This window comes from Perissodus microlepis, chromosome 17, assembly GCF_051167445.1.
Source record: "Perissodus microlepis isolate ML-2025 ecotype Zambia chromosome 17, ASM5116744v1, whole genome shotgun sequence".
Classification (NCBI taxonomy): Eukaryota; Metazoa; Chordata; class Actinopteri; order Cichliformes; family Cichlidae; genus Perissodus; species Perissodus microlepis.
The window spans coordinates 26,120,580-26,242,475 of record NC_140477.1 but is presented as its reverse complement, the minus strand read 5'-3'; the positions used below and the strand labels follow the sequence as shown (position 1 = coordinate 26,242,475).

The following is a 121,896-nucleotide window of genomic DNA, read 5'->3' as shown; positions in this document are numbered from 1 at the left end:
TTTTGTGTCTCTCTCATCTATTTCATTTCCTCTCTTGTGCATATGGATGCATACGTACAATCTGCTGGCTTGAAAAAGACATTAAAGCAACAACATTTAAGTGTCAATGAGATCTTTAGATGCTTTTTTATTACAATTTAAGTAGGTTCCTATTATGTAAAGATGGAAGAATAAAATCACTTAGGATTGCAGGGAGATTATGCGGATGATGGTGCTCACAAGGTCCTTCAGCGGTTGTATAAATGCCAGCGTTTATGTATGAGAGCAGGCTTCTGTGTTCATCTATTTCTGTCTAGCACATGAGAAGCACAGAGTTAATTGTATTTGTATGAATGGCAGCAAGCAGGTTTTTATTCATGAATGCAAACAACGCTGAAGCAGCAGCAGCACCCACCTCAGCCCTGGTGAAGAGCTCCTATTCATGAATTTACTTAAGAGACGCTTTATCTGTCCCTGTGTCTCCCTGCCAACTGGCTCCAATCGCACACACACAGACAGACATTGGGGCCCCACGACCAGGAAATCACCTGGCTGTGATTACCAGAGCAGCAGGCAGCAATCTCTGCCTCACCTGGTTTGAGGCGACGCTGGGTTTGCTCTGACATTTTCAAAGTTAATAGCAAATTTATGGATTTACCTTTAGAAGCATAGTTTCCCCTGCATGCCTACATCTTCCAACACCACCTGTGTGCGTTTGTGTTTCCTTTTTCTTTTTTTTGCGGTGGTCGGCCTCAAGTTTTGAGTAGTTCGGTCACTACTGAAGCTTCATTCTCACCGCACGTACTTCATGTCACATCCTCAATTTCGAGAAATGTCAACAAGCACAATGAGCCAGCAGGGTAGGGCACTGTGGCACCCCTGTGCAGATGGATACGGACACAAACACATCGGCTGCACTCATCAGCTCAAACTACCTGAAAGAACATCAGACAGGAAAAGAGAGGGGGGGAGAGGGAGACAGCAACACACGGGAGGCAAAAGGATTGGGAGAGGGAGCCAGGGTGTCAGATTGGGAAACACCTCAGCAGCATATCAGTCACAACTGCTAGCCTCACTGCCTCTGTTGCCATGACAACAGAGGACTGTCAGGCATCCTGGAGGGAGGGATGGTCCAAAAAATCTGCAGCTGTCACTTACTTCAGGAGAGAGGAGAAATGGAGCCAGTGTATGTGCTGCCTGACTGCGGTATCACTTCATTTCAATGGAGGAGATGCTAAACAGGAAAGATGAGACACTTTCAATGAGCCAGTTGAGATGTGACGATAGAAAATAATTCTGCATTTTCTGCTCCAAAACAACTTAAAACAGATCCAAAGCTTGGACTGGTTAAATAATATAACACAACATAGAAAGGGGGTGTATCTCAGAGTGTTTTATTGCAGAGTAGGCTACATAAAGAATGAATGTGGCCACAGTGACATCACTTATTGCTTTTAGGGTCTGTCTTTAGAAGCATTGGCTTTAGCATTGTAGTCGCTGCTATGTTGATTTCTTGGAGACAGAAGTCACCATAATGGCAGATGGTGGAGTGCTAAGCTAACAGCTAATGCTACCAAGCTTGGTTAGCTAGCTACAACCGCAGGATGTACCAGCTAAGGGGGGGCACAAAATCACTTTTTGCACTTATCTGGAGTCATGTTGAACATTTTAACATGAGCGTCTATAGGGACTGACTTGCTTTTTGTTCTGCTTCTGTTTCTGTTCTGCATAGGCCTGAACCCCCTCAGCCAGACCATTAACAACACTGACTATGATAACCAACTACAGAATGTAGCAAACATCAGAACTAAGGGGACTGCACTACAACAAGGTTGCAGACATTAAGGATCCCTACATGTAACCTGGAATCCCACAGGCAAATGGGAACATGAAGAGGCTGGTAGGAGAGCCGCAACCACCAAATAGCTGCAGAGTGACAGGAATGTCCTGAGGAGTCAGCAGAACAAGATCCGGGCACGGCAGGGTCGTCAGATACCTGCTGGGATAATCAGCTGTCCAAAGGAGGAGACAGAAGCCACTGACATCAAGACAAGAGAAACAGGAAAGCTCCCGATAAACGGTTTCACCTCAAGTCCAAAACCCTGAGAACAGAAGGAAGGAGTGCGGTATGAAAAGAAAAAAAAAAGAATGCTTGGACACTGCTAGCATAGTGGACAAGTTTTTGACGGGGCTCCCAGACAAATGCAAAGCAGGAGATGAAGCATCGCCAAATATGTTTCCAAACCAACTTCCTTCCAAGAAGTTGGCTAGAAAATTTGGTGACGCATATCTTCCCTTTGGCTTCACCTGCACAAATGCCAACGTAGGTCTCCCCTGCAGAATTGGTTTTCCCTGCGTCGGGAGTACGTGCCTGGCTCTCCAAATCACAGGGAACATTTTTCTTGTAAAACAAAGGGGGGCCTAGCAAAAAAAAGTTTGGGAACCACTGGTATACAGGAACATCTTTGCCGAGTATGGAAGCCCTGAGATCAAAATAGGATATGCCCCACGGGGTGGTTAAGAATGAGCAAGCTAAGATCCTGTGGGATTTCCAGATAAACACAGACAAAATGGTGATGCTTAATCAACCTGACATAGTAGTGGTGAACAAGCAGAGGAAGACAGCTGTAGTGATAGACGTAGCTATACCCAGTGATAGCAAAATCAGGAAAAAGGAACATGATAAACTAGAGAAACACCAAGGGCTTAGAGAAGAGCTACAGAAGATATGGATTGAGAAGGCAATAAGAAGGTAGATGGGGCACTTAGGGTAGTGACAGAACCCAGGAATGACATCCGAGATCTCTGTCCAGAAGAGTGCAGTCCTGGGAACAGCAAAAACCTTCAAGCTCTCAGGTCTCTGATAGAGGACTTGAGCTTGAAAGATAAAGACTGCCAGCAGGACACGTTGGGAATTCTATTTTATGCAATGATGGCATAGGGAGGACAACATTGTTTTTATCAATAAATGGGAACTGTTTGCCCACCCCCAGTGATTTTCCCTTAGTTTTTATGATTAGGAATTCTGACTCTTACTGTCAATCACTTTGTGAATAAATAAACATGAATAAATAAACAAACAATACACTCAATAGAAAAGAATAAAGTGCGTTTCAGACACTTGAGCTGTGAGTAAAATAGCTTCACTATCTGTAGGTTATCTGCGATATTTAGTGTCCCTGGTCAAGATTCACCTTTATACTGTTTTTCTAAAAGCACCTCTCATGACTGATTTCCCATATGTTGCAACTCATTCCCTCATCCTGAGGCTGTTGAGAGCAGAAAAGGAAGTCAGCTATATTGCATCCTAGCAGGGATTGAAGAATCAAGAGCAGTGTGTTTTCACTCTGTTGGCTGGCCCACTAGACATAATCTTCCTATTCTCGCCTTAGAATGCAGTCAGATTGTCACTATTGATCTCAACACCGCAGTGTATTGATTACAGGCGTGCTGGACGATAGTGGATGTTGACCATGTAGTAATTGACTGTGCGCATGTAGAGACTTTTTGTTAAGGGAGCCCAAAGTGCTTCACATTGACTTCTTCATTGATGAGCCAGTTGGCTGACTTCTCCAGAGATCTTAGCAATCTAAAGCACACGTTATACAGTAAACAAGGTCATCAGTGAGGGCAACAAAACACCTGCATTTGTCCTCTGAAGATATGTATGTGCACTCGGCAGCAGCTTTTTTTAGATTTTAAAAGCTTGTTATTTTTGGCTTTGTCTGATCTCACAGTTGCTGAGAAGATGCTTCACACTGCTGAGGAGAGTTTATGTATTATTCCAGGGCAGCCACATACAGAGTTATGTTTCTTTTGCTTAGGCTATTTCTGAAGGACGAATGTAACCCTGATATGATATAGCCTCTAGCCCAGCTTTTACCAGTGTTTCATTTGGAAATGTATGCACATAAGATTAGTTAGAAGATTGTATGATAACAGCCTCAAGGCCTGATTCACTACTATACTAAAAGGAAGGTGCGAACCAAGAAAAAATTAAATGTGAGAATTGAAACTGTGCACAGTAAAAAAAAAAAAAAAAAAAAAAAAAATATATATATATATATATATATATATATATATATATATATATATATATATGTATATATATATATATGTATGTATACATATATATGTATATATATATGTATACATACATATACATACATACATATACATATATATATATATATATATATATATATATATGTATATATATATATATATATATATGTATATGTATATGTATATGTGTGTGTGTGTGTGTGTGTGTGTATATGTGTGTATATATATATATATATATATATATATATATATATATATATATATTTTTTTTTTTTTTTATTATTATTTTTTGGGAGGGTTTTATATATTTTTGGGGGTTTTTGGTTTTTTTTTTTATTCTTGCATGTGGTAAACCCCCATCTTTACTCACAATCGTAACATTAAAAGAAGGAATGGCATGGAATGAGATCACTGGTGCTGTCCTGTGGTGTCTGGCACTGGAACTTTGGTGGTGGATCATTTAGATCCTGTGGATTGTCAGGTGGAACCTTTATTGATCAAGCTTGTTCTGGCACATACATGAATGCTCAGTGGGAACGTGCTCCAAAAGGAACCAATAACTTTAACATTCTTGTGAAGATCAGGTCAGTGACTCAAATTAGTGGATGTGCAGCCTAGCAGAAGACTACAAGCCACATTGTCTCTGTTGTGCATGTGTATTAACGTGATACATATAATATACACATCACTAACACGCGCGCACATGTTTATGTTTCATAGCAAACCTTCGCCAAAGACTCCTGCTGAGCCATCTACATATTTCACACCAAATTCAAATATTTCTCCCCTTTGATATGTAATTTCCAGCCCCTGCATGGCTTCATTTTTCCTGCTGTTAATCTTTGAGTTTTATATATTTACATATTCTTTTTTAGCTGTATTACTTTCACTAATTCAGGCCATTATTTTTTTCAAAATGGATCTGACAGCATGGAAACTAACAACAAGAACAGCTCAAAGCATATAAAATCTTTATATTTGATCTCTGCTTGGATATATGGACATTTTTAGGTGTCATAGAGATCTGGGTTCCTATATTTTTATACATTTATATGTATTTTTTATATTTTTAAGCAAAATATGTCCTGTCAGTGTGTTTCCGATTCAGCAGATGCTGCCTCTTTTCAGGCCTTTTAGCCTTTTACTCCATTCTATCATAAATTAATACACAGTTATTCCACAGTAAATGGCCTTTTACTTCAGAGCTGTGCCTTCTGACTTGGAGGGAAAGCCCCCCTTATAAGCTGTCCTGTCTGTACAAGTCTTGAAAAAACATTTACTTAAGCACTAATTGCACATTCCACCCCATTACAACTTGGCAGGATACTTTATGACATAGTCCACCGCCTATTAGTGTGTAATGGCAACGTAAGAGGTAGCGATTTTGATACTCTATAATACAGCCCACATTCTTATTAGTAATGTACAATTATATTGTCAGAAGAAGAGGTCAGGGAACTTTAAGAATACTGCGTAATTACATAGTAATTATACACGAAAGCCATCATTGCTTAACAAAATACTTACACTATGGCCTGTATTTCTTTTCTTTTCAAATCCACGCTACTTCTTACTTCAAACAAACAAACAAACAAACAAACATAAAATACAGACGTTAGAATTTGTTTTTCCTTTCCTTTAGAACTGCCCATTACTCTCCTAGTTCTACTTTAACTGCATTCTAAGCATTAACATGAACCAGAAAGGTACATTTAGAATAATTCCGCGTTAAATGTTGGCGAGCTGTACAATAACTGTATTGAGTGATGAGTGTTATGAAGCGCTACCTGTTGTTTTTGCATTGTGTTTGTTTAGCGATAATGATACGCTTGTTGTACCACGATCCCACCTATTAATGTGGACAAGAGCTTCGAAACTTGAAGTGCAAACTCAGACTCAAATTAAATTACCTACAGCGCAATGCACTAAGATGCGAATAAATATTTACGTTTCTGCAAAAATGCGCCACATTTTGATTTTAATTCGGGCTATTCTATCACTCTGCGGGATTACCACCTTGTCTGCCTAAGCATAATTTTCTGTTAATTATCTGTGTAAAACTGGCGCTTGACTGCAATAAAACACACGAGGTGTGGAGCTGCGGGAAAGACCAAATTGTTGCTATATTGGAACATCCACGGGTGCAGCTGATCTATTTATAGCTGGGAACTACATCAGCTATGACTGCAGACACTGCGAGGGGAAATCACCAGCGCTGTTTCTGCCGCTGTCTTCTCACCCAGCCGCTGACATTTCACCGAAGTGAATGAAAAGCAGGAGAAGATCGCGGTGTAGAATGTAATGTTTACTCCGTGTCCCACATGGGGAAAGTGCACGCGGGGGAAAAGGATGATTAAATTGTTTTGTTTTGTTTTGTGCGCGCGTGTGTGTGTGTGTGTGTGTGTATTGAATGATGTCCACTGAACCTCGTGGTAATGTGTTTTGATTATCACCACGAGCGTGACCCAACCGCTGAGCCCCGCTGAAGCGCAGGATTGCTGGTTACCCTGTGTGAAACGAGGCAGGTGGTCCGAGAGAGAGAGAGAGAGCGACAGAGAGGGAGAGAGAGAGAGAGGGGGGGGGGGCGCGTGCGGCACACACTCGTCGGGCTACTCGGCAGATCAACAATCGTCAACCTGTGGATAGAGCGCGCAGCGCCCTGCTGTGTCCTCCACTGCCACCCTCTTCCCTGTGGCGCCGACCCCGAACCTCGGACATCCGGGACGCACGAACCGGGAGATGGTGCCGGTTCGATTCCCTAAAAGTTAAGCGGCTCGTGCGCCATCCCCGCTTCATGAATGGCCGGAACATGGAGGAGATGCCATTCGAAAGAGTCAAGACGCGGCGGAGGAAGGGTCACTGTCCGGCCGGTGCACCCTTGGTTGCCATCGCCTGCGAGGACGAGTTCAACAGCCAGGAGCTGGAAGCTCTCTTCCAGAACTACAACCTGAAACTGGAGCAGACCGCCACCCTCAAAGCGCTGGCTGTGCTCATCGTGGCCGCGTCGTCGCTGTCCCTCGTAGAGCTGCTGTCCAGCCCGCGTCTCACCTTGTCCAAGGGCTCCAGCCCGGTGCACTGCGTGGTGTTCCTGTCGCTGTTCATTGTCACCAATGTCAAGTACCTGCAGGTGACGCAGCTGCAGCAGATAGCGAAGCTGGCCCTGCTGTTCAGCTTCACCTTCGCGCTGCTCTGTTGCCCGTTCCCGCTGGCTTTGGGCACGTCGGAGCTGGTGAATGCCGCTGCCCCTGAGCAAGGCGTGTGGCAGCTCATGCTAGTCACTCTCGTGGCTTACGTGCTGCTGCCGGTGCGGACCCTGCTGGCCGTGCTGTTCGGGGTGATGCTGGCGGCATCCCACTTCATCGTCATTGCCACGTCGGTGACGGGGAGGAAGCAGAGGCTATGGAGACCAGTAAGTGCTGCACCTGCACCCCGATCAGTCACCCATCCAACTCGGTTGCTTAACAGTGTCTTCACTTAAGCAATGGCCGTATGCAGGTGGCGAGTTTGAGTTCCAACAACTTCTGTCCAAGTGTGCTTAAGCAGCTCGCTCCTGTGTTGCGTGGGAAGCTCCTAGTTGGACTGTGAAGTAACCGCATGAATGTAGACTGGTGCCGGGAGGCGGCATGCTTACTCAACCGACATTCCCAGGAGGAGAAAAGGTTAAAAACATTGTCAGTGATCGATTTTAGCTGTGAGGCACTGTAGTTGTAAAGCTGGAAACGAGCACTTTCACTTTTGCGCACCAGAAGTAATGAAGTAGAGGAGGAGCTGTTCAACCGCCGGTGCTGAAACACTGATCCTACAGGGTCCAACATACAGCTCAGCACAAGGACAGGGAATTAGATTGTAGATAAAAGTAAGAACAAACAAACAAACAAACAAACAAACAAAAAACACATACTTAAGCCTTAAATATATATATAAGGGTATTTATTAATATGGTTCCATGAAAAATGATCTTTTGTGAAGCTGTGTTTGCTGCTTGTCCAGTTCACAGCACAACAACACTGCTAAATCTTTGTGTGGAGATCTACAAGGACGCAGTGTTCACCAAACAATAAGCGTGGAGTAGAACAAAGGTCCTGACCTCTCAGAAGTAACACACTCAGGAAAAGAATGTTACTGCACCTTTAGAGGTATAAACAGCTCATCACTGAGGAGGTACCCACTAAGATGACATACTTGTAGTCTTTGCGGGGTATTCTTGTGGTTTATACCACACCGGACACCGGGGACCAGTCTCTAACCACAACTTTTGAGTACTTTTTCCAGTATATTAATGCATCAGCATAACAACGAGATGAAGGTGCAGAATTAAGTACAGGATTCCCCCTTTATTTAAATAGGAAACCTGTTTGGAAAAATACATGTACCTTTATAGACGTTTAAGTTTTTCCTAACCTTTCCAGCTCATGGCCTCTGCAATGTCTAATGAACACACATGACTTGTTCAACCAAAGAGCAATCTTTTTCTCTCTTTTCATATTAGAGATCCGAGGGTGTAAAATCACCCGCTAATCTGGGAAAATTGAATTTCCTGTTAATCATTCCTCACACATCAAATTTATCTTCTGTCTCAACCCCTTAATTGGAAGCCATTGTGCTAAAGCTGTTTGGTTATAACCCAGACTAAAGCAGTTTTTGTTTAAGAGGTTGTAATTTGCTGGTCACAGAACAGAGAATGTATCACTCATGCAGCTGTGCTGGGTTACACTGCATGTCTGAGCTTTCACCTCTGACCCTATCGAGAATCAAAGACATGGACTGACTACAGGGTTCAATCTCCAAATTAGGTGTCAGATGGGATCGATAACCTCTATCAATAATACACTTTGTCTGCCAGCCATTCCTCTGTAGAGCTTTTGATGCTTACCTGACAATAATTTTTTAATCCTGTGTTGACCTTCATGTCTGCCATTGAATCTGTCCCATGATCTAATCTAGCAGTATGCACAGCAGACACACATGTAGTCTTCAAAACAGCATCTGGATGCTGCCAGCTTTGTTTGGCATGTCTGTTCTTGTCTGTGCAGCTGGTGGCCAATGCCGTGCTCTTTACCAGTGTCAACTTGTCAGGGGTGTTTGTGAGGATTTTCACTGAACGCACCCAGAGGAAAGTTTTCCTGCAGGCCCGCAATTGCATCGAGGAGCGGCTGAGGCTTGAGGACGAAAACGAGAAGCAGGTGAGGCGGCACACACGGACGCACCGGTGGACAGAAAACAGCGGCCACACGTTTTAGCTCATCTTGCAGTGCGTATGTTCATAAAAACCTTTGCAGTCTTTGAAGAGTTTTTTGTTGTTGTTGTTTTTCTTTCTTTTTTTTCATGAAGGTTTCAGGTGCCAATGCATTCTCACAGCCTGCCCACGGGCACGCAGTAACTATGACAGCAGCTATTTAAGGAAAGAACAATTACTGTGGCACATGCACCAGCGCCACCATCCACCCCCTCTGCATACACCTACATGGATTTAACTGTGGAACCATCAGGCAACTTTAACACACCAGAAACGCTCTCTTTTGCACAGCACCCTCCCCACCCACCATGGGCACGAAACCCACTGATTTATAGAGTATTGATTGTCTCGTGTACAGTACAAAATATGCCCGAATATGAATCTCACCTTTGCTATAGCAAACATTTGCAAGTGCACGTGCACACTTAGCACCTGTGCTTTGTAGATTAGGTGATGATATGCTGTGTTTTCCTCAGCAGTAACAGCCTCCCTTCTGACAGGTAATTACACAAGCAGATTGCTTTCATGGCCTTCCTACTCCAATAAAGGTCACATTTTATCTGACTGAGAGAAAGATGTGCAGAACCCTGATTTGGATCTATCAACAGACAGCAACCAGGCTTCTGCTGATGTGCTCATGAGCAAAACATCTCAGGCTTGAATATCTCCCATCACGTGGGTCAAATGAGCGTTTGCTTTCAGGTGGTTCTACGAGTTGCACTGACTCTTGAACATGTGTGGACTACACACTGCACTTCTTGTGCGGTGAATTGATTTCCCCGTTCAATAGTGAAGCTTCCTCTTCCTTCCCACAAGCCGGGAGAGGCAGAATATTTAATTTGCCAGTGACTGCAACAAAGCAGTCCTGACACAAGGTCCACTCGTGAGAATTGTCTGAAGCTTTCTGCTCTATCCCGCAGCCTTCATCAGTCTTCATGAGTGGGCTCAGTTGTCAAGGAGATGGATCTGTTGTAGGAACCCAATATCTGTTATGGCTTCATCCATTGAGCACTGAAAAGCATTGGAGTTCATTTTTGACTTTGGAAATTGTCAGGTAATGACAGATTAGACCATCATCATTATTATTATATTTACTGTACACTCCATGATATCAGTGAAAGTGTGAGACATTGATGGGCCATGAAAAAACAAAACAAAAACAAAACAAGCAAACAAAAAAATAAAAAACTTAAAAAAAAAGCAATTTGAGTTGGGATGAGCACCAACCTCGAGTGTGAGAAAGTGAGAAACTGCAGTTCCTGGCATGACCACTTCGGGCTGATTCTAAAAGGAGGTCAATCACAATAGATTCCCATTTTAAAACTGCTGGAAACTTTACAGAATTTAAAAGCATTCATAATAACTGTACAGAGGCTTTCTTTGTCAGTAATCCATCTGGATTCTGGTAAGAATTATTGGTGTGGCTGCTTTAATTGACAGGTAAACTGCAAACCATAGCTGTCTGTCAGGCTTCATCACTGCTAATCCACTCCGTGAAGTGGACCTCTGTGCTGTGTTTGTGATGCTCCTGCTTTTAGGAGCATTTTAAATTGAAGTGTCTGATATATAATATTGACTTTCATGTCATACAGAAAATAGAAAAAGTGTTTGCTTCAGTTTTGAATGACATTTAAGGATTTTATGTTATTTAGCACTAATTAAAAGATATAGAATGTGTGTCTGAGCATTGCACGTCTACAGTCTATGAATGCAGCTTTCTAACAAGGCTTGCTTGCATGAGCTGATGGCTTACTGTAGCAAGTCATGTCAACATCAAGTCTTGAAACTGCAGAGTGACGAATGCCTATTAATGAACACCATCTCAATAGCTTTTTCTAATCTGAAGACTTTGAAATATTTGGTTCAGTGTTTTTGGTGTCAAAAATATTTAGTTTTTTTAAACCCAGAAGTGATCCTAATACACAAGTGTCGAACTTCAGGCCTCGAGGGCCAGTGTCTTGCAGGATTTAGATGTGTCCTTGATCCAACACAGCTGATTTAAATGGCTAAATTACCTCCTCAACATGTCTTGCAGTTCAACAGAGGCCTGGTAATGAACTAATCATTTGATTCAGGTGTGTTGACCGAGGGTGATATCAAAAACCTGCAGGACACCAGCCTCGAGGCCTGGAGTTCGACACCCCTGTCCTAATGTGATAAGGTAGATTTCTTGAATTATCAGGTAATGCTGAAAAAGCTTGGTTAGATAGGTGGTGACATACTACACCTGTTAATTATTGTTAAGAAACACAAAAATATCACACTGTAAATTCACTCAAAACTCAGGTCAGAACACAGCAAGCAGACCTTGATGTAGCTGAGATGGCACCCTGGCAGTCAGCAGCCAGCTTTCGGTCAAAGCCATCGCACTACAAACAATATGAGGTTTTTAGCCTTAATTAAACTTGAATGGTTTTGAAAAATGTTTTAAAAAAGAAAAAAAGAAAACACACAGTTGTCATGAAAGGAAAAATCAGATATAGACTACAAAAGTTTCTTGTACATTCTTTATTGATATTTTCACTTTCACCTTTTCTTTTTAAGCTCTCGAAGTTTATGCATGCTAGATTCTGGTTTGAGAAAAAAAAAAAAAAGCCCAGAAAAGTTAACTTTGTTTTTGAACAATGTAAAAGTAAAATTTGCATTGAAATATTTCTAATAAGCCAATAACTGTTGTACTTCTTTCTGGCATTTCAAGGGAAATTATAAGTCAAATCCATCATTACATCCACATTGGAATCTAACAGGTGTCTTCCAGATAAGTGGAAGATATTAATAAATTATTATTTATTTAATCCATCAAATCAATTATTGTCTCACACATAAGTCAAATACATTAACAAAGCACGGAACAAAAAACGATTCAGACTGTTGTCATCATGATTTTCGCACCTTGCGCACATGTAGAACAGGAAAGATGCGTGCACACACAAACACAGTGACAGACTCACACTCAGTCTCCATAATGGAGAATGATGGCTGTTTTTAAAAGCTGCTCTCCAGTATCTCTTTGTGTTATTCTCGGGTGAGGAGCAGTGATGTGAATGGAAGTATTATGTGAAAAAGAGTTGGAGGGAGACACGGGAGAGCCCTGGCTGCTTTTATAACCCTGCCACTCAACAGCTATTCACCATAGCTGCCTGATGATTCATTGTGCATTTACAACCGCTTGACATCCTGCTAGAGTTTCAAGCATACTTCATGCCGCTGCAACTGAGACTATTCACACAAACAAAAACAAATATGCTTCTAGGTGTAAATGCCACTTTATGCCTGTGCTGAAAGGATGTTGTTGATGAAGTCATTAAATTAGCTTTCAAATGTTCTCTGGGCTGCATTCTAGACATACATGGGCATGCATATCTAGAAAGTATTGTACAATGGGAGAACTAGACAGTTGGATGAAACTACCATACCATACTTTTCAGATCTTTTTCAACCATGAATGAATTCATAGAAGAATACTGGAAAAATAGTCATCCATAATAACCAAAAAATATTTCATTTACGAAAGTCAGAAAATGAAACACGTAATAAGCAATGTTTGGGATTCTAACGGTATTGGAGCAAGTGCTGTTGCAAAGACACTACTTCACCAAACCAGGAAGGAAGGTTTTGTTACTTCCAATCTCAAAGTGTTCTCTGCTGTGTAAATGCTTTTTCTATATTAAGTCTTGCTTAGTCCCATTTTCTGTCAATCTCAGAAACTGCTACTATCTGCCACGACAAATAACTACTTTAGCTTAGGTGGATAAGCTAGCCACTAGGCTAACATCTATGATTTTTAAACCCCTTAGCCTTAGCTGTGGGCTAATTAAGTGGCTAAGTGACTAGCTTAGCCAATAAGCTAGTGGCTAACCTAGGCACTCAGCCACGTAGTGCATTCCAGGTTTGGCTGCACTGTAAAAGTAGCCTGTCAGCAAGGCTACTTTTTGGACATACATTAAATCTGATATGTGCATGGGAAAATTTGAGTCTGGTGAATTAGTGGTGGCAGTACTCAAAGAAAGATTTATTAAGGTTTTTCAGTCACATGATCACTAAACACGTGATGATAACTTGTCTGCCATTTTGCACATGTGACAATGTGGAGTCAAGTGAATTAGGCACACAGAAAAGTCTGTAACCACCTGGTAACTACTGGTAATGAGGGAAAAACCTTTAGCAAAAAAAAGTTTTTGCTAAAGGTTGATGGAAGCTGGTGTGTAACTGATTGCTAAACTGCCATTCATGCAAGCCTAGAGATTGGTCGCTGATCCTTTGGCAGCTGCTGCATTCTTGGGAAAATGTGTATTCCCTGATTGGTTGCCAAAAACCCTCCTTGTGATTGTTTTTTTTCGCTCGCAGATATCTGCAACTGCAATACAAAATGACTTATTATGCTTGAATACAAAAATACACTTTATATCCTTCTCTCCTCTTTTAACCCTTTCTTCTTCAGGAGCGTCTACTAATGAGCCTACTGCCCAGGAATGTTGCCATGGAGATGAAGGAGGACTTCCTGAAGCCACCTGAGAGGATCTTTCATAAGATCTACATCCAACGTCATGACAATGTCAGGTATGGGGATGTCATGACAACTGTGGACCAGAGACGTGTGCGGAGCGACTGGAGTGTTTTGATCCAGGTGTCACTGGTTGTGACGTCAAGGTCAAGAATAGAAGCAGAGCAATTAAGATTAGCCATTAACGCAGATGCAATCAGGCAGCATAAAGGTTACAGGGGGCAATGGGCCAGAGTGCTGTTGCCACCATAAACAGATTAAAAATAATTGTCTTTCCTGCCTCACATACATTTTGCAGATACAAAAAATGGTTTTAAAAACTGATATTTTCGATACTTTAAACATTAGGTGTAACGGATTAAAACCTTAGCTTTTTTTTATTAGAAGCCCTGATGAGATCATTTGATGAAGGGCACATACTGGAACATCTTTATGACTCTAAATCAAAAGTTCCATTAACAGTTAGACACAAGTTTATTTACAGTCATGTAAAAAAGGAAGTTTTCACAGGATTTTTATACAGTCCTGTGAAAAACTAAGAACACCTCATGATTCAGTAGCTTGTAGAACCATCTTTAGCAGCAATAACTTGAATAACTTGATATTTTACTGTATGACTTCATCAATCTCTCACATTGTTTTGTAGGACTTTTGGCCCACTGTTCCTCACAACATTATTTCAGCTCACAGAGGTTTAGAGGCATTTGTTTATGCGCACCTCTTCTAATGTCCAGCTACAGAATTTCAGTCAGGTTGATGTCTGGACTTTGAGCCATTGCAAAACCTTGATTATTTTCTTTTTCAGTCTTTTGTTGCATTAGTCAATTTTAGCCAGGCTTTAGCTGTCAGACAGATGGCTTGTCTTGGTCCTGTAGTTAGTCCAAATCATCACCCCTCCTCACCACCATGTTTTAAAATTGGTACTTTGGTCTCATTTTGGCCTCTTGTTCTCCTACAACATTAAATATGCTAAATGAGCATGTAGAGTCGGACATATAGTCCTTGCATATTTTGCATTTTCTCTAAACTATGCACAGTCTGATGTCGGGTTGAATTTGCTGGGATTTCCACTTTTGTTTGTGGCATTGTATTTACACCCACCTGAATGCTCCAGCAAATGAACAAACCCCCTGGTTTTATAGAAGTGGCACACAACACTTGACTGCTATTTACCCTCTTAATTCCTGGCAGTAAAAATGCACTCAGTTTTTCACAGGTCTGGTTAGAATCCTGTGGAAATGTCCTTTTCACATGACAGTGGCTTGTTAAATTGCAATTTCAACACAGAAAAGTTTGAGAAAGCAGACTTGGTCAAACTTAACATTAAGTGATCAAACAGAGTATCTCCAGCTCCCATCGCATTTTTGTTGCTTATTTGTAGCTCATTTTTGAGCTGTTTAGTTTCACACTCACTGGTTTCATGGGATCATTTTCAGCATCAGCAAGCAGCTGTTTCATTTGTAAAGGAGCCCTAAAATCTACTGTTTCAATGGGAAAATACTGTTAGCAGCTATCTGTCGAACACAGCGGTCCCATCGAGCAACTAAAAGAGCTAGATGCTAGAGTGAGGTAATGATTAAGTTTGCACCCTTATCGCACCAAAGGAGACAAAATGACAGATGAAATACTTCAGTTTCAAAATTCACTAACAAAAGGTGTTGCAATTAAGAGGCAGTAGATCTCCAGTGCAAGAATGTTTCTTATACAAACAGTGTTAAAACTCAAGCAAGATAATAACGGGCATGACTGTAAAATGGATAAAGAACAAAACAGACAAAGTTAAACATAATGGTGAGTGTGCATCAGTATAGAAGTTTTCTATTTTGTTATTTGTCGCTATGCAGTCATGTTGTAAATCCATTAATATGAAAAGTACAACCAATAGCTGGACTCAAGTATAGTGAAATATGATCAACGATTTCTCTTGCCTATCTCCAAACCTTTTCATCTCTATAAAAGTGGAGTTGAAGCATACGATTGCAGGTCCCCTCGAATGCCATCAGTGAACTTGTCGTCCATTTCTAATTGTAAGTGGCATCTATTGGAGACTCCCATTTGACAGTCTTTTGCAAAGGACTGCAAGATAACTGAAGTTCAAATATTTTTAACTTGTGTCAATGTGAATTTAACATGTCCACAACATCATGACAAATCCCCAGCATCCTAGGCCTATTACAGCATGACTTAGGGTGTTTTCATACCTGCGGTGTTTAGTCCGTTGAAATCGAACTTTGATTCGTTTTCCTACTTAGTGTGGTTCACTTGTCCAGGTGTGAACACAGTAATCACACTTGGATTTGGACCAAAACAACCGCGTCGAGACCCTTTGGAAAAGGTGGTCCAGACAAACTCGAGAGCGGTTTATTTGTCTGACTAACAGGTGTACCTTGCAAGCTTGAGCTAAAAAAACGTCCAGTAACCACGTATGCTTTGTGTTCTTAATGCAGGCAAGTACCATAGATATGGGCTAGCAACTAGCTGTGCCAGTTGTAATTGTCCATGTTCTACAAGTCCAGAACATAACACTTTCTTCCTGTATTTACTTTTGTTGCTTCTGCCCCGGACATATCTGTCCAATGAGCAGACTTAACACTCTCACGTGGTTTGTAGGGAATCATTTTGATTTGCCTGGAGTTCAGTTGGATTTTTCTCTGTGTGAAAACAAATAAACTGATCAATTGATCTGGATCAAAGTAATTGAAGTATAGGTGTGAAAATGCCCTGAGGAATGGTTCAGCTTCACCTGATCCAGTCCAAACTATAAGCATTCAAACATCTGGAATTTTTTTTTTTTTAACTTTATCTGAGACATATAGTAAGTTAATTAAACATCTTTTGGGCTTATTGACTGTTGGCTGTGCAGAAAAAACAATAATCTGAGCAGAGTTTGATTTGAACATTTTATGATTTTTTTACATTTTGTAATTTACATCATTAATAAGTAATCTACTCATCAAGCAGCTAATATTTACAGGTGAATTTTTAAAGCTATTGGATGGGCCAGCTCTAATGCGCTTGTAATGAAAAATGTGTGTGAGAACTTGGCTTGACTTTGAGCTGATTACATTCCAACGAGGCAGTAAAAAGAATAGGAGAGCTGTATTAGTGCTGCTGAGGGTAGGAGTCGAGGACTAGGTAGCATATCAACAGCACTCCTGTCAAGAGACAATCCTCCCCACTCTCTTCTTGCTCATACTGTCTGCCTGTCTGTCTGCTCGGCTCCCACACTCACTCACATCTCAGGAACATCGCCGCCTGTTCACCAGCCTCTACTGGCACTCAGCCAAACATCATGGGGCTGTGCTCAGCGAGCATGCTCCCGCTCGTCTCTGGGGAGCTGCTGGAAACACATACACACATAAACACATGGCAGTAAAAAAAAGAAAGAAAATACAAACACCTCCATGTTCCAGAGCAGAGACATACAGCCCCCCAGATTTGGTCCGCCTTTTGATGTGACCCTGAGAACGTTTGATCATACACCTATTTAGCTCTGGCACCACTGCCACCTTCTCCTCTCTACCCCACTGCCCCCAACACACATCAGCACGATCTGCAGCACAGCACCATTCAAAGATAAATGGCACAACGGAGCGCTTCTGTCGAGCGGCAGTCGTGATCCGAGCTTTGCATACATCAGACTCCTCAAGAACTATAGTGTACTGCCAAAAAAAGAGTGCAGCTACTCAGTCACGATGCAGAAAATAGGCCTTCCTCATGCTATCAAGCTTTCACTCATTTTAGTGACTGAGGGGAATGTGTGTGCGCCTGTGTAACAAAAAACATTTTGTCATCGTGTAATTGGTCTGGTGTGTAGTCTTATTTGTTCTGTGACTATTTTTGTAGCCGTTTGACAACATTTGAGAAAACACAGAAACTAGAGCACTGGTCATTTGTTTATATAAAATGGATCATCTGTGGTCCATTTTATCCCTAGTGGTCAGGTTTGGTGTTCCTCTTCACTGAACCTCCCCTCCCTCATCCAGAACATTGCTTAGCAACTACAGTCAGTCAAGGTTTACCCACAGGTTGAACAGGAATGCCCAAGATTACTAACATGAATGGCCTGGTTCTTCCAGAGATCTCTTCCTGTTTAAACCGAGTTCTTTTTCCCCACTATTGCCAAGCGCCTGCTCATTAGGGTTTTCTCTCTAATATTGCATTCTTCACCTTCCAATATAAAGCACTGTGAGATGACATGGTTTACACTAAGATTATTGACTCTGCTTTATTTATTTCATCTGGGAAGGTTTGATTTCCAGCAAATCTAGCAAAAAGTAACGAGACAGATAGTGCAATGATGTAGTGCTGAAAACAAATTAGTTCTGACAAGGAAAAACTGTGAAAATTGTCAACTTGAATTTGCTGTACCAGGGATTAGTGCTGTCACTGACATACAGAGCCAGGAGTGAAAACAGGGGACCTCATTATTTGAAGTTTGACATGTTTCATATGACGATGCAGGAACAGTAAATGTATGATAGAAATTAAGACTAATCTTACAGGTCTCCTTAGAAATTAGTCAACAGAAGCATTTGAAAAAGAAAAAAACCTATTTTAATCAACTCTTGCAGCTAAAATTAGCTCAGTTTGCTAAATGATATGCAAGCAGCTGTTGTTTGACTGTAAACTCGAAGCCTGATTATGCCTACCTCTGTCTTAAATCAAACTACAATCTGCCACTGTAAAAGCTATCACAAAAGAATAGAAGGCCTAACAGATGTAGCATAATACCCTTATTACTACTTAAAAACCTCACAGGCTGGAGGTTATGGGGAAAACATGTGTCATTATTTCTCAAGAGGTATCTATAAAAGTAAACCTAGGCCATTATGATCACCTCCACACAGCACACGCCGGCTCTGATCCCTATACTCCACCGAGAGCAGTGATTTTTCCACTGAGTCAATAAGATCCATAACACCTTGTTTTGCTGCCATCTGGCCTGCCTCTGAGCAAATGAATGAGGGGCTAAGTAGCTTTCAACACCTTCCTCCACCCCACTTCAGCAGCTAGCCAGAAGCAGGCAATTTAGCTCCGTAATTGATTTAGTGTTTGGCCTAAAAGATGCTTTCACTTATCAGAGATTGGATTATAGTATTTGCTGTTTGCTCACTATTAGTCAATTTGTCGCTCCTGTGTGATCTGTTGGTATTGTTTTGTTAAAGAAAAACATTGCTCTGTACAGTTAACATATCCCATCCTTGCTTGTTGAGTGTATTTTTTTTTTACTGAATTGAGAACCACAACATGTTTGGTTGATGGTGAACAGGAGGGAGAGCAGGAGGAATCAAAATCAGCTGTCATCGTGAACTGAGCGCTTCACTTTAGATTAAAATCTGTTTTTCATTCTGTCTCGACAGCATCCTGTTTGCAGACATTGTGGGTTTCACCAGCTTGGCTTCTCAGTGTACAGCTCAGGAACTGGTCAAGCTGCTCAATGAACTCTTTGGGAAGTTTGATGAACTGGCTACAGTAAGTCCTCTCCCTTTCCTCTCTGGCTACTATCTATACTTAATTAATAGCAAAGACCATTAAAATCACATTAAGCCTGTGTAAAGGATGGAATTGTGATTTAACAAAGGTGTTATTCTAGAAGGGAAACCCTCCTCAAAAACGGACGGAGCAGTGGAGCAGCCAAGGGAATGCACTGAATTAAAAACTGTATCACTAAGATATAATTTATTATACAAAACAGTTAAAAATGCAAAAGCAATTAAAACAACCCTGGCCAGGGAAAACTCACAATAAAAATCAATAAAACAAAAACACTAAAAGTCCAGTGGCGTCCGCCACGGCGTAAAAGTCACTAAAAGTTAAAAATATGTACAATATTAAAATAATTAAAAAAGTAAAACACAGCAAAACATGCACAATAAAAAACCCTAAGTAACTTGTCTCTTTCCACCCCGTGACATCCCCCCACACTGAAAGATTTGCAGTCCCTGCTAAGGCCCAGCTTGCGGTCATGCAACCTTCTTGGAGTCCGGTTCCTTTTTTTCGGCCCCCAAGGAAAAATACAAAGTGCGCCATTCTGTCCAGTGCCACAACAAGCGAGCCATTTCGCATCCCATAGCATAGCTACCCGGAAGCCATTAGGTCCTAAACTGCACCTAGCTGCTACTGTGGGGATACTTCCAGGCCTAACCTGGGCTTCGTGCTTAATCCCAAGCACTGCTGCCTAGCAGCAAACCATTACCCCACATCCCGCAACCCTGCAGCTGACCTCCCATGACAACCTAGGTCGGAAGTTCCTCATTTACTCTTCTTGTGGCCAACACTCATACCTGCGCACACTATCCATACCCATCTGCTCAGGGGTCCTTGGCTTTGGCTCCAACAGTCTATCCTCCATCTTCTTATTTTGCCTAACCCTTTAAACTTCAGAAATACTGGGGCACCAGAATACACATACATCATCAAATTTACTATTCCCCCAGCTACCACCAACTGCTCCTCCGTATCCTGTCGACAACGCCAATTATGTAAAGGATGGAATTGTGATTTAACAAAGGTGTTATTCTAGAAGGGAAACCCTCCTCAAAAACGGACGGAGCAGTGGAGCAGCCAAGGGAATGCACTGAATTAAAAACTGTATCACTAAGATATAATTTATTATACAAAACAGTTAAAAATGCAAAAGCAATTAAAACAACCCTGGCCAGGGAAAACTCACAATAAAAATCAATAAAACAAAAACATTAAAAGTCCAGTGGCGTCCGCCACGGCGTAAAAGTCACTAAAAGTTAATAATCCAGCCAATCGGAGCAGAAGGGAAAACCCGGCGGCGTCCTCGCCGTCCTGTCAGTGTTTCCGCTCCGGGGTGCTGGAAGAGAGGGGCAGCGACAGTCACTATTCTTATTAGTGGCTACGGTTATTATAGTTGGATAAGTCCCGAGACTTACCACGGATGGGCAGAGCTCTTAACTCTGCCCGCCGCTTTCCTGTATCCAATGAATACCATAAAAACATGCAATAAAACCCATAAAAATAAAACACTGTACAATATTAAAATATTAAAAAAGTAAAACACAGCAAACACACACCTGTTCTCGGGATACAAGAGCAGTTGATTGAGATTAAATACCAATTGCTGGCTGTAAATTCTTCCATATTCTCAGAATTCCACTTTGTCAGATTCAAATGTCCGAGTTTCACTAATATGGTAGCCACTTGTTGATATTGGTGTGTCACTGAAGATAGATCATCAAATAGCCATCTATTTACACAGCTAGCAAAAGAGGTGCTAGAAATGCATTTGATCTTATTAACTGAAAACTGTAACTCAGTTACCCTGAGCACTTACACATTACACAGTAAAAAGTCATTACAATACCTAGCAGTGAAAGCAACAGCAGTTTAACAAGCAGCAAGGAGCACAATTGGAAGGGATTTATGGATAACTATTTATCCTTTCATGTGCACTCAGCATTATAGAAAACCCAACCCCTAAAAGCACCAAGATGAAAAATCCCCCACAAAAAATAAATGCTTTACTCAAAAAGCTAAAGGAACACTCACTGGGGGAAAAACACATGCTGGATATCTAACCCATGTGGACTGGGTAATGTGTTAGGTTTAAAAGGATGGAAATAATAATTGAATAATTCATCATTTTGATTATCAATCTGCAGAGGGCTGAATTCAAAGACACCAGTGATGGACTAAAACATAATGTCCCAGAGATGTTCAATTGGTTTCATTGCCATGCACCATGAGGAACCCAGGACCCACTGCAGCAGTGTGGGGTATGAAACCAGGTCCGAGGTATCATCCTGATACCTAATGGCAGTCAGGGTGCTGTTACCTAGCCTGTTTGAGGTCTGTTGTTAGTCTTCTCAGCCCATCACTGACCCACCACCATAGCGGTCATACTGAATGATGATACAGACAGCTTAATGTTTTCCATGGCTTCTCCAGACTCCTTCACATCTGTCCATATGTGCTCAGGGTGAACCGATCTTGCTGTCTTTAGCCCCAAACATTTGCAGTAGATGAGCCTGTTTCTGCTGGAGGTTCCCTTCTGTTAAAAGCACGTTTTTCCTTCCCACAGTTGCCAAGTGGGTCGTCTGATTGTTGAGGTTTTCTCTCTGTTGTTGTAGGGTCTTTACCTTACAATATTAAGCACCTGTAGGCGACTGTTGTTTTTATTTGGTGCTATGCAAATGTAAATTTGAATTGAATCGAACTGAATTGAACCCTTGAAAAGCTTCACTGACCTGATCGATATCCCAGAGGTTTAACTGAATTGATGCTATACTCTGATTAAAGAGTGTCCGTTTGATATTTTCCGAGCAGTATATTAATGTATTTTTGAAGTTAGTGAAATTTACTCATTTTTGTGGCCTTTTTCTTTTTCAACATGGTTACAAGAATTGCTGTAGGTAGAAACCAACTAAGGATTTTGTTGGGTGAGAACAGTCTGAAAGGTACTATAAACTGCTCCACAGTGGGACCAAATCTCAGGCCAGACTGTCTCCACAGCACAGAGAGTAAACTTATATCAAGCTTCTGTTTAGCTTCCAGTGATAGGGAGCTAGCCAAGCCCATGTAACATGTATTACTGGAACTAGTAACAATAATTTATTAATGGATGTAAGCTTGGGAGATAGTTGAGGAAGGAAACTAGTTGGATACACATACTACATGCTCCAGTCTCCTCATGTCACTTAGAAAATACATCCTTCCACTTTTGGTGGCCTATTTAAGCTGTAGGATTTCCCATCTCTCCTTCTGACATGCAAATACTGCTGCACTCTTAACTGCTGTTCGTCAACATCATCCACCTGCAGGCTCCGGGAGAGATATTTTACTCATTACTCCCTAATTTAATATATAGCATATTTGGAGGAGTGATGATCTCAGAGCCTGGAAGCAAAGCGCTGACTGTATTCTGCTGCTTTAATACTTTATTCATTTCGATCACGAGTTGTTTGCATTAACACACAGTTGGTGACAGTGATGAGACTTACAAATAAACTAAAAATAGACCACTTTTTAGTGGTCTTCCCACAGTTGTTGTACATATTTTAATGCCGGATCCACTTGAACTGCTGTTGTATACAGGGTGGGCCATTTATATGGATACACCGTAATAACATGGGAATGGTTGGTGATATTAAAGTCCTGTTTGTGGCACATTAGTATATGTGAGGGGGCAAACTCCTCAAGATTGGTGGTGACCATGGCGGACATTTAGAAGTCGGCCATCTTGGATACAACTTTTGTTTTTTCAGTAGGAAGAGGGCCATGTGACACATCAAACTTGGTAATGTCACAAGAAAAACAATGGTGTGCTTGGTTTCAATGTAACTTTATTCTTTCATGAGTTATTTACAAGTTTCTCTTTGTTCACAGCCATTGACATGTCGAAGAGGTTAACACGTGATGACCGTATCGAAATTGTGTTGATATCTGGTGTATACCACTGCGGATTCCTCCCACAGTCCAAAGACATATAATTAGTGGGATTAAGTTATCTGATGAGTCCAAATTGGCCATAGGTGTGAATGTAAGTGCGAATGGTTGTCTGTCTCTCTGTGTTAGCCTTGCCACAGACTGGGTGACCCTGGACAGGTCAGGCTCCAGCCTCCCTGTGACCCTGATAAGGATGAGCGGAAGAGGACGGATAGATGGATTTCCACTATAATCAGCTTATTTTAGTTTTTTTGGAAATAGTAGGAAAATGGGAAAGCGGTTTACAACTTTTGAGTAATGGAGACGTGAACATTACGTAGACTTTACTCCATGGAAAAGGACAAGAATGTTCAGCCCAAACCAGCAACAGCTATCCACCGCTGGTAACATGACATCAGCTCTTTCCAAGCACCTGCAAAGAAAACATGTTAACAAAAAGGCTGTTAGTATATACAGTCAGGCTTGTAGCCTTCATTTCTATCTGTGTATTTTTCTGCAGTAGGATTGCTGTGTTTTTTGTGTCAAGCGCTCTTTCACCAGCTTTGGTGTCAGCTTATCGTTAACACTTAAGCACTGACAGCAGTCTTGGTCAAGTGCTTTGAAAATAGTAATTAGTTAGTAATTACTGATTACTTCTCAAAGAAAGTAATCCTGTAACTTTACTGATTACTTATTTTCAAAAGTAATTAATTACTTTATTACTTAGCTACTTTTTAAAAACATGATACACAACCTGAATACGTAAAGCAATAGACCTTTGCCAATTCTATTTTTTCTGCATAGCCATCATATAAAATTGAATCAAATGAAAAAGTCTCTTTTAAAAACTTGTTTTATTAGTTTTAATCTTTTAACTTCATGCACATTGCATCAAGCAAAAGTAAATTATATGCAACAGTCTTTGACTGGAAGAAATTTGTTTAACATTTAAACCTATTTTCTGTATATTCCAGCATAAAAAATCAAATATTGTTTTGTGTTTACACTCACTCTTTCAAATAGATGCAAGTAAAACACAGAAAAAAATAAATAAAATCAACGACTCAGCAGCACTGAGTCCTGTCGCTCTTAAATCTATTTTCACCTGTTTAGCAGGAGTGGGGCAGGTGGAGGTTTGCCTGGTGCCACAGTGATCATGTCAGTGGGGGCATCCGGGGGTTTCTCTGTGAATTTCACATTCCTGTAGCAGCGTGCTGGTGCTTGCTCAGATTTGAAGGTTAATTTTTCGCTGTAGAAAGAAGTTTTCTTCCCATGCAGAATGTACAGCGGATGATAATGTTTTTGTCACTTTTTATGGACTAAAACTTTAAGTAATTTAAGTACATCCAAGCTTTAAACGCTGCATGGTCGTACTCTCTCCTGCACTCCATATTATTCATTATTGATCTATACATGTCTGTTGCTGCCATGGACGTCGCACGTGCTTACATCATTGTCATGAGACACTGACAAACAAAATCACATTTTAGTAATGCAATAATGCAGCGTGCTTACAGGAAAGTAATAGTAATCTAATTACTTTTTTGCAATAGTAATCCCTTACTTTACTCACTACTTAAAAAAAATTTAATGAATTACAGTAACACGTTACTTTTAACGTGTTACTGCCCATCTCTGACTGACAGAAAACTCTTGTGTACAATCATTAGGACAAGGACGTGTGTAGCCTAAACTTCATATTGTTAAGTAGTGTTAATTATGTTAGGCCATGTTCAATTCAATTCAATTTTATTTATACAGTCGCTTCAAGGCGCTTTATATTGTAAGATCGACCCTACAATAATAGGGCCATGTAATAATGTACTTTCTACTTGAAGTAATTCAGTGATATAATGCTATAAATTTTTGTATTTTAAATAGTAAATAACAATGTGTAATAGGCAGTTTTTTAAACAATGACCTCAATGCTACAATTAATCAGTGTAAAAGCTTATGGCCACACCACCCTGATCACGCAGCTCTCATCTGATCTCGGAGCTGTGCGATTACAAATCAGGGCCGCATAAATGATACTAGGTGTTGTGACCAGCTCTACAAGTAACGCGTTACTGTAATCTGATTACTTTTTTCAGGTAACAAGTAAAGTAAGGGATTACTATTGCAAAAACGGTAATTAGATTACCGTTACTTTCCCGTAGGAACGCTGCGTTACTGCGTTACTAAAACCGTGATTTTTTTGCGAGAATGTCTCATGACAGTGACGTAAGCGAGTGCGACGTTCGTGACAACAGCTGTGTGCAGATCAACAGCGGATCATATATTGAGTGCGGGAGAGAGTATGAGCGTGCAGCGTTTAAAGCGTGGAAGTACTGACCTTATTTTGAGTTTGAGTCCATAAAAAGTGACAAAAACATTAGTGTTCGTTGTGCGTGGGAAGAAAACTTCTTTTTAAAGCGAAAAAGACCCCCTAAACTTCCAAGCAAGCACCAGGAATGCGCTACGACGTAATGGGAAACTCACAGACAAACTCGCGGATTCTTTCACTGACCGCTGCGGCACACCTGCACCAGGGCAAACCTCCGCCTACGCCACTCCTGTTTTACAGGTGAAAATAGAGCAACAGGACCGCTAGTCTTTGATGTTATTTATTTTCTGCTGTGTTTTACTTGCATCTATTTGAAAGAGTGAGTGTAAACACAAAAAAATAAATAAATGTATGTGCTGGAATGTGCAGAAAATAAGTTTAAATGTTAAACAAATTTCTTCCAGTCAGAGAATGTTGCATATAATTAAATTTTTGCTTGATGCATAAAGTTAAAAGGTTAAAACTAATAAAACAAGTTTTAAAAAGAGACTTTTCCATTTGATTACATTTTGTATGATGGATTATGCAGGAAAAAGTAGAATTGGGCTGAAAGATCTATCGCTTTATCACCTATTCAGGTTGTAAATCGTGTTTTTAAAAAGTAACTAAGTAACTAAGTAATTAATTACTTTTGAAAATAAGTAATCAGTAAAGTAACGGGATTACTCTTTTGGGGAAGTAATCGGTAATTAGTTACTGATTACTTTTTTTCAAGTAACTTGACCAACACTGGTTGTGACCGTAGTAGTCCATTTACCATATCTGTTGTCAGTGATGCCGTCTCACTGTACCATTAATTTTCTATATTACTAAAACTGAAATTGTAAAATATGTAAAACAATTTAATGGGAAACCTACAATTTCCTTATTAACTACATCAGCTGTAATAAACTGAGGCCTCTCATATAAACAGTCCTTTTTTAGAATATTAATGCAGCATTACGTTTTACTTTATTGTCATAGAAAAACAGAAAATTCACTGCTTACAGCATGTGCAAAAGTTCATTCTGCAGAGGTGGATTTGTCTCTTTAAAAATCAATAAAATGAGGAATCTGCATACAAATGTTGTGTTTGTAAGTCTATGCGGTTTTAGTTGCAGTGAGGCAAGTATATGGGATGGTGAAACTTGCAAAACAAAGTTGCTTTAAAAAAAAAGAAGAAATAATGTCACCGAGCCATCACACTCACAGCCTACAGTGAGGGAGGAAGGCTGGCTGCAGCGAGTCCAAACAGTTGGTGAGCTCCTTTTTTCAGCATGTTGTTCCGAAGAAGCCTCCAAGAAAACAAAATGTATTATTTAGTCCTGGAGCTCATTTATTATGCCAAGTCATGTATTGATCCAAAAAGTGAAAGTAAAGCTGGAGAGGTTAACTGACATGTAGGAGGAGGAGGAGGGAGTCAAGAAAGAGAAGGAATTGGGAGGCTGAGAGAGGAAGAGATGACAGGATCGATTTCTAGACAGAGGGGAGATGAGCAGGGCTGAGGAGGTGGAGTGTTAATGTGTGTGTGAGAAGAAGATTCCTTCCCAACAATGTGAGAAACTTATAAAGTCATGAAGTAAATGATTACTTCAAGTTACTGCCTCAAAACATGGTTCTACAAGCTACTCAATCAGAGGGTGTACTTAGCTTTTTCAGAGGACTGCACAGAATCCTGTAAGAACTTTCTTTGTCACATGATCGTATATAGTCATTATAAACATGCAGAGTTAACATTGTGAATGGATGTATTTGATCTATGATCTTTTCATTATACTAAACAAGGTGCTTTGGTCACTGCTCCTGTAACATTTGTTGTTAATATTCAGCACTTCTCTGGCCTCTGGTAGGTACAAAGAAGCTGTGGCCTTGAGAAAACAGACTGTACCATTAGAAGTCAGTCCTGTCCAAGATATTGCACTCACACTCAACTCTTTACCACATGCTTGACCTCTTCCATGAGGCCAAGAGACAGTTTACTCCTGCTTTCTACATGCAGACACGCACACAAGTCACATGATGGGCAGGATTATCCGTCATGAGCTCATTCTGTATCTCAGCAATCAGTCGTGGCTTAACATAGAGAGAGCGATAGACCGAGGGTGAAAAGAGCAAGATACGAGTTATGTGTCTTGCTAGCAGCGCTTTGAAACTCAGCAAGCCATTATATAGAAACCTTGTGATGAGGATATATTGGGTGCATGTGTGTGAGCATTTGTGGGTAGCTGCAGCTGCAACCTAATTGAGATTTATACCCCGTCGTGTTAGCCAGGGAGAAATTCTCTTTCAAACCAGCTCTGTCACAGCTGCTGAGCCTGTCTGGCTGCTGTATGCTACACAACACATTAGTTCCCTGCGGGCTCAACTTAAACTTAACCACAACAGACACATGCCTAACACTAACCTTCACCTAACCATAGTGAAGACAGCATCAAGCAAAACAGAGGCACAAAGTCTGCACTTGAATCAGGTAGCTTTATTCCTAAATGTGTCTCCCAAAGCAAACAGAGATACCTTTCTCTTGTGACATGGTTTGCTGTCAGCAGATAATTTCTGTTCATGGACACGGACGCACACACAGGCACATGCACACTTCTCTCTCTTCCAAGTGCCGGGATAATCATGCACGTTCTGAATTCTCATATCCTCCCACGCCAGAATCTTTCTGCTCCCGTGAGCAGAAAACCAGAGCACCCCATCTTCTCTCTTCTCATCTCTGCCTCTTACCCTGCAATTGTCATGAATCTTCTGTATATATGAATGTGTGTGTTTGTGTGTGTGCACATGTGTGCTTGTCAGTCAGAGGTTGCCTGCAGGCTAAGCTTTGTAGGGTCTTCCATTGCAATTTTCTGATGACTCTGTGTGATACAGTGCCAAAAGGAAACCCTGCATGTGCCACTAAATCTTGTGCAGTACAGTATGTGTGCATGTTACCATGCAGCTGTTTTTTTGCATTTTTTTTGCAGGTATGTGTCTGATTGGGGATTTGTGTGTCTGTAAAGGTGTCTGTGTGCATTGGTGAGTGTGTGTGTGGCACCATTGCTGAGTTTGTGCACAATGTGCACTGTGACAAATAGCGGATCTGTCTGGAAATGTGGGGGCGGGATTCTACTTCAAGAGCATGTCGGAGCAATTAGAGTTGGCCTCAACTACAAATACACAAACAGTAGCACAAGCACACACATCTGATTAAAATGAATCAAAATGCAGCTGCAGCTTCCATACAGTTTCTGCAGAAGAAAGGGTTTAAAATAGCAATGGTCCTGTCATAATTAGCTATTTATGGGGCATTAAACTTTACAAAATCTGCGATCCAGATGGAAATAAAAGTTAGTCACACCAGCTCACGTCACAGAAAAATTTGACCATGCTATCTAAGAACAATTAGGAGTCATGCTCCGTGTAGAGTAATAATGATAGAGCCATCAAATAAGATGGCTACAGGTAAATGTATATCAGGGCAAGTACCAGTAGTTTACAAAATCAGGGACGTGCTAGGATTAAGCTGACACCCCCCACAAGGGTTATCTACTGGTGATTTTCAATTGAGTTAAATTAAGAATTTCATTAGCTTATAGCTAATGTTAACTGCTTTGACATTTAAAAAGAGAAAAAATGAAAACACAAATAAGTAAAACAGGATTAGAGAATAAGTTAAATAAAAAGAAAAGCTACTTTTAGCAACTCCTTTAGTGATCCCTGTATTATGAGTGAATAAAGGGATCACTCATTGTGGTGATCCCTTTATTCATAAGGGATCACCACAATGAGTAGCTCTGCATGTTTGATTGGGCAGCAGGATCTTTTGATAGTTAGGCAAATGTGTAAGCCACTACACTATGGAGGAACTGTTAGACAATAAGTTAAATATTTTGACTTACTGGTGCTTTACCAGTTTAGACTACCTTGCTAACCTAGCAAGGTAGTCTAAACAGTTCAGTCCTATGTGTAAAACAATTGTTTTCCGTGCTCTTATGCTGGTATTTTACTTTCTCCTCATGCAAGAAAAGGGTAAATAAACTCTCTGATATCTGTCTCTATCTCCCTCATATCTTTTCCAGTGTACAGAGCTGTAAAAACGCAGCTACGTTAATCATTATGTGCCACCACCAGTGTTGGTCAAGTTACTTGAAAAAAGTAATCAGTAACTAATTACCGATTACTTCCCCAAAAGAGTAATCCCGTTACTTTACTGATTACTTATTTTCAAAAGTAACTAATTACTTAGTTACTTTTTAAAAACACGATTTACAACCTGAATAGGTGATAAAGCGATAGATCTTTCAGCCCAATTCTACTTTTTCTGCATAATCCATCATACAAAATGTAATCAAATGGAAAAGTCTCTTTTTAAAACTTGTTTTATTAGTTTTAACCTTTTAACTTTATGCATCAAGCAAAAATTTAATTATATGCAACATTCTCTGACTGGAAGAAATTTGTTTAACATTTAAACTTATTTTCTGCACATTCCAGCACATAGAATATATATATATTTTTTGTGTTTACACTCACTCTTTCAAATAGATGCAAGTAAAACACAGCAGAAAATAAATAACATCAAAGACTAGCGGTCCTGTTGCTCTATTTTCACCTGTAAAACAGGAGTGGCGTAGGCGGAGGTTTGCCCTGGTGCAGGTGTGCCGCAGCGGTCAGTGGAAGAATCCGCGAGTTTCTCTGCGAGTTTCCCATTACGTGGTAGCTACTGGGTGCTTGCTTGGAAGTTTAGAGGGGGTTTTTTTCGCTTTAAAAATAAGTTTTCTTCCCACGCGCAACGGACACTAATGTTTTTGTCACTTTTTATGGAATCAAACTCAAAGTAAGGTCAGTACTTCCAAGCTTTAAATGCTGCACGCTCATACTCTCTCCGCACTCGATATATGATCCATTGTTGATCTGCACACAGCTGTTGTCACGAACGTCGCACTCGCTTACGTCACTGTCATGAGACATTCTCGCAAAAAAATCACGGTTTTAGTAACGCAGTAACGCAGCGTTACTGCCCATCTCTGGCCACCACACAATTAAAGATTCGTGTTAAAACCAATGGGAATGGATGCATAGTATTACATTAATCCTGTCCAACACTTAATGACATTAAACCTGACAAAGATACATTTAAAGATATGTGTAGTATACACTCAAAATAACAAAATTTTTCTAATCTCACTGACATTGCTCATCTTTCTTTTTCTCTTTGTGTCTGTAGGAGAATCACTGCAGGCGCATAAAGATACTGGGGGACTGTTACTACTGCGTGTCAGGACTGACCCAACCCAAGGCGGACCATGCCCACTGCTGTGTAGAAATGGGCCTGGATATGATTGATACCATTGCGTATGTCACACACTGACATGCAGGCAAAAATTTCTTTGTTATGATTGTTTTGGGGAAGGACCAGAAGTCAACAGTTACTCTACAATGTGTGATCATTCGAATTGTTTCCTAAGAAGAAAACAATTTTATCCTTTTAAGTTGCTTTCGGTGCATTGCTTCTATGACAACAGTTTCTAGGAAATCCGAGAAAACCGGGGCACTTCTTACCTGCTTCAACAGTAATATACATCGATCAGGGATAACATTAGGACCACTTGTCTAGTAGTGCGTCGGCCCCCCTTTTGCTGCCAAAACACCTGTCACAAAGGTAACCTAGAAAACTGACCTTTGTAACATGTGATTGATATTGAGTGTGTATATATTCCAATCCAAACAATTTCTAACCACATAGATTTGGTTGACTTCCAAATCTATTCCCTTTACTTCTTTTTCATTCATTTGGCACCTAAAAGACACTTGCTTGCACGTAGTCCTGGTTTCCGCCCCTCTCCCTAAAAGCATGTAGACACCACGTACACAGAGAACCTTTGCCTCACTTTCCTGTGTGATCCTGCGCCTGTCATGTTCTTTGCCCCACCGCTCTGTCTGGGAGGATGGATGCCGCAGTGGGAGCCCTTTATCTCAAAGGACAGGTGCTGCCATGCACACGCATTCCTCAGTATGCGTGTGAGTGTAAGATGTCCCTTCTTCAACCTTATGGGCAAACCACATTTTCTTTTCTGCCATCCTGTAAACAGACACACCCACCCCCCCACACACGCAAATACACACTTTGTGAACCCTTTGCCATTCTCAATTTCCTTCCTCGTCTGTGACTGTCTCACATCTGAAGTGGGTGACCTCCCACAGGTTACTAGGTGATTTACCAGGGAGGAGAGGCTCTGGAAAAGTCCTGCTTTTTCGTCACTGCCCCACAGTACGACTCAGTGAAGGTGATCCACACATGCGCATTCATATTGTAAACACATACATGTGAACATAAACTTTTTTGAAGGCGCATTGAGTAGTTTGTGCTTTTTTTGGAACAAAGTTGAAATGTGTTGGAAGCGTATGATTACAGATGCGCCTCTCTACATCAAAGATTTTGTACTCGTGTAGCAACCCTGAATCAGTTTTGCTACACGATTCAGAACTTTAAGATTCAAGATTAATTCCATTATCATAATCTAACACGAGGCTGTAAAACAATATCCACAAAAATAGCAATTAAAAAAAAGGGCTCTTGTGCTCAAATGTGGTTGCGCTACAGCAGATGTTTCTGGTTGGCTTGCCACATGGCAGGAAGGTAAACAGGTTGTGGCAGGGGGTGGAATTGTCTTTTAATATCTTTTGGGTTCTGCACCAACATTTAACCTCATTGTACAGATATCACTGATGCTTGGTAGATGGTTGCCTGATTTCTTCCAACACATCCCATACCAGTTAGTGGTGTTTCCTGCTGGGAAACAGCTATACTTCTTTGGAGATGTTAATAAGACCTTATTGTGAGAATTTATCCTCTTTAAGTTTGAGCTAAAGGTCACTGTAGTCTAACCTAGTGTTGTTAACGCTCAGTAATCTGGAGAAATTTGCTGGGCATCTTTTACTACCCAGCATTATCATTGCTTCAGCCACACTGCTTCCTATATGGCAACAAAAAGAAAAGAAAACAACAACAATAAAACAAAAATGCTTTAAATGTTAAATTGTCCTGGTTTTTGTTCAAGTAGTTATAAATCATTCTTTCCCCCCCTGCAGGTCGGTGGTGGAGGCCACAGAGGTGGATCTGAACATGCGCGTAGGCCTGCACACAGGACGGGTGCTGTGTGGCGTGCTGGGCCTGAGGAAATGGCAGTATGATGTCTGGTCAAACGATGTCACACTGGCGAATGTGATGGAGGCTGGAGGGCTGCCTGGGTCAGTACTGACTGTTACACCCACTGAAAATCAGACGAACACAGCACACACACTCATGCAAAGACACAGAATACAGTATGTCAGCTACAGTAATATGACACAGTGTTATGACAGACTTTCTGTATCTGTATGTACACTACTATGTTCATAGACTTCTCAAATGGTTATCATAATTCACAGGGTCATTTACATAGAAATGTAAAATTACCGTATTTTTCGGACCATAAGGCGCACTGAATTATATGGTGCATTAAGTGAAACAAAACAGTCAGATAAGTCAGACTTAACTCATTCTTCTTGCTTCCTCCACTTCCATACCATTAATTCATTAATGTTGAATTCTCTCGCAGCTGCTCTATTCCCATGTTGTTTCAGTATATTAATGACTAACCTGTTCTCCTGACTGAAGTTTGGTCCTTTTACAGTATCCTGCCATGCAATTGCATTTGTCCATAACCATCAGGAACCCTCACGTTGCCATTTAGAGTGAAAAAAAGTTAGCGTTCATCCTGCAGTTTCACTGTGTTTATGTTATGCTAACATAGCTGTGTTGCTAGTGATCAGGTAGCACAGCGGTCCCCAACCCCCGGGCCTCGGACCGGTACCGGTCCGTGAGTCGTTTGGTACCGGGCCGCGAGAGTTGAGGCTCAGGTGTGAAATGTATGGTTTTCACGATTTTTATCGGTTTTAGCGTTATTTTGTTATCGTTTTTTTATTGTTAACTCAGTTTTCCTGGGTCTTTTCACGTGTGTTATGAATAAATCTTCTTTTTTACGGTACCGGTACTAGTTTTATTTTGTTGTATTTATCCGCGACACCTTAAAGGACCGCTGAGGTAGCACATCATTATATACCAGCTAGCCCAACTTCAGTAACCCTACAAATGTCACTGCTGTTTAGCTTTTTGTATTCATTTATGTTGGAAGTGGTATCAGAGCTGTACATTTTAAGTTTTTCAGAAATATCTCAGTCAGAATATGCTATATCATGTTTAGGTGGTAACTAGCAAGCTAACTTTCTGCTAACTTCTAACTCCGTTAAATTTAATAAATTCTGTTTTCATGGATGCCTGGATGTTAAACTTAATTGTTACACCAGGTAAAGCTGCAAAACAATCATTTTATTAAAGATGAAACAATTTAGACCATGTTTAACTCTCAATAATGCCGCAGTGTTCATTTGACTTTGGAACCTGAAGATGACGGATTTTTGGACCCAGATTACTCCGTGAGGCTCCTGACTGCGGTAGCCATAATGCTCCGACAATCCATCAAGCGGTGCAGTTTTGTAGCTTACGAAGTCGTACTAAAGCATTTTTTGACAGATTTTTGAGCCCGTGTACCACATAAAATCGGTTTGAGGTCAGTAAGCACAACCAGAATTCATACATAAGGCGCACTGACGATTTTTGGCACACTGACGATTTTTGAGAAAATTGAAGGATTTTAAGTGCGCCTTATAGTGTGGAAAATATGGTACCTTAAAAAAAAAAAAACAGACAAACAATGAATTTAGCAAGCTATTGCTTACCTAAGTATTTTTCAAAATGTATAAAAATTGTGAAAATTCACTTGATCAGTCACCCATTTTCCATCCATTAACTGAAGATCAGTGAAAAAGTGTATAAAATAGTGTTTGAGCATGAGCTGACATTGTTACCAGATATGAAAGAAAGCTTTTGCAAGACTCTAAGCAGTCCCATGGAAAACTGTATCATTAGCTTGTTGGACAAACTTTAAAAAGCTAGAAGCTGAAGTACTGATTTTCTGTAGGTCTCTATCAGTTTTTCACATTATTATGGAAGTTTGGCCCCTGTGTTTGAGGCCATTGTCCTGTTGCATGACTCAATTTTGGTCCAGCTTTACCATTTAGACAGATGCCCTCACATTTGACTCTAGAAAATGTACAGGTCCTGTGCCTGAATCATCACCTCTCCAACACTGTGCTTGACAGCTGGTAGGATGTGTTTGTGCTGATATGCTGTCTTTGTTTTCTTCCAAACATGTTGCATCATGGCCAAACATCTTTACATTTATTTCACCTGTCCAGAGGACATCGTTCCATTCTCATGGATTCTTTAGCTACAGCTTTGCAAACCTAAGCCATGCTGCCATGTTCATTTTAGAGAGAAGAGGCTTTCTCCTGGCAACCCTTCCAATCAAGCCATAGTTCTTCAGTCTTTTTCTAATAGTACTGTTCTGAGCTTACCATTTTACTTGCTAACCGAGGCCTGTAGAGTGCATGGTTTGCATGGTTTGACTTGGTGGGATGTCCACCCCTGAGAAGACTGTTGTGGTGTGTTAACACATACCTGGATACTCCAGACTAGCAAACTGCCAAAAAATCTGCCTTTATCGACCTGCTCACACTTACTGATGATGATTTGAATAACAGCATCCAACTGCTACTTACCAATTCCTCTGGAAGCAGTGAGGGTGGACTAAATTTTTCACACGAATAGATCGAGGCCTGTGAAAACTTTTTTTTTCCCACATGACTGCGCACTGTGTAGCACTTTCTCTAATAATCTATCACCATCTGATAAATATAAATTCTAGATTCAAAAGCGTGCTCAGAATAAGAGCACATCAAATCATTAGTTAAAAGAAAAATCCTACGACTTTAGCAAAAAAATGTAAATTGTGTATTTGCAGAATTCACACGCAAGTATTATAAAATATAAATAAGATATAAATTCACTAGCTGTGTCCATGTCCTCATTTTAGGCTTGACAGCATTTTAGTAGATAATGCGCCCTGCCACAAAGCAAAAATGGTACAAGAAGGGTTTGAGGAGCACAACACAGAGTTTGAGGTGTTGACTTTGCCTCTAAATTTGCCAGATCTCAATCCAGTCGAGCATCTTCGATTCATGGAGGCCCCACTTTGCAACTGGCAGGACTTAAAAGATCTATTGCTAAAAGCTTGATGCCAAATACCGCAGCACACGTTCATATTAAGCAGCGGGTCATAATGTTATGCCTGATTGGTGTATACGTATATGCAGCCATCAGATTGTGTTTTGGACAGCACCACATTTTTTGACATCAGAAGGGATCATATTGGAAAAAAAATACTAGAATTTCACTCACCTCACTCAAGCACAAATTTATTGGACTTTACTACATAATTAGTGTAATGAGCTCATACTATAACTTATACTAAGCTATGGTTTACAGTTTTTGTACTTTTTCCAATAAATAGAAAAGATATTACAGGTCCGATTGAATAAGGTGCTGCTTACAACTGTTGTAAGATACATCCTTAAACTTGTCATGTCGATCTGACCTAGAAAAAGCCAAACAAAATATCAAAGCGATGTAAACATAAAACAGCATCCCTGAGTAGGCACACCAACATCTGCTCAACAAGTAACTGAGAGATCACAACCTGTGTTAGTTTACAGAGTTGTACCAAAATAAACCACACGGGTCATCCTGATATTTAGCTAAGTGTTTTTAACTGTTTCCATACAACATCTGGATTGACTTGGATTACTGTAATCATTTGTGGAATCATTTTGTTGGTGTTCATGCTAATTGTTGATGAAGTAGTAAATAAAATGATCTTTTAAGAGGTCAACTTTTCCCACATTCTGCCCTGAAAAACCGTTGCAAGAAAATAATTCAGATTTAATGTAGTTGCACAAATGTGCTAACTAGGACATAAACAGCAGCTAAAAATAAAACTGACCGCCACGATTAAATTAATGTCACTTCATTAAACTGGCTGCAGCAATGATCAGACCAACACAGTGTATATGGACGTGGCTGGGTTTCTTTATTTTGTTCACTAGTTCTTTTCAGGTTACGGCACAACTCGAGCCAGGAGTCAGCTCCTCTCGAGGCTTCCTCCACTGCACACTCTCTCCGTCAGTCTCCTCCGTCACTATATACAAGGAGAGAGTGATTAGTCTCTGCACAAACACCTGTCCCCTCTGCCACCCGTCCCACGGCAGCAGGCCAGAGACCACACCCCTGCCACACTGGCATACAGTAACAAGCAGGTTTGCATTTTAAACAGCACTGAAATGAGATCGCCTGTTTGGCTAAATTTGGTTCTGTTTCAAGTGAGGTAATAAGATTTTAGGACTCGTTACCAGATTAGATGATTTACCAGGATGAAAATTTCTATGATGTGACGAGTTTTGAGCAAGCCGAGGGGCTATTAAGCTGATAAAAATAATGAGGGGATAATGATTTGACACCTTAGCGTTGGACTTTTTATCACCAACTGCTTTTTGTCCTCTGCTTTGCTTGTGCTCCCAGCAAGGTGCACATCACAAGGACCACCCTGGAGTGTTTGAACGGAGACTACGAGGTGGAACCGGGCTTTGGCCACGAGAGACATGCCTTCCTACAGAAGCATCACATAGAAACGTTTTTCATCGTGCCATCACACAGACGGAAAGTACGACAGAATGATTTCTTTTCTGCAGATTCTCTTACAACCGTATAACTTGAGAGGTGACACAGCTGTCAGTGTTGTAACAGTTAATCCTCTGATGGAGGGAGAGGGAGGCAAGCCATGTGCTAAGCTGGCATACACATGACTAGTATCAATATCTCACACCAACTGCACATGTGCATCGGAGCTGGCTGTTCGTGTCAGAAAAATGTTTTAAATCCCTCGTAAAGTGCACATGTACAACGCTGGCACCGGCATGCACACGCAGATAAACACTTGATCCAGGTTTTGTAATATCCCACATTCACAGTTTACTGTAAAAATCCCACTCAAGCCTACTTGATTTCCATGAATGAGACAATTCTCCACATTTAATTTCATGCCATGTCCTTTTAACCCCTTCATTAATGGAGAATATAAATTTTGAATTTAAACCTTTTTGAATTAAAGTAGTTTTCTGGATAATTAAATGGAGGGAAGATGCAATCAGAAACACTGATGTTAAATTGAAATTTCAGAAGTGCATCCCAGGCTAAATTACCTGGGAGGCTTCAGGAAGCAAAGTTTAAGTTGTGGAGGGTTCCAAAATAATAATAATAATGATGATGAATTGGCAAGAAATAATATTACTTGGTTGTACAAGTAATCAATGGTGCATTCGTCCCTAAAACAGAATATATGTTGCTTTTCCTTTCCACACATGACACTGAAGTAAATCTCTTTCGATTTTTGAATCAAATGAAATCAAGACCTGATGTCTTCTCTGTCCCATCTAGCCTAAAATGAAGCATAGCAATAGTGAATTTAGGATTTTTACATTTGTTTGCTTTTTTAAAATTTAAATGCATTTTTTGTTATTGTCATTTTACATTTACTCATATTTAGTCATATGACTAAATGTAAAAAGAGTGTGCCTGCTTATATTGTGCTTGTTCAGATCTACTGCGCATTATCACAATACATTTTCTTTATTTGTAATACATGTAGACTGATACGTCTGTCCTAAGGGCCAATGGCAATACATAGCTCTGATTAATGAGGACTTAAAGGCAGCCACTGGCGCAGTGTGGCATGACACACATTTTGTGTTGCTACTGTGTTGTTGATAACAGCTGGCTAGTGGCGACTTTTTATTGACCCTGTAGGATACCAAGAAATGAGCAGCACATTATTTTTGGTAATATATGAAACTGATTTAAAAAAAAAACCCAAAACAAAACAAAAATATTTATTGTTTTTTCAGCCAGCCAATAGCTTTAACAAATTTACAAACATAGGACATTTAATAAGACTTATAATTGCCTTGATCTTAATCAAAGCTTTATAATGACCCACAACGGTCAGGGTGACTTGAACTGACTAGTCTTTAAGCACCCTTAAAACAATAAGAACAAAATAATCACATTCACATGTCCAACTATTTAGTTAAAAGATTAAGTACCTTTAAAATACATGGCCCAAATCAATAATTGTATTAATTATAAAAGCAATAGTAATGTAAATGTTCCAGCCTATTTAACCTTTTTCATCTCAACCATATTTAACGTAGTACAACATACAGTAGCAACAGTAAAACAAAAATCCTAACAATGTATGCCACACAGCTAAATTTATAAGTCTGATACAGCACACGATAAATGGTAAAATTCTAATGTTACGGCAAATATCCATATTCAAATACGAGGCTGCATAATGCTAATGATAATTACTTTGACTTTGGCATGTTTCACATTTTCACTTCGCAAGCAAGAAAAAATAACATAAAAAATGAAAGACGGACTGAATTTATGGATGTATTAGTTACGAGTTTTTGTGTTTACTGTTTGTGCTGTCAATTATTCTATCAAAGCTGTGCTTAATTGTGCTATATACACTAGGCTAAATGTTAGCTTTTTCTTCCTGAAAAATATTAACAAGATAACTGTAAGAGACTTAATGCTTCATTTGATTTATGTGATGTTTTCTTTTTCTTCTTTTTTTTTTTCAAAAAAGCCTATTATAGTATATCATATCAAGCCTTAAATGTGTTTAGTATGTTGAGTTCTTTATCAAATGTTCTATTCATTGTTTTATTTTTATCTTTATTTCCAGATCTTTCCTGGTATTATCCTATCAGACATCAAACCAGCCAAGAGGATGAAGTTCAAGACAGTGTGCTACTTGCTTGTGCAGCTCATGCACTGTAGGAAGATGTTCAAGGCCGAGATCCCCTTCTCCAATGTCATGACCTGTGAGGATGATGACAAGGTATGTGTAAAAAGCACTGAGGGAAGCATCTCTTTGGTTTCAAATTACAAAAGTAATTTGCTATGCTTGCATATGAGTGCACAGAATATGAATTACTGGTTCACATAGTCAAATGGAAATCCTTTTATTAGACTTGCCTATAGGTGTTTTTTGGGTGGATTGAAATCCTGCTTGGATCCATAATCTGCATGTCAAACAATCACACAAGCAAACATTAATATGTATTTAATGTTTGCTTGTATTGTATCAATGTATTAATATGTACATTTCACATCTTCAGAAGTACCACAGTACTCCTGCTTTATGACAGACTCTTAAAAAGTAAGCCACTGGGACTGATACAACCACTGACATTGACTTTATATATGCCAGATTACAATTTCATGTCCATATGACGATCACCTTGTTCTTGTAGATGTGTTTCTTAGCTCTGTGTGTGACGCGGCAGTGAGTCAGTCATGGAGTCGTCGAGTGTTTGGGCGATTGGAGTTGTGTCACAGTGTCTGGCTGTCAGAAATAGCCTGCTAGCTCTAATCCGCCCAACTCTGTGAGCCGGTCCAGGCATTAGCACTTCATGATTTTGATGAGGTTGCATTACAACTGCTGGTAATCACCCACTGCCTGGTATCATCTCTCGTAATAGCATTAGACACATTGTTATATGATTATCCAAGTAGCTAAAATCCTTCCTTTGTGACACATAGCAAATCTATAATAGAATTATGACTGGGAATTGTTTGGTGCTATTTACAAGATCTAATCTTGCTATACATGACAAATTAAAAATGGTGACTCTTGCTTCACTGTCACCTGTCAAGGGGCGGAATACATTAGGCAGCAAGTGAATATTCAGTTCTTGATACAGATGTGTTGGAAGTAGGAAAAATGGCCAAGCATCAGAATCAGAGAGACTTTGCTAAGCCAAACTTTGATGGCTAGGACACTGACTGTTCCAGGAGGGGTTTTCTAGTTAGTACATACTAAAAGTGGTCCAAAGAACCGTTTTGAATGACAACACAGTTATCACCAGGTTCATCTGGGAAAGTTTGTGTTTTGAGGCGTTACTTTGATGGGTTCACAAACAAAAAGTTCAAGCTTTAGACATGATTTCAAATATCTCAGTGTGACTGAGCATCTGTGGAATATTCTAAAAAAACAAGTCAAACTGGGGGAGCCTTCACCTGGCAACTTTGCTGCTTACATCTTTTTGCTACAGGACATCGTCAGAAATCTTGTGGAGTCTCGATTCCCCAACAAGCAAAAGCTGATTTTATGACTAAAGGGGGTCTTTAAAGCATGTATGCAGGATGTGGCATGTACTGTGCTTTGAAACACATTATCTTGATTAGCTTGCACCCACTTTGGGGGCACTGTGGTCAACGTTAGGAATAACTTTGATTGCTGCATGCTGTGAAAGGAGAAGGGGGGTATCCAGCTGGCAGCACAGAAGGCTGTGTGTGTCAACAGTTGTGGAGCTCGGTTTTGGTCAGTAACACATGTAAAGAGCTTGGATTTGTTATACGTTCTTCCAAATAGGTCCATAAATCTGTTATACCTTCAGACATAATAAGGAACAGGAGTTGAAAAAGCAGATCTTAAAGAAAAATGTCTTCATCTAATATTATACTGTAGCCAATGAGCAGTAACTTCTGCAGGTAACATACCATTCTATAGTTTGTTATCATAATTTTCAAATTGGGCATTATTTTATTCATTATTGTATTTGACAACTGAGTTCCATCTCCCTGGATTCCACCCACAGGACCAATAAAAAACCGTCACACAGAAAAAGCAATTAAAACACACCAATGTGTACTTTGTCTACCTACTTATTTTCTGATTAACTGCTACCTGAAACTTCAGTGTGATGTGACATTAGTGCCTCTGTTGTATTACCAGTGGCAAATAAGTATTTATAACCTTATCATCAGATTGTATATTAGACCTTTTCTCTTTGCCACCATCAGATCAAAAGCACAATGTCAATACAATGCCCATTTTAATGAGGTTCAGCTATAGTTCATATCTATATATACTTTAATTTACATTATAAAATGTGATCACATCTTAATCTGCTACATGGAACTTGTAGGAAGTTGACATGTGATCAAGAAACAAAAGAACCACCCCCCCAAAAAAGGCTATTAATGGGTGGTGGAGCAAAGAAAAACTGTTTCTTGTCTTTTTTTTTTTTACCAAGGTCTTTTAATGATAAGAGCCTTGTGCCTAAATTTGTGTCTGAGCTCTAACTTCACAGTGGTTAAACAATATTCAAGGCCCTGTGGTTTTGATTGGTTAGATTTAAAGCCTTTTGCATGTTAATTTCTTAATCTGTTTAAAAAAAAATTCAGTCACCTAACTTCTAATTTCAGCCTTCTCTGCATTTATGAATTTGTGCACGCATAACATGCGTGTGTGCATCTCTGTGAGCTGCTATTGCTGAGGTAGTTTGACGGTAAGTAATGAGTATTATATCCTCAGATATTCAGACAAGCATGTCTGCAAACTTTTTTATCGTCTTTATAGAGTTATATCAAATTCTCCTGTGCTCAGGAGCTGTGTAAGTGCTGAGCTCACAAAACTCTTCATTTGTATGCCTCACCGCATCAGCTGACAAGCAGTCAGCCTTAACGCACGAGGCAGGTCTCTGCAGAGACTGATTGTGTTGTCTTTTTCGCTGTATGACAGCGGCGAGCCTTGCGGACTGCATCGGAGAAGCTGAGGAATCGGACGTCTTTCTCAGCCACTGCGGTGCAGCACTCGCCAGGAACGCGAGTCAACCGCTACATTGGGCGGCTCATCGAAGCGCGTCAGACCGAGTCTGAGACATCAGACCTCAACTACATCACCCTGTTCTACAGGAGCAGAGACAGGGAGCGCAGGGTGAGGACACACGAGACCTGAACATCTGATCGAGAAACTCGTAACTTTTCAACAGATATACAAATGTATTAATATATACTTTGCTCAAGATACAACATGCTTCGTGACTGCCCCCCCTTCTGTCTTACTCTCGCACATACACACCCTACACGAGCTCTAATTCTCTTTCTCCCTCTCTCCCACGCCTGTTGTCTATGTGTGTGTGCGTGCAAGAGGAATCCACCCACCCTCTCAGGAGGGGGTGCAGATAATGATTTGGGAACGTCTGAGCAGCACACGTGATATCTTTCTCCAATGTGTGCGTGGGTAGCCATAAAGGAGAAACAGAACAGAGATGGGTTCATGCGTCGACGTGTGCGCGCGTGTCAGCGTCTGCATTTAAAGTTGTTTCAGAAGAAATAAAACCTGTGCAAAGTAAAAACATAATTAATTGCCTCTCATGTTTAACTTGTTTTAGCCTTGCTATCTTTTAGGAGAAGCGCAATAAATAAAGAAGAGACAAATGAGCATAATGGGTTTTTAAAAATATATTCCTGCACTACAAGATTTATTTCAAAACACATGTTTTACAAATTTAGACATCCCCTTTCCTTTCTTTTGCAAGAGAGAAGTGAAGTTTTTTATTAGTACAAACATGAGCCAAAAAGCCTTTTTTCCAGTTAAATAAACACAATTGTGGCATTCTGTATTCTAGGTAAAAACTATTTTTCTTGTTAGAGTAAAAACAGCTGTGATAAGTAAATATGGCTGTCACTTTTTGTGGTCATAAACAAGTGAGGATCCAATTGGAAACACCGTAGGAGACGGAAAAATCAAATCCTGTATTTTCAAAGGGTAAACAGAAGGCTCTGCAGATATGAGGCAGGAAGTCTAAATGTGTCCTAAAAGTCTAGGTAGGGTAGAAGGAAAACAAACTAGATTCAGGATCAGATTCAGGAATAACAGAGAGTTGTGATAATGACAAATACTGAGGTAGGACATGGAGAATAAATGAGCACAACAGGGAAAGGGATAATAAACCGCATGTGAACTAAATCAGGACAGCAACCAGGGCAGACAAATGAACGAAAGGGGGACAGGAACTATTCTTTGAAATAAAGCAGAGAATATTAAAAGAAGTAAAAAGAATGAACGGTAAGATAAAGACAGGTGGAACAATGTAAAAAAGATGGGTGTACCTTCCATGTCTGTGGCAGTGTCTTAAACCTGCATTCTTTCTAATGACCAGCAGGGAGAGAATCTACTTTTTTCAAAAACACAATCTGAATGTATAGAAGTCTGCCCTCTGCCTCTCTGATCCACTATCTCAGTAAAGACTTTTCTGGTGAAATTAAGTGCTCACTCACTAGTTTCAAGTCACACTGAAACTATCGAGACGTAAAAACCAACAATAGCACCTTTAAACTTCATTAGTATCATACCATGTTAATATTTGTAGCTGGTCAGTTTCTAATAAAACTGAAATGACCATGTAGTTGTCTTCAAACAATCGTATGTACTTATCTCTAGGATGATGTAAAAGCAATGCCAGGATTCCCCATGATAAAGGATGTCCAACACAGTGCTCTGAATGGACCTACACTGTTTTTGCAATGGATGGATGGATTCTTTGTGCTTCTTCTTCTATTTACATTTTAACTCTTGTTTCCTCTTTTCTTAGTATCATCAGGTATATGATGACCAGTTCATCAGTGCTGTGGTTCTTTCTCTGATCCTTGCTGCCCTGTTCGGCCTTATCTACCTACTAATGATCCCACAGTATGTAGACACACACATTCACGCACAAAATGTCCAATCATATTACGCAAAAAAGTTTGTGGGCCAGTTAGAAAAGGAGCTTTTTTTCACGGCATTTAGTGAAAACTGGGAAAGCCCTGCTCACTCTCTTGTCTCTTTGTCTCTCAGGGGGATGCTGGTGCTGCTGCTGTTGGTGCTGTGTGTGTGTTTCCACGTGGCCTGTGTCATGTACCTTCATCTCACCAGTGTTCAGGTAAGACTTCCAGACCTCTCCCAGCAGCCTCACACGTGTAAAGATCACACTCTTAATACACTCTTTGTCAGTGGTTTTAGTCACTTTGTTGTTGCTTTGGGCCTCTTAATGACTATTTTGTGTCTTTTTGTTGTCTAATTCTTTAGGAAGTTACTTCATATGGCTTTAAAATAATTTTGAGTCTCTGTAATTGCTTTGCTTATGTTGGGGGGTATTTTGTATTTCTTTAAGGTAATTTTATATATATATGTTCATTGTGTGGTTTTTTTTTTTTATTTTAGAGTTGTTTTTTCATGAAATTCTAATCTGACATAATCTGACATTTCTCTTAGATAAATCAGTGTTTCACTATCACTACTATAACTTCATAGTTTTATTTATTTATTTTTATTTAGCCTCCTTTAGCATACACTTAGTGGACTTAGCTTTTTAGCATTTTAGCAATCTTTGATTAATTATATTTTTGTGTGTGAAAAAAAGCCTTCATATCGGAGCACCATGATCATTTTTGCACAGTGAGCGCATAATCTCTATATGACACTGTGGCATCATGCTACATTGAACTATCATCATACCCTTTAAGTGTCTCCTCTAATAGACCTGAACATAATGAGCCACACCACAAAATGCACTCATTTTATTTCCAGTCCTGGTTAATGATTTGTCCAAAATGCATTTAAAGTAGATAAACTGGTGCTTCATTTACTCCTTCTATTTTCCGCCTCCCTGCCAACCTCCCTTTCCTCTGGCTTTAGTGCCAACCGGGCTGCCTCACCATCCAGATCCGAACAGTGCTGTGTGTCTTCCTTGTTTTGCTCACCTACTCTGTTACCCAGGCCTGTGTGGTAAGTGTATGTGATTTATATAAATGATATCATGGTCTGTGTTCAAAATCAGTTACTATTCAGTATATGTAGTTTGGCATATTACCTATTCATGGTTGATATACCACAGTCATGTTGAGTGACTTCTTTAAATTTTGTCACCTCTCATTCGAGAAGCTTCTTCAGTTCAAGTAGGGATTGTCCCTACTTGTCCGATTGTCCGACCCTCAATAGGGTCGTTGGTTACGGGTCAAACCACTGTGAGATCTTGCCTCACCCTACCTTGTGACCTCTATAGGTCACCTGACATAAGATGTGAGTAGGGATTGAGGCCCCTGGGAGGGGGAGGTGGCCTCTTTCACTCCTCTTTCAAACCATCTGTCTTCTCTGTCCTAAATGTGAACATTGTCATCCTTGCAAGATTGACCTTTATCCTTTAGACGCAGACGTACAGCTCAGTCTTGTCCTGTCGAGGTGGCTCTTCTGTGTTGTGTAATGCGTTTATGGAGTGGCTGTTTGGTTTATTCAATGAAGAAGTCAGAGCACTCCGTGCTGTGCTGCTCTTCTTGTATTTGGGAGTTTTTGTCTGAGGGTGTGGCTGGGTATGAGGTGCACTGGGGTGTCATGATTAGAGATAATTCTCCTGATTTTCTCTGACAAAACTTCATTGTTGGTCACGATTACAAATACCAAATCTGATTTGACTGCAACTGTATCACAGAAGCGCTTGTGTCAGCACACCACTATTTTATTTGGATATTTTTTTCTTCTTTTCTTATTTTTCAAAGGAAATGCCCATATGATTTTTGTTTTAATAGTTAAAAAGTTGGCAACACTATAATCAGGATATAGGTAGCTTAGCATAGCAGAAGAAGAAAAAGTTACTTTAAGCTGATGTCACCCCAAAGGAATTTGCACCTTCTCCTGGGGATCTTTTTCCTGATAGTCAAATATATGAACTGCTACATTATGAATGTACTAGTTTAGCATAGCAAAGAAACACAAATACTGGCAAAAACGGGCAGATCCAAATCTAACCCCTTTAACAACCTAATATGCAGACCAGTGTCTTAAGAAGACTGACGTCACATAGCCAGGCTTGCATTATTTCAGCTTGTCGTAGACCATTGAATTTGAACATTCAGCTTGATCAGTAAACAGTTTATGGCCTCTCCAGTCATCATATTGCACATGGGTGTACTCTGAAGATAAATGCGTGCATGCAGAATCTGTCTCCTTCTGCAAGGCAAATACGACCTGAGTGCACGAGCAGGTTGGTCTTACTGTTTATATTACACGGGAAGATAAGGTTCGGAAACAGAATCTAAAGGCATGGTTTATCACACTGTACTTACGCTTTATTCAAATGTTCGTGGTGCTCTGTACCCAGACGTGATGTAGCAAAATAATTAGTCGAGGATCTCTTGGAAAGGAACAAATCAGGCACATAGATTGTTAAATTGTCTATTCAGGTTTCTAACCTTAATGCCATTAGATCAATGAGAAATTTATTGTTTAATATTAAATGTTTTAGGTTTTTTTAAGATAAATTATCAAAGTAATTGTCTTTCAGGTGGGTTGTGTTCCCTGGGGTAAAGTTGGGACAAACTCCAACCGCTCTGTGGAGAACATCCCCGCAGACACTCTCATGGTTAGATCTGCTAACACCACAGCAACGGACCGGGCTTGTCCCAACATGGCCTACGCCTTACTCTCCTGTGTGGCGGGGACCCTCACCGTGATCCCTTACATTCGTGTCTCCTCGCTCCCCAAGATCCTCCTCCTCTTTCTACTCTCCATCACATATGCAGTTGTCATGGAGACCAGTGGTTACCGTCAAGCTGTGGGGTAAGCTGTGTTGTTAAGACTTGTATATGTAATATATGTAAGGTTTATGGTTATAGTCAGGTTTGGCTAAGTGTGCTAAAAAAGTTGCTGTTATCCACAAGAACACAAGAAAGTACAAGACCAAAGCTCAAAATCCTATCAAATTATTATCAAAATATTAAAACAGTAGGAGAGGAATTGCAGCAAAATCTGACATATTTCCCTCATCAAAATACTCAGTGCAAAGTTCTGCTTTACATTGTATTTGCATTTGAAGCATGTATTTCTATGCATATTTTCCCACTTTATTCTTCCACTCCAACACATTTCAGGACATTTTTTTGTATTGTCATGAGTTCTTCCCTACATAACAAAAATAATAAACATTATAAAAATGTTTTTATGTCTCCATCTTCCAGTGGTGGCTTTCTGCACACACGGGGCTATGACCCTGTTTTGGCAGTGTTGCTTTTTTCTGGAGCCCTGGCTCTACATTCAAGACAACTGGACCTTAAATTGCGACTTGACTATCTCTGGGCAACTCAGGTGTGTGGCTGCTGGTACATTCAACATCCTGTTCTTGCTTCTAGGGTTCAGTTTTAGTCAGGATTTGATCATTGTAATACAGATTTGTGTTTTCTTTAGTGCCTATGCTCAGTCTTGGGTTGTCTCAGTGGATCATCAAAGCCTGGATGTTTCTATTTTGGGAAGATGCTGCATGTTTGTCTTGTCTGCAAATCATTATCTCCCTCTAGTGATAAGCACGGGCAATTACATCTCCTCTTTGCTGTGAGCTAGAGTACGCCATCATAGTGCCTAAAACTTAAAATGTCAAGATCAGTGCCACTTTTTAAAGGATCTGCTATGTGTGTGTGTGTGTGTGTGCGTGTGTGTGTGTGTTGCGTGATTGCTGATGTCATGCAGGCGGAGGAGGAGAGAGACGACATGGAAAAAGTGAAGCTGGACAACAAGAGGATCCTATTCAACCTGCTGCCAGCTCATGTGGCTCAACACTTCCTGATGTCAAATCCCAGGAACATGGTGAGCATCTGCGGGCATGTCCAGGCTCATCCAACAGGGATCGTCAGTCTAAAGTGCGTAAGCACCTTTGAAATCAGAAAGCACACCCTGACACAGTAGGTGCTTTAGGAAGCTCTGAGGTTTAGGTTTGGTGACTTACAGGTCAGAAGGTGTCTAGATTTTTAGGTGACAAGTCAAGATTCACACCTGTTTTTTTTCAACTATTTTGCCTTTTAATGTAAATGTCTCAGTACAGTGCATGTATGTGGGTTTTGAGAAGTTTAGTTACTGGTTTTGCATTTTCAGGAGCTTATATCTGAGGAATTTGAAGGTCGAAGGTGGAAGGAAAAATCTAAAAAGCATACATTTCTAAATTTTGTTATATCTTATCAATATTTTTGTTCTGTTACAGTAGTAACAGTAATTCCAGAATTGCTGTTACTCAATTTGTTCTTTGAATTAGGAAGTAATTTCAAATTCAGTTTTTCACATTTTGGTTATCATCTTATGTCTTAAGTATTATGTCTACAAGAGATATGGTTAAATAAGTAATGAATAATAAAAAGACATACCAGTAAATCATATCATCTGTATGGCCCTTACAGGTCATACAGATTTGCAGACCCTTTGCAGGGACCATAGACTCCCATTGTTGGGAAATTATCTCAGCTGTTTAGGACAATGACACTGCTATCCTAACCATTTGTTTTGAAGCACTTAATTTTAGCATTTCAGCGACAACATGATGTCGTGCTAAAATAATTTTCTGATCATTATATAATCCAGTAACTCAGAATAAGAAGGAGAAATGAATTTAAACTGCAACTTGACGTGTTTGCAGAGACACACAACTGTGGGGATATGTGTTATCCTCGTTTCCACTGTAATAAAGTAGCATTGCTAGATTAAAATGTCCTCATTTATTTCATACTGGGCCTTGGTGCAACCCCTTAGTTCTTTCTCAATCTTTAGCCTCATTCCCCTCAAGCCAGCTTAATATCATTGGCTGTGTACCTCAGATGACTAAAATAAAGGTACCTGTTCTCGGTGACATCATGCAGAACCAAGTGTAGAGAAATATGCATGAAAGTGCAAGCAGAGAAGCCTGAGCTTTAGGCTTTTACATATGGCCTCATCATTTCAAACTTTATGCATATGACAGTAAATGTGAAAGCATGTGATAGGTTCCCTTTCATCTTCAATACCATTTTGAACAATAGAGGAGTTTTATGGCTACTGTGAGAGTACTGGAGGCTGGAATTTGTTAATAATAATAAAAAGATAAAATAGTTCCTTCAACAATCGGTGGGGCTATACATGAGACGATGTAGGATGGTCTGAGGCTGAGACTCATAAACACAGGGGGGAGGAAGTCAGGAAGTATGTTTCCAGCACATTGGTGACCCCACAGAGTTACGGTGTATAGAAAGGCTTCCTCTCTTTCCTCTGGGCTAAAGTTCACTCATATACTGTATTCATAACACAGCACAGTGGGACTCCACTGCCTGGAAGTTGTGCAGCTCCAGCATAATAATTTAACCAAAGTTTTCCATGCACATGAAACTGCAGCTTTGACCTGCAGGCATGCTGATCTCATCTCATAAACGATTGTTGCATCATTTATGTAGCTCTAATATATAGACGGTATTGTGATTCACTGCAGGTGATCTGCTTCACATTCGTCTTTATTTTCTAGCTCTATTACTTGTTTTAGTTTTGTCCCCTTTGCAATATGTCTTTCCTGAGGATCGTTGTATTGTTATTTCTTAACGGGGCAGTTAAACCAAATGAACAAAACAATATGTTTTAAAATAGACTATAAAAATATTTTAGTCATGTCACTGCAAGAATTCCCAGCACTTAGATACTCTCAGATTTAGTGAAAATCATTGCACAGATATCTGCTAAACAAGTCAAGATAAACTGATATTATTATTATTACTTCTTATTTTAACTTTAATGTATTAATGTAGCAAATATCCCCTCCACATTGTTTTAACATATGTAACAGTAATAGTACAAATCAGTGGTTGTCACCTTAACATTCGATCTGGGTCACTGGGATGAGCAAGTGACCGGCATGCTGAAAAGCTACTGCAGGGGTCCATGTTTAAGTCAACCCTGCACCATTTCCTGCTTGTTGTTCCCTCCTCTCTCTCCTGCCTACTTCGCTGTTGTTTCAACAATAAAGTCTAAAGGGACTAAAATCCCTGACTGCTCGTTTTGGTTACAGCAGGCACTTGGGCGAGCTTAGACAGCAAACTGTGTCAAAGGTCTTCCAAACTTGGGGCTTCTTAAGGACATTGGGGCTGTTTTTGCTTTCTTTTCATTTGAATTAAAAGGTCTGGATCTGTTCTTAAACTCTTCCACAGACTTTGCTGTATATTTTAAATGAACATATATTTATTAGGAAAGGGTGTTTTTTTAAAAAGCTTTTGATGTGTATTAAAAATGCTTTGGTTTAATGTGTTTACACCTGCTGCATCTGATTGATTATGCATCAGTATTTTACAGATATAATGACATTAAGGTCATCTTAAATCTTGTTTTCCTTGCAGTAAGAGAATATGCAAATATCAAAATCAGGATGTTCAACTGAAGAGCTCCCCTAAGCTTGACTTCAGCTGGTAGTTTCCAGTGAGTGCGTATAGTACAGTTCTGTCAGGAGGATTGTATTTAAATCAGAATCCCATCAACTGTAGTATGTATTTGGTGATTTGGCTTTAGTCTGGGACGTTCCTGCCCTTCAGTGAGCATTCACAGAAAGCCAAAAGACAGTGAAACCATCCACAAGACCCAACACAGTTTAGAGCAGGCATCACTTACAGAGAACTAATAGTAATACTATTACATGGAGAATCCAAGGTGAAAGTACGTTACAAAGTGTTTGTCAGAGGGGGGCAGAAAATGAAGCAGCCAAAATAACTAACATGTCATTTACCAATCAGGCATCAGCTGGTGTCTGCTGTCAGTGATATCAGTTGATCCGCCAGGGTTGCTAGCTAAACTTATATGTAGTCATCTAAGTATGCTTAGCCCATAATAGAGGGAAAACAGGGACTTTATTGTGAGTGAAGGAAAATGAAACGTAACTTCAGTGGTTAGTGGTACACAATGAGAAAGTATAGCGACAATTTCAGGAGAAATGCACCAGAGATAGTAGTATATTGCTAAGAGTATGTGTTACACCCCTGAAAACAGGGGGAAAAGAATCACGAGAGTGATTATGACTTGCGTCTCTCATGCAGTCGTTTATTGCAGTGCAAATGAACAGAAACGTTTCACATTCTGTACTGCTTAATGTCACATGGTGGAAGAAAAACACTAAATAATAAACCAAACTACTAAAGTGCTTACTATATATGCCAGAACAGGTTTCCTGACAAAATGGCTGACAATAGCGGCGTTTTTAGCTCCTGCCGTTATCTTACTGGTCATTACACAGTACAAAACTGAGGCTCAAAACCACCACGTATATGTGCACAAAACTGTAATATAATGCTTCTAACGCTTACAAAACAATGAAGGATTACCTCTTAAATATCTTAACACTGTACACATTGGAAATATATCAACTTTGAAACACTTTTACCTGAAAACAGGGGGAAAAGAATCACGAGAGTGATTATGACTTGCTTCTCTCATGCAGTCGTTTATTGCAGTGAGGAGAACGCGCGAAAGCCCCCTAGTGGAGAATAGAGACACTACTAATCGATCCCAGAAAAGGCTTACTAGCCGATCAGAGATGTATAGGTTGCAGTTCTTTTAAGTAACATGAAAGCCATTAATATAACATGAAAAATAATAAACTCTTAACCATTTTCTTACCATATTTACATTATTTTCGTCCTTATATCAACTGATATGAATTAGTATTAACTGAACAGTTTTATATGCAGTAGTCCTTCAACCTGTCACACTCTCCCCCACTCAAAAAATGTCATCCCGACATTATACCAACAAATTGCTTTTTAGTCTATATTCTCTTGTAGTCAGGACATCAACAGTAGAGTGAACCAATGTCCTCAATTCTGTGGGTTTAACACCTGTTTCACCACAGTCCATCACTGGTGACTGCAGACAAAGTCTATAACCAGTCCATGTGTGAGTCTTCACAAAGTCTATTGTCTATGGTTATAATCCACAGATGGGGAAAAGTTAATGTCTTTTTCTTGATGACAGAAGTACAGTTCTCAAGTCATCAGTGAAAAAGTGTCAACTTACATTTGCTGGAGTCCATACAAACCAATGGGCTGGGTGCAGTATGACTGCACAGCTGGAAACCATGGAACAAGGCCCGGGTACACAGGAAGCAGTTGCGGTGCTGACTGAACACTGTAGCAAGATGGGGTGCCCAGTTGGTCATACGTCATCCGTCTTGGCGGGTGTCTCTCTCGCTGTGGCCGCTGAGGTGTCTCCTCCTTAAGTCTCTCGAGTACAACAGGTGGAGGAGGGGCAGGTATGTCACCTGCAGTGGGCTCTGCCTCCTCACAAGTTGTCTCCACAACAGCTGGGTCAGGTGCTTCCAGATGGTCTCCAGCAAGAGGCTCTGGTGTTGGTGCAAGAGCAGGGACTGAAGCTGCGGGCTGAGACGTTGCTGTGAGAAGTTCTTGTTCTGATGGCTGGGACACAGGTTGAGGTGGTGCGTAATGACAGCGGTATTCATCAACACTGCCCTCATCATCAGAGTCTGGCACAACAGAGATGGGTTTATCAGTCTTTTTCTGTTCATGTCTTGTATGATTATCTTTTTCAGGCACTTTTTCAAAAGGAAAGTGGTCACATGACATAAGCAAGTTTCTGTGAAGCACTCTAGAGCGCCCTCTGCCTCTCTCCGGTCTTACCTCGTAGATAGAGAGGTCAGGCCCCATTTGTCTGACTACTGTGTGAACAGTGTCCTCCCAATAGTCTCTCAGTTTCCCTGGGCCTCCTCTAGGTGTCAGGTTTTTGACCAGAACTCTCTCGCCAGGTTGTAACACAGAACTCCTTACTTTTGTGTCATAGTGTCTTTTGCTCTTTTCAACAGCTTTCTTTGCATTCTCATTTGCTATAGAGTATGCTCCATGCCCTTTCTCCATTTTTCAACATAGTCTCTGTGGTCACTAAAATCTGTTTCTGAGTACAGTCCAAAGAGCACATCTACTGGTAGCCTGGGTGACCGTCCAAACAGTAGGTAAAATGGGGAGTAGCCAGTGACTTCACAATGTGTGCAATTATATGCATACATTAACTTGTTGATAGATTCCTGATTTGTGTTTCAGTTAGCGTTCTAAGCATTTGCAACAATGTCCTGTTCATACGTTCAACTTGACCGTTCCCCATTGGGTGATAGGGTGTTGTCCTAGAACCGGCCATGCCACACAGTTTCTTGAGCTGACTGAATAGCTGATTTTCAAATTCACCTCCTTGGTCATGGTGAATGCGACAGGGGAAGCCAAACTTTAGGGCATAGTCATTGAATATCAGGTTTGCAGCAGTTTTGCCTGACTTTGAGGTGGTGGCATAGGCTTGCGCAAAACGTGTGAAGTGGTCAGTTATCACCAGTCTTGGGTAAGTTACTTTAAATTAGTAACTTAGTTACATTACTAGTTACTTCTATCAAAAGTAACTCAGTTACTTCAAGTTACTTGTTACTTTCAAAGTAACTAGTTACTAGGGAAAGTAACTTTGTTTTTACTCAGAATTCTCTTGTTAATGTGTTGCTTCCATAACTTTGCCAGTCTTCTAGCTTGCTTACTTGCCACAAGTGCACTGTGCCACCTACCAATAGAAAGAAAAAAATAATGTGCATATTTCCACGAGAGAAATCCCACGCCTGGACCGTCATTGACCGCTGCCATGATTCTAGCCTACATCACAGCGTCACGTGCGCTTTTTACATCCAATACAAAAACTGCATTCGTGGTGCTTTCGATTGTACTCAGAACTCAGAAATTCTGCTTTCCGAATAGGAAGATGTAGGTAACACCAGACTGCAGATGAGCTGCATACAGGGCTGGTTTGGGACAAAAAATCGTCCCGGGCATTTTGACTAGAGACCGGCCCACCATTATAGGAAAAATCATAAAGCCTTTGAATGAAAACAAACGCTGTTGTGAGAGTGATGTACACTGTTTTGATGGTATATATGTATCAATCTATCAATCATTTGTTGTAAGATTCAGATAATTATTTTTTAAAAGCTGGACATTTTAAATGAGAATAAGAAAGAAAAGTATTTCTTTGTGCCCCCCTCTCCCTGTTAATGCCCTACCTGGCACCCCTGGCAAAACTTTGCTAGATCCGCCCCTGCACAGTTACCAGCTGTCAGCTACATAAAAAAGGATCCTGGTGTTATTTGTCTCTCAGAAACAGTTCCTAACTTCCCTTCAACTCATTCATGTGACCTAAAAGGTAAACCTGTTTCTCCATCACCTGTTCAGCTCTGATGATTCAGTAAGGACATCTCTTGGTTTCATCTTCATGTTTCCCTCTCACCAGATAACCAAACCGATATCATGACCAGCAGCTTTTACAGCTGTGGCTCCAGCAAACATCAGCTGATACTAGAAATTAATATTAAATAAAATCTAACAACAGCTTATCAAGCTTAAACGTGCTGCTGTTGTTTAACGCGACATATGCTGGTTTCCTCTTTCTCACGCAAAGTGGGCGATAAACAAACAAGAGAGAAAAGCCGATCAGCTGATCATTGATCAGTTTTCATGATTGAAGTAGAAACAGGAGAGGGAGGGTGAGAGGATGAGAGAAGAAGAGGCAGCTGTGCAGCTCCAGCTTTGTGTCTTTTTCATTGTAGCTGAAGTACCGGACAAACTGCGTTCCTTTTCACCTCAATACGAAACGCCTGATATTTTTTCTGAATACGAGACGACTCAGTTTTTTACGGGACGGTTGGAAACCTAAACCACCTAAACTTGGTTTATATCTGACCCAGATAGACTGCAGGTCATAACTTCTTACCTGAAGTTCAGTTCACACTCGGACCGGCGGCTGCCTCGGGTCTCTCTTCCTCCTGCCTCCCCTTTCTCTCATCCACCTGCTGGCCTCCACCACTTGCTAATGTTACTGAATCTGTGGAAGCCACCACACGAAGTAACGAGTAACGACCCTATCTAAATCCCAGTAACGACTAACGCGTTCCTGATTTTGGCATAATAACTAGTTACCGTGCTCGTTACCACAATAATAACGTAGTTACTGTAACGCGTTACTTAATAACGCGTTAGTCCCAACACTGGTTATCACTAGAATATATTCATAACCGCCTTTGCATTTTTCAAGATGGAGAAAGTCTATACACACCAGGGGATCCCTCTGGGACTCCCCACCATTTGACCTTAGAACTGAAGAAGCTTCTCTCGGATGAGAGGTGAAATGTCTTCAAGCAACTTAAAGAAGTCCAGACGCTTTTCTTTGCAAGCTCCTTTGACTACAATGACCTGGATGACTGAGAACCTTCACAGACATATCTATACACACCAGCTTAAAGGGCTGCGTAGTTACAATGTTTGTTAAAGGAGCTCTTGTTTCATGGCTGGGCTTTTTCTGCTTTACACAGGAACAAACGTTGGTCACTCACATAATGCTCAATCTCTGCCTGCATGTGTGGCCAAAAGAAGCGTTCACATATCAAAGACACTGTGCGATCAACACCTTGATGGCCCATATTATTGTGCAGCTCTTCAAGTACAGTCTTTTTGAACTGATCTGACAGGACTAGCTGTTTCCGGGCAGAAGTGAGTCTGTACAAGATGCCATTGTTATCTAGCGTTAACTTGCCCCACTCTCTGAACAAGTATTTTGTCTTAGGGTCAAATGTTCTTAGCTCTTTGGGCAGTGGTTTTGAATCTGTCTGTTTACACTGTAACACAGGGCTTATAACAGGATCAGACTTTTGCGCTTCATTAAGCTGTTCTTTTGGTATGGGTGTGAATGTTGCTTCTGCTGGCTCACCTTCTGCTGTGACTGACATTGCTGCAGCTGAGAGTGTCCATGTGGCAGGTGTGTCTTTCTGTACCTCAATGGCCTGGATAGCAGCTGCGATAGTGTCCGCTGGCACTTCCTCAGAGCAGTCTCTCATTAAGGTTTCTACATCAAGTGGCATTTTTGATAAAGCATCTGCGTCACCGTTTTCCTTCCCTGGTTTGTACTTAATGGTGAAGTGAAAATCAGCGAGCTCAGCGACCCATCTTGATGTGGTGGCATTCAGTTTGGCTGTTGACAAAATGTACGTTAGCGGGTTATTATCGCTATAGACAGTAAATGTTGGGGCATAGTACAAATAGTCTCTGAATTTGTCAGTGATAGCCCACTTCAATGCTAAAAATTCTAGTTTTCCTGCATGGAAGTGGTAGTTTTTTTCAGCCGCTGTTAGAGTACGGGAGCCATAAGCAATAACTCGCAGCTTACCATCTTGTCTCTGGTACAAAACGGCGCCTAGCCCTTTGTGTGAGGCGTCTGTGTGTACGATGAACGGCTGTGTGAAATCTGGGAATCCCAGCACTGGTGGGTGGAGCAAACAGTCTATTAGTTCCTCAAGCGTACCTTGATGCTGGTCAGTCCACACGATTTGTTTTGAGGAGGGCACAACTTGACTGGCTCTCTTTGGTCTTGCCCTTGGCCCTTTTGTGGTGTCTGAGTTCTCTGGGGTTTTGACAGCTTTTAACAGTTCATACAAACAACCTGCTTTTCTGGAGAAGTCTTTTATGTATTGTCTGTAGTAGGTGAGAAGGCCTAACATTTTTCTGAGCTGACCAACATTTTGTGGTTTTATACCTTTGAGTGCTTTGACTGCTTCAAAGTCTGCAGGATCCACTTTACTGCCCTCTGCAGACACTATTCTGCCCAAATAGCACACCTCAGACTTAAACATGTCACACTTACTTGGCTTAAGCTTTATACCAAAGCCTCTCAATCTCTGGAGCACTTTTCTCACATCCTCCAAGTGATCTTTGAACGTTTTGCTGTAAACTAATGTGTCATCCTGATAGGGGATGCAGATGTTGTCGCGCATCCCATCCAGGCACTCTTCCATACAGCGCTGAAATGCTGCAGGGGCTTTCATAAGTCCAAAGGGGATGCAAATCCACTCATATAATCCCCAGGGGGTCACAAAAGCAGTGAGTGGACGACTTTCTTCTGACATGAACCCCTGGTGGTACGCTTTCCCCTGATCTAAAAGCGAAAAACCAGGAGTTTCCACCCAAACTGTCCATAATGTCCTGGATGTGTGGGATGGGCTGGCGATCAGGATGGGTTTTCCGATTCAGGTCTCTGTAGTCTATGCACAGTCTTAAAGTACCATCTTTTTTTCTAACACAAATGACTGGTGAGGAATATGACGAGTCTGACTTTCAGACCCAGCCTTGTGCTATTAAATCATGCGGGTAACTTTTCATCTCTTGGTAGAGCGGCCGTGGCACAGACAGGTATGTGCGTTTGACTGGTTCGTTGTCTTTGAGTGAGATGGTCATTTTCAGTTTTTCAATACAGCCTGTATCATTGTCTGTTTTAGAGAAAGAATGGCATTCCTCTCTGAGCATCTGTTTCGCTAATACTCTCTGCTCTTCACCCAGGTGTCTAAGATCTACAGGTGGGTCCCACTCTTCACTAGAGCTACACTGGGCTTGTGTATTTGTCTGGTTAACAGTAGCTACAGATGCGGCTTTTTCAAACAGCAGGTAAACAGGTAAAACAGCTGTAATAGTCTGAACCGAGCCAACTAATGTACGGCCTGGAATGACAATTTCATGGTCAGTGGGGTTAGAGACACCTAGTGTTATGACAGGTAAAGTACCCTTCTTAACTTTAACCAAAGTGTCAAAAAACTCAAGATTGTCTGGCCACTGAGGGTTTAAGTCTGGCTCAAATATCATGACCATGTCTTGTTTAAATGGACCTGCTGCTATACGACCCTCAACATGCATGTGGCTTTGTTTAGGTACAGTAATACAGTCTTTCTTTGTCATCACTTTGTACTCGTCAACTGTATCTGCACTAACAGCCTGTATAAAAGCTTTCACCTTGTGTCTTTTGAGCCTGGGAAATGCTTTTCTCACTGTGCTGTACAGTTTAGCTTGGTCAGTCTTATTCACAATGTATTCAATGACATTGTAACCTATAATAGGGCATGTGAGCTGAAAACCTTTCATTACCAACATGGGGATGGTCAATTTCTCAGTTTGTTCAGTTCCGGAAACAAGTTGGAAGGTTGTCTCAACCCACCCAAGATATGGCATGTCGGTCCCATTTGCTGCGGTCGGGGTGAGTTCAGATGTGTCCATAATATCGGCTACATCTCTCAGTTCTGTGTGTGGCAAATAGTCCTTTTTCCATTTCTCATCGATGATCGACACCTGTGAGCCTGAATCCCATAGAGCTTGAAGCCTGTGGCCGTCCAGGAGACACTCAACCAGACATTGCCTGCCCACCAGAGATGTGACTTTGTGAGGGGTGTTTACATGAGCTGGCGGCAGTGGTACCTGAACAGTCTCATTGTCTTTGTTAGTCTTTAAGCCAGTGCATTGTCTCTTATGTTGTCTCCAGTGTTGTTTCTGGCATGTTCTTGAACAATAAAGTGCGTTTTTACATGCTGAACACTGTCTCATGCCTGACTTTTCTTGTTTACAGTTGGAGCAATGTTGGGACTTGTGGACGATGGGTTTGGTTAACACTCGTCCCTCAGTGGTAACCATTGCTGGTTTAAATGTTTCTCTTTATATGGTCTCATACCTCTGCTTCTACATCCAGCCTGAAAGTGTTCTCTACTCCCACAGAGGTAGCAGTGTGTGCAGCATTCGTTGACTCCATTCTGCTGGCAAATGTGGCACCTCCTCTCAGGGCGGGCTGGACTACCTGTGTAGTGCTGTACAGGATACTGAGGGGGTGGTGCTCTTTGACGGGGGCCCTGGAAGCTATAATACTGCTGTTGCTGCTGGTCCCTATCATACTGCATAACTGGTGGTGGGGCATATGACTGAGGACCAGGCACCGGCTGCTGTAGAGTCTCTTTAATCTGAGCTATCTCTGCACTGAGACCTTTCAGGGAGGCTACACCTGTCTTAAGCTCCGCTAACTCAGTTAAAAGCTCGGGTGGTATCTTAGCTTTAACTTCTTTCACAGAGTTCTTAGCAGGTAACTCATCATCTGACTGCACTGCACTCACACTTGTAGCAGTCTGGGATGCTAAACATCTTTTCTTGTTTTTCCTTTCTGCCTCATTGGCACAAGCCATATTTAACCTCTCTAACAGGAGTTCATCAGGTGTCTTAGAGTCTAACAGGAGTGGCTGCATATCTATCCTGACACTGTCACTCTGGAAGCCCGTGAGTATGGTGTGCAAACACATACGCTGGACTAAAGCTGGGTCGTATTTGAGTTCTGACTCTGACTCTTGGGAAGCAAATAAGACTTTCTGCTTTAGATCTAAAACTCTCATCAGGAAGCTTTGAGCAGTCTCTTTTGGGGTCTGTACCTCAGAGGCAAGTTGTTTATAGAGTTCGGTGGCGCTCTTCTCTTGGAAATGGGAGCGCAGGATGTGGCGTAGAGTCGGAAGGGTGAGTTGAGCTTTTCCCTCCAAATAGCTGCGTAGTTGTAGACCTGGCAAGATAGCTCTGATGATAGCATCTACAATGTCAAGCTCTGAGTAGCCTCTGCTCAGTCCATTTTCGATCTGGTGAGCAAGACTGGAAAATGTCAGTTTATCTTTTTGATCTGGTTCACCAATCTGGCCTGATATTTTGAAATCTTTCTGCCTGTAAGGGCTAGGGACAGAGCGATTAGCTTGGGAGTGAGAACTAACCGCTGTGTTAACTGCATTAGCTGTCTCTGTTACCAGTGAGGTTTCAGTGTTTAGTTGCTCTCTGTGCCCTGAATAACCCCCTCCATTTGCATTTGGTTCAGTCTCAACAATTGTCTCTTTCATTACTTCAGCAATCTTATCATTAAGCAACAACAGTTCTGACCTTCCTTCATCCTCAAGTACTGTTATACCTTCTCTCTCAATGTGTATTTGGATGTGTGTTAGCAGTGACAGTTTTTCTGCTAACATCTATTTTCTCTGCAATGCCAAGGAACTCGCAGATTGACACTAGTTGATCTTTGGATAGAGTGTGCATTTCACGCACAACCTCTTCTCGCAGCTCTTCCACCGAAGACATTGTGGCAGTAGGCAGGAAGAATGTCATTTTTGCAGCCCCTGATGATCTCTGGCTAGCCTCAGGAAACATGCGCTAAAACACAGCTACCAGTGCGCCTCGATAGCAAACTTTCCTCACTGCAGTCTGCCTGGGTTGTAGGGCTGGGCTATATCATACCGTTCACGGTAATACCGGTGTAATTTTGGGCAACGATAGGAAAATGAAATATCGTGATAGAATATGGGTAAAACGCGCATGTGCAGTGCCTATGTTTACATATGCACATGGCGGCGACGCAGAATGAGAAGAGCGAAAGTGGATCGTTAAATGAAACAGATGAACCAGAATTGGTTTGTAAAAATGCTGCAACTTCAGTGGTGTGGAACTGGTTTAGCTTTCGTCCATCAGATACACAACAAAGCACTATTTTTGGTAGCGCATGCTAGCGGGCCGTCGTTATTACCGTGTTGTTTGGAAAATACGGCACACTTAAAATCAATCCTTTGATTTGTCTGAAAATCGACAGTGCCCCTTATGATCCCGTGTGCCTTATGTATGAATTCTGGTTGTGTTTACTGACCTCGAAACGATTTTATGTGGTACACGGCGCTCGAAAATCTGTCAAATGTTTTAGTACGACTTTGCTAAGCTACGAAGCCGCACCGCTTGATGGATTGTCGGAGTATTAGGGCTATATTAGGCAGGCGCCTCGTGGAGTGATACGTACTGTGCTTCAACATAATATTACCGTATTGTGTGTGTATAACCTCTTTTTAAGTTTTGTGGATATTATACATGGTTATGCTGAGGATATGTTGGCCAATTTCCGCTGGAAATGCCTTTTGGTTAAACTGTCAGCAAGGAATTTGCACTGTTACGTTTTTATATAACTTTAATGCACATAAAAAAACAGCTGCTTGTTTAAGTGAAAATACATTGATGGGATTTTTTGCACTAATAAAATTGTGGAGTTGTAAAGTATTTTTTCTAGTGTCAATTATATCGTCAGTTATATCGTTATCGCAAATTTTCAAATGTATATCGTGATAAATATTTTTGGTCATATCGCCCTGCTCTACTGGGTTGTATGGGGGGATTTGGCTGGCTTGGACTACGATGTGCAGATGTGGACACCGGACATCTAAGCAGCTATCCCAGCGGTGCCTCCAAATGTTACACCCCTGAAAACAGGGGGAAAAGAATCACGAGAGTGATTATGACTTGAGTCTCTCATGCAGTCATTTATTGCAGTGAGGAGAACGCGCGAAAGCCCCCTAGTGGAGAATAGAGACACTACTAATCGATCCCAGAAAAGGCTTACTAGCCGATCAGAGATGTATAGATTGCAGTTCTCTTAAGTAACATGAAAGCCATTAATATAACATGAAAAATAATAAACTCTTAACCATTTTCTTACCATATTTACATTATTTTCGTCCTTATATCAACTGATATGAATTAGTATTAACTGAACAATTTTATATGCAGTAGTCCTTCAACAGTAGTCCTTCAACCTGTCACATATGAAAATAAACCAAGCAGTTTCATTGGGATTATTTCTTAAAAATGAAAAATTTCCTTTAGAAACTGTACACAGCCCATCTTAAGAGCACTGTTACACTCTGGGAAGAGTGCAGCGTGATCAAAAACCAACTTGCTTTATACAGGCAGACATTACAGCTAAAGACAGCTGAAAACAAAAATGGCTGCAAAAACACTATGGACATCAGGATGAAGCATGTTTATTTGTTGGGGTTGTGATGGCACCGGGTCACTGCTATTTAATACTGACAACAGTCTTGCTCAAAGATTCAGTAAGCTAGCGCAATCTTCCATATGCAAATATTTCTTCTTCTTTGGTAGTATGGGTTGTTGAATTGTTTTTATTGAATTGTTCTACCCTGCAGGATCTGTACTACCAGTCGTACGCTCAGGTCGGAGTGTTGTTCGCCTCTATCGCCAACTTTAATGACTTCTACATCGAGCTGGATGGAAACAACATGGGAGTTGAGTGTCTGAGGCTGCTCAATGAGATCATCGCTGACTTTGATGAGGTGACTGAAATAGTTTGTTCCATCAGATCATCCATAAATCTGCAGCATTTTTATGTTTTTCATGTAGTGAATCTTCTGGCCAGCAGTGCAATTTTCAGAGATGATGTGGCTATGACCAAGGGAAAATACTGTTTATTTATGGAATATAAAAAGCAATGGTGGCAGCTGGGAAAATAAGGAATTACTTACAGATGATTTTTGGCTAACTTGAATCTATAATCAGCTGCACAAAGCATTCCTTTACTCAAACATGACAAACAAGTCCATTTTAAATTGTATTCAGATTTGTTTGTCACTTGTAATATACACTCACGCTCACCACTTTATTAGGTATACCTGTTTAGCTGCTTGTTAATGACTGATATCTAATCAATTAATCATATGGCAACAACGCAGTGCATTTAGGTGTGTAGAGATTGTCAAGACAACCTGTTGAACTTCTAACTGAGCATCAGAATGGGGAAGAAAGGTCTTTTAAGTCACTTAGAATATGTTGGTGCCAGACCAGTCTAAGTATTTTGAGAAACTGGGGTTTTCCCTCACAACCATCTGTAAGATTCACAGAGAATGGTTTGGAAAAAGAGAGAGTTTCCTTGAGGTTACAAGGCAGTTAGAACTGCCTTGTAGATGTCAGAGGAGAACCAGACTGCTTTAAAGAGAAAAGAAGGCAACAATAATTCAAATAACCATTCACTGCAAGTAATACAGAAGAGCATCTCTGAAGAGAGATAATGTGAAACCTCGATGCAGAAGACCGCACCAGGTGCCACGCCTGTCAGCTAATGAGGGCAACCTAAGGCTACTTTCACAGGGGCTCACTAAAATTGGACCACAGAAGACATCGCCTTCTCTGATGAGTCTCAATTTCTGCTGTGACGTTCATATGGTAGGGTCAGAAAATAACACTAAATCATGGATCCATCCTGCCTTGTAATGTATCTGGTTGGTTGTGGGGATGTAATGTAACGATGTGGGTGATATATTCCTGACATACTTTGGGCCCCCTTACTACAGACTAAGCATAATTTAAACACCACAGCCTACCTGAGTGGAGGCTCAGGCAGTGTAGCATAGTGTTCAGATCATCTCAAATGGGTTTCTTGAACTTGACAATGAGTCACTGCAATCAAATGGCTTTAAGAATGTGCAACCAACAAATCAGCAGAAAATTTGATTTGAATTTTCTTGTTGTGGTAATCTGTTTCTCCTGTTTTTGTACAATTTTTCCTTCTTTTTCCCCACTTCCAGCTGATGGATAAAGAGTGCTACAGGGACATTGAGAAAATTAAGACCATTGGCAGTACATACATGGCTGCAGTTGGGCTGGTTCCTACAACTGCTTCAAAGGTAGACCTCCACTAATTATATTTTTCTCCTGAATAAGGTTTTTGCACTTGTTTACAGTGTATTTGCACATTTGAGAACTGTTCCGGGTTTCCAGGGTACTGTTGAGAGGCCTAGCCTTTCCAAGTTTGTGTTCTCTGAGTGCTGATCTTTTAAACACTGCCACATTTCACACCACAAAATCCTCTGTGGGGGATTACTGGTATCTGTGGTGTCAGCATATTCTGCTTTCATAAAGTGCATTTAAAGCCCACAAAGCTGCCAAACAAAAGAGCCCTTTATGCAACTTACTCAAAAATTTTACCCAAACATCACGGTTTTACTTTTGGGCAACCCTGAAGCATGTCTTTGTGGTTTCTGTAGATACATATGTATGTTACCACATCAGGGAAACAGAAATGGAGGCTAATATTGCTTCTTACTTCAGGTTTATTTCTGCATTAATATGTCACATATGTGTCTTCCTCTGATTCTCAGGCGAAAAAGTCCATCACCTCACATTTATGCACCGTGTCAGATTTTGCCATTGAGATGTTTGATGTCCTGGATGCTATCAACTACCAGTCTTACAATGACTTTGTCCTCAGAGTAGGTGAGTGAAGAGATACACATACACACTCTATGGCCTATAAATATGGATGTCAGAACTTCTGACCTATTGCACTGGACACCGTGAACACTCGGTGCCGCTAAGCTTGGGCGGAAATGCATCACAGAAAGAGCGTTCCCCACAGGAAGCTCGTCACAGCGAGACCTGAAGTTCTGGGTTCCATTGTGTTGGGTATCCTGTGGGGAGCCTGCAGCTAGAGCCCTTGTTTAATCCCAGTGAAACCTGGTGTACACAGTGCCATCCTGTCTGTAGCCTAGGTGGCTCCACATGTAGAAACTGCTTCTGTTTGTGTGCTTGGATGGACTTACTCTGCAGAAATGCAACTTTTGGTAATTTTTACAATTCTGGATTTCCAAAAAGGAAAGAAACCAAAGTTAGTACTTCAATATGCGCCATGTTTCTGTCTATCACTGAAGTCCTTGGGAAATATTTACATAGATGATGCAATATACTGATGCAAAAATGTCTTGCAAACATGTATTATCATAGTTTTAGAAATGATATTGATATATACATATAAATGGTATGAAATTCTTGCAGTCATTTTTTACTATCATAAGTATACTAAACACTTCATTAAAGTTGCATTTGCATAACATTAATATTATATGGAAATGACAGATAGAACAAGCCCATTGGTCCCTGTTGGATTAAACTATTGCTTTGCGTGTGAGTTTAAACATGTGAAATTACAAGAGGCCATGTCTGATAGATTTGGGCAGTACTTTATGGGGTATAAAATATGATGCTCTTTTAGAACAGTGCTAAAAATGTTTAGTGTATCAGAATGACAGTGTGTCTGTTATTGTGCATGTATTATTGTGTAATTTCCTAACAGCCTTGCACTACATGTTTTCTGTGACACTAAGAGTGTACACAAAGTTTTTCTGAGAACTGTCATCTATACTCAGTACTCTTTAGATGCTAATATTAAGTGCAGTGAGATTTAATTGCATGTATTGTGTTTTAATAATCACACAAATCAGTAAACTACAGTTACAATATGGCGTTATTACTATTGCTTACTGTGTGCAATAGAATATTATGGTAACACACCAGAACTGGGAATCAGTGAACCTGTTATCACTCATTCCCATTCTTCATACCCTCCTTTGCAGTGTTACTGGGAAAAAAAACACTGTGTATGCCACATGCATCCTCTGGAAATGTTATCTTTGGCTTGCAACAATGCTTTTCTTCTTACTGCAGCAGCAGCAGCATGGTATACTGCTGGTAAAATGTGTCTCTTAGCACTAACATAAATAAACAGATCATTTGCCCTCGTTTCCTAAAATATTTCCAATTGCTAATAATTAACCTGAAATGCTCTTTCTGAAGAGCACGAGTAAGACACTGATTTTTGTAGGAGTTCAAATATTGTTTTGAAAACTTTAAAGTGATTCAGGACATGAGTACAATCAGAGAAAAACTATAACATGCCACTTTTATTCTGACGTAAAGAAAATGGTCTCTTGGAAATTCAATTCAAATCAGTTTTACTTACAGAACACCAAATCGTCGTCATAGTCACATCAAGATGCTTTATGTTATAATGTGAAGATCCTACAATAATACAGAGAAACCCCAACAATCAGATGCTCCCCTACGAACAACCACTTGGCAATAATGGGAAGGAAAGACTGCCGGGAGGTTCCTCTACTATGGAACCTCCCGGGAGCTGGTTCCATAGTAGAGGAGCCTGAGAGCTGAAGGCTCTACCTCCCATGGTACTCCTAGGAACCATAAGTATCAGGCCACTGCTTATTTAACATAAGATGTGGCCATATTATTCAACCCCTTGTATGTAAGAAGACATTAAGTTTCATTCTGGATTTAACAGGCAGCCAATGAAGAGAAGCCAGTATAGGATATATGCTCTTTCTTTCGCATTTTGGATCAACTGAAGGCTTTTTAGGGAGTTTTTACAACAGCCTAATAATAATGAATTACAATATACTCCAGTTTAAAATTAATGACTGGTCCAGACAGGAATCAAATGAGGAATATGATCAAAACTTTTTCTTCACATCTAATCTGCTGTTCATAAAGAAAAAGTTAAAAGATATGCCACCAGCTGCTGAAAAACGGTGGGTAAGTCTAGCTGTTTGGTGTATGTTAGTGGAAAGAGAAATGAATCCTATCACTAACCAACACTCAGCAATTACTTTCTTCTCATTTCTTAGTGCAGCACTGTTTAAATTTGTAATTCCAGTAGAAGCTCGACATGTTTGTTATAATTATATGAAAGCACATGAAAACTATATTTGAAAATAAGTAGCACACATATGTAATATGCATGTGTGACCCAGACATTATATGTTTTGTTCATGTTAACACCAGGCATCAATGTGGGCCCAGTGGTGGCAGGAGTGATTGGAGCCCGGAGGCCACAGTATGACATCTGGGGAAACACAGTGAATGTAGCCAGCAGGATGGACAGCACTGGAGTACAAGGAAAGATACAGGTACAGCTCTTCAGTCCACATGTATCTCTTCTCTGTTACCTATCCTTCTTCTTTCTATTCCCAAATGTAACAATGTACAGATCTCACTAAGATTACAAGCTGCTGCTGTGTTATGAAAATACATGCAACACAGATCAATATTGCAGTCATAGATAAAAAAATAAAAAATAAAAACAGCATAAAGGTGTCCAGCTAAGATATTTAGAGTGCTATTTGAACTAAAAAGTTAGCGGTTTTGGGGTAACTTTTCCCTGAGTTGGGTGGTTTTTGCTGGACATATCTGAATATTAAGGATGTTCCTTGAAAGCACTTGCATAGACTCATAAAATAATCTCTCTTAGTCATCACCTAAGACCCTCCCGAAGCATGTAGTGGTGTATTTAGCTGTGGAGACTGTGCCCTCTGAGTGTTAATTTTATACATTTAGGGCTTTCCTGGGGTACTTTCTTTGGGCAGTGAGTGTGCTGCCTGTAGCTAGTAACAGCAGCTGGTGGCACTTTAAATGCAGTGACCAGTGACCAAGCACTGCTGTCTCTTTTGCGCTCTGTAAGTAAAGCACATGTTTCACTGATGGAGACTCAGTGAAGCACAGTAATACTACACCACACCACACATGTGGAGGTGTGGGCGTGTTTATGCTGTGCCGTAAAACATAACCACCGTGAAAAAATCAGAAAACAACTGTTTAATTCTCTGCTGTGCTCTCACTCACACCGCATAGGTAGATCAGTCATTCTCTGGCTCGCTGCTAGGTCGCTGCTTTCTTTCTCTCTCTCGCTCATTTGCAGCAGTTGCTGCATGCTATAGCTTTTTATTATTGACATGACTAGTTCTCATTTGACAAAGGTAAACAGATTAGAGGGTGTTATTTGGAAATTTCAGTTCAGATAAAGTTCATGTGTTTCATTATTTTCATATATTCAATTCAATTTTCTTTATATAGCATCAAATCACAACATCAGTCGCTACAGCTAAAACCTAACAATCAGAAACTCCCAAGCAGCACTTGGTCAAAATCGGAAGGAAAAACTCCCTTTTAACAGGAAGAAACCTCTGCCTGAACCTGGCTCAGGGAGGGGCATTTGTTGCGACCCACTGGCTGGGCGGGTGGAAGACAGGATCACAGACACAGTGTGGAAGATGATGACTAAATACAGTGGTGTATAGACAGAGTAAAAGGAGGTGATTGAAGAAATAACACAGTGCATCATGGGAAGCCCCCAGTGGCCTAGGCCTATTGCATCATAACTAAGGACTAGTTCAGGGTCACCAGATCCAGCCCCAACTATAAGCTTGATCAAAAAGCAGCTCAAAATGAAAAACATGTAAACTAAGATACATAAACTTTACAGTCTTCTCTGCTAAAACTTAGATGTCCAAACGGTGCTGTTCTAACCATGAATTAGAAAAAAGAAAAATAATGTTTTTAGTGATTAGAGCAGAAATCCTACAGGACTCGGTTCTCGCCCGCTTCTTTTATATGTAAATGACTTTGCTTTATACTTGAAAGGAAATTTTCTTATGGTAAATTTTGATTTCGATAGGGTAAGTCTGCTTTCACAGCATGATTTGAAAACACGAGTTGCCTCATATTGTGTGGATGTTTTCCCATAACAGTGAAGGAAGGTGGAGGAGTACAACCAATAGTGGGATTTAGGTTAACATATTTTCAGAAGGTATCAGGAAGTCAAACTAGCAACATACATACATTTAGACTTATTCAGCACTGGCATTATGAACGGGCCTTGGGGGTCCAGGCTGGTCCAGGCTGGTCCAAAAAGTCACATTAATTACTCAAGCTCAAGTTAATTATTCGCACTGCAAAAACAGCCCCACATGAAATGAGCCAAATATTCTAAAATCTTGTCTTCTTTTGAGAAAAAAAAATCTGCCATTGGGGTAAGCAAAAGTTGCTTGACTAGAATCCTTAAAACTACCAAATGAATCTAACTGCTGTATGCCTTTAAACTAGACAAAACTGTCTAAAATTTATGCTTAATTGAAAAAAATTTGACTTATTACATGCAGCAAAGGGCCGGCCGCTCTCTGCCATGTGGCATGAGGGCACCCGCTCAATACAGTGAGCTAAACTGGTGCCCATTAAATTCATTTCTTAAATGAAAAAGTTGTTTAAGTGGACTTGCTCTTGAAATAAGAAAAATAATATTATTCTTATTCATGAATTTCAACCAAACCATTGTCCTACCCTGTAACTGGTAAATAAAGCTCAAGAAAACGCTAGACATGTTTTCCTAGAATAAGCTTAACTTTCTTGTGCAAAACTTGGTTGTTAAGAATGTGTTTTCTTTTTAGGCAAAAAATAAGAAAAAAGTTGTTTTTTTTCCTTTTTATTTTAGTGCATCTGCAGCAGCTACATAATCAGCATTACTGTGGAGGACTAACCTTGGAGCAGATATTCTTATGCAAATCGGACTTTGGGAAGTTCCCTTCCTGTTTATTTAGCACTAAAAGAGGTCATTCATCAGCTTGTGCAGCTACAATGTACTAAGGACAAAAGTAGTATCTGTTTAGCTTTGAAATCAGGTGTTTTCAGTCACAGCTATATAAAATAAGGCACCTAGCCATGCAGTCTGGCTGTACAAACACTGGTGAAAGAATGGGTCATTCTACACAGATGAATATAGGCATGGTACTGTAATAAGATGGTACTTTTGCAACAAGTCACTTTGTGAAATTCCCTCCCTTATAGATATTTCACGGTCAACTGTAAGTGGTATTATTGTGAAATGGAAGCATTTAAGAACCACAACAACCCAGCCATGAAGTGGCAGACCACATAAAGTTACAGAGCAGGGTCACTGAGTGCTGTGGTGCATGGTGCCTAAAAGCCAACACTGTGCTGACTCATTAAACCTCCTCGGGCATTAACATTTGCACAAAATTGGGAGCTTCGTGTCATGGGTTTCCATGATCAAGCAGTTCCTCTAGGTGTAATGTGTAGGTGTCCCAGTACTTGTGTCCATAGAGTGGAGGTTTAAAGCATGACCTCACTTGTAAATTGCAAAACAAATGGAGATGTGGTGATGATATGTTGTGCTCATAGTTCGCTCCCCTAGTATATGATGATTTGACTGATGCGCTCCTGCGCCGAGAGAAAATGTCTCTCCTGTTTGTCTCCAGCTTTGTATCTGCAATCAAAGATATTGATGATATGCTCAGAGTGAACCTGCTCTGATCTGTGAAAAGCACAGAGTACCAGTGGTGGCAGTTCTGGTAGTCTGCTGCCACTAGGGCTTCAGAGTGCCAGGCAGTGGGCACAGAGCTCACTGGAGGGCATTGGGCCCTTAGGTCACCCTCATGAAGTCTGTTTCTGAGTGTTTGGTCAGAGACATTCACACCAGTGGCCGGCTGGAGGGCATTGTGCAGCTCTAACAGTCCTCGTGCTGTTCTTCCTTGCACAAGGGATGGGTTAAGGACCTTCTGTGTGATTCCTCACTACCATACAAAATAAATATTTTTATTACATTTTCTAATATTAAAAAAAATATACTAAAATAAGAAGATTACCAATAGTTCCTCCTTCTGTAAGATCCACTTTTATCTTTTCTTTTTGTGTTCAGGTGCAGATGTAATTCTTTGCCCACATAATATTTTTATTTGTCTTTTTTAAAAAGCATATTATTGTTGCTTCATTGTTTGCAAACTCCTTATATATTTACTTGTGCAATCTCTTGTTCATTTTTGTCATGTCGTAGGTGTGTCACGGTAAAATATTTGGTCATAAAGCTCATCAAACGTCTGTGTGCCTCCACCAGGTAACAGAGGATGTCTATCGCCTCATCACCAATTACTACAATTTTGTGTGCCGTGGCCAGGTCAGTGTGAAGGGCAAAGGTCAGATGCTTACATACTTCCTGGAGGGACGCAGACAAGGCAGCAGGCCATCTCAAACCCAGCAACAGCCTGGCAACGGTGAACGCCGGGCCAGTGCGTTCGCCCACGGCAGTGTGTGCACCAGGCTTAGCCCCGCCCCGACGGTGACCACCTACGCCGCTATGAGGACCCCAAGCCCAAGTGTGGCTAAACCAACCACATCCACCAGCACCACCAGGTACCTGCCCTCTGTTCCCACTGCAGTGGTGTGAAGGGCACTGTCTCCATCGTGACTACGAAAAAATAAGAATGTAAGAGTGGAGGTGGGTGAGTAACACAGATGGCTGTAGCAGAGAAAGGCTATTTAAAGAGGAAAGGTTGTTCTCCACTCTTCTTCTTCTGTCTGTGGAAGGCAGGGAGGCTGAGACACTGATCATCCAATGGGAAGCCCGGATTTGGGCCTAAAGCCTGGAACCTCAGGCGTTCTCGATCAGACTGTCCCTCCACATTCGAACCCTGTTTGTTGTTTCACACAGCGGGATGTCATGAACAGGATACAGGATGCCACGTTGCTCTGTCAAGGCCAAGGATGTCTCCAGGATTTCATAGCCGACTGCCAAAAAACTGGATCCACCACTACGATAAACTAAATAAGCATAAAAATAAAAACACATCGCAATGCACAATTGAAAGTGTAGCACACAAACCTGTCACAACAACTGTGTCCCGAAATCTAAGAACGTTAGCTGACTCTTTTCTCCCCGTCTAAAACCAAAACAGTGCTGTTGCCTTAGCGACCACTCTTCACAATGAGATTTTTGCCATTTTTTTGTTGCCTTTTAGATTGATTTATCAGATTAATTCATTTTAGGGGCATCATTGTCCTAGAGACAACAGTGTTTAAAGTGGTTGAAGCCAATTGTGGAATTTTAGATGGCAGTTAATGACACGAACTTGCCAAAATACATCAAGGCGTTGCCTTTGACCATTTGTGGGTGGTTGATGCTGTATGCTTCATTTCTGCCCCTTCGCTGAACCCCTCGTACACGAGGCAAGCTCTTGATTCAGTGAGCCGAGCTGCTCAGCGTCTTTAAGTGCATGATGCCACTGCTGCATTTCAGTCATGTGTGCTGTCTGTTTCCCTGTGATGCTTGACTTCCAGATTCTTCCTTGTCAAAGTGTAGCAATAAAGCAGTTTGTCTCCTATCTCAGCCTATTCACTCCTTGCATGCTGTAGCCAGCTGGATCCTACTTTGACCTGATAGTGTTTGTAGCCAATAGAGTGTGCATAGCTAGCCACACCAGTCTGTATCTGTGGAGTTGAAGCATGAATTAGAAAACCTATTTTTAGTATTGTGCGAGTGTGATTCCTTCTTCCTCAATGAATTATATTTAAAAAAAAGAGAACTTTTTTTCTGTGTGCTTGTTTACAAAGAAATATTTTCTAGTGTTGAAAAATATTCTGTTCTACTATTTTTATGAACTCGAAGCTGCTTTGGAAAGGGGGGAAAAAAAAGAAACCTTCTGTTTATGAGGAGATTCCCACAAACCTCTGTGTCTGGATTCCTCATGCAAACCCAGATGATTTATTTTACGGTATAGCATGCTACTCACAGTATGGCTTACCACAGCCATTAACTTTCCTCTAATCTGTACGAGCATGCACTGCCTGGAAGCCTGCAGATCAAACATGCATGCTTTGATGAAGCACTAATGCAGGCGGAGCAGCGGACACACGTTGACTGTGTTTTATTATAGTCCTCATGCATGCGCTAAAGGTAGCGGTCCTCTTGAATGTAAGGTGCTTAATTGACCCGTGTCTTCTTCATGAGCTTGGTGTGCAAACCTTTTTGAGGACATATTCAGGATAGATAGACTTCAGGCCTGGGGGGGAGAGGTTCCTCCTCCTCCTCCCTGCTCCTGCTGTAATCAACAGGTAGCTGGTTTTCTAATGTGCCAACCTATTTTCATAAACATATCAGACTTTTTCGTGTTGAGCTGTAGCACAACTGAATGCGTTGCTACGGTTATTGTGGATTTTCTTTTGTTGGATGCCTGTATTTTTACTGTTCGAGCTGATTGAGTTTTGTTACTCAAAACAATGGCAAGTGTCGATTTTGATCAGATTTATTTGGAACCTGACAGAAATTACGTTGGACTTATCATATTTAAAATAGATTTTAAATCTATATGGTAGCTTGAGTGCTTAATTTAAGTTTATAAAAGGTTTAAAATGAGGATTTTTTATACACTTGCTTTAAACAATTAATTGAAAGTTGATGAACAGGAATTGTGTACAATATTTTTCCTGTAAATTGGATATTTTCATACTGTATGATACGGGTTTCAATTGTTATATGTAGGTATTACTAGCTATTATTGTACATTGTAGAGAGATATTATGGATGATACAATATTTGTCAAGTTCTTTTGTTGAAGATGTATTTATTGAGATGTTTTATGTGAATGTAAATTTTGGTAAAGAAAATATTTTATACTAAAATATAAGTGTTTGCACTGCAATTATATTGACGTACGATGATTATGAAGAATAAAGCCAGTGGAGACGTGTCTCCTGGACTAAGAACTCTCATTCTGTGCTTATTTTGAACAAACACAGACAGAAATGCACATACAGAGTGCATATGGAGAGGACACGAAACTCAGTTAAACAGTTACGTAACGCTAGAAAAACAGAGTAGCTCATGTAAGAAGTTGGAGCAACATCGGGGTCAGTGGCAGTTTGACTCCTCTGGTGCTGCTCAGCATTGGCGGCCTCGCGCTGACGACATAAACACGTCTGCTCTAGTAAAAACATGTCAAAGGAGTTAAGTGTGTGGGTGTGCGTACAATATGCCTTAAGTTTATTGCTCATAACGGTTTAAATGCAACAGATACACATAATAAGGGTCTATTTTTTGGTTTGTTTTGCAGAAACTACAGTGCAGGTTTTTTTTTATGTTGTGTCAAATCATAAGACATCTTAGGCAAACATCTAGAAGCGAGTGTCACAACTCAACAATCTTCAAGCATTCACTAGACCAGGTATTTGCATATAAGGAAACACCAGTCAAATGTGATAAGGATCCACAAATCTACCAAACACAGTCCACAATCCACAATGTATATTTTGTCTTGTCTCCATCCCCTCACCCCTAACCGGTCGCAGCAGATGGCCGCCCCTCCCTGAGCCTGGTTCTGCCAGAGGTTTCTTCCTGTTAAAAGGGAGTTTTTCCTTCCCACTGTGGCCAAATGCTGGCTCTTAGGCCTTGAGATGACTGTTGTTGTAATTTGGTGCTGTATAAATAAAATTCTATTTGAATTAAACACTGAAAGAGATCTAAAGTTAAAGAACAATGAAATACTTTTAGTGTTTTATACTTTGATGTACTTTTCTCCTATCTCCCATGCTGAAGCAGAAGCTTTTTAATGGTTTGTAGAACATAAAAAGCTGTGATGTTAAAACTAAAATGAACAATCAGCACACATACATGGTTGAGAGGACAATTTCAGTGGGTCAGATTAGGCTGAAACTACTTCTGTTTTTTTGTTTTTCTTTTTGGGCCAGGTTGTAAATATGCTATAAAGTTGGATATTAGGATTACACATGGGAGTCTAGTGGGATTAAGAGCAATCTTCTTAAATATTTTGCACTGCTTTCATTTTTTCATTCCCCAGAGGTTACCAATTCATGGAAACTCAAATTCCCCACCCACCCTTAGGCAGGACTTGGCAAATGTGGGGAGGAAGAAAGCTTTAACAGGAAACATTCACAGTGCTTAGGGCACTCCTCCTGCTTAGGGCAGTTAAAATATTTTGCTTATGAGAAAAATGTAAGTTTCTCATGATTTTTACATATAAAAGGCATCAGGACGTCAGTGGGTATTCGTATGTGTCTTTTCCCACCCTCACCCACCTCACCCCACCCCACCGAAGGCGTTGGTGAGAGAAAAGGAATGTTTCGTCCTGTCACAGGAAGACCCGACCTCTAAACATTCATCAGTGCTGTGAAAATGTGTGTGTGTGTGTGTGTGTGTGTGTGTTTACCACTGGTGTGGAAATGCCATGGCATGCGGAGCATCCTGCGTGACAGGTTGTCATGGCAACACGACAAGAATACACGCTGACATGTAACCAAGGTTGTGTTTTTCAGCGGGTAAATGATAAACCAGTAACCTCCACCCTCGTTCTTCTTCTATTAGCTTTGTGCTGATTGTGTGCAATCACCACAGAGGATGTCAATATTCCACTTGTTGATAACCGAAAAATTTACATCTCTGCGTGTGTGTGTGTGTTTACCACCTGATGGACTCTCCAATATGATGAAAGATGCCCGGTCAGGAGTGCCAAGGTAAACACTCACACTCATTTACAGCTGTGGTGTAGTGGAACGGCCGTCTATCTGCAGCCTGAATCAGACACTGCAGAGCTGAGATGATGACGGCAATGAGGCTGACCGAGACACTTTGAAGGGTTATGGATAGTTTTACTACACTGCTTACTCAATGACTCTGTGTGTCATAGAATCACTTACTGTAAACGTTGCTGTCATTTCAACACTGGAGCGTAGGAAGAAAAACACAACCTGACTGCGAAAACAGCATTTGTGTGTATTAACTGCATAGATGTTTGCAACATTTTAACCCCTCTACTTTAAAAGGATGATGGGATCATCACCCTGCTGGGGGTGGACTCCCAAGTTTGTGAGTGTGATAACTCAAGGATGAGGCGCTTTAGGATTTTCAAAATGATACCAGGTGCATCTACTAGAAGGCTGAGTGGCCGTCAGCATTGTTATACTAACTTGCAGACATATTTGTATTTGTCTACAAATGTCTGTAACTACAGTTTGTAAGGGAGTCAGACCAAACAAAGTGATGAACTAGCAGCTCAGCATCAAACATGGATTGCATTGGCCAAATCCACCCGAGAACCTAACTAGCCTAAGGCTATTAAAGAGCAATTTAAGGTATAGTAGTGCTGTTAGATCAAAAATATAATACACTAAGACATATGAAATCATCATTAGAAGAAAAACAACACTGTAAACACACAACATTGTTGGAGAGGAGTTGCTCTATACAATGGTCCCTCGCTATAATGCGGTTCACCTTTGGCAGCCTTGCTGTTTCGCTGATTTTTTTGTGCAATTATGCTTTTTTTTTGTTTGTTTGTTTTTTACAGCACATTGTGTTCTGCGTCCTGATTGGCTGTAGACCATTGTCAATCAATCTCGTGCCGTGTCTCCTGTACAGTACAGGATGCATTCACCGTGTCAAATTTACATAAATCTTCGATCGCTAGCAGTGTGTGACTCTGAAGTGCTGTACGTTTATGTACATGTATGTTTGTAAGTTTTCTCCCCGACAAACACAACTAAATGTTGATGAAACGTTTTGCACTGTCAAAAGCAACTGCGGGTGCCTTTGGTTTCATTCTATAATACTGGACTTAATTTTCTACAAAGGTTTGAACTTTGAGAGTGTTTAAACGAGAGAAAAGTGTGAAAATGCTCATGCCTGTCTGAGAAAAGTGTATAAAGTGTGTAGTGAGTGGCTTTACAGGGGCGATCGTGGCTCAAGAGTTGGCAGTTCGTCTTGTGATCGGAAGGTTGCCGGCTCGAGCTCCGGTTCGGACAGTCTCGGTCGTTGTGTCCTTGGGCAAGACACTTCACCTACTGCCTACTGGTGTTGGCCAGAGGGGCCGATGGCGCGATATGGCAGCCTCGCTTCTGTCAGTCTGCCCCAGATGAATAGTGGTATTGTAAAGCGCTTTGAGGGTCTCGAAAAGCGCTGTATAAATGCAATCCATTATTATTATTAAACATCTATAATAATTGTAAAAAATAAAGTTGGCTACTTTGCGGATTTCACCTATCGCGGGTTATTTTTGGAACGCAACTCCAGCGATTAACGAGGGACCACTGTATCTCAATCTTGATGTCTTATTCATGAGTTGGGTAAGAGCAACACTTACACTCTTGCTACTATTCTTCTATCACACAACACCCTGACACTCATCTCTATCCATTCCACCCGGCCTCCACTCTGTTCTCCACCTTATATTTTATACACTCTCTTTTGTTTTCAATGGTTGACCCCAGGTATTTAAACTCATCTACCTTAACTATCTTAACTAGCTGCATTCTCACCTTTCCAACTGCCTTACTAACATTCACACACGTGTATTCTGTTTTGTTTCTGCTGACTTGCATTCCTCTTCTCTCCAGTGCATACCTCCAACTCTCCAGATTCTTTTCCATCTGCTCCCTATTCTCATTACAGATTGCACAATGTTCTCTGTGAACATCATAGTAGATGAAGACTCTGGCCTGACCTCATCCGTCAACCTGTCCATCACCATTGTACAAGATGGCTTGGATTCAAACCTTCCCACTCTCACCTTGGACCGATCTGTCACTCCTACCAAGCACCTCGCCCCAATCTCTCTATCCTCATACGTGTCCTGCATCACTGTCACATACTTCTTTGACTTCCTTATGCAGTACCACAATGCTTGTGAACTTATATGCTTTCTCTAGATCCACAAGGACACAATGCTACTCTTTCTGATCATCTAACACTAAATCTATAGTGCTCTTTTTTTTTTTTTTTTAGCATGATGCCACACCGCTGATCTTAGCTTGAACAAGTCATTCCCGTATCTTCATGCTATGGTTTATCAACATTATCCCATAAACTCCAAGACTGTGTTAAATAATGTGCTTAAAAAGTCCACTGCCTCCCATTTACTCTCTAGTCCCTTAACCTCAGCACACCTCTTCACAGTTACCCTCACTTTCTACTAATCCTCTGTGCTTCCAGTACTGCTGTGTTATTACATCCATCCTCTCTCATTTTCATGATTAATGAGTTGATCAGTGTACTTATTCCATCTTCTCAACACATTGTCTTAAATTGTTAGCACATTTCCGTCTCTGCCCCTAAGCTGCCACACAACCTTTCCAGCTCAATGATTCTATCTAGCCACTTGATATAAGTTCTTTTCATCTTCCTTAGTGTACAGTTTCCTATAAGCTTTTTCCTTTTCCTTTGGCACCTCTCTCTTTGCTTTACTCCTATCCTCCCAGCTACAGTGGTCCCTTTGCTATAACTCAGTTCACCAGCAGTTCGCACCGCAATTCGCTGTCTCCCTGTTTCGAGGAATTTTTTGTGTAATTTTGCATGGTTTTTTTTGTGTTCTGCATCCTGATTGGCTGTAGACCATTGTCAATCAATCTCGTGCCGTGTCTCCTGTACAGTACAGAATGTGTTCAGCTTGTCAAATTTACATAAATCTTCGATCGCTAGCAGTGTGACTGAAGTGCTGTACTGTATGTTTGTAAGTTTTATGTTTTACAGACTTAAAACATCTGTAATAATTGCAAAAAATATAGTTGGCTACCTCGAGGATTTCACCTATCGTGTTTTTTTTTAGCACGTAACTCCCGTGATAAACGAAGGACCACTGGCTACATGACTAGGAGTACATCCTCCACCTTGCCTAGCCTCATTTCCCACCATTTAATCCATACCTCTGCTCTCTGCCTTCACTTCACTGCTTCTTGATTACCAAAGTCATCATGCAGGCTACCATCCGATGCTGCCTAGCCACATTCTCCCCTGACAGCACTGTGCAGTCTCCTATCACTTTGTTATTTTATGTTTTTGGAGTACACTGGTTAGTGTACAAACAAATGAAATCCGTAATTTTTCAAAATGATCTCATTCTTTTGTGATATTTTCTCTACTGTGAAATCCTGAAGAGTTTTAAGACTCCAAGAAATCTGAACTCAAGGGTTCATCTAAAACTCTAGGTATCAGTGAGTGTCAAAAGATCATACAGTAATGTTTTTAAGCTTTAAAGGGCTTCACATTATACAGTCAGGCACAAGACAAATTGTAGAGCTGAAGCACATGAGTCATCCTTAAGGTTTGTTGTTGTTTTTTCAGGTTTTATCAAACCCATATGAAGCCCTAAATCTTCAAATACTTTCAGTGGACAAAACATTAAAATGAGTTTCCAAGAAAAGCGTTTCACAACCAAGCTTCTGCAAGGTTGTGAAACCAAATGCTTCCTAAGGAGCCCAAAACACAAACTACTCTTTTCTGATTAGCTGAGGGAAAAAAAACATCCTCCCACTAGATTGTTTCTCATCACAGATTTCCCCAATGCCTGAGTGTTATCTTCTGTCTTCTACAATATGTTTTTCCTACAAGCACATCAGCCCAGATACAGGCAGGGTCAGTGAACTCCATGTTGTGTAAGAACTGCAGTGACCCCTGCTAACCTACTCGTACCACTCCTTCGTGTTTGGTCTCTTCTGAACAACCATGAAGATGGAATGTGACGAGGTGCCAGAAAACAGCTTCAAACATGCAAGAAATGTTGTAATAACCTCTACAAACAGAGCAGATCAATGTGACCTGCTGTAGATTGATGAATCCTTTGAAAAACAGAGCAGCATAACAATAGTTTGACCTAGAGACTTACATCTGTAAGCACACACAGAGAACCTCCCATCACAACACATATTTTCCCCCTTACCCTAGTCAAGCAGGTAGTGTGGAGTTTATTTGTCAATACTTTGAAATATCTGAAGTTTCTGCCTCCACCCCAAAACAATAGAGGTGATATTTTGAGGGGATGCTCAGAGGCAGATCTTTCAAAGAACCACATGTTGGTTTCTTAGGATAATCCACAGGCACACTTGTCCTGTGGATTATCCTGCATATAGTTTCTGTAATGCAAGATGCAAGCTACTGGATTATAGGCATTTTCAATACTTTACAGTCACAAATTAGTACTCAGCTCTGCTGTTACTTTATAGTAAAAAACAAATCCTGGAATTTAAAGCAGAAATCATCTACACTATGTCTTGTGGTGAGAAAATAAGGCTTGTGTTTTTTGTTATTGGGGTGAAACAATCTGTCTCTATCTGTTATGGTTACTGATGAGACTGTTGACAGCCTGTTGAACTTCCCTTTCACAAAGGTTGTTTTTATTCCTCTGGTTAAAGAGATCTAACAAGCCACTTCCAAGAAACATGAAAGTGGTGCGCTGAAATAACTTTAAACCTCCATGAGTTTGGATCTATGTAGGAACAATGCCATAAAGATTCCAAACTATAATATATATATTTAATATATAATATATGTTGTAAGCAAAGTTAATTTGCTTTGTTTCATTTGATATCTACCTCTCAAAGAGCAGTAGTTATCTCTTTGAGCATAAAATGTGAAGTTATTTCCAAATGCTGACATTTTTTGACACAGGCTGTGGCTGTAACTTGTGAGGCATGTCATATGTTTACATTTCCCTGTCACAATGTAACTACAGTTAATGTGAGGGGTGGACTGTCACACACTGAGATTAAAGGATCTTGCTTGAGAATAGAGATTATGGCTAATATTGGACTGTATATGAACGATGTTGAAAACTTAAGCAGAACCTGCATTCTTTATAAAGGTCAGCAGGGGGCGACTCCTTTTGTGTTTTTCTTTTTTTTTTCCCCTTTTCCTGACGGGTTTCTGGTCTCAGTCATTAGTTTCATCATTTAATGAACAAAAATTATATCCATTTTATAAACAGCATAGTCAAATAGGAAGATAAAGCATGAAAAGCTATTGGGCAGGCTGTTGCATGTCAAGTGATCTGAGTCATCAGAGTAGAAAAACTAGTCTGTTTACCATGTACCTGCTGTAAAGTCCTAGCTTTCATATACTGTTTCATATTGTTTACTAATGAGTGGGTGGTGACACATTTAACGTTTGCAGTTGGATTTTTTTTTCTTTTATGATGTAATCACCATTGCAACCTGTGTAGCAACAAATGTTTGGCTTATTAACATATTGCCAATAGTCAAGCAAAGCTCGAAACACTGGAAAATACAAAATCCACACATATTGGTTTGTTTGCAAAGTTTTATTTTGACCTAATTCTTCATGTATTATGTAATAGCTTCAGTGTATTTAGTATAAGGGAAAAAAAACCTTGAAACATTTTGACTCATACCCAATATGTACATTAATGTAACTGAAATACTTTTTATAAAAAAATACAAAACTCTTTCCTCGTGCCCAGGTTAAACACCACTGCTTTAAAGGATCAATTGCATAGAGTATCTAGACACATCAAAATCAACAGAAGGCTACTTAATTCAGAAGCAATATAACTGTAGTTGGTAGTGCAGCTGTATAGTTAATAAAACTGTACAATCTGTTGCTTTGACTTTGTGATGACTTCATGAGCAGAAGTTGGTTTCGGTTTGCATTACACTGTCTTGATACTGATGCAGAAATACAACACCTCAAATCAGAGAACGTATTAATCACTTTTGGTTTGAATTAATTGCCTCTCTGTCTTGGTGTTGGAATAAAACAACCTTTTAATGTAAATCAAATGTATCTTTCTTAAACCTCTGTATGATTGGACGAGTGTGTTATGTGAGTGTATTATTGACCCCATTTGGAGATAATAAATTTAAAAGACAAAAGAAGTGAAGCTGAACCTTTGTCAGTATCACAAAGGGTGGTGAATGTGTTTATTCGCTGTTGCTCTTCCTAACTGTACATGAGCCTTCAGTCTCTATTTACTCAAGTGGGGATTCTTTGATGTGGATGTTTTGGACAGATCGTTCTATTGTGAATAAAGAAAGGATCTGCGGACATAGGTTGGATGGAATGTAGGGGAGGAGTGTATCTTAAGTAACCATGAGTCTGGATGGAAAACTCCATTCTGTTGCACAGGGAGATAATAACAGCTAATCCTACCAACACAACTCCCCTGACCCATTCATGAGACTGTTTCCAGTTAACTTTGCCAAGTGCAATCCTCTGGCTTGGGCTTCCTCCTACTTCTCATTAGAGCCGCAGCGAAGAGGGAAGCATTGCAGCTAAACACACAGAGTCACTCAGAAAGAGAGAGAGAGGAGGAAACTAAACACAATGGATGCTGGCGCATGGGAGACTGGATTTCCTGGGTTTCCCACACAAAAGTGTACAATCACAAGCTCACAAACATATACACTCATTTGGAAACACACTGTCCGACACACACACGTGAGCCGTCATGCAGCATGCCAAGATGCTCGGGTCTAACGGATAAATCCGTTCCCCTATTCACAATCTTAAAGTGGTGAGTGCAGCCCCCGATGCCAAACCCCAATCTATGATCTGCACTGGCTGTTTAATAAGACATAAGTGATCCGATGAAGGAAATCTTTTTAGAAGGGGAGGAGAAGAAAAAGAACAACTTTGCTGGGGATTAGCGCCATTGTGCCCACTCACATCATATTCCTGACTGCTGATTCTGACCCCTGTTACTACTGTTCTGTGAACAACTAGAGAAAGGGAACGCAGAGCACAGAGTTACAGAACAAAACTGACTAGAAATAAGGGAGAGAGGAGACAAAAATGTAATAACATGCTGCCGTGGTATATAAATACATGGGGAGTGAAAACAGGTGTGGAGAAGAAGTATTCAATGCCCTGCATAAAGTCCTGCAGCCTATTGCAACATAACTAAGGGACGCTTCAGGATCACCTGATCCAGCTTTAACTATAAGCTTCATCAAAAAATTAATTATAAGTTTTAAGCCTCCTACTTTTAGAAACTCTAGGAACTACAAGTAAGCCAGCTGTCTGACAGCAAAATGCTCTATTAGGATAATATGGTACTATAAGCTATGATGGGACCTGATTATTCAAAGTGTGTGTGTGAGAAGAAGGATTGCAGGGATTGGGAGCCAATGCAATGAAGACGGAATAGGAGAAATATAATCTAGGTTTCTAATTTTTGAAATATTGTGCAGATGTATTTAAGTATTGTTTTTGTATTTATGTATTTAAGACCAAGTAACAACTAATTAACTGTTTTAATTGTTAATTACTTGTTTTGATCATTTGGCTTCATAGACAGATATAACTGGGTATCATCAGACATATTAATCCTTCTGTAACCAGGTTTCTGTAAGGCAAATAAACCAGTCTATTAATCAAATATTAAATCATTTACTAATGTGAAGTCGGAAGACAGTCCTCTAATGTTGAATAGTCCACATTTATTGTGATTGATTTTGGCTGGTGGATAAACAAACTGGAAGTCTAATTGCGTGAAAGTGCGTGAAATGTTCCATTCTGTCCATCAGAAAGTTAACATTACAACCTGAGTGCATGAAACAAAGACTTAGTCACTTAATCACTTTGTGCTGGAGCTCAGACTTTGATTATACACCTCTAGTTAATGTTAGCATATGTAACTCCTGCGAAATTAAATGTCAGAAAGATTAAAACATTTTGAGCAAGAGGTCAAATTGACACATGGGGAGATTATTTCAAAACAAATCCTGGTAGACCCAAAGCTACTTTTACTTGTTTTGTATCCAAAAGGACACAATTATAATAAAAATGAACAGACACTAACGGACGTCAGACTTTGAAATGCCAAAAACACAATGGTATTGTATTAGAGGGAAGAAAATCCAAACTTTACACACATCAAATGATGCAAAACCTTCCTCTAGAAAAAGCAAAAACTATTTTCTGTGGGACAAAGTGGATTTAAAAAGGTTCGGTTTCCCTTTGTTAACATTGTAAAGAATTTGCATCTGGCAGAGGGTAAATCAGAACAGCTGTTTGTTTTGGACCTCACCAAAACTTGTTGTAAGTTGGATGTCAGTTTGGTGTTGGTGTTTTTAGAATCTCTGCTGTTTTCTTTTTGTTTCTTTTTTATTTAGATAAAAATAATACTATAAAAAAGTAAATGAAACAAATGTGGCCATTAGATATAGATATATTAGATATAGGCTACATTAAAAAAAAAAGTAAGATAAAAACATGAACAGTTGTGCAAAATGCGTAAACATTATAGACAATATGTGTTTATAAGTGTGTTCCCCTTGCCTCATACATGGTGAAAAGTATGAATGATTTCCTAAACAGATTTTTCTGTGGCATGGATTGCTTTGGATGGACTCCCCATATTGTGGAGACGTTTCTTGAGGGATCATCTGCATCTCAATCAAACATTTACAGGTTTTCACTACTTTGATTGATCCTGCTGACATCTCTGCAGTTTCAGACCTAAGAAAGATGGACTGCATATGGCACTTTTCTATTTGAACACTCAAGGTACTTTCTTCTGAAAACTTCATTCGCGCACACATTTAACCTAACGTTAACACCCTCACATGGATGCATTGGAAGCAACTCAGAGTTCAGCATCTTGTCCAAGAACTAGAGGAGACGAGGATCGAACCTCCAACATTCTGATTGGGAGACAACCTGCCCGGCCTCCTGAGCAGCAACCGAAGACTGAGCTGAAATTTCTGAGCATAAACTTGAGTCTGTTTATTACCTTACTGTACACTCCTGCACGTATGTCTTACCAGAGATCATAGATGCACTGTTAACCATCTCTCCCACAGTCTGTGATTCTCTCTCTCTGTCCAGTCTCCTTGTTCCTTTCTGCACGTATCTCAGGCTGCAGAGCTGCGTGTTCCTGCTCTGTGGTTAGTGGCCTCACCATCCAGCCACGCTTCGATTGTTTGTTGCATTGAATGTTATTTGTTACCTCTACACTCTTTTGTTCTCTCGTTGCTTTCTCCTCACCCTGTACCTGGTATTTCCAGAGGATTCTTCCTGATAAAAGGGAGTTTTAGTGCTGGCACAAAGAGGATTACTGGATAGTTGGAGGTTCCATTTGTAATTCTATAGAGCCTTTAAAATATAAAGTTCACTGCGATTACTATTATTGTGCATGAAGACAATAATAAGTACATAGAGGCAATTCAAGCAGTTTTTCAGTTTTTCAGGAGAAGTAGATAGAGAGTAGCATTATTCAATTCGATTCAATTTTATTTATATAGCGCCAAATCACAACAACAGTCGCCTCAAGGTGCTTTATGTTGTACAGTAGATCATACAATATTAGATTCAGAGAAAACCCAACAATCATTATCCACCATCCACAGCCATGTAAGAATCTGGTGATTGTTTTGCACCATAAGCTGTAAGTAATAATGTATAGTATGACTGTACAGACACAAATTTGCCCCTATTGCTGCATCTTTACGCCTGTCATGAAAGGTTGTTTGTTTTTTTATTATTGTTATCAAAACACTTCCTTTTTGTTCTTATGTAAAATGAAAAGATAAGACATAATTGAGGCTGATCAAACGATATGACACTGAATGCATATTTTTTATGATATGTGATAACCGTGAAGTAAATAGTCTTCCAGTCACAGATACGGTAACTAAAGGTATGGGTGTTAGATTGACCAGCTTTAACCAAACAAAATTCCTACTTGCAGAAGTGCCTGGTGGATTTTAGGAGACTAACAGATGATGTCATCAAGACTGAATGGCTAATTATTAGTTGAGACTCACTGAAGGGAATTTCCATCTCATTCTCTAGTGTGGTTTTTGTCCCGTCTCCCTCCTCTCACACCGCACTGAGCCAGATGGGTAAACTTCCCTGAGCCTGGTTCTGCTGAAGGTTTCTTCCCGTTAAAAGGGAGTTTTTCTTTCCACTGTCACCGACTGTTTGCTCATAGCCAACCAGCTAATTGTTGGGGTTTTTGCTGTATTATTGTACAGTGTTATAAAGCGCCTTGAGGGGACTGTTGATGTGATTTGGCGCTATGTAAATAAAAGTGAATAATTAAATTGAAATGAAATTCTCATCCCCAAGACATCAATCAAGATGTCAGTGTTATGACGGTAACAAGTGTGGATAATTATGTCACAAGATCTCTTTGTCTTTGTCATTTGTGCCACTGTGTCTGACTGAAACCCTTCAGATAAGCCATTCCTCTGCAGACAAACTGTTAGCTGTTTGACAACTACTCATTCAAGAATTTTTCATATGAACAGAAGATGTTCTAGCTTCACGGAGGGCTTTCTTATAAAGCAACAAACTATTTCTCCAGGCTAAATGATGATCTTCTAAATTTGTGACACGCGATTTCCTCTCCGGCTTACGACTTGTCTGTTTTAGGCTACGTGTTTGAGAATTATACCAGGAAGTCAAGTACTTCTGATTTGAGGCTCTATTTTTCACAGGAGCTACAGTATCCAGTGTCATACGTAGTGAGGCGGTAAAATTATTAACAAGATAATTGACTTCTGTTGGAGTAGTGTTCAGGTAGCTGCTCTGCTCTGTGTTGGTCCAGAGCATTGAAGACGATAACAGTGTTTGGATTATATTCTTAAACTTAGTTACAGCACTTTCAGAAAGACATCAAATTTAAATGTTGTCATGAAATGATCAGAACAGAGCAGAGTTTTCTGGAAACACTGTTCATATGTTAAAACAAGATCTAGAGTGTGATTAAAGTGGTGGGTGGGTTCTTTTACACCCTTTCTTTACTCTAATAGGGACCACAAATTACAAAATGAACACCATCTAGGATGTAAGAGTTTGCTTAGGTCACAGATCAAAGCAGTCAAGGGCCATTTTCATATAGACTTCTATACAATCTGACTTATTTTGAATTCAGACAATCTGCCTCCTGCTGGCCATTGGAAAGAATACAGCTACTTCCACGTTCTTTTCATTTTTCATAGCTGAAAGTTACGTTCCTCTGTTATATGCAGTCTGTGTTTTCAGAATTCGTTTATATAACTTTATTTGTATAGAAGCTTTTGTCTCAACAAAAGCTTAGATCTGAGATTAGGGTGATTCCAGGTCCTGCACAGCTGACTGACAAGTAATACAATGTTGAAAAGAGCTGAACAGAGTAAATAAAAGACAAGTATAAATCTCATAATTTTGTAAAGAAGAGAAAAAACAACATGTTATTCAATCAATATTTACTGTGAACAGCCTTTGACTATAAGGCAGCATGCATTTTCCTCTTGCACGGTGTTTCTTGTCGGGTCCTTTGGGATGATTTTGTTGAATTTCTTATCGTATTCTCATGTAATCCTGGACTGACTCATGGAGAGAGTACTGTGGGGGCCAGACCATCTGTTGCAGTACTCCTGTGTCATCATGCCACAGATGTTGCCTGATTAATGACGAACACGTGCTGATGGTGTTAATGTGTGACAGATGAGAATCTAAACACATTAAGTGGATGTAAAACTTTTGCACAGTGCTGTATGTAAACCTCAGAGAACTTTCAGCGTCAGCGCTCGTGCAGGTGTGCGTTCCTTGAGTGGGTGTGATTGCAAACAGCCCTGTTTTTCTCATCCCTTCTGTCGTGGAAACCTCCCCCCTCCACCCGCCTCTCCCGACGCCCTCAAGAGGGCAAGGTTTAAATCACCTTAAGTGAATCTGGGGGACCAGCATGCGTGTTTGTGTATGTGTCAGTGTGTGCTTGCGTATATATGTGGGCGTGAGTAGCTCCTGACAGAACCAGACTGTTTTTCCCGTTGCTCTTTGTCAAAGATAAACATTCCAGTCTTGGGACGTTCAATGCCATGTGCCGTTTGATCTCCTCATCATGTGACACCTGAAAGAGGTGGAAAGCCCTTCTTATCGTGGATCTCCCAAACACAAACCCTGCAGAAAGCACACAGGGAGGGGGGCTTTGTGTTCAGGGTCTCCGGCTTGTTAGGGATCTGGCTGCGTTCATGTGTTTTTGAAAAAGTAGGGCCGACTCTGACCTGAGATAACTCTGCTCTGTTTGACCAGTCCGCCTCTCTGATCTGACAGCAGAAGAAAACCCCACACAGCCTGGCAGCTACCACATGTAGCTTTTCTATGAGAATACTTCACATGTTTTAATGCCTCGTGTCTCTCCCACTTTATATCAACCTTTAATTACACAGATGTGTGCTTTACAGCTATGTAAGGCAATATCACACAGTATCACAAGGACCAGCTTTAAACGGGGGCATTTGAGGGCTTGTAAAAAAATATTTTGAACTGTTTAGGGTTAAGGAACATTCTCTATTATTTTTTTTAAAAAAGCAAAGAACATTTGGGTCACATGAAAATAAAAAGTGCAGCCAGCTCCCAGCGACCCTGGAGACCAGATTCCCTCACAAGGACATAGACTGCAAGCATCATCCTGAAAACACAGTTCAGCTGAGGACAGATGCTGCACATACCCCAGGAAACATGACTTTGATGACTTTGATGACTTTGATGACAGCGTATTGTTTGAACAGGTAAACTGGCAGCAGGGGAGATAAGTGGCAGTTAACACTAAAGTTAAAAAAATGTTCAGCACAACTTTATGTCTGCTCATTTGATGACTTTGTTAAAAAAAACAAACAGAACAGGAAGCACTTCACTCCCTGGGAAGTATTTACTTTTAAGGGAATAGTATTGTATTTTGTATCTATTCATGCTGTTTTCTTTGTTCTTTTTTAAACATACTTTAAGAAATTTGTAGTGGAGTAAAAATCAGATAAGGGAAGCATGACAGATGTTTACTGTTATTACACAGTGACGCACTGGTGATGCAGGAGTAGGTCATGGATAACAGGTACTGATTTGTAAATAAGTGTACATGAATAACTTGAGCTGCAGAATGTTTTGCAGATAAAAGACAATTTATGAAAATTTGGGCTAATTTGACCTTGAAGCAGAAGTCAGAGGTCCAAACTAACATTATGTTTATCCCTATATTATTCCTAGATATCATTCCTTATACATCTATATGGTGTCAATATAAACAATGGCAGGAAGAAACATGGTTTTAAATAGCTCTATATAGCATTATTATAACTTTGACCTTCAGGTTAATTTATTGACCTTGAAGGAGAGGTCAGGGGTCAGATGTGACATGACATTTTAAATCATTATACGATGCTTCGTATATATTTTTACAACACACACCACCTTATATTTTCAAAGTTATAAGTTTGTCCAGCTTTCACCTATAAATCATTACAGCAAGCTGACTTCAGAGACCTTGGTGGAAGTAAGTCACATGTTCATGGATCGCTAACATGACCGAACTCTACACCCATACAAAGTTTTATCAGAATTCGTTCAAAACTTTTTGATCTATGTTTGCAGACAGAATGGCACGCATGCACACAAAAACTACCAAAAGCATAACCTCCTTGGTTGCAGTAATAACATTAATAAGTGGAAATGTACTGCTAATAGCACTGGCACTGCATCTGTAAAATAATGTCCAATATTATGAGTACTACTCTGCAGCATTATGAATAAAATGATATCGAACTGTTTGAAAACTTGGTTAAAATCCTTTGATATGAAATTATACACTCTTATAAACGATATACTCCTGTAAAGTTTACAAAGCTTTATAGGAGTTTTTGTTTTTTAAACTTTACAGCAGGACTGTTTTGTTATGCTGACATTGCATTAGATTAATGGGATACTTTATTATGTGCACAGTGACTATGGATTATGGTTCAAAGCCCCAGAGACAGCTGAACTTTTGTCAGGAACATTAAAGGACCTTAGATGTAAGCTGCTTTCCTGTGTAGTAGCTGGTTAGGATTGAACTAATTGTCTGACAGTTTTAACCCTTTATGCACTAGTCTATTTTTTTAAGATTAAAAAGGTGTTCCTCATATTCATTTAGTAATAGCTTCACAACTATGAGACCAAAATAAACAAACATAGACTGTAAGATACTTGGGGCTGAATTGTGATGTTTCTGTTTCCCAGTCAGCTTATCAAACCAACATTTATCTCCTGCCTACTCAAAACTGTGAATTAAATGCAATCAAGTGCAACTCTCAAAGTGATATATGAGATAAATAAAATACAAGTAAACATAAAATAAAATGCTGTACAGCCCTTGCAAAAGAAAAAAAAATGTTTTGCCAACTCTAAGTCGAGAAAGGATGCTGTCAAAGGACTTCCTGTCCTGTGAGAGTGAGAAAAAATAAACACCATTAGGACATCCTGTAGGACATAGTGTATAAGCTGCACATGTGCACGTGTTTTATTGGTGAATGGCCTGAATGCTGCCTCTGTCCTTTTAACCCTCGTAAAAGGAGCTGCTGTGGCTCAGGGGGTCACCCAGACTTCAGAAGCCATCAGAAGGCCAGTGGTTTGATCCCTCGGCTCCTCAAGTCTTTATGTTTATGTCGAACAAGGAAAAACTTATGTGGTCATAGTGCTAACAACAAGTGACTAAAGTGCATACAATAAAGTGCTGCGTGGGAGTAGAGTAAAGGCATTTGAGTACTTAATAAAGTTTTTAAATATCGTACATAAATACCACTATATTTAAACCTCACTGGTCTGTTACCAGATGGACTATTGACGTCACCTTTTGGTTTGTCCTGTTTTCAAGCCCTCGAGTTTATAATTTTGGTCATTGTCATCTCATGTTGAAACTGAGGACATCGGACACTCACATCCATACCAACTTGAACATCACACATGGAAACACACACTAAAGTTCTGCTTCACCCTAAACCAGGGGTGTCAAACATAAGGTCCAAGGACCAGGACTGGCCCGACAAAGACTCTAATGAGGCCCACTGGATGGTTTTTGGAAACGCTTTGGAGGGCATAAATTTTGGATTTCTAACTTTATTTAACATGGCTTTCAGCTTTTACTACTGATAAAGACTTGCCCCATGGCCATTCATATAACAACAAAGTAACTGAGTAACAGACAAACAATTACAAACAATTACACGACAAAAAGATTGCTGTTTTTTAGTATCTCCTATAGAAATATCCTTTTTATTTTCCAAGGTAAAAAAAAGTGTGGTTAAACTTCTTTACAAGGACAGAAATGGGTGTTTTACTCACTTGAGCTCAAAGTGGGCTGTACGTGGCCCAAAATTAGTTGGTTTTCATAATGGAACCATAATTCACATATTGAATATGTTTTGTTCAAGACGACCTGAAAGTATCTTCTGAGACCATGAATTCAAGATCAAAAATTTTCCCTTTCAGTTTTTTTTGGGTCAGAATCAGTAATGTAGTCGAGATGTGTTTTCAAAATATGCCAAAACATATAATAAATCTGGGGCTTTATGTGTTCACTTATAAAAAGAGGTTAAAAACATTTAAACAAGTGGCCTCCCCAAACGAGAAGTAAAGAAACTCTACTCATGTGGACTCAGCAGGGATGATATCAAATCAGAGAAGTTGAGAATGAGTATTTATTGGAAAATGATATAAAATATCACGGAGCACATTGTTTACTGTAGCATATGAATGCAGTATTGAACTGTCACCTTGCTACTGATTTTTATGTTTTCTTTACAAAAATGTGCGCAAAAAAAATTTATTGAATGTTCAAAATTTCCAGAGGAGGACAACCAGCTCAAATAAACCCCAGGATCCACATATTACATTCAAACAGGACTTCAGCTTGTTAGCTACAAGTCCCCCAAATCTTTATTTCACCCCAGGGCGTGGAGGAACAGAAATCTGGGCAATGAGTTTGCGTGGCTGTTAAACCAATTGGCAGATGATGCAATCTCACAAAGCAGTTACATAGAGATAATGACACCATGCAGGGCATTGCATCAGAAAGTCAGATATTAGGTGATAATTTATCATAGCGTCTAAAGAGGGTTTTTAAATAGGGGGCAGTGTGCACTGGGAAAGGAAAATCTTTTTTTCCTTTAGTGTGTGTGTGTGTGTGTGTGTGTGTGTGCTGGGGGAGGAGGGGGGGGGGTCTTTTGGAGGGAACATTCTCACATGCAGGTCAGCAGTGACAGGACTGAAAATACCTTGCAGCAAGCCGTGAAAATGTGCATGTCGTCCACTGTGGGACCATCAAAATCCCCAGAGAGCGGCTGGGAGGCCTGGGACGTGTCTGCGGCCACGTCAGGCTAGCCCCCATTCAAAAGCATTGGTCTATTATTATCCCCGGAAACAGATAATTACGACGGGACATTTCCTGGATGAAGCTCAAAGCCGTCTCCAGTGCGCGCACGAGGGGTAGACGGGGATCGCATACAGAGAGTCCCGAGCCCTCCAAACGGCGACCCCGTTTCACGGAGCAATTTCTGAAACTGGAGTTTTATTATCTCCTCGCAACGCTCCGATGCTTTCTCATGTCAAAATTAGAGCCACCGGTTCGTTCTCGGAAGGCCCACGCTCCAGGCGCTCAGCGTGGGCGTGCGTAATTTGCGCCCATTGTTGTTATTTTTTTCTTCTTCTCCAAAGTTGTGTAAGAAGTTTGTTGAGGACAATTAATAAAAGCCTATTATGAATTGACCAATTCATGAATAGTCAGTGTTGTTCCAGAGGAGGTCATCTGCAGCAAAGCCCCCCCACTCCAAAAAACAAGGAACTATTTCTCCCCTCAGTCAGTTCATGCGTGTCCTCTTTACAACTTATAGAAAAACAAAAAGAAACAAGAGAAACTCTGATAACTCATTGCCCGCGCGTTGTTACTTTAATGTGGTACTCTGGAGTTCAGTGTGACACCCGGGTGAGGAAAGGGGGTCCTTGATTGCAACAGCAAACACTGGTGTCGTCACTCATCGGCGGTACACGCAAAAAGCACTGCCTGTTCCAAACTAAATATTGACGCGAATGTTGTATTCAAATGAGCTGCCTGACCGGACGTGGACGGGCCAATCAGAGCCCATCGTATCATTACACCTTCTTTTCAGAAATCATTCATAACGCCGACGCGTCAAAGACTCGCAGAGGAGCCGGCTATAAATACGGCTGCGCGCAACGCACAGTTAGACATTTTCCCAAAATCAAACGAAAGACACAACTGAGGAGCAGGAGGCGACCCGGCTCGTACCTCTGATCATCATCTCTGCCTTGCGCTACATTTCATATTTAGTATCCAGATAACAATGCTGGCCGTGGCTGGATTATACGTAGGACACGTCGTGACGGCGGCTCTGTGCTCCGTGCTGCTCACAGGGACGCTGGGGTCCCCGGTGGTGGGGCCAGAGCCGATTCGCTGCGCCCCGTGTACTCCGGAGAAGCTGAGCCAGTGTCCAGCCGTGGCGCCCGGATGCGCCGAGGTGTTGCGGGAGCCCGGCTGTGGATGCTGCCTCGCCTGCGCTCTGAAAGCAGGGGAGCTGTGCGGGATCTACACGGCGCCGTGCGGCTCCGGGCTGAGGTGCGTGCCGAGACCCGGCGACCCCCGGCCTCTGCACTCCCTCACCCGCGGACAAGCCGTGTGCACGGAGAGCCCTGAGCCCGAGCCCACTCCCGAGCCCCAGACACAAGGTAAGGCCTATCACCTCCACATTCTCCATCAGTGTTTCAGATCATCCTAGCAAACCCTCAACATTGGGATCTTTTGCAGTCGCACTCATTCATTCATTCATTCATTCGTGTTTTCTCTCCAGATCAGGAAGAGCCAGAGCCGTTGGAGATGGACAACGCAGCCATCATCTCGGACCCCGGCTACAGCCACTATCTCCCCGGTCACGGCAGGCCGTACGACCCGCGGGCTGCCGCCGACGCTCAGGAGAGCATGAAAGCCAAACTCATCGCCATCCGCAAGAAGCTGATAGAGCAGGTACTGACACTGGGTCCGCATTACTGTGCTGAAAATCCTCACTGCGATGTGTTGCTAAAAGTTTCTTTGGGAGGTTTGAGAGACGGCTGGTGCGCCACAAGGGCGCGCTCGTGTGCTGTTTGAAATAATGGAAAATGTGTGCGTGTGTGTGTGTCTGCAGACTTATTGAATTTATTAAAGACTTATTATTACAAGTTTGATATGTAGTTTCATGTCAGCCCACGTGCTTGCTGATAATGAGACGCGGCTGATTATACTTTGTTTGTATCGACTGAGATTAACCCATCTCCATCCTGTGTGTGCTGTGCAGGGGCCCTGTCACCTAGAGCTGCAGACGGCTTTGGAAAAGATCGCCAAATCCCAGCAGAAGTTGGGGGACAAGTTAACCAGATTCTACCTCCCCAACTGTGACAAAAACGGGCTTTACAAACCCAAGCAGGTTGGTACCTTCAGTAAAAGGACTGTGTGTGTGTGAGAGAGAGAGGTCCCAATACCCTGCTGTAATATAATTGTGGGTGAATGAGAGATTTTGTGTGTGTGTGTGTGTGTGTGTACCCAACAAAGGCACTGAATAAGAGGGTTTCTTCTTCCCTTTCTCTTCACAGTGTGAATCCTCACTGGACGGACAGAGGGGTCAATGCTGGTGTGTGAATTCCTGGAATGGCAAGAGGATTTTAGGTTCGACAGAACTGCCTGCAGATGCCGAATGCCCTTAAAGAGATCAACCACTGAAGCGGATCTCATGAGAAGAAGAAGAAAAAGAAGACGCAAGCCACTGATGTTTCCTTTATTTTAATATCTGTTTATTTATTGCTCTTGTCCATGGTGGTGTTTAATTCAGGTACACTGTCATTGCGGGACTGTGGGTCCCAACCACCCCGATCCCCTACCCCCCACCTCCTCCTTCTTCAAACACTCATCCCAAAGAGAGAAAAAAATATATTTTTGTTTTTTCTGAAAAGGAGATTTTAATATTAATGTATTTACTCTTCAGCCTTATTTATTTCAATTGTATTGCATTTTATTTGTAATTATTTCATAAGTATTTATATCATCTTGCGTTGCCTTATTGTTATTGTTATATTATAATTATTATTTTTATCTACGTGTATAAAGTGTATATATGTATCTTGGCCCTAAGTAACTCCATTGCTGAGTTGAGCTCGCTCTACCCTTAAGGAGTTGTTTGGAGGTTTGCTTGATGAACCAAGCAAGAACAAAAGCACTGAGTGACCAAATGTCATTTAGAAGTATTTCTGAATGCTGTTTCTTTTTAATGTTCCAGTTTGTCATCGTTTTTGTCTTTGTGTTGTTGCTGTCTTTTTATTATTATTTGTTGTCAGTGAATGCAAAATTCTCAGTCGGGAACTCCTTAAATACTCAGAAAAATGTTCCCCATGATCCCGTGGGGATGCAGATAACATCACAGGCGGCGGCTGCTCACGTTCGCCGCCTCTCAGACGGGTATTTCAACATTTACCTACCTCCGATATTTACGTGTCTGTTGTCACCTATGTAGATGTCATAAAAAAAGATTTGCTACTTTATACATGTTGCCATTCCTCTCTGACCAACAAGAAAAAAAGAGAAAAAAAGAGCCCTGCTGTGTGCGCTGGCTCGACTCTAGCCACATGCTGCTGTTGGAGAGAGAATTATTGTTTATGTGAGTCTATTCCAAAGTGACTAACTGCTCACTCGTGTGTATGTACACTTTTGTAATTGAGATATAAGAGAGAGAGAGAAAAAATGGTGATATATTTAATAAAAACATTAACCTCAGCTATGTGCTCCTGACATTTCTTTCCCCACAAGCAGGCTTGTTTTGTGCACTGTAAGGTGGAGAAAACATGAGAATAATAATAACAGCTTCATCAGGACATGATTGGCAGAGGCTGTGTCGATGCTCTCACGGACCACTTTTGCTATATTCAGTGTGTGTTTCTGAGCAGTGTTATCACAGTGATCTAAAGTGGAGGTCCTTTTTCTAACTTTAGCCGGTTCTCTGGGACAAGCAGCTCTGCGCTGCCTTTTGACCTGTTCTCTGTTTGCTTTGGTCGGGCACAGGAATTTGCCTCAACCTCTCATGCCCACTGCCAGCCTGCCTGGCACCACCACATTTATTTTTGTTCTTTACAAATTGAACCTTTGCTTTATCCTTATTGACACATTCCAAGACTGAAGGGAGCCCAACTGCATTCAAAAAACAGGAGCACAAAAAAAATAGTGTTCCTGAAATTAAGATGAAGACAAGTCAGAGAAGTGGGGAAAAAAGACACAACAGAGGCAGCAGCTTAAAATGTGTTGCATTTTTATTTAAAAAAAAAAAAAAGACATTAAATATTCAAAATCATCTCCTTTCTCAGAGAAAAATAATAGCTGTGTGATTTCTAGTTAGGTATGATAAAAAAAAAATCATTGCATGATAAACTTGAATACATTTACCCGTGAACAGAGAAGAGTCTTACCAGCAAGAAGAAAACAAAAACAAGAAAGGAAAAGATAAAAGGTGACATTACACAAGTGTGACCCTGGTTCTGCTAACAGACTGGGGCAGGATGGCTGGGTGTGCATGGAGAGAACTGACTTACTGAGAGGTGAGAGGTTCACTGGCCTTAAGAAGCAGTGAACTACGATGAGGATGTATCTGAATGTCTGACTGATGTAGATGTGCACAGAGCTATCCAAAGAGCGACAGAAGGAAAAGGTTGATTAAAAAAAAGAAGAAAACATTCATTAGTGATTATATTCCCCAAAGTACACTGAATCATAGACTTTTGCTGTGCAATTGGTGAGTCACTGGTGTTCATAAGAAGTTTGGATCAGCTTATAGTTCTTTCTTATATAAATAAGGTTTTTTTATTTTTACGTACTGTACATGATGTCTAGTCAGACACAAAGCTGGCCAGGAAATAATAATAATAATAATATATAAAAAGACACACAAATATTAGGGAGGGAATAGCTTAAACATATTTTTATGTGTGTCCTCCCCCTTAACATCAAGTCTTTGAATAGATTGGATATAGCACCAACAGGCTGGTTCTAAGATGTTGCTGTCTGTTAGAGGAAGTTTACAACCGATGTTTTTTATGCTACCAAGCTACTGGGCAAGCATTCTTTGTCGGCGCTCTCTCCACTTTTCAAGTCTTTACACAGGACGCAGGAGAGCATCAGGGCAGGAAGCTCCTCGGGGAGGACCACACCTCCTCCCTCGGACCCCCTACCACTTGTGTGAATGCATATTTGGTGCCGTGTTCACCTTGTGGAGATTTGTTGGCGTACGATCATACAAGCAAGTTTTTTCAAAGAAACAACAACAACAACAACAACAACCAAAAGAAAAGAGAAAAGAAATAGTTGCATTGAATGGAAAACTTCTAAAGGGGGTGATCTCTAAGTTTGCTGTCAGAAGTCCTGGTGTAGTTTTGTTTCTTTCTTTCTTACATTTTTTTTCTCCTCCTCCATAGGTTAGTATTGTTTTTTGTTGTTGTTGTTTTTCTAACTGTATCACACTCTTTCATCTGACATTACCTAGGAAAGGAATGCAAATGCTGATAGGTCCAATTGTCTTTAACTGCATGCATTGACAAGTAGCAGTGCAGCTAAAGTGCTTTAAGTGCTTGTGCTTGAAGCATGAGGGGCAGCTGGCACCTGTGGCAATGCAAGTCAGTCATACCGGGCTCACCCCGATTAAAAAAAAAAACCTACACCAGGTTGCATCACTGACAAGAGAGGAGTACTGGAGGTGGGCAGGGTGCTGGAGAGAGGAAATTAGGCACACGAACAGGACAAACCTTCCAACAGTAGGGGTGAAGACAAGAAGGGTTGGATGGGCTCAGTGAGAAGATGTATGACAGAGGGGCTGAAGGCCAAAGGGGGACATGGATGAAGACAAGAACAGCAGGGGCACCAAAAAGAAAGATGAGAAGTTAAACTAGCCAAAGTGATCCCTAAAATTGCAGAGCAGCATGCAAGTGCTTAATACTCCTCTGAAAACATGTCTTTCAGATATCAAACGTGAACCTGTTAGCATGACAGGACACTCTGAAGAGCTTGTGACTTGCTATTGCTGCAGGGACTGGCAGCTGCAGTTACCAAAAAAGTATGCAAAATTCCACTAAACATTCCTGCTGTTGCTACATAAGCCATCTTTCCACTGCTCATTCCCATTGTCATTTTCACTTTGGTTGGCTTTTCACATCAACAAAAGAGTTGACCAACCTTCATAAAGTATCGTTTTCTTCCACTTTTTATGCCAATTTAGTGGATGTTTTTTCAGAAGCTGGTGAAATTCAATTCAATTCAATTCAATTCAATTCAATTCAATTCAATTCAATTCAATTCAATTCAATAGTTGCAAAAGACAACAACAGTCACATCAGGCGCTTTATACTCCAAGGTAAAAACCCAACAATAATAAAGGGAAAACCCCCAAAATCAGATGACCCCATATGAGCAAGCACTTGGCAAAAGTGGAAAGGAAAACTCCCTTTTAACAGGAAGAAACCTTGAGCAGAACCAAGCTCGGGAAGGAGCAGCCATCTGCCATGAACACTTGGGGTGATGGGAGGGAGACAAGACAAAATATATACTGAGTCAGAAAATCTTCCCTCTTACATATTCTGTGATCACTTGACATTAACAGAACAAAAACTGTATGCCAGGAGCTTCATTGCATGGTCTCCATGGCCAAGCAGCATCTGTAGATATAACGTAATAATAACGGAGCTTTAGCATCCAATAGAACTATAAGTTTATACTCTTAAAATGTGTCCTGAAGAACTGGACTTTCCTTCAAAAGCAGTTTAAGAAGTTTACAGTGCCATGAAAACTTTTTTTTCCCTGATTTTTGTTTAGTTATTTTGCATTTTAATCACACTTAACAAATTTTAATGTTAGACAGAGATAGCCCTGGTTTTCGAGCATGAACGGTCTGTTTAAGGTCACGCCAAAGCATCTTAATCAGACTAGACCTCGACTAGTCCACTCCTAGTCCACTGTTTTCTTGAGCCATGCAGAGGTGGACTTGCTGGGGTGCCCTGAATGTATTGTATTGCTGCATTACCTAAGCGCCCTTCGGGCTCAAGGCACAAACTGATGGTCGGAAATTCTCATTCAGGATTTTCTAGAAGAGCAGAAATCCCATTACTTTTTTTAGTATGAATGGCCAAAACGGGAGTTTTTTATCAATATGAAAAGCCGAAACTTCTGTTTGTGCTTGTTTATGGTGAGCAGCAGATCAAACAAGATAAGAATTCTAAATCGCTTCAAGGCACATTCTCATTAAGACACTTAGACACTGAGCCACGGCTCTGTGCTACATGCACACATTTCCACATCTCTGCCATTCAAAGAAACTTTATATATAGGTTATTTTATGTAATATTCAATACTGAACTGCAAATTTTGTCTTTTTCAGAAAAGCAATTTTTTATTCACTGTTTTCCTAAACGCCTTATTTTTATAGATTTACTATGAGGGAGAATACGCATCAGGTTTAAGGCCTGGAAAAGTTTGAAAACTTTTGTTTTCCACAATGGAAAAAAAATTGGGATCACCTTAGCCAGCTCCTAATTTTATAAAATCTGCACTCAGGTTCGCGTCTCCAATATCATTGAAATGCACCCAGATGCAGCTACGTTTGAACAGCTTTTTCCCCTTGCTAAACAAAAACATTATTTGAAAACTGCATTTTGTCTTTCCTTTGGCTATCTGTGTCCAATATTAGAATTCATTTGATGACCTGAAACAATTACGTATGGCAAATATACAAAAAAAGGAAGAAGAGAAGGAGAAAATACTGTTTCATGGCACTGTATCAGGATCTTTGTGTATACTGTTTTAGTTACAGCTGCTCTCCTCATCAAAGATGCAAGCCTCAAAATTGTCAAGCACGATACTCATAAGGTAGCTTTTCAGTGAAGTATTGCTTTATGCTACTGAAGAAGAGGAAGAGCTGAATCTGAAGAGGAGGCAACGAAAGGCTAGTTTTTAAGGCACTGTGGCTGCATGGACTGCCTCCAATCCCTTTGCCCTGCAGGTTAGTAACAAGGAACTAGAAACAGCAAGGCTGCCCCCCGAGCTGCACTAAAAAGTTAAAGCCCTACCATCTAATATTTTATAATCCTTCACTTAATAATGGACCCTGAGCCAGAGTGCTATGTTTTTTCTGCATTGTTTAATGGAGCAGGGCCTGGGGATGGGCAGTCAGACATCTCTAAACTGAGTTTAGTGACATGCAGTATTTACACAAACAAACACACAAACTCACACGCCACTTGCATGCAGACATGCAGCTGTGCATGCATGTTACACAGCCACACACACACGCAGTTACTAACTGGCAGATGGGCACACAAACACAAACAAACAAACAAACAAACAATGGCGTTGGTTTTTTAAGAGGTGGGGGTGCAGGTCACAGTCACAAACAACTCCTCTTTAAAGTGAGTGGAAAAATCCCTCCTTCCTCTCTCTAAAAGAATAGTGCAGTTGACGGGTCCCCCTCCCCTCCCCAGCTTTCAGCTTAAACCTTTATTTTAAAAAAAGGACAGAGGTGGTTCCCCCTAGCACAGGACAGATAGCTGTGATGGACAGAAGGCTGTGCGCTATCCTTTACCCCTCCCCCTCACCTTCCCCTAGTCCCCCCCTCCCTTCCTCCTCCAACAGAAGCAGGACCTGAAATCAGAGGTCCAGAGTTCCTTCAGATGTTTACATAAAACTAAATGCAAGAGCACAGTGGGATCTCGTTCTTTCTCGCCCCCCTCGCCCATCCCTCCCCCATATTACACCGTCTTCCCCTTTCCATCCACTTGTCGTTCCTCCATCCTCTCATTTGCTCTCCAGGTTGTAGCACTGCTTCTCGCCCCACTGCCTGCCATCGTAGCCGGGGAGAGGCTGCCCATATTTGTCCACGCACCAGCAGTAGCCCCGCCTCCTGCCTTTGGACGGACGGCACTGTAAAAAAAACACGAGGAAGAGAAGACAAAGAAGTTTAGTCTGCCACTTGTTCGATTTCACAGAACCAAAGGTAAACCAACCGGTGTCAAAAGCAAGACCATCGCTCATCGAGCTTTGACATCCACCTCTAGTTTGGGTGGGGTTAAAAAGGTAGCGGAGGACTTATCCCTCTGAGACACACTGGGAAAACAGATTAGCGTTTCCACGGAGAGGAATTAATGCCTTGACACAGCTTTAACAACACCACCTTCAATGTGCATGCTTGTATTATAATAACACCCCATCCCTCTGTTGGTTTTCAGATCTCAGATGCTTGTCAGCAGGCCAAGTCATGCCTCAGCAGAACTCTCATTAGACAAACCCGTCGATCAAGGAGTGGAATGCCCTGCTACCTGAGTTTTTATGTGAGTAAAACATCAGCGATACACAGCGCACACAATGCAGGGGTTTGCTTTGTGTAAGACAGTAATAAATGCATCATGATTAGAGCAGGAGAGCTTTTGCAGCAGCATTACGTGTGGGCAGCGTGCTGTTGAGTTTGCCCAATTTAGGTGCTGTGGAGGAGTTTACTTTGTGCTCCCGGCCACTGGGGGTAAATGATGAAAAAGCAGATTATTTCTGATAGAGAGGCGCTTGGAATGAGGAATGCTCTGAGTGAGTGAGAGTGTAGAGTGTGAAGGTAAACATGGGGTTGCTAAAATATTTGCCAAGGCCAGTTGGAGGGCTGCAAACCAGCGCTGCTATTCTGGGAAGCTGGCAGGCACTCAAAATCATCTGGAGTTAATTATGGCCTGCCCCAGTGCACGGGGCGCATGTGAGTATAAACACACGTTAGCAAACACGCAGCAGCACACAAACAAGAATTGTATGTGCTGTACACATACACCCCCCACCCCACCACCTGCTCCCACACATGTACGCAGTAATATCAGATGTCCCACAGGAGGTTCAGCTTTGTAGAGTGGCAACTTTATGAGGTGCATTTTGGGGGTGCACATGGAACAGCACAATCAGTTAAACCAGGTTCAGATCTCAAATTGTCCCACTCCTCGTTGCTCCCATCATCTCCCACCGTGGGAGTGGTGAGAGAGAGGTAAGAAGTCCAGCCACGACCGAGACATGCCTGTCTGCCTCGATGGCAACCATCGGTAAGTACCGGCAGTCTAAGTGTGTGATCAGACACTTTCTATGTCTTTTCTGCATGAGTTCAAACACTGTTTCACTCAGCCTTTCATACTTAATTTTAATTTTTAACTTTTATTACATTATGCACACCAATCACCCACAGCTCTGTTAGGTCTAAATTATCATTGATGATGACCTGAGAACCTGAATTTCTAATCTCTAAGCCCAGCTTTTCTTAAAAAAAAAAAAGAATAAAAAAGACTAAACTAAATGAATGCAGTACCCCATTTAGGGAAAGTGTTAGATTGCATTTTAGTGACATGCTTAATGTGATGGCCCGAGCAGTGAAGGAAGTCAGACACAGGTTAAAGTGTTTTAACTTGCCAGTGTATCAGTCAGGGATGTAAAAAACAACAAATTAAAAGCTGAAAATCTGCACTTCAATCTCAAACTGAGTGCTATACTTAGATTTCTAACATCTATCAGTAAACATTGTAAACAAAACTGCAATGTTCCTTGGCACAGGGAGACAGATGGAGTGTGATCAGGTGTCCTTTTTCCAGTGTAATCAAGATTCATGTACAGCCTGAGTGCATGATCAAAGGCAGCTTTATAGAGACAGCAATCTATTAAAATACCTCACTAACAACTAGTGGAGTCTGGAGATAGGTACACGACCACATGTGCCCCTAACATCATCCAGGCTTTCTTGTCTGTGAACTCGGTATTTTGGTTGTATCGTCTTCCCACTCCTGTCCCCTTGGAAAGATGGAAAGGAGAGGAAAAATGTGCATGTGTGCATATCCCTGTTGCTTGGCTACCTTTTAATTTCTATTCCAGCCTCTGCAGTCCTTTCTTTAGTGCTTCACTCCAAACACAAGCATAAGCACAAAACATCCACTAAGCAGTGAATGTCACTACAGATGACGCTGCGCACAGAGCCAATGCTGACCGGTTGAAAAGTTGGAAAGGGAACAACAGCTAAGTTCACCAAGAAGGGAGAACAAAAGTTAACAAAAAGTAGCATAAAAATGACAGACAGCAGCTGCAGTGGATGGTTTTCACTGTTTTTTTTCACCTGATTTCTCTTACTCTCTCTTACTCTCCATGGATGTACTCTCTCTGCTGAATATGTCCATCCCTTTATGACACAGTGTATCTATCTTATGCTGGCTTAGTGCAGGATAACAGCCATGGCACAAAGCTCAGATCATTTCAAACTGGTTTCTTAACATAACGATGAGTTTGCTTCACTCAAACAGCCTCCACAGTCACCCGATCACACGCAGAGTCCAAACCCTGCGCCAGCCTAAATCCCATGCCCTATATTCTGAGCCTCATAGCCCCAAAACTAGCCCTGCCTGGTCCACATGGTTGTCACTAAAAAAAAGCAACAAAAAACAAAGCATATTTCATCTACCTTGCAAAGCCATAATGCTACCTTTATGAGGTGTGCATGCATGTGCGTTGTGTGTATGAATGCAAGCTCTTGTAATGCTGATCTTAATAGCTAACAGCAAGACTGCTGGGCTTCACGCACATTAAAAAGAGCCTGGTCTGACCACTGGATAAACACCAGCTCATAAAATGCAATGTGTTTGTGTGTGTGTATGGGCGCATGTATATGTATTTGTGTAATCAAGCGGGCATCTGTATGTGCTTGCAAGTGCATTTGGGAGTAGCTGCAGGATATTGCTTTTTCTTTAAAAAAGTGTCTAAGTGAAGAGAACTCCAGAATAATCTGTTTGTTTTAGAAGAATGGCAACACACAAACTTTAAAATAGAGTCTTAAATATTGCTTCACAAAGTTTACAAAGTGGTAGACTGGAAGAAGGGAGATCAATATAAGTAATGACTCGATGTGGTCAAACCATAGAGGGAGAAGAAGGTAAATTTAAAACAGCGTATTTGGACGATTATCTCTAAGAGAAAGATTTCTACATATACACTGCTTAACAAATTTATTAGACCACCACCCAATGTAAGGTTTATTAACATTATTAAAAATTACACATTTAATTTTTGATGTTTCTCTAATGGCTCATCCCCCAGTTTGCGCAAGCTCTTTAAAGATGATTAAAAAAATATTTACGAGTAAAATATAACTATTGCTGTTTCATGTAATAATAATTTCCAAATGTACTGCTTTACAGTTCAAATTCAATTCAAAGGCCAAATTGCTGTTTACTTGCAGCAGGAAATTCATTTTAATGGTAGTCAAGTTTGGGTTTAATTTAATAATTAATTTAACTCAGCTCAGTGATTAAAGTCATGTCTAATTTTAAACACGTTTTTGACATGTATAATTTATGACATCAATAATTTGTTAAGCACTCTATCTGTTAACCATAAACATAACCACCTACTAGCCAATATTTGCACATTAAAGCTTCATTTATTTCTACTTGTGTTAAAGCTACATCGATCTATTTAGTATTATTATGATAAACATTGATTATCTTTTAGATACAACAGTGTTACATATAGTGTAATATAGTTAGTGTGACAGAGTCAGCTACAACATTAACCCTCTGAGATCCAAGTCATCATAGCTGATAATCCTTATCAAGACCCTACTCTGTTTTAGCGAAAAGCAAAAAGGGATATTTTGGGGAAAAAAATGTGCAGGTGAATAACATGGATCATTCTGTGTTCTCCTGGTAACCCTTAAGTCTGACTACTTATGTGAATGTTAATTTGACACATACGTACTATGAATCTTAACATGCCAATGGCAAACCCCAATAACAGCAGGCTCTCGCAGCACAAGATGCTAACCTGATCAAGCATCTGTGGATGCGCTGCTCCACAGCCTGCATCCAGTAACACACAGAATCCTAAAGGAATCACTGCCAACATTCCAGTGACAACCAGGACACCCCCAGAGGTTCTGCCAGCATGTCCTGTCAGAACAGAGCTGAGACATAATATTAGGCAAGTGATTTTAATGTTGCAGCTAATGGATGTATACCTCCCAAAAAACATTCATACATGTTTGTTGGCACATGTAATTGAGTTCAATTAAAGCAAAAATAATAATCGCCATTATTTTTGGTCAGTAACTTTGGAAATATTATTAATTTATTGAAAAACAGATATACTTTTTCATGATAAAAAAATTATATTTACATTACTGTTAATGGTAGAGCACTGTGCATTTACATTCCCTATCACGAACGACAAGACAGGCATATCTGAGAGCCTAAACAGAGAGCTACTTCAGCAACCCCAACAATGCAAAATACGCAAGAAAGATCTTCCTGCTAAAAGTGGAAGAAACAAACTTGTTTCACCACTTGAGGCAAAAACACATAGCATGCAAAGATAAATAAAAAAATAAATAAATGTCTCAAACCCAGTACTGCCGGAGCGCTTGCTATCTGCATTCCATATGAGAGGAAGAATAAATCGTGTATGGATTACTGATGGAGTTAATGGTGCTGCTTTAAGTAGTTGCTTAAGGCAGGGCTTTAAGCAACTACTTAAAAAGGTCGACCCAAGATACAGCCATATTTTGAATTAGTGTGTGTCAGCATGTCTGGACTGTGTTTTGTATGTGTCTTCTGTGCCTTTAAGAGTCTCTCCAGGTCCTCCTGATTGGTTGAGGTGTTTTGGGCTGGCTTTGGTCTGGCGGCTGCTGATTGGCCCCCATTATCAACTAGCTGCTTCAAAAAGCCCGTCTCCAGCAGTTGTTCCCCTGGCAGCAACTGGCAGCAGCAGATCTGTCTTCAGCCTCCAAACTTGCAGTGCTTGATCTTGTGTGTATTTTGACAACAACTAGGTTTTGTATATAGTATTGTAAATAGTCGTGTCCATCTGTAAATAGCACTAAAGCAGAAGAGGTGAACTGTCTATATAATTTTGCACGCTTTGTCTTGTTTATGAAGCTAGGGAGTTAGAGGTAGCACTTGTCTTTTGTTTGGTTTTGTTTCATGTAGGGTTGAGGTAGCACTTTTCGGGAATAGCTTGTTTGGTTTGTTATTTTGGCCTTTGTTCACCCTGGAGTTTATCCTTTCAGTTTTGGTGTTATTGGTATAGCAATAAACCTCACCTTTAATGATAAAATGGCTATTGCGTCTGGCTTTGGGGACGGGGAGGGGACACCTTTTTGAACCCTTTTGTTGCGCTCCTGTACTCCTAGACCGGGACATAACACAATACTGTAGGTAGAAAATAATGTTCACTTTCAGCTTTTTTGTGTGACAAGGTTGGGGAAGAGTTTCAAAGTTTTTGCTTGTGTGTAACCTAAAGTGTTAAGCAATCATGTTATACTTTTACTTACAATTTCAGAGAAAAACACCACCTATGCTGCTGTTGTGCTTACATATTGACTTACGCTGTATCACTACTGTTACACTACAAGATGCTGCTGCTGACACCTTGTGGCAACTGATTCAGACTTTGATTTAGGGGATTTAGGTCTGTCACTTTGTTTTGTTTGCGCTATTAAATATTGGTTCTCACGAGCTTCAATCACCAATAAAAGATTAGGTATTTATTTTTAGCATCAGAAATATCATCATCACACATTTCCTTGACTTTGCCACTAAACTGAATACATTTCAAACATTTATCTGAAATATGAAAATAAATGGAAATTCCTCTGACAGGAATATGAATAACACCTTTCAGGACTTTACAGAGTTGCCTAATTTGAAGCATGAAAAAGGGATTTTTTTCTTTATTGAAAATGTTTATATACTCAAGTAAAACTACTGAGAAGTACAGTTTGGTTATCGGTATCTAAATTTAGGTACTGTGTTGGCATCAATAATAAAAATATTCCCCTGCTCTGCATATTATGCATGAGACACTGGAAAAAAAGGCTTATATTTCAAAGTGAAGAAGAAAGAGAGATGGATTATAAATCTAGGGAGGGAAGAGAACTAGAGAGAGACAGGGTGAAAATAGCTGTCTGGATCCCCAAAGGTTGGCCAGTTATTATAAAGCCATTGTGGTTGGTGTGTACATTTCCACAGATCCTTCTGAGTCACGCTCAATAAGTCAACCCTTATGGGCCTGGCAGTGTCAGGACCTAGTGAATGAGGACGCAGAAGGGTACACAGGCACCTGGCTCAAATCCTTAACCCACGGCCTCCTCCTCCTGCTCCTCTTCCTCTTGACACACACTCTAAAGTCTAAAAGAGTACACACAGAGACACACACTGTCGTTCCATTCACAACCCTCTGCGGGGTGATTCCTGTCCAAACAAGGAAGGAAAAGCCAGGTGGGTGGAAGGGCAGGATGGACGGAATGATGGAGCGGGCAAGCAGAACAAAAGATGTGTGGATGACCGTAGGCACGGCACAATGGGGGTAATGATGGGTGGTGAAATCATGAATTAAAGAGAGAGTGAGATTTTGAGGGATGTAATGAGTGGTCAGTGTTGGGAATGCCTGGCCTGAATGGGGATACTGAGCCAATTCATATAACTTCAGCTAAAAATAGGTTCCTCCTTGCAGTTTTTTGCTAATGGCACGTACCTTTCTTATATGAAAATGACACCACTATAGGGTTGATACGTGAGCATGGGTATGCCAAAGAGGTAAGATGGAAACCTAACCTTAACCCTGACCCCACCCTTAAACCAGTCACCTGTGACTGGGTGAATGTTAAGAGATCAAGGCTATTGCTTTCACTTTCCTCACTGGCTACATTACTGCACCATTTTCCATTTAAATAGAAAAGTACAGCAACAGAGGTTGAATGAAGCTTGAATGATTAACGCAACTTGAAGTGTTTCCGACACATAGATTTTTTATTGTAGGAATAAATTAATTATGACTTATTTCAGTATTTATTTCATTTTCATTCTATTGTTCTTATTTTTGAAAGTTCAGGTGCTGTTAACCCCCTATCTCTAGTCCTTCCCCTAACACTAGTCTGACTAGTGCTGTGATGGACCTCAGCGTCATTTAGCTAAAATCCAGACACTCAAACCCCATAGCTGCAGAATGCAACTGGGGACAGTGATTCTTCTTCTTCTGCTCTAGAAAAATGTAATTAGCTAGAAAGCGACTCTTACTAGAATCTGTCTCGGATAGTGAAACAGTCCATGTGCCACGCAAGCAAACTCACCAGGGCTGCAGTAGAGCCACGACTAACCTTGCTACCTGCAGTTCATTATAGTGGAGTTGGAGTCATTCCAGGATGGGAGGAACTGACTTGAGAGGGAGTATATGCACTTATATGGACAGTCCATAGGAGCTAAATAGTCGAATACTTTTTCTTTTTCCAAAATATGGTTAAATAAAAATAGTGCCGGGGAACCACTTTGAAAGTGTTGTTTTCCAAATTACCACTAACTTGACAGTGGAACAAGCTGAACCATAGCAAACCTAACCAATGGTGTAAAATAATGTTAAACTGTTGAGAAAAAAGTAGTTCAATGTACATTATTCAGTTGGTAACTGAGTCAGCTTTGGGTTTACATACATGTCTGTGAGTCAGAACCCTGCCTTCTAGAGACTTGAGTCCAGGTGGGGGTATTGCACGCAGCAGAATAACTCATTCAGCTCAAATAGCATGTGACAACTTGTCTGAACATTTGTTTATCTATAATGACATTGCTGTATGAGCTCTGAGCCACACTCACCCTTTTGCACATGTTCCACAAGTTGCCTATGGATTAACCCTCTGTGGTCGTCATTCATGACAATCCAAACCCTAACCCTAACTATAACCTAACTTATTTTATTTAAGAAAATGTTCTTCTTAAGTCTTGGCTAACAGTGAACAAAGAAAATAACCATTCAAACTGATCCTAAAAACTGTTTACATTTATTTTTATTTATTTATTTATTTTTTACAAAAAAACATATATTTCTCAAAAATATAGGGTTGGGGTTAAAGTTAGGGTCGTCACTTTGAGGGTTACCTGTTTAAAACTCCAGCAACACTTGCAGGATACATAACAACCTTTTTGTTTGACTCGTGCAACAATGTTTGACCAAACGCATGTGTCTTTAGGGTCAGCTTTGACAGCTTCATAATTTGTTGTCTTGGAAGTAGGTTATGGTGTGCCAGAAGCGTCTACTTTGTTTTGACAAATGCATTAAGCCATATTCATAGCCACGCATTGTTTTCATAAATGTCTTCATTTACATACTCCTATAGCTATGCAGGGAGAAGGATGATGGAATGGAATGAAAACTGCATTCAGTCCTCTAAAAATCTAACAGCAGACCGCAATGAAGGTGGGCACATCACAAATCCTATTTTATTATAAATGTCTCTGGAAGAGAAAAGGGATGGCAAACATCCACTTTCTGTTACTTATCCATGGCAGGCACTTAGGCTCTGAGGCATTCCCAAACCAGCCAAGAGGCACACTCTCTCCAGTGTATCCTGGTTTAGTCCTGAGATCAGACCACACATTGACATGCCCAAAACACCTAACTAAGCAGGCAACCAGCAGGCATCCTATTCAGATGCCTAGACCAGCTCTTCCAATGTGGAAGGATCACTTCTGAATCACAAAGCTCCTCATCCTGCCTCTATTGTAGAGTCGGAACAAGAAACTTATTTCCTGCCCTGACTGGAAATGAGCTCCTCGCACACAGCTCTTGATCATAGACACCACACCATCCTTCCATCATAAAGGATGGCAGGGTACCTATGAACATGACCCTGAGATATGAACTCTTCCATTGGGGGCAAGTATGAATGCCACCATTTCCCCATTGAGAGCCATAGCCTCAGACTTGGAGGTGCTAATTCTCACCAAAGCCGCTTCACGCTTTGTTGCAAACCACCCCACTGCCACTGTGACCTGGAGGTTACTGTTTGATGACAGAACCACATTGTCTGCAAAAAGCAGAGAGCAGATCCTGAGGCCACGTCTACAGTAGCCTGGATGAATGGTCTGAAAAACGCTCCGCGACCACACTATCGTTTTCAGTCGCTTTCACAGAGTTGTGCGTCCACATTGAAAAGGTCGAAAACACTTACATTCCAGTACCGCGCATGCGTGAAACGCAAGACGATTCAACCTTTTTTTTAAATGGACTAACAATGAGGTGGAGTTGTTGCTGTGAGTAACACAAAAGTGCAAAGTTGGAAAAGCGAGTGAGAATTAAAGAATTTGAAGAAAAGCTATCTGGAGCATGTACAGACTGATATCAATCTTTAATAGATTGAGAGCAAGAAAAACAACTGCTGTTTAATGCCTCCACTATCTTAGTTTAATTGGTCACATGATTGCATCACATGACTAAAATGTGTCATCGTTTTCAAAAAGGCTCCGGGTTCGCTGTCCACACTGTTCGCCGTCCACGCTGTGTCCACACTGTGATGCCAAAGTATCCGCTTTGGAGAGCGTTTTCAAAACGCCGTCTCAGTGTGGACGGAAGGCCAAAACGAAGAGAAAAAGATGTGTTTTCAAACGAAAACGTATTAGTGTGGACATGGCCTGAGACCACCACCATTTTCTTGACCGCACTTTGGCTGAACCAACAAATTCTATCCAATAAAAAAAAAATGCAAATAGAAATAGTGGCAAAGTCCAGCTTCAGCCCACTACAAAAAAAGTTATCACATTTTAACAATGACCCCTGCTGACGCAATACAGCTTATGGATGCCTATGGATGGCCACCACAGTACCATGACAGGATCTTTACCTGGGTATGCCATCATAGTGGGAAGGATCTGGACAGGAAAAGAGCCTTTATTACAGTAGACAAGTCATATTTTTTAAACTTCCTTTCTTTTTATGGCCCACAATTTTAGTTTTAGTTTTAGAAGTTAATTAACTACCAGCAAGCTCCGGGAAAATGTTGTTAAATTACTAGTTTTATTACATGCCGTTCTCTACTCCCCAACTCTAATTAAAACCTTTCACAGTGAATGGCTCAACAACAAACATGCCAGCATAATCCCAGAAAGATACATTCTGCAACAACTGAGCAAACTACACGGAGAGTTCAGCAGAAATATAAGCTATATAAGCTATCAAGTGGTTATTTAATTGATTTTTTTTTCTTTTGCCATTAAAAATGTCACTGTTAGAATTAACTGTTACTGAAATGAGTCAAATCCATGCCCACCCACATGCACTGAGTTTGAAAAAATCTTTAAGGCCCATTTCCTGATTTCAATGAGAAAAGCAGTTACACTTAGCACATAAAACGGTTTGAGCTCCTGCCTTTCAAAAAAAAAAAGTCCCTAAGCTGAATACAGGACTTTCTGGTTTCCCTGAAACTACCAGGAAGAGGTCTTGTATTATCAACTGTCGGACGTGATAGTACTTTAAGCAAAAGTTGTGGGGGAAAAAACCCCCAAAAACTGCAACTGAAATTCAACATCTATTAAATCGCTTTTGTCTGCTGCTGTACTTAAAAAAAATCAAATGACAATTATATGTGGCCTTTAAGGGCTTTTCATCTTAAGCTGCAGAGACGGACACGCAGCATGCACTATTCAGATTTAGATAAACACACAGTTATTTACTGGAACTTCAGAAACCTAGACACAATGGGAATAGTATAACTTCTGTTCTCCTTTTTCACTTCTGTGAATCTGTGTGTGAAAATGTTATTTAATCCATCATCAGCGTCTTCCTAACAAGCGCTTCAAAAGTGCTGTAACGCAATTAAGGATGCAAAACGCTGACTTAAAGTTCTTAATTTTAGTTCCCTCTGAGCCATCATCGTTAAAAGTTAAATAAAAAGCTACATTTCTACAACATTTCATATTTGAGGGGATATACTCATACAGAGGTACAGAACCTGCATATTAGGTATAAAGTTATGCTACTTTTTTCTCTGTTTAGTCCTTCCCCCCAACCTCATCCCTCCCACCTCCTTTCCCTGCTCCCTTCTTTTCAAAGTATTGTCACCCTAGACGGTTCACACGGTCTCCTCTTCACCATGTTTCCGGTCATAAATCTCTACAACACACCGTGAAGGCACATCCCCTGAGACGGATTTAACACAACACTCCGCACCCCACTGGTGCTCTGAGAAAAGGGCGACAGGAGCTGGCACACTGCCACACACACATTTGCAAACACTCCAACCAGAACTGACACTTTCCCGGTAGATATTTTGTTGAAGGAATCCAGGAAATGAGCAAGGTAGAGGCTGACTTTAATGAAAGCAGCAATGAAACTACTGTGGAGAGACCGTGGGGAACGAGTGAGGTAAGAATTTAGAAGACAATTCTTTCTTTTTTTTTTCTGTGTGTGTGTTATGGCTTGAGTTGGACTCTGACTCATGGTGCTTGTAGGGGGTTTTCGGTGACTCATGCTTTTCTCAGAATGGGCCTGTGGAATCCCTCCGATAAGACTCCCCACCCCAGGAAATTGGATAGTGGTATTTGTCACATTGTGTGTCTCACTAATGCCCCACAAGCCCTCCTCTTCATCCACCACCTTCCCCCGTCTTATCCCTTCTTTCCTCAGGTCACAGCACATGTCACCCACCTACAGTGCTCTGCCAAATGTCAGCTTCTTTGCCCCCCCCCCCCGCCATCTTTCAAATGAGTAGCCTATGGGTGGCCCCAGTCTGCACTACGAACGCGAAAAACTAAACCAGTGACAGCCTGTTTGTTTTTTTACCTCGCCAACAGCACCCCACACCTACTCTCCCACACCAAACTACTGCCATCAAACAAGCGCCATACATATACTCCCCTGCTGCCACATCTACCATGCCACACACACTCCTGGACCACATTCTTACATCCCTACCCCCCACACTCTCCCACACCACACACCCACAAACACACCTGACCGACTTCATTTCCTGTGAGGCATGAGTCAGACGGCTGGAGTGCATTTACTGGAGTAATACATGGTTATTAGCCATTCTGATAATATAGTGTTGATGTGGCTGTCAAGGCAACCTGGGCTGCAAAAAAGGGGGATTGTGTAAGTGTGGGTGGTTGGGATGAGTCTTTGAGGATTCTTTGGAAGTGTTCAGGCATGCGGTGGGTCTATTTGTATGTCCGCAGGTGTGTGTGTGTGTGTGGGTGTGTGTGTGTGTTTGAGGGACAGAGACGAGGTATAAAGAAACAACAGAGATAAAACAGCAGGGAGAACCAGTCACCTGCTTTTTCTTGTAGAAACCCTTTCTGTCACAGTTGGGTATGCGGAAGCCTCTCGGGTTAAGCACGTTGCTGATTTTAAGGCTGTTAAGGATGCTCTCCATCTCCCGCCGACATGGCCCCTAGCAACATAGCAAACAAAAGCATTAATATTAGGCCGCCATCCTTACACATTCACAAACAGGAAGAACACCGGGCACAGCCATGCAAGTTCAAAAGTTTGTGGTGAACATCAAAGCCTATAAAAGGTACCGTGTTGAACCTTTAATGTTTTTATCCTACTAATCGGCTCCAAAGCTACGAGCTAAAGGTATCATATCAATTCTGATGTAATCCATTATTCTTATACTTATTCTTATAATAACATGCCATTGAGCTTCTGGATTTTTCCTGCAGTTTTAAATAAAGTTCTGTAAGTTTGAGCAACCTATGCTGAGCCCGTGTCGAAGTGCAGAAACAAACACACTGTAAGGTCCAGGTTGAAGAGGTTAAATCCCAAAATGAGATAGTCACTTTGTGAAAAAGTGGTACCTTCTGTTACAAAATGTTTGTAATCAAAACTACTGGTGTTTAAACAATAGTAGATAACATAAAAGTACCCTGTGGATTTTTGGACCGCAAATTGCACCGTATAGCTCCGCTATAATGAGAGATTTGCCATATTGTTTGTATTTTGTTTCTTTCCTGCACGTGAAAGAAGCTACACATTCATACCACCTACCATGGCTTGACAGTATGCATTTATGCGATCATAGTTGGGCCACAGTGGAATGTTGACCCACTTTATCTATGAGACAAACTGGCTAATGCACAGTTTGCTTCTTTATAGAGAGCTTTCTTTTGTTAATTCAACACTAAATAGTGTCAGAACTTGGTATAGTTTGTTGAAACCTGGGTTGCAAATATTCCTCAAGAACGTGCAAACACATATCATCATTTACATTTCACTGCTTCAAATGGTGCCGCAGCATCGTGGCATATCAGCAAGCATAATACATGTCTTGATTGCAGCTATTGATTTGAACACTCTTCTATTTTCACTGGTTATATGAGAGCCATCATGCCTTTGAAAAGCTAATGGCATTTCTTCAGAATAATTTATCCAGACTTAATGTTGTTAAAAAATATAATAAAGCTGGTGAGTTAATTAGCTAGCAAAAAAGTTCTGTTGTTTGAAACACGGTGAAGAGTTCTGCTCTGCATTTCCCTCTCATTTTCTGGAATATTGATATTCCAGAAAATTCTTATATAAAGAGTTTTAAGCCTTGAACCAAGCTGATCAGCTATAGGCTAAATCATAATCATAAAAAGACTTCTTCTGGAAAAAAAAATAATAAAAGAAATGGAGGGAGGGGCAACGCTACAAGACTGTACATATTTACTTTTAATGGTGAAGAAAATAATGTATTGCAAATCCCTGATTCCACAGTGAACGACTTCCAACCTTTTTCTCAAATGTAATGTCTCAAAAGTATTTGTTATCAGTGCCATATAATAATAGCTTTGCATACATATTGTAGTTTGTATTGTATTGTACGTTTGTATAAAAGTGACCTGAAGTTTGCCAGTTTAAATATTTGTGGTTGCAATCACCTTCACAAATCAGAAACATGTCTGTTTCAGTTTACAATTATAGTTATTTTCCATGACATCATGAATAAAATGCTTTTGTATTAAATCAAGGTGGATATCATGCTGAATTTCTACATTGTGTCATAATGTAATAGCTCACAGTAAGTCTGCTTTTATGGTTACAGAATTATGGTTCATAATGAAAATCTCTGTGGAGAATATAAATGGAATTTTTATTACGGACTGTTACACTCTATGACTAGGCTGCTTTCCCAGAATATATAATTTTTACGATGCACAGTTTTAATAAAAAGTACTTATAAATAATGCAGCTGACCAACTACTGTTACTTTTGAGTTCAAAAATCAATATTAGTCTTAATGTACAATAATTATTGCAGTGAAAAGAGCTAGGACGGATGAAAAGCTAGCTAAAAACCTAGCAAGCTAACAACCTCCTAACAACTCTCAGTTGCAGACTTTTCAAGTAGCAACTTACTTTCATTTCTGTAATTGGTTGTTTTTGTTTTGGTTGCAATTGTTTTCCCCCAAAGTGCTACAAAATGGCTAAAGAGCTCATTTTAATTGGCTAGGAAAAATAAATAAATTCTGCTGAGACTGTGACACTAGTCTTTCGTCTCATCTTTGGGATTTGTGCCATTACTGGGATGGGCAGTGTGCAAGGCAGTATTGTTAGAAAGCAGGTGTGCAGTAGTCCTTTTGGTAAACACTTTTTATTTGACAGCAAATAAAAAATGAATTGCTGATTCAGCAATCCACATGATACGAAAAAGTGACACAAAATAACAAATTTTTCAGATCTGAACTGCTCGTGTAATGTATATCCACAATGAAAGTGTTGTGTTTGGGGAAAATTCGTCTGAGGAAAAATAATGTTACTTTACTTTTTACTATTACTGTACAGATGCACATTTTGAGCTATGGTCAAAATTGTTACAGTGGCCTCATTACTCAAATCTGTTTAATCAGATTCAAAAAAATCTGAAATATCAAACTTGGTTAGAAAAAATAAATGCCGCAAATTTGTTCAGAAAAATTACGAGGTCATAATTTAAACTACTATTAACGCATGATATAGTCACATAGATTTTACATGTCTGGTGTGTAAAGGCCTAAATACTGAGGCCTAGGTTTGAAGCGTCCCTGAGGGCATTTACTGTGTCTTCTCCCTGGTCCTTCTCCCAGCGTTCCTGTCTTCTGTCCACTAGCTTATTAAAGTCAGGCTAAAATGCCCCAAAACAATAAATAAAAATAAAGGCATGGGCATTTTATATATTATAGTGAGATTCCAGGTATTTTTTTTTCCAAAACAGCAATAATCTCATAGTTTTAACAGAAATCTCATTGCCTGGTGTGACTTACATACTCATTCTCCCTCTTGCTCTCCACAGAGAAGTTGTGCACATCCGTATTGGCTCCTCCTGATAATGATTCCACCTTGTAGCTCTGGGTCTTCTTGTTCTCACCCCTCTGAATTAATATGTTGTGCAAAGGAGGCCTGGTGTCCATCGAGCCCCTACTATGTCCATCCTTCACAGTTCCCACACCAGGCAGCACTGTAATTGTCTGGGTGACATTGACAGAGTCTTCGACCTGATTTCCAGCATTTTCTACATGGACAAAGAAAAGGTCCCAATTTAACAATTTTATGGTTTCATACATATAAATTGGTGCTTAATAAAGACAAATAGTGACATTTAATGGTTGATTCTCTGTCTTGATTCTTGTAAAAATTTTACAACCCTCAAGTCAGTTTAAAAACTTGTCATATCTGGATTAAATTAAGAAAAGACACCAGAGATTGTTAGGTGTTAAGTTGTCTAAATGTAAAGAAGAGTTGTCTAAATGTAAAGAAGAAGCTTTTGGAAATCAGAGTCAGCCTAGTCCAGGTTTCACACACAAGTGTGTGAAACCTGTCTTCCTTCTCTCTCCCCAACCGGTCATGGCAGATCGTCGCCCCTCCCTGAGCCTGATTCTGTCGGAGGTTTCTTCCTGTTAAAAGGGAGTTTTTCCTTCCCACTGTCGCCAAAGTGCTTGCTCATATGGGGTCATATGATTGTAGGTTTTTTCTCTGTATGTATTATTGTAGGGTTAACCTTACAATATAAAGCGCCTTGATGTGACTGTAGTTGTGATTTGGCGCTGTATAAATGAAACTGAATTGAAAGTGTATTTAGGTTTGTTTGATATGGACGTAAAATTGCCATTTCTTTGTTTCGTTAATATTTAATGGAAAATCTTCCTATTATCTGTTTTCTGAAGCACAAGTGGAGCTTAAGCTGCGACCTCATAATCAAAAGCCAACATGTCATCGCTGTTCTGTTTTGTATAGAAATTGCCATATTACAAAATGACTGCAAAATGCTCGCTTGTGCTCATTCAATTCAGCAGGAAATTCTTGACTGTGTATGAGGACCCTGTTAAAAGCAGACAAAATAAAGTTAGCTCATTGCCTTGTGGGATGTTTGGAGCCAGAATTGAAGCCAAGTAATAAACAGAAACATGACAATTTCATATCCACAAATTTCCACAGTATGCAAGCCAAGAGATAGAGTCACAAGGAGGAACTGAGCGTAAACAAGACATTTTAAGGACCTTTAGAAGAAACGGTTGTATATATGTTTATGTGTGCATATATAAGGTGGGGAGAAGGCTGGGACAAGTATATTAATAGCCAGTGGTGTTGGCAAAGATTCCTGTCAAATCGTTAAACACAGCAAAGCAGGGACCATCTGTCTGAGAAGAAGAGGGGGGCTTCAGATGTTCCTCACTGAAATAGGAGAGGACCAAACTACCACCCATGTGCCACCCGGTCGACCACACCACCGCAAGGCCACAGTGGAAGGAGCTTACTGATCTCAGAGACGACGTCCTGGAGAGGCAGAGGGATGATGGGAACACACATGCAGCGACTCACACACACACACACACATACACACCCAAACACAGTTTAAAACTGTTAACTCAAAGCAGATTTTGTGTTTAAGAGCTGTGGTGAGGGCGGCGGACGGGCATGTAGGGGTGTAGCTCGTGTGGGCAGGCAGGCTAGCAGCCCACCCTTTCTCTGTGACCACCTGATCAGTTAGTGATGCGGTGGAGCTCCACAGTCTCCCAGGCTCACGAGAACTGAGAACAACAACTTGGATGTCAACAACAGCGTGTGCTGCAATAGAACAGAATCTGAAAGTGCCTTTCAACCTGAGGCACCCTCCACATGTTTTGCCCCAAACTTTTCAATAACAGCCATATATGTCCACAAGCAGGGACAAAAGAATTATGCCCTGTTTTAGATTTCTGCAAGCATTCCTTTTTATTGTCAATATAAACTTTTTTATAACCCTTCTAGGAAGTCTGGGGTGTTTTAGATTGACACATTACGCAATTTGTTTGTATAATAGCACAGGGGTAAACAGCACAAACTGCGGTGAGGAGGAGAGCTTGTTAATGTCTGGGAGGAGATCCTGTGCTGAATCTGGGGACATGGCTGTGGAAACCACTGAGCTGCATCAACACACTCTGACCAACAGGGGCACTTGGGGTAATTTTCTTCCTCACCGCCTCCTTTTCTGGATCTCTTCTCCAGTTGTGCAGATGGAGAAGGAAACAGATCAATACCCATGTCAATGCTGTTACTGGTAGTTCTTATTTTAGGTGGATCTCTTTGCTCCCACATGAGTTTAGTTTGTCATAAATTAGAGGGTGAGGTAATGAGAAGAAGCAAAGCTGGAAAGTAAGTGAAAGAGTGAGAACTTTGTATTTGTGTGTGTGTGTGTGTGTGTGTGTGTGTGTGTGTGTGTGTGTGTGTGTGTGTGTGTGTGTGTGTGTGTGTGTGTGTGTGTGTGTTTATGTTTGTATGACACTGTGACTGCTGAGTGCTTGTACACCACGCATTAGTGTGGCCAAACCAAACAACCAGGAAAAAGAAAACACACACACGGGCTCTTGGGTGCCTGACATCAGTTGTGTGCCCAGACGCACAACCATGTGTATTCACATGTAGGTGACATGTGTGCCATTTGACTAGTGTGAGCAGCAGCCATACATTTAAATAAAAGACCAGGCATAGGATGGCTCTCAGTGTGACAGTTAAGAAATCTGACATTGGTATTCAATGCTAATTGGCTGTGATTGTGTGTTTGAATACTTGCGTTGGGAATTTCATCCCTGTTTTGTCAGACAGAGGTATTAAACATAAGGCCCGGAGGCCAATTCGGCCCTTTGGATACCTTTGGAGAATGTGAAGGACATTACATTTTGGACTTTTAACTGTATTTTCACAAGTTTTACAGCTTTTCCTATTTATGAAGACCTTTGTCACATCCAGTTATACTAAATCAAAATAGTTAAGTTATACATATCTGTATTTTACACATTTACTACTTACAGTTTGACCCCATAGTTATGACAGATATTTTCCATTTACTACAGAGGCATGTAGAAAAAATGAGTGAGGGGAATTTCACTGGTCCAGCCCACATAAGATCAAAATGGTCTGTATTGGCCCTAGATATAAAATGACATTGACAGCTGTGATCTAGGCTGTCTGCACCAGGGAAGCACATACTGTGCACATCCATGCTGTGTCCAAGAATCCATTAGCTTTAACATAAGGGCTTTACAGCAGATAGGGACATGGTCTGCACTCAGCCTCAGCTAAATACTATAAACCATAAACTTACAGAATGTAAATGGCTAATTCTGGTTTGGGGGACTCTGTGTGTGCGCATATGCTACTGTGTGCATTATGAAGAAAGGGAAGGAGCAGTAGTGTCCTCTTCTTAAAACAATTTTCAAGTGTAACATGTCAATCATAAAACTCCTCATGTTCTGTTTCGTATTTACGGACGATGTTCCAAAGGGACTTGTAGGAAAGCAGTATTAGCTGACGTGGGACCCTCCAACTTAGAAAGTCACGACTCCTGTTATGAAGTCAAACTTTTAGGAGTCTAGTGGGATTTGTTTAACGCAGGCCAGCGCACAACTGTGCAATGTAACCCCCCACCCCCAAACACAGACACACACGTATTGTTGTGATTTGCCAAAAAGCCCGGAAAATACGTTTTTGCATCTTTCTTTGTGCTTTTTAATCACAAGCAGCTCTGTCACAGCATCTTTAGCCTAGCCACTATAAATGGCACACATTTAACCCACATTTTCACCAGGAGGGAACTGTTGGACTTGGTCAGCGAAGAACAGCACCCTAATGGGCAAAGTCAATGCATAATAACATTCAGGGGCGCACACAAACATACCCACACAAACACGCACACACGCGCAACAAGGTGTCAGAGAGTCATTAAAAAAAGAAAAGAAAAGACTTCCCACCTTCTTTTTGCGGTGGCATGAGAACGCTGTTCAGTTTTTTGGACGCGGGACTCGAACACACTCCCCGTCCCTCCAGGAGAGCCTGCAGGGGTCTGCTCTCCCCGGGCTGGTGCCGACAGGTCAAGCCGGAGCCGCAGCGCCCCGTGTACACTCCACACGGTTGTCCCTCTCCGAGGGCGCACGTCATGCAGCAGCCGCAGCCGGGCTCCTTCACCCGCTCCACACAGTCTTTGGGCAGCGGCTTGCACTGCAGGAGCGCGCCGGCGTCGCAAGGCTCACATCGAACCACGGGGCCCACAGTGCCGGCGAGCCGGGCGAATGCAGCCAGCGCGGCAACCAGACAAAGCACACAGACATCGGGCATTCTACCGATTAAGCTGGTCACAAAGGGACAGTATGTGAGTTGTCACGTAGGCTTAAGGGGACTCTCTGTGACACAGCGAGCTGGCTAGCCTTCTCCATCTGTATTTTCTTTTACGCGAAGTTCTCGTTTTTATACAGACAGAAAAAAAACAGCCAACAGGTCACACCCTCCTCCGTATGAATAATGTAAATGGAGAGCCCCGATATGAGGGACCGCTATATCCAGTCTCGGGTGGGGGTGAGTGGGGGGGCAGCCGCTGAAAACATTCAACTCTTTGAATCCTTTAACGTATTTTACTGAGTTCTGTTCATCTAGTGCACTTCCAGCTCCAAATCTGCTCCGTCCATGTGGTTCCCCTGTAAAAGGAAAAGTCAAGTTATGTCAGCAGGTTGAAGCTGTTGGCTTTTTTATATACTGTTTAAATCACTTTCATTTTCATTTTGCAGATAAGACAACAAACTGCACCAAGGACAGTTCTCATGTGGTGACTGCTCCCATTATGGGAATTTGCTCCACTGGTCGCATCTCCTGCTGGCATTAATCCTATGCGAGTGAGTGCCACTGGTGTTACCCCCAGCTCCCCCACCACACCCACACGCAATACTGATAAAACATTCCTCTGGGTAGGTGTATAGGTGGCCTCATACTATAACAATAATTTCTTTGCATATAGTGTTTGTATAAGTGTGACCGCATGCTGGACTGTGGGTGCAGCCAAAGAGGTATTGTTTAACTGCTCTGGTCTGCTAAAACTGCAGAGATTGGATGCACATGCCAGCTACCAAGCACGTGCAGACCAGACTGCATACCTGACCCTTTTTCACTCGGTATCCAGACCCCCTTGTGCCTTTCCTCCTGGATGCTTCCACCCTGTCATTGACCCCACAGGACTTACAATTATTAAAAAGAAAATGTTGTGATTGTGCAGGCTCAGCATCTGCCCCCCTCTACGTTCAGCATATCCTTCTGTTCTGCAATAACAAACGCAAGAGGGGGGCACACGCTGAGAAAATAAAGTAATAAGTATAGTCCGTTGTGTGATTTCCACCACAGAAGCAGAAAAAGTGTTGAGACTCCATTATGAAAAACAAGCACTAGGTAAGGATACACCCCCAGAATAGCGAGAAAACGTCTCCAGCTAAGATTAGTTTTCTCATTACTTGACATGTTTTTTCTCTTTTTGCATTTTTCAGCTTTTTTTGCATCTGAAATATTTAGCTTCTGATCTGTGGCTTGTTTATTGTCTGCCCATCTGTCCAGGGTTGGGTTTAACTAAACGTACAGTTTAGACAAATTCAGCAAAAAGACACTTTTGGAAAACTGTGTCCACTTTGTATGAATACAGAAAACTTCTGGTTTGTGTCTGTAAGGGGTGACCGGGTTCATTGTGATGCGTTGTTATTGTTTGGCTGGCTAAACCAGCCCTCATATAAAACATGTAAACAGACTTGATATGCTGTTCTCCAGTTTTATGACAATTTGCTTGATTAGATATTTCGAAACACAAAACACATACAATGGCATGTGGCAAAGGTAAACAGACATTCACTGGATCCTCCTGATTTCAAGATTCAGGAGTCAGAACAGAGTATGTTGTAATTTGCCTCGGGACAGTTTGGGTATAATAAAACGATAAAATGAAATCAGATAACTGCTAGCAAAAACATGCACATCTCATTTCCTAAACCATATGTTCAACTCGTCTCTGTTGCAGTCTCAGCAAACTGCAATAAGAGATACTATTTGTCTCACTCAACAATCTTGTCTTGGTCTTGCATCTGCACTTTTGTCTTTCACCCTCTCTGTCTTCCTCTGCCTCGGGGAATCTGATATCCTCTGGTTATTAATCTCTTCTTTAAAGTGTCCCAGTCAACATTCCTTTGTGATACAGTTTCACAATGCAGCACATTTCAGGCCATAAATCATTAATTGGAAACACAAAGTCACTGATGGTCCTCAGTAACACTGGCACAATGCACTTTATAATTTGTGGTTTTGTGAAGCCCAAAGGTTCTGCGTTGATTTATTTATTTCCTTCTCCCAAGAGTGATTCAAGAAGTGAATTTCCTTTCTGTCAACATGTACTGTCTTCATATTCAAGCTATGTCATCAGCAGGCACTGCACTCACTGACCACATTATGACCTGCGGATCACTTCATATAAAAACACTCATTTTACATTCTATTCATAGATCACGTTGACAGCACTGTTACTTAGTGATATGTTACTTGGCTGACTTTCAAGCCCATCACAGTGTGCTGCAGTTAGCCTCTAGTTTGCTTACAGGAGATCTTGTTTTCTTATCTCTTCTTATTTTTATTTTTATTTTTTTTTATCAAGAAATAGTGGAAAGAATGAGATTGGCATAGATTTTGTTGGACTTGTGACCCACAAAAAACACTAGGTCAACTTGCTGTCAGCAATAATGGGATACTGGTGGAGCCCCTGCACTCAGTCTGTTTCAGCCCCCCCCCCCCTTGTGATTGGCTACGTGTATATGAAGTCTAAAGTGGTCGTAATGGTAACAGGAGCATTCGGAGCTGTGACCGTACTAACTGGAAGAGCGACTCCAGCAGATTCCCAAGAGAACACCAGAGGTCTCTGTCCAGAAGCAGTCCTAGGAACAGCAAAGACAGTGCACCGAGTTTCTGAGGGTCTGTTACATTACTGAAATGATGGCCAAAATTAAAATCATGAAAACAAGATATCAATTAATATAAAAAGTTCCTC

The 121,896-nt window shown here is 40.8% G+C and overlaps 3 protein-coding genes across 5 annotated transcripts; 2 read left to right on the top strand and 1 right to left on the bottom strand.

Annotated features, from left to right (window-relative positions):
- The first annotated feature begins 6,242 nt into the window (after positions 1–6,242).
- LOC146369753 (adenylate cyclase type 1-like) lies at positions 6,243–72,946 on the top strand. 3 transcript variants are annotated; one of them, XM_084909093.1, is made up of 21 exons: positions 6,243–7,453; positions 9,078–9,227; positions 13,722–13,840; positions 19,148–19,259; positions 30,695–30,822; positions 32,560–32,718; positions 36,986–37,127; positions 39,216–39,371; positions 42,060–42,254; positions 43,915–44,012; positions 44,160–44,244; positions 45,000–45,089; positions 46,642–46,916; positions 47,315–47,441; positions 47,541–47,684; positions 47,820–47,936; positions 61,960–62,106; positions 63,355–63,453; positions 63,928–64,042; positions 66,401–66,525; positions 70,302–72,946. In XM_084909093.1, the coding sequence occupies exons 1-21, from the start codon at positions 6,839–6,841 to the stop codon at positions 70,629–70,631; spliced, it is 3,528 nt and encodes a 1,175-aa protein (XP_084765219.1). In that variant the 5' UTR covers positions 6,243–6,838; the 3' UTR covers positions 70,632–72,946. The 3 variants fall into 3 exon arrangements, with proteins under 3 accessions (XP_084765219.1, XP_084765218.1, XP_084765217.1); XM_084909091.1 differs by lacking the exon at positions 47,541–47,684 and having other exon boundaries at positions 6,246–7,453; XM_084909092.1 differs by lacking the exons at positions 9,078–9,227; positions 47,541–47,684 and having other exon boundaries at positions 6,245–7,453.
- Positions 72,947–91,889: 18,943 nt separating this feature from the next.
- Positions 91,890–94,533, top strand: igfbp1a (insulin-like growth factor binding protein 1a). The gene is made up of 4 exons (XM_084910375.1): positions 91,890–92,459; positions 92,582–92,754; positions 93,065–93,193; positions 93,360–94,533. Exons 1-4 carry the CDS (start codon positions 92,078–92,080, stop codon positions 93,468–93,470), a joined length of 795 nt encoding a protein of 264 aa, XP_084766501.1. The 5' UTR covers positions 91,890–92,077; the 3' UTR covers positions 93,471–94,533.
- A 4,972-nt stretch (positions 94,534–99,505) lies between these two features.
- LOC146369751 (insulin-like growth factor-binding protein 3) lies at positions 99,506–119,454 on the bottom strand. The gene is made up of 4 exons (XM_084910527.1): positions 118,802–119,454; positions 114,839–115,086; positions 111,887–112,006; positions 99,506–99,711 (listed from the first exon to the last, which is right to left on the bottom strand). Exons 1-4 carry the CDS (start codon positions 119,163–119,165, stop codon positions 99,586–99,588), a joined length of 858 nt encoding a protein of 285 aa, XP_084766653.1. The 5' UTR covers positions 119,166–119,454; the 3' UTR covers positions 99,506–99,585.
- Positions 119,455–121,896: the final 2,442 nt, after the last annotated feature.

Coding starts and splice junctions, on each gene's coding strand:
- LOC146369753 (XM_084909093.1), top strand. CDS start 6,839: ATGAATGGCCGGAACATGGAGGAGATGCCATTCGAAAGAGTCAAGACG. Junction 44,245..44,999: donor TTCATCTCACCAGTGTTCAG/GTAAGACTTCCA, acceptor CTCTGGCTTTAG/TGCCAACCGGGCTGCCTCAC. Junction 63,454..63,927: donor TTCCTACAACTGCTTCAAAG/GTAGACCTCCAC, acceptor TCTGATTCTCAG/GCGAAAAAGTCCATCACCTC.
- igfbp1a (XM_084910375.1), top strand. CDS start 92,078: ATGCTGGCCGTGGCTGGATTATACGTAGGACACGTCGTGACGGCGGCT. Junction 92,460..92,581: donor TCCCGAGCCCCAGACACAAG/GTAAGGCCTATC, acceptor TTTTCTCTCCAG/ATCAGGAAGAGCCAGAGCCG. Junction 93,194..93,359: donor GGCTTTACAAACCCAAGCAG/GTTGGTACCTTC, acceptor TTCTCTTCACAG/TGTGAATCCTCACTGGACGG.
- LOC146369751 (XM_084910527.1), bottom strand. CDS start 119,165: ATGCCCGATGTCTGTGTGCTTTGTCTGGTTGCCGCGCTGGCTGCATTC. Junction 115,087..118,801: donor CATGCCACCGCAAAAAGAAG/GTGGGAAGTCTT, acceptor TTGTCCATGTAG/AAAATGCTGGAAATCAGGTC. Junction 112,007..114,838: donor GCAAGAGGGAGAATGAGTAT/GTAAGTCACACC, acceptor CTATGTTGCTAG/GGGCCATGTCGGCGGGAGAT.